At 39.4% G+C, this 142,782-nt stretch overlaps 10 protein-coding genes across 12 annotated transcripts in view; 6 read left to right on the top strand and 4 right to left on the bottom strand.

The window, feature by feature from the left end:
* Positions 1 to 2,092: 2,092 nt before the first annotated feature.
* Positions 2,093 to 3,213, top strand: LOC118826325 (C3a anaphylatoxin chemotactic receptor-like; the record flags this gene model as incomplete). The annotated part of the gene is given in 3 exon segments (XM_036597268.1): positions 2,093 to 2,397; positions 2,399 to 2,725; positions 2,727 to 3,213. Coding segments are annotated over 3 exon segments (1,119 nt in total), but the record flags the coding sequence as incomplete, so codon positions are not given.
* A 1,669-nt stretch (positions 3,214 to 4,882) lies between these two features.
* On the bottom strand, positions 4,883 to 14,201 carry lin37 (lin-37 DREAM MuvB core complex component). The gene is made up of 10 exons (XM_036564251.1): positions 14,136 to 14,201; positions 12,481 to 12,575; positions 11,198 to 11,273; positions 9,481 to 9,531; positions 9,199 to 9,228; positions 8,671 to 8,756; positions 7,541 to 7,698; positions 5,845 to 5,976; positions 5,481 to 5,554; positions 4,883 to 5,355 (listed from the first exon to the last, which is right to left on the bottom strand). Exons 2-10 carry the CDS (start codon positions 12,512 to 12,514, stop codon positions 5,277 to 5,279), a joined length of 720 nt encoding a protein of 239 aa, XP_036420144.1. The 5' UTR covers positions 12,515 to 12,575; positions 14,136 to 14,201; the 3' UTR covers positions 4,883 to 5,276.
* A 133-nt stretch (positions 14,202 to 14,334) lies between these two features.
* proser3 (proline and serine rich 3) lies at positions 14,335 to 27,329 on the top strand. Of its 2 annotated transcripts, none has more exons than XM_036564264.1 (13): positions 14,335 to 14,820; positions 14,917 to 15,025; positions 15,720 to 16,003; positions 16,231 to 16,379; positions 19,072 to 19,181; positions 20,195 to 20,280; positions 21,456 to 21,592; positions 22,010 to 22,215; positions 23,668 to 24,161; positions 25,113 to 25,323; positions 26,270 to 26,444; positions 26,894 to 26,975; positions 27,144 to 27,329. In XM_036564264.1, exons 1-13 carry the CDS (start codon positions 14,810 to 14,812, stop codon positions 27,181 to 27,183), a joined length of 2,094 nt encoding a protein of 697 aa, XP_036420157.1. In that variant the 5' UTR covers positions 14,335 to 14,809; the 3' UTR covers positions 27,184 to 27,329. The 2 variants fall into 2 exon arrangements, with proteins under 2 accessions (XP_036420157.1, XP_036420162.1); XM_036564269.1 differs by having other exon boundaries at positions 14,955 to 15,025.
* On the bottom strand, positions 27,218 to 30,049 carry hspb6 (heat shock protein, alpha-crystallin-related, b6). The gene is made up of 3 exons (XM_036564278.1): positions 29,752 to 30,049; positions 29,350 to 29,472; positions 27,218 to 29,133 (listed from the first exon to the last, which is right to left on the bottom strand). Exons 1-3 carry the CDS (start codon positions 29,908 to 29,910, stop codon positions 28,966 to 28,968), a joined length of 450 nt encoding a protein of 149 aa, XP_036420171.1. The 5' UTR covers positions 29,911 to 30,049; the 3' UTR covers positions 27,218 to 28,965.
* A 2,447-nt stretch (positions 30,050 to 32,496) lies between these two features.
* Positions 32,497 to 35,154, bottom strand: psenen (presenilin enhancer, gamma-secretase subunit). The gene is made up of 4 exons (XM_036564289.1): positions 35,037 to 35,154; positions 34,430 to 34,496; positions 33,861 to 33,965; positions 32,497 to 32,990 (listed from the first exon to the last, which is right to left on the bottom strand). The coding sequence occupies exons 2-4, from the start codon at positions 34,488 to 34,490 to the stop codon at positions 32,851 to 32,853; spliced, it is 306 nt and encodes a 101-aa protein (XP_036420182.1). The 5' UTR covers positions 34,491 to 34,496; positions 35,037 to 35,154; the 3' UTR covers positions 32,497 to 32,850.
* A 6,628-nt stretch (positions 35,155 to 41,782) lies between these two features.
* kmt2bb (lysine (K)-specific methyltransferase 2Bb) lies at positions 41,783 to 84,784 on the top strand. The gene is made up of 37 exons (XM_036564303.1): positions 41,783 to 42,097; positions 44,783 to 44,855; positions 45,178 to 48,450; positions 49,975 to 50,189; positions 53,313 to 53,426; positions 53,884 to 54,049; positions 54,955 to 55,168; positions 56,733 to 56,797; positions 56,938 to 57,198; positions 59,308 to 59,414; positions 59,498 to 59,608; positions 61,694 to 61,807; positions 62,019 to 62,165; positions 62,321 to 62,413; positions 62,633 to 62,750; positions 67,480 to 67,593; positions 69,252 to 69,463; positions 70,363 to 70,488; positions 70,679 to 70,789; positions 71,172 to 71,248; positions 71,764 to 71,987; positions 72,105 to 72,208; positions 72,517 to 72,654; positions 72,955 to 73,113; positions 73,208 to 73,325; positions 73,420 to 73,498; positions 73,898 to 74,058; positions 74,171 to 74,323; positions 74,631 to 77,784; positions 78,391 to 78,489; positions 78,671 to 78,780; positions 78,911 to 79,048; positions 79,421 to 79,673; positions 79,846 to 79,953; positions 80,636 to 80,719; positions 81,283 to 81,412; positions 81,664 to 84,784. The coding sequence occupies exons 1-37, from the start codon at positions 41,783 to 41,785 to the stop codon at positions 81,937 to 81,939; spliced, it is 11,514 nt and encodes a 3,837-aa protein (XP_036420196.1). The 3' UTR covers positions 81,940 to 84,784.
* Positions 84,785 to 85,115: 331 nt separating this feature from the next.
* igflr1 (IGF-like family receptor 1) lies at positions 85,116 to 91,668 on the bottom strand. The gene is made up of 7 exons (XM_036564314.1): positions 91,506 to 91,668; positions 90,464 to 90,653; positions 90,270 to 90,312; positions 89,466 to 89,697; positions 89,253 to 89,351; positions 88,747 to 88,854; positions 85,116 to 86,567 (listed from the first exon to the last, which is right to left on the bottom strand). The coding sequence occupies exons 1-7, from the start codon at positions 91,633 to 91,635 to the stop codon at positions 86,242 to 86,244; spliced, it is 1,128 nt and encodes a 375-aa protein (XP_036420207.1). The 5' UTR covers positions 91,636 to 91,668; the 3' UTR covers positions 85,116 to 86,241.
* Positions 91,669 to 104,615: 12,947 nt separating this feature from the next.
* LOC118826333 (G protein-activated inward rectifier potassium channel 3-like) lies at positions 104,616 to 111,207 on the top strand. Its single transcript, XM_036597280.1, has 4 exons — positions 104,616 to 104,675; positions 108,007 to 108,215; positions 109,011 to 110,271; positions 110,803 to 111,207. The coding sequence occupies exons 2-4, from the start codon at positions 108,042 to 108,044 to the stop codon at positions 111,135 to 111,137; spliced, it is 1,770 nt and encodes a 589-aa protein (XP_036453173.1). The 5' UTR covers positions 104,616 to 104,675; positions 108,007 to 108,041; the 3' UTR covers positions 111,138 to 111,207.
* A 19,206-nt stretch (positions 111,208 to 130,413) lies between these two features.
* On the top strand, positions 130,414 to 134,434 carry apom (apolipoprotein M). The gene is made up of 7 exons (XM_036564345.1): positions 130,414 to 130,631; positions 131,126 to 131,265; positions 132,585 to 132,658; positions 133,053 to 133,157; positions 133,848 to 133,946; positions 134,070 to 134,102; positions 134,256 to 134,434. The coding sequence occupies exons 1-6, from the start codon at positions 130,527 to 130,529 to the stop codon at positions 134,096 to 134,098; spliced, it is 552 nt and encodes a 183-aa protein (XP_036420238.1). The 5' UTR covers positions 130,414 to 130,526; the 3' UTR covers positions 134,099 to 134,102; positions 134,256 to 134,434.
* Positions 134,435 to 135,233: 799 nt separating this feature from the next.
* The window catches only part of lta (lymphotoxin alpha (TNF superfamily, member 1)), a 9,530-nt gene continuing 1,981 nt past the window's right edge, over positions 135,234 to 142,782 (top strand). For both annotated transcript variants that reach the window (XM_036564324.1, XM_036564332.1), the window contains exons 1-4: positions 135,234 to 138,980; positions 140,225 to 140,375; positions 140,619 to 140,648; positions 141,078 to 141,116. In XM_036564324.1, the coding sequence (XP_036420217.1) occupies positions 138,918 to 138,980; positions 140,225 to 140,375; positions 140,619 to 140,648; positions 141,078 to 141,116 (283 nt within the window). In that variant the 5' untranslated portion in view covers positions 135,234 to 138,917. The remainder of the gene's footprint in view (positions 138,981 to 140,224; positions 140,376 to 140,618; positions 140,649 to 141,077; positions 141,117 to 142,782) is intronic.

Here is a 142,782-nt window from a genome sequence, read left to right on the forward strand (position 1 = left end):
TTCCGCTAAAACTTGGAGAACATCATTCTAACCAGGTGTGAATGTGGTGTAAATATATAAAAATATAAGTGCTATAACCTTTGCACAGCCATTATATGTTGTATTTTTTCTCAATGTTAAATTTAGCTAAAAAACAGTAGTTGTGCAACAGTTGTTCAATAAACTCTGAAGAGGTGTTCTCTGGTTGTCTGTAGACTTTTTCACTTAGAAAACTTAGAAAATCAACAAAACATAATCTGACTGGGGTACACAAATGTCTGTATACAACTGTATATTTAATTGCTCAGAAAAACACTAATATTAGAATAAATTCAAATAATATATACAGTACTGTGCCAAGTCAGAGACCATGCCTCATTTATTTCATTTCCATTTAGCAGAAAATTACACAGAATCTCCAACAACTATATATCAGATTTTTTTTAATAAGTGTGTCCACTCTTTGCCTTTATGAAAGCTTCCATTCTTCTGCTTCTACTTCATGATGGTTTTTGACTGTATTCAAAATGAAGTTTTAACTATTGTAAACTGTTCTTTGTCAACATGTGCTTTTCCGGTAGCTTTTAAAACTGAAATACAGATCCTTGGTTATAAAACTCAAAAATGCTTTCTGAGAAGCTCGGTTCTTTAGCTCCCTGTGTTTAATCTAAGAGTCTGAGCTCTGTTTTATACTGCATGAAAACACAGTTACTAAAGTAGCTATTTATCGTTTGAGAAATATCACAAAGGTCAACTGTTTCTATCTCGGAGTGACGCTCAGAAACATGCATTTGTTACAGAGTTGATTACTGTGATGCTCTTCTTACTGGGCTTCCTAAGAAAATAAAACAGCCTCTACAACTCATACAAAATGCAGGAGCACAGATCCTAACAAAAACAAAACAGAGACATCATATCACTCCCATTTGAAAGAACTGCACTGCCTACCAGTCTCTTTCAGAATAGATTTTAAAGTTCTCGTTCATTATGTTTCTAAACTGTGGAACTCAGTTCCACAATTAGACAGTCAAGCTCAGTGCTCACTTTTAAGAAACATTTATCTTTTTAGATAATTTTAGATAATTAAACTTAGCATTTAATTGAAAAATATGGTATTTATCTTTTTAATTATTTATCTGCCATTGTGTTTTTAAATTTAGACTTACAATTTATTCTGCCTGTTAAGCTTTGTCACCTGTCTGTGAAGCACTTTGAGCTGCCACCAGTATAAAAAGTGCTGTATAAATAAACCCCAGTAATAAAAATAATAATAATGATTATTATTATTATTATTATTATTATTGTTATCAGGAGACTTGCTTTCAGTTTTTCAAAGAAATCTGCAGGGATATTAATACACATCTCAGATGTCCAGTTTCAGCATCCTAGTGCAAACATTCTTCTTCTTTTGTTTTTTTTTTCTATTTCCTTTTCTCAGTAACAGCTTCTTGACAGCTACACATCCTGTCAAAGTGCTGAGTTGTCTTCTTACAGTGGAAGGATGGATAGAAACATCTGGGGGCCTTTCAGATTAGAAGCAAGAGTGAAGCTTATTTTCTCCTCTCTCTCAAAGAGCTGTTTATCTGATGGTGACAGTTTTAGTGGTCTACTAGGTCTCGCACAGTTGTTAGGAGGTCCTATAGACTTATCATTTGATTTTCCCTTCCTTATGCAAAAGAATTATCTTATATCTAATCTCTGCTAAAAAATTAATATCTACACTCCCAGAAAAAAGCTACGAAACTGTCACTGGGTGGTATCCTCAAGGGTACATTTCAGTACCACCTCGGTAACATAATTGTACCATATTCCATTTAAATTATATTTTTTAAGTTGAACTGACTCCACACACAACATCTCGTCTCCAGGCTTTTTATTTTATTGTTGTTTTAAAACTTATGCTTATGCTACTAACTTAGGCTATGAAAACACACAAATATGTACTTTTCCCCTGGAAAAAAATATTTAAGGTAAAAAATAAACCTTAAATCAACTGTTGTACCTTTGAGGGAACATTTATATTGTTTGTACCTTGATGAACGAAAAATGTACCTGCACAGAACCTTTATTTCTACATGATTGCTGTTTTGACTGGATATTAAATTAATGAAGGGTGGTCTTTTGCAAAGTACTGTATAGGCTATATAAAGTCTACATCTACGCATATCTGAATCCAAAACTATTTAATTTTCTTTCCTTTACTAATAAAACGACAGTTCTCGCCAATGTAACTGCACCAGTCAGCAGTGGGAGTAAAGCCAATCACCTGCTGAACCTCACTATATTTTTCCGCTCTGTGATCTGTGTACTTGGTGTCATTGGGAACGGACTGGTCGTTTACGCAACAGGCTTCAAAATGAAGAAAACGGTCAACCCCGTCTGGTTTCTCAGCTTGGCACTGGCTGACATTCTCTTCACAGTTTCTCATCTTTGACATAGTCAACATGTCCCAAAATTCTGATTGGCCCTTTGGTGATTTCATGTGCAAGTTTTACAGCTTGGTCTCTGTGCTTAACATGTTTGCTAGCATCCTCCTACTCGCAGCCATCAGTCTGGACCGGTGCCTGTCCACATGGCTGGTTGTGTGGGTCCAAAACAAAAGAACACTTTTTAAAGCTAAGATCTCCTGCTTCTTCATATGGTTAGCATCAATATGCTGCAGCCTTCCTTAGTTTATTGAAGACAGGCAGACATCATATTGCGCACAAGACCTTGACTTAGCAGCTTACAAATGTTGTGTAATTTTCCGTTTTGGGATTCCTCATCCCGCTCCTTATCATCACAGGTTCCTACATGGCCATTGGTGTACGTGTAAGACACCTCAGACAGAAGACACTGAAACCCTTTAGAACAATAGTCGCTGTGATCCTGGCCTTCTTCTGCTGCTGGCTTCCCTTTCATATTTACCTTTTCATTGATTTGTGGGCTCATGAAACAAGATTGAGAAACAAAGAAGTCAACCTTGATGACTTTAAGGAAGTTATAGACACTGTGGGACCCTTCATTGTCAGCCTAGCCTTCTTCAATAGCTGCCTGAATCCCATTCTGAATGTGTTCATATGTGAGGAGTTCATGGCGAAGCTCAGGCGGTCCTTTGTGGCAGTGTTTGAAAGCGCCTTCGCTGAGGAGCATCTAGCCCTGCTGGTATCTCAGTATTCTATCAACCATCGCAAATCCAGCTCAGCACTTAATCTTCAGAAGGTGACTCCAACCATCAATAAGCAATCTGAATGATCTCTCTTAATCTTAAAAATATTTTTGTGCCTGAGCAAAATCAACATATGTAGGAGTAAACATGTTTTTGCTCTTTGCATCTTATATACCATGTAAACATTGTACTCTCTTCTGCTGTCTGCTGTGATTATTCAACATTTTTCTCAGTTTCTCTACTTTTAAACTCCTAAATAGGACCATTTCAAACCTATTGTGAGATAAAACAGTAGATTTGTTGGTTTCTTCATTCAATAACTGAACTCTTACTTTTAGATCTTTGCCTGTGAGTCTGAAACCTGCAAAAGCATCTATACAAGCTTCCAAATAAATCATTTATTTATACAAGCCTCAAAATCAATAAAACTGCAATCACTGTCCAGTCTGAACCTGATGGTGACTCTTTTTTACATTTTCTTTTCTTTAAAAACCACTAGGATTCTCTCATTACACACTGTAATGATCATTGCCGGAAACATCACCCAAAGGCCCAGCCAGGAATAACAAGAGGCAATAAAGAGTTTAGCTCTGCAACAACAGGCTCTCTAGTAACAGTGATGAACTCTCCGAAATGCATATTTACACTTATCATGCAGTCTTTTTAGAGCTACTCCTCAAATGGCACTGACAATTCCCGACTGGGGCTTGAGATTTCGCTTTTTCTCTTGCTATTTAGTGTAGCTCCTAAGCGTCCATGCATTTAAATTTCCTGTTTTAATAAAAACCTCCAACCAAATACATATTATTGCAAAATGAAACTTTTCACAAATATGTTCAAGGGAAATTCTGCCAATTTTTCAAAATGCACGTATAGTCCAGTTGTTGAGATGTTAAAGTCTAAAATTCACTGCAGAGGAACTTGCACAGACTTCTTTACAGTGGTGGTGATAGGAACCAGGGGACATGATGTCTACAATTTACATGTTTAAACACATTACCAAATGGTTCTTATCACCACCAATGTAATGATCTAGAACTGAGCATTTCACTTTAAACCACTGAATGACTGTTTATATCTTGGCTATTTAATTATGCAGAATATTTTAAAAATAAGTGGATGTCTAGGACTAGTTATGCCTGTTAGTTGCTGCATCACTTGTCACCCATCAAATATATTTACTTTTAAATTTAATCTACTTGAGTATATGTTGTTGTAGATACTGTTTCCTTTTTTTACTCACATATATTTTAGCTTCATACCTCCACTTTTAAATGAGTAAGATTTTGACAAAATTACTTGACAAAATTATTTGACAAATTAAGGATGCACCAATTTGGGCAATATCCAATATCTTTCATGTACATACCTGTCAACACCGGCAGGTATGTACATAAAAGATATGACATTTTTGGATGGTTAAAAATGCAATAAAATTAATAAATGTGATAGACATTTTATTTGATCAAATCATTTTAGACAGTCACTTCTAATCTGTACAGTGCTATTTTTAAAGCAAACAATATGAATTTGATATCATCGTGCATCCCTAGTGGTCATACTTTCACTTAAGTATCATTCCTATGTTGTGTCTACCAGGCTTATAATTCTTAGCAAGTATTCAATGTTGCACTGAAATCTACTGTTCCTAAGAAGCAAATATAGCAGCTTACTATGATACTTTTACACAAACGTCTTTATAACTTGTCATACCTTCAAGGACACCAAGCAAATCCATGAGTTCTAACAAAGATAAAAGATTTTTAAAACACATACCTTTTATTTTTTTGCCCATTAAAAGTTCTCACCAGGTTTTAGAACAAGTGTTCATCTGCCTGGCTCTGTACTGACATGTGTGACAGGAAACAAAAGAGTGAGACGTTGAGACTACAGTCTGAGGGAAAGCATGTCAGCACTTTTACTACTAAAGCACAAGCCATACAAACAAAAAGCTTCATTCAAATCGCCAGTGAGATTTTTTAAAATAACAACCTTGTCAATAACTGCACACTTTTCCAGGTAATCCTTATTTTGCTCTAACTGTTTAACGTCTTCACATTTACTGTAAATGTGTAGCCTCACTTCTGGATAGTTGAACTCGGAAGGCTTTAGTCCATTTCTGTCTCCTGTTCCAGAGGACGAGGGTCAGCTAGCGCTCGTACATCTCTTTCAGGATCTTAATGCTCTCACTGTAACGTAGCTGATTCTTATTAGAAGCCTCTTTCCACCTAAATTGAAACAAACATCAAAATAAATAAGAGAACCTATACTGATCAAAAGACTGAATTTAAGCCTGACCTTAGTAAAGTGAAGCTAATATCTGAAAACATTTTAAAATAAAAAGGAATCTTACTTTTGTCTAATTTTCTTCCAGCGTTTCATGTGGTTGAACATGAGAGGCGCAGCCCCTGATGTGCTGTCTATGGTCTAAAGAAAATTATTATTACAATTGATGAAACACTGACAGTAGCAAATTCTGTCATTACTCTTAAAACAATAATAATACAATAATGAATTCAGGTCATCTTCTATAATGTATCTCACAGATCTCCAACAACATGGAAGAACTAAAATTGATCAAAGTAAGCCATATGTAAACTATCTGCGAGTAAACCCGCTGGCTGTTTAAAGAATTTTCTTATTCACAGATAGTATTTAAGTGTATTAAAGAGAAACATTTCTCACGTGTCAAATACCAAACAGCATCTAGTAGTCACCTGGCTTACTGCGGGTTTCTCTACAGGTGGGATCCTCAAGTTGACAGGATCTCCAGATTCGTTAACAGGAGGAGAAACAGGAGGTGGAAGACGGTATACATTTTGACCTTTTCCATTTAGCATGTCTGCTACCTGAAAGAGAAACGAGACGGATGTCATTTACAAAGCACAGTTTTCTCTATGAAACTGTAATTTTCCCCTTCTTCCTCTTTCCCCTTCTTCCTCTTCTCAGTCTCTTAAATTCTACAGAACTGCCAGTGGCGCCAGGCTTGCATTACTCACTCTTATAACTTAAGAATAGCACAGCAAGTTGCATTGTTTCCTATGTAATTTCTGAATAATAATCCTAAGGCTGTGATGAAGTCACAGAGTAATAGAGGTTTAATATTAGGGGTGTAACGATACAAAAATTTCATGATATGATACATACTGTCAATTTTGCAACACAATACATTTTTGATATAGAATTAGAAAAGATAATAACTTTATCTTTTAGATGCATTCATTCATTCAATAGCCCATAAGGATATGCCTCAGAATTAAGTTGACTAATATTTACAAGTTTATTTACAATCAGACCTTGTGCTCCTAAATCAAAAGTGTGGCTCTTACCTTCTGGCTGAAGTAAGAGTGAAAGGGGATTTTCTAACATGGCTAAATCTCTCCCAGCTAAGCGTGGAATCCAGAACTCTCTACACCTGAGTAGTGGTCCTAAATCGGAAGCTATAAACATCCCTACATAGCCTTGCATAATTTGCTCTTACGGGCTGCCTGAATCCTGTGGAGGTGCCATGCTCGTTTTCTATGCTTGCCTTCCCACTCACCAGCTTCTTTTTTCCGTTCCACCTTAAAAAGAGCAGCTGTTACTTTCTGGAGCTTGCTCCTTTAAAGGTGGAACAGAAAATGTGAATAAGAAGTGGGCAAATAAGAAGCTAATGTCAGCTTAGTGTTTTCTCCTCACTCTTGTAACTGACACATTTGGGTGATGTATTGGGAAAAAAAAAAAAGAATTGAAACATGCATAGTGACACCCCTATTTAATAATATTAAAATAAAATAATAATAATAATAATAATAATAATAGGTAAAAAAGCGATTATTCTTCAGAAATTCTGCCTAATTCGCTTATGTAAAAACACACAATCACTGGAAAACAAACAGGATGACCTAAGCAGAAGCGACACACGCCAAGCCATGATTTGACAGTAATGCCAAGTGTACAAAACAGGCCTGCTTCTATAGCAATGCCATAACGCAAGCCAAGGCCAATAACTTTTGTTTTTTTTGTTTTTTGTTCTAGGATAGACACGGACAAAATGAAAAGCAGACTAAATGTCCATCATAAATTCACTGAATGCTGCACAGACTCTTTCTCTACAGTACTACTCTCAGAACAACAGGCACGAGAAGAGACTGCCTTCTCAAGCCGTCATCTATACAGTGTTTTTGCTTCCTCTTTTAATAGGATAAGTACTTATTCAAGTACTCTGAATCTTAAGAACCTGTCTTCACTCATCCACAGAACAAAATGAATGCAAATAAGCTTGAGGACTCCAGAATAACACTGCAGATAACACCTACTTGTTGCAGATCCAAATACACTCTTTTTTGAAATATGTTTAACAAGTTAACGGTTGTCACTAGTATGAAAAGTGGAAGGAAACAATGTGGAAGCAACTGGCATGCTGAACCTGACCTCTTCCTCTCCCATGCTGTGGGGTGGGCTAGCAGCAGTTCTTTCTCGGACAGAGGGATTGTTCTTCATCCAGGCTCTGCAGATGGGATAGAGTGAGGTGCTGGTACTGAACTGGGCTAAGTCCACACTGCGGTCAAACAGCTTGATGATGTATGCATCTGACAGAAAAAAAAAAAAAGATACAGGTGAGGAGTTAAAGAGTGAGAAAAGAGTGCTAAGATTAAAATGATGTTCAAATTAAACTTTTGTTTGGAACGTGAATTAACACAAGATCCTGTTCATAATATCAGCTACAGTGCTAAAATGTAGTCTTGTGATACTCTCTGAATACAATTTATGTCTTGTTTATTTATTCCTTTCCAAGATAAATGTATTACGGATTCATTCAAATCAATCGGAAAAACAAGCAATAACCACATTTACTGACTGAAACGCAAACTTATACCGTTAATTAACTGAAAACTGAAAAGATGAATAAAAGTACTGAAACATAAGTGGGACGAACATTAGTGTCTCTTCTCCTTTATGTAGGTCAGTATTTAGTATTTTATTTAGGTTTATATTTTGTTGCATTTCTCTCCTTTTGGATGGCAACTTGAGTCACGTATGTTAAACACTAAGTTAGAGCTCTGTTGTTTTAATGAGTGTGCACTTGGATTAGTGTCCCAACATAAATTTTTCCAGCTTGCTATTGCTCAGTTTTACTCAATATTAAATATTGTAGAGTACAGTTCCAACAATGCATTAACACATGAAATAATTAAGCACCATATACATCCAAAACATGCTGAATCCTAAAGGAAGTGTTTTTTTTCACACATTACTGAATCTAAAGGGAAACTGTTCATCATATTCTCTTTCCATCCCGTTCTGATTATTGGTCATTGTGAACAGAGCAAAACAACTTCATAGATGAAGTAATTTAGAAAGTTTCCTTGCTTACATATACAACATAAACCGCATCTATTGCATCTCAAATAAATTTCACAATTTAAAATTGTATTTCTCATTTTACTCCAAGTTTTTCTTCAATGCAAATTTTACATACTACTGAACAATAGAAAAAAATTGAAAAATTGGTGAAATTCCACTTTAAAAGATTGAAATACAGTTTGTAACCACATTCTTACTTTGTTTGTGCTGATTAGTCTCAGATAAGCCATCGTCCATCTCTTTGCGCTTCTTTCTCCGGTGTTGCGGAAAACGAGATGATGGCCTGTGGGGCAGAAAGTTATAGGATTCACCACAGTCCCTAACAGTGTTTATGTATTATTTATGCTTTCTTAATGCAAAGCTGCCTATAGCTGTGAAACAAATTAAGCCTAACTGTTCTGTTAAACAATTTGAGCCTAACAGTGCACAGCTACACATATATAGCACTAATTTTCTGCTTTCTCAAAACTTCCAAGACTTTCACTGTGTTTTATTTTTCTTTGGAAGCGCATTACTGTTTGGAGTTCCTTCTCACAATTAACTGCAGACATTTAACCTTAATGTTTGACTTTTTCCACTGTGCAAATACTGATAAAGTTGTCTTTTATCCATGACTCTGTAGAGAGGCATGTGAGGGCAAGAAGTGTCTAAAAATGGCTTGCATGTAGGCAGTTTCCTAAAATGAGCAACAAAAGTACTTATGAAAACAGTGAAGATATGCATACCTTTTCCCAACAGAGGAAGGGGATAAATCCCTATAAGGAGAAAGGAATTAGTAATAAAAAATTCAGATTCAGCTTCTCTAAAATATTTGTCAACTAATTCATTATTTTGAAGCTACACAGGAACTACAAAAGAAATGTTATTTTAGGCAGAATAAGCATCAGAAGAAGCTGATGTGATTATTATTTAACCTCCAATAAATCCATTTAAATAATACATAGGAATAAATGATTGAGGAAAAGATGCCAGGTAATCTTGCTTAAAAAAGCAAAAGGAGCACATACTTGCCCATTGAGTCTGCAACCATTTTTCCAGCATCTTCTTCATTCTGATCCCTTTCAAGAAAAAGGTTAAAGCCAAGGTTACTAATAACATGATAAAACACTTAACTCAGTCTGTTTTCTGAGTAAAGCACATTTGCTGATGAATATCTTTAGCTGCTGCAAGTCACAGTATTACAATTAAACATGAATCTCTAGCCCAACAATTCAGTCAAATTTTGTAGTTTACAGTCATATGCAAAAGTCTGAACAGCCTCAATTAAATTGTGAAAATACATCAATACATCCTCTACAGGGAACAAACTTAAATATAGCATTTTCAGCAGAAAGTCCCACTTAAACTTTACTACTAAACCTTCTCCTCAAATAAGCCCTTGTAGCAGAAGTGTTTGTGTCTTTTGAGAATCCCCAAAATAGTAAGTTTAAAGGAGAATACCAAAAAAATTTTTATCTTTTAATCATGTAAAGAGGTTTTATTCAAAGTAATTTTAGAGCATTTCTACATGTCCATTCATCATGAAATATTCACACAGTGTAAAGGACAGCTGCCGTGTTCAAATGATGCAGAAAAATAACAACTGTAAATACAAAAATGTAAATACTTGTTTTTGTGGACAGCAACGATTTTAAATTTTTATATGGATATTGATAAGACTGCACAAAATAATTGTATCGCTTTTCCTCAACATTGCTGATTTTCCCTGAGGTGTTTAGTAAAGAGTTTTGAAAGAACTTAATAGTCACTTGTTGACCCTGGCCAAATTACGTTTTGTTGATTTGCTAAATGAAAATAAATCAACACACTGAATTTAACATACTTGAAAAAAACTATAAAATTCAGCCTGTGCAAAAGTCATTTTTTATTATATTTTCTTTCCCATACGTTAAATTCAGCAACTAAATAAAAATTGCGCACTACAATTTGCATTAAAAATGCCATATTTAAGGCTGTTCCCTGTAGAGGATGTGTTAACTTATTTTCATTTAGAAAATCTGCACAACATGTAGTTTGACCAGGGGCCCCAAATCTTTTGCATACACCTCTATAAGGGCCCTGGCCCATGCTGAATCTGTTATATTTTTACATTTTTTTTTAATTATTTTTAATATTATTTACATACTTCTAAATCTAGGCAATATTATACGGAATTCAAGGCCACAGGAAACCAGACTATTGCATTAGATCCCCCTCAATAATTTACTTTTTGGCTAATTAAGTCAGGGGAAACAAGAACACGATCAATAGTAAATGCAGTGCATTTACAAGCTTCTCTAATGCTACGGACTATGCAGACAACTAACAGTAATGGCTTTAGAAGAGAAACACAACCTGCTTTAAGTCAAACAATGTTATTATGTTTGAGACAGATCGATTCCTACTACATGCAGTATTGATGCTCCCATACTGCAGTGACTTCACATTCCTCATATACCTCATATTACTTTGGTTTACCTTACTTGGGCATTTAAACAATTTCATCACAAGGAACAGTGGAAAGTTCTTGTTTACATCATTCCTTAGCATTTTACTTTTAGGTTATGAAACTGTGAGAATTTGTAAGGGAATAATTCCACTACCTACTGAACCTTTTTACTGCAACAGGTAAGTCACTTTTGAGCACAGTTTGTAGTGAAAACTTACTGTAAATGCATGGCTCTCAGTGGGCAAGGGAAGGGTATTATGCAGACACTATCTGTGAACTCATGTTGGGATACTGACCTCTCACTGTCACTTTTCTCCACCAGACCTTGTAACACTGCATCAAGTCGATTTCGGGCACCAGCACCTTCAGTATCTACAAAAGAAAATCACTTACATCAGACTTGTTAAACTTGAGGACATTCTTGTACAACTATTATGACAGTTGGGTAATAATACTGGCCAATATTTTTGTCCCACAAATTTACTGGGAATGGCCATTGCACCGCTAGTAAACCAACAATATATAGTAGCTTGCTTTATAATGTAAAGAATTTATGATGTGGAAAAAAATACTGAATTTTGAGGATTTATTGGTGTCAAATTCATATCTTTAAAAGAGACTGCCAAACAGCTAATCATTATGGTGCTAGTCTGAACATAAAACCATGATTAAAACAGCAAAACATGTCAAATTTGAAGTTAATCTTTAGCATTAGAATAGCATAACACAAAAAAGAGAACTGATAGGAAAAATCAGCAGAAAATGAAACCACAAAGAATACTGTTGTTTTCCGTCTCACCAGTACAGTATTTATACTTAAGATGTTCTACATTTCTGTTGTCTATCTGAGTTGTGTAATATAATAATATTAAGAATCATCAATCATTTATGACAACTGACTGTTGACAACTGACAACTGTACTTTAAGTTTTCCATTATTATAGTACATGGATAACATCACTGACCCACACACAAGAGAGCAGGGTTCAATTCCCCATTCAGGCAAGAACACCACCTATATACCTACCTAAGTCTACATTTGACTACCTGAAAGATTATCAATCTAGTCTAGATTATTAGACTGTAAAGGTGTTTTTCTACTGCACAAACCAGAGATTTAGGCACCAGAAAACTGGAACTGTGCTTTTTCCACTGGACATTGGTTCAGTACCAAAGGTTCCATTTTCATGTTTTTTGGTACTTACCAAGGCACTTCCCCCAAACAGGTGGAAAATAAACTAGTGTAAGTTCTGTGGTTCTCGTTCGGCTCAGCTCTGGTTTTTGACTGTGCATTGAAAAAACATACCAGGTCTCTTTGAATAAGATCTTGCAAATGCTGTATATTACATTAAGTTTCATTTGTATTAAGAGTATTTCTAAGTGTTTCTGAAATCCCGGTTTCTGCACAACACTTTTTTTTAAACTCAGATTTTTACACTGATTCAAACAACGCCCTAGCTAGCACTGTTTAACTAAAATGCTTGGAGTTATATTCACCGATGTTATCAGTTGATGTTACACTCAACTGATAACACAAACAGGAAACATGCACTACACAGAAATACAGACTATTCCTCACCTGGTTTCTCAGTTTTAATTTTCATGTGCAGCATTTTAATTGTAGATCTGTCCTCACCCAGTAAATAATTTCATCGGCAGATCCATCGGTCAGCACTAAAATAATAGAAATAAATAAGAATAAAAGCATACATAGAAACATTTACAAGTGTCTACTGTTTGGCTGTACAGTGCTTTACTGATTTTTACTGATTTTTTTTTTTATTATGTAGGTATACCACTGATAATGTTTATTTAACATGCAAATCTGTAGTAAATGAGGGATGCATTATCTGTTGAAAGTAAGCTAATAATACTCACACAAAAAACTAATGTCAAGTATGTCTAATCAGAGACAAGGGAAGGAACATGCCTATTGGATAAGACTCAATTTTGTCATTTTTACATAAACATTCTGCTTTATGAATTATTCTCACAAAACATTCTGAACTTAAAGTGGAACTTTAGTTCCACTTTAGTTTTTTTTTTTAACATCTGCTTAATTCAGTGGCTGACATGTAAACAAAGTCATTTAGAGTGGTTTGATGTGAAATGGTTCATTGTAGAGAAACTTACTGAGTCTAGTTTCCTTACAGTGGTGGTGATGGGAACCAGGGGACCTGAAGTATATAGCCATTTAAATTACCATCCAAAACCACCAGTGAACCTCAACATATCTTCTAAGTTAACATGTACTGTTAAAAAAAAAAAGAGAGTTTTCCTTGGGGGCTACTTAGCCTTAGAACACTCTTCAGGTATTCCTCCACCATGAATAGATTAAAATAAATGTATTAAAATACGTTTTAAGCCAAAATCCTTTCGCAAAACTACTGTAAACAATGTCTCAACCGTCAGACAGTGTATTCATAAGCATTTCATGTAATAACTTTCTGTAAGGTAGCTTTTAGAGGTGGACGTCTGGTTCTTATCACCACCACTATGAACAATTCTGACTCGATAGATGGTTTCTCTAGAACGAAGAAGCTCACACCAAACCACTCTGAACGATTCTGGTAACATCTTAACCGATTAAGTTAACATCTAACCCGAGAAATTGTGAAACATTGATGGAGTTATCCTTTAAAAACAAGACACACTTTAATTAGGATGACATCACATGTTATTTACCGGGCTAGCAAAACAGCCAGCTAACAAGCTAGCCTGACCTGTCTAAAACATTTCATATTTGGCTCTTTGGTGTAAATTTCCGAAAACACATACTGATACAGGTATAGAAAGAAACGATGGCAGAAATAAAACATGTCGAGCATACCCATAAACAACGAGTAAGTTCATGAGAAAGAGCTTAAGTGTAAGCTAGATAGCTTAGCTAACTACAACACAAGTGGCTACATTGTCCAGCTAACAGATAACGTTAGCTAGACGAAGCTGAAGTCAGCTTGTTACTCGAAGTCTCCCGTTTCACCTTAAATGTTGCAGCAGTTACCATTCTGGCGCCTCGTAACTGCTGCAGCATTTAAGGTGGAACGGGAAAATTCGAACAAGCAGCTGACTATGAAGCCGACTTCGGCTTCTCGTTCAAACAACTTTAAAACAACTCAGTCATCAAAACCACAACAGTGTCGCATTATAACCTAATAATAAGTAGAATTATGTCAATTAGCTACATAATTAGCTACACAGTCAACACTGTAACGAATATTACACCACGGTTACCGTTTAGCGAGGAAGCTCTTCAGTTCGCTTGACTTTCCTCTTCCGCGCCTAACAGCGTCTCTCTTTTCTCATTGGTCGACGCGAACAGGCGGTTCTTAATATCATTGGGCGAAGTGTGTGTCAGTCAGCAGTCGCAGAATCTGATTGGTTGATAGCGGTCCACTTAAACGTTGTAAACAAAATTCGAGTAGCTAGGAGATTGAAGTTTTTTTGCTCGGGGGTGATGACTCGGTTTATTTTTTGAAGATAGATGAATTTATAGTTAGGTCTGTAGTCACATTTCATGACTTGATTTCTTACACAGAGTGTGAACTTTGCCCAGAAAAAAACGTTAGTCCTGTCTCTGGTGGTACTTTTGAATGCCTAGTAACATTAGCTAAGTACAACGGTAGTTAGCTAGCTAGCTGTTTGTGTTCAGTGATGCCTGAGCAAAGCGACCAGTTTACGTTAAATTTTGCTTCTTAATTTATCCGCTGGCGTAAGGTTGGTGAACGGAGATAGGCTGAAATATTGATGTTAAGCTCATTAGCTTAAATGTAGAAAAAAACAACGATTGATGTCACATAACTGATCCTTAAACCGACAACTGGGCACAATATGAAAGCTCTTAGTTTCAGAAGGTAACGTTAATACCTGAAATTACGCCGTTTGTGTTTTGAGTCGGGAATGCCATCATGCAATCCAGGTAAGGTAAAAAGCAAAATATTATAATTTTGGGTAATAGTGATGTAAGATATATGATAATGCACATGATGTAGTAAACACAAATCTCTTCTTACAGTGATGCTGTTTTCATGAGACAGAATCCCTTTCCTCCAGAACCTCTCTTGGCTAGAAGCCACTACAGTCCATCTCGAGCAAAGAAGATTTCCATGCAGCAGAAAAAGCTGGTAAGAGAAATGTCTCCTGCCTGCCTGTCTAAGTATATATCTGTGTTGAATAGATCTTATTCCGGCAATATGACAAAAACATAATATCATGACACTTAAAGACATTTTTATGATGCGCTGTATTTATCACAATGTTTTATTTTTCTGGGGTTTAAGAAGTTAGAACAGACAAAATGCATAAGCAGTGTCACATCTCAAAAATACTATAAAAAACTGAGTACAATGATGTTTGTTCATTTCACAATCTGCACTTACTCCAGTTAAAGAGGACTAAGTATGCTCCCTTTAAAATGAAACATGCAGTTGATCCTTATGTACTGATTACATCTAGGAATTGCTTAGAAAAGCAAAATGTGGTGTACTGTGTTGTAATTTGTCACAGTATGATAAAATGTCATATTGCCCATCCCTATATGTGTTTCCATGTTGTATAGTTTTTACTGTTCAGAATAAACTAAATAACTAAAAATCAATATAGTTGTCAGACACCAATACTGATATACTAGTATTGGTAGTTTATCACCCAGCACTTTGATTCTGTCAGAAATCTTGAAATTATAGTATTAAGCTGGTGCCTTGACGCCCATGATAACAAATAATTTCAGATTTCTGACTAAATCATCAAAAATCTGTAACCATGGACGTCAATGTACCAGCTAAATGCTATAATTATACATGTTCATACTCTCTACAGGCCCTGAGCCCTGTCAGGTTTCGTCCGTTTGCCAGTTCTCCAGAGCCCCCTCCTCAAACTACATCTCTCAGCCTGGAGGACCAGCGCTTCCTTGAAGGGTCGCACCGTGTTGTTAACTGTCCTATACCATCTGTAAAAGAGCATCAGGGTTTTTCTGAGTCCTGGCCCTCCACTGGTCTGGCTTCTCGCGCCAGTGCTGGTGCCTCACCCTGCACAGAGCCTCAGCCTCCACAGCATCAATACAGAGCGACCAGTGAAATGCAAGAGCCTTCAGTCCTGGCAAAGTATGAGACATGGGGTGAAGCACTGCATTAAATCTTCAAGAGGTTCCCTAAGATGTGTTGTCAAATGATTTGGATTACAAGCAGCCTATGAAATGTTCTTTGTTAACACTACCTGTGACAGTGATTGAAAAATTAAGGTTCTGGAAAAAAGTGTTTAAGATTTTGTTATGTAGAGGTTCTGTTATTGCTTGTCTCACTATGTCAAGAGGTTTAGGTATCTCTCCCAGATACATTGAACGTTTCCGTTATGGAAGGCCACAAAGCCGTGAGGAAAGACAGAGGTTAGCGACTGGGCAGCCATTTTGGTGGACATCCTCATCCCCACCACAATCATTCAGCTCCACTCCCACCCAGACACCTAAGGAGCGCTTTAGAGGTGCATTATATGTTAACGGCGCTGCTTGGCACAACCAGCCCAAGCATTATACCAAGCTGTTCATGCAATTTTTTCCATTTTGGTTTTCTAATGTTTACCACAGGTGGTGCTTCTGAGCTTGAATTTCTCCCTGTTTCTAAACTTCTTACTGCCTTATACACTACATTGCCAAAAGTATTTGCTCGTCTGGCTTCACACGCATGTGAACTTGAGTGACATCCCATTCTTAATCCATAGGGTTTAATATGATATCGGCCCACCCTTTGCAGCTATAACAGCTTCAACTCTTCTGGGAAGGCTTTCCACAAGGTTTAGGAGTGTGTTTATGGGAATTTTTGACGATTCTTCCAGAAGCACATTTGTGAGGTCAGTCACTGATGTTGGACGAGAAGGCCTGGCTCGCAGTCTCCGCTCTAATTCATCCCAAAGGTGTTCTATGGGGTTGAGGTCAGGACTCTGTGCAGGCCAGTCAAGTTCTTCCACACCAAACTTGCTCATCCATGTCTTTGTGGTCCTTGCTTTGTGCACTGGTGCACAGTCATGTTGGAACACGAAGGGGCCATCCCCAAACTGTTCCCACAAAGTTGGGAGCATGAAATTGTCCAAAAACTCTTGGTCTGCTGAAGCATTAAGAGTTCCTTTCACTGGAACTAAGGGGCCGAGCCCAACTCCAGAAAAACAGCCCCACACCATAATCCCCCTCCACCAAACTTTACACTTGGCACAATGCAGTCAGACAAGTACCGTTCTCCTGACAACCGCCAAACCCAGACTCATCTATTGGATTGCCAGACAGAGAAGCGTGATTCGTCACACCAGAGAACACGTCTCCACTGCTCTAGAGTCCAGTGGCGGCGTGCTTTACACCACTGCATTCGACACTTTGCATTGCGCTTGGTGATGTAAGGCTTGGATGCAGCTGCTCGGCCATGGAAACCCATTCCATGAAGCTCTCTACGCACTGTTCTTGAGCTAATCTGAAGGCCACATGAAGTTTGGAGGTCTGTAGCGATTGACTCTGCCAAACGTTGGCGACCTCTGCGCACTATGCACCTCAGCATCTGCTGACCCTGCTCTGTCATTTTACGTGGCCTACCACTTTGTGGCTGAGTTGCTGTCGTTCCCAATCGCTTCCACTTTGTTATAATACCACTGACAGTTGACTGGAATATTTAGTAGTGAGGAAATTTCACGACTGGACTTGTTGCACAGGTGGCATCCTATCACGGTACCACGCTGGAATTCACTGAGCTCCTGAGAGCGACCCATTCTTTCACAAATGTTTGTAGAAGCAGTCTGCATGCCTAGGTGCTTGGTTTTATACACATGTGGCCATGGAAGTGATTGGAACACCTGAATTCAATGATTTGGGTGAGTGAATACTTTTGGCAATGTAGTGTATGTATGTAGAGGGCAAGGAGACAGAACAAGAGCACCATATCTCCTTTAATCTGCTGAGATTTAATGAAGTAGGAAGTAGACTTCAGCAAGCAGGAGAACAACACGCCTCAGCTCAAATGTCAAATGAAATTAGGAAGAAACTGCAGACCTCTTTACTCAATGTGAAACTCTCAGGATGCATCTTAAACTAGTTTCGCTATTAACTAAGATTGAAAACATCAACTGTTTCCAAGTAATGAGAAGTTTAGAAGCTGTAGTAAAACTCAAGTTTATAACAGTCATTCGCCATGTCATCCAAAAAAAAATGTAGATCTTTCTGCATAGTTCAGATGTTGAGATGCAAACAAATTCATTCAGTCATTGTAGACAAACCGATCAACTGATTTCTGGTGGTGATAGAAACCAGGTGTCTGCAACACAAATATAGGTGTTTTAGTTGCTAGCCAAAATGACCAGTGAATCTACATGTGTACTTTTTTTTATATCTATTTTAATCTAATGTGGTGTAAGAGTAACTCTGGGGGGAAAATGTGTTTTCTTTAGGTACTGTTTTTGCCTTATGCCATTCATGTCCCTCTGTGACCTGAATGTGTTTTTATAAAATGTATTTTAGACCAAAATCTTATCTTAGAACAATTATAGAATATATACTCATGACTATTTCCTGTAATAGCTTTCAAAGGCATTAAATGCTCCAGAGGTCTGGCTCCTCTCACCATGTGTTCTGAAATATTCTGACATAGGAAATTTCTCTAGAAAGATGCATTGCACATCAAACCACTCTGATGGACTTTGTTTACATCTTAAATGTTTAATTATGTAGAATTATTCGAAAATTCTTAAGGGGTAAGGCTCACCCTGGCTGGAGCAGTTCTTTGTGCATATTTAACATATTGTTTGTTTTCTTTTGTATTGATTTGTATTGATTTAACACTAGAAACATTTTTCTTATGATTAGCACTCACCATCCACCAGACCATCCACTGATTATGGTGTTAAAGTAAGTTATCTTTTCACTGATAAGTTCCAGTTGAAGAGAAGTGGGCAGAGAATCAATTATTTCTTAGTAATAAAATATTATACTCTAAAAATGACATAAAACAAACAAACAAAAAAAATCAGGAAACCCTGATTCTTCTGGAGACTATAAACGTTCCATCAAAATCTCACACTGTGACATCCTTCCTGTACAGTACAACTGAAGACAGAAGTGTGCAGGAAAGCTAAAAAAAATAAATAATTCTGTGTGAGTTCTGAGTTGGTTTGCTGTTTTTCTTTACTGTTTTGACAGGACTGTTTGACTGTGGAAATGACTTGGCGGACAGCATACACAGTCCAGCTGAATGGTCTCAGCGCAACACTCTGTCACCCACCAGAGGCCTGCTTGACCTAAGCGTACTTGTAAGGGCTTTACACGTTCTTCCTTTTTGTTACATGAGCTCTTCTCGGATGAGCTTTCATGTTGTGAAACTGCATAGAAGTAAGAAGGTTATCTGTTTCCCTGAAGTAGTATCTTCTGTTTATAGTAGATACCTAGGGCTTTTGATTAGTCACCGTGTAGCGCACATCCTGTGTAGGATGCTTGTAACCAACTTCCCTTTTAAATTCATTTGAGGAAAGCTGCGGTTATAACAAGATTACCATTTGCATCCTCTCCTCACATGCTTCACACTTCAGAATATGGTGGCTGAATGGTGCCTTCTAGTGGCAGTAGACCAAAATGCTTTTTCCTTAAATGTCCTTTGTTTGGAAGATGGCTTCAGTATTCTGTTGTGTTTAAAGAAAGAAGTTCTTCTTGCTTCACCTTGCTTCACTTGCCCCTTGTGGTGTCATTGTTCAGTGTCACACTGTTATGTTTATGAATTCTTCACAGACAGCGCCAAGTTTAGGCTTGCTGTTTAGCATGCCTGTGGGCGTCTTAAGAGAGAATTTGAGGTTTGTGAACTAAGTGTTTGGTGGTTGTCGAATTGGGTGTTTGCTAATCTGGTGTTGATGCAACTTCTTAATCCATTAAATTCTTAGACTTATTATTTAATAATTACATTGGAAACTTGGCGCTGAAATGCAGATTGGCTGAGTTCTGGTTAAAGAACTTTCGAATGTGAGCAAGACTTGCCTATAGTTATGAAACATGTTGTTACCCGTCTTTCCACTGTTGGACATCATGCAAAAGGACCATTCAGCGATGCGTGGTTTATTTGCCATATGTAGCCTAAGCAGTTAAAATTTTTAATCTCCAAAAGTCATAAGTACAGATATGTCAATAGGCAAGCAGTGCACACTAAAATATAAAATATTCATGACAAAATTCAGGCAGCATGCAGTATTCCACACAGACGAATTGCTAAACATTTCCTTGTAGTTGATGTTGTAGGTCTATAAACTTGATTGTTGCTGTTTTTCCTGCTTTCCAGGCCTTGTCTGAGTCCTCCCACTGTGAGCCAGGAGAGCCAGAGATACTGCAGCTCCAGGAGAGAGCCAGCAGGCTTCTGCAGAAGAGGTAAGATACACAGAGCTCTTAACTAAGTAAACACAGCACCTCTTGGAATGAATGGAGGCACTGAAAGAGCAAATTGATAAATCATCAAATAGTTTGTGTCTAATTTCTAAAGCAGAGACATTTTTATTTGTGTAACTGATGTAAAGAATAATATGAAGCAAGGCTACATCAATCAGCAGTTGTTACAGCTGACAAAGTTCTTTACAGGCTCATTTTTGTTTTTGGTTTTTTTGGCGAATATTATCATTTTTACCCTGGATCTTACATTGTGTGAGCTAAATGAACACATGAAACACACTAGCACATTTCGAGTACTTTCTGTTAGCCCAAGTTGCAATATAAAAATAGCACTATGTGCTCTTTAATGGGCCAAACTGGCATTTTAAATTCTGGCTCATATCATTGGGAAAGAAATGAACAGCTAAAACTGCTTGTTTTTAATTTTTAATTTTTTAGTTTTTTTTTGTGACGTCACTAAAACCATGCATTTACATTAAAGGCTTACAGCAGCTTAGCCCTGCCTATTCACACTAAAGTTATAAGCAGTGTTTCAGCCTGCACTGCTTTTTCAATGATGCTCAATGAGAACCGAGCTTGTTTTCTTATTTTCAGTTTTTAAGGCACAATAACAAAAAGCAGCTTGCTTAATTCTTGTAGATTCTATCCTGAAAGATGGCTATTTTTGGTGCTTCACAGACATTGGATTTGTAACATCTCAAATCATACACTGTATGTAGAAGATTTGTCAAGATTTGTCAAGCTCTCAGTACTGGAAGGCATGTGACTAAAAAAAAGCATGATCAGCCCTGCACCCAGAATAGGATCAAAACAATGTGAACATGTCAATGTGGCCTGTGTTAGGAATATTTATATGCAGGAGGTAGGCCCACTAAAAGCACAATGTATTTCACGCTATAACTATGTTGTGATTGGATGAGCTTTTTGTGGTCACAAAAGATAAAGCACACTTGATGGTATAATTGATATTGCCAATAGATCTGGTATGACTGCTAGTACAGTCATAGTCCCTCTATTAAACCTAAAAATTCAGATCTGAACATCTATTTATGTTGCTGGTTGCTGATCATTAGATCTTTGTCAGCATTTTTTAGCGCTTGACCACAGGTACGTTAATATTGTAGTAATTTTCTCATGGAATCTATGGTCTTTTTCAGTGAGAACTCTCTCAGCAGTGGCTCCAGTGGTGTACCTATCAGCTCTGAGGGCCTGGGCTGCTCTGATTTCTCCTCTCCTGTAACTGCTGATGAGCCAGTCCGAACGCCCATAGTGCCCAGCTTAATGGACTCCAACTGTAAGTGGAGGTGCAAGCCTTATTGAATGCATTATTTCTCCCTTTTCTCCTTTGTCAGTGTCCTTCATAGTCTTACAAAATCATAATGGCTGCATAGTGTGACTTGTTCTTTCACAGAGCATATAAACATGCCTGTGTTGCACCACAATTCTGACCCAACTGAATTAAGCAATCCTAAAGAAACACGTAAACGCATAACTTTAAACTCTCGACCTTTTGACATATGCATCTGGGAGCCTCCACCAATTCACTTTTTTGTCTGATCTACTTCCTTCCTGAGCAAGGTAATCAGCATTCAAAGCTAGAATACAATAAAAGTGTTGATTGGCATAAGAGTCCCTGAGGATGGGACGGAAAGCCTCTGTTCTAAATGATAAAGTTTGCTGCAGCTAAAATGTTTACATATTTCTCCACTAGTGCTATCAACACCCAGCGTGTCTGGAGGAGACCTCTTTGCTGCTCCCTCTGCTCACGGCACCAGGGGTTCACGCATTCGCCCTGAGGATGACATCCTGTTTCAGTGGCGCCTGAGGAGGAAGATGGAGCAGGCCAGGCAGTTGCCTGAGACATCCTCCCATAGTACAGCTTTTCATCAGCCCTTATTGAGCAGGCTAGCACTGCAGGTACATCAACACTACAAATTCAGCATAAAATATTTCCCCTCTTATTTTTATATCACTTGTACCAACACATACAGTACCAGTCAGAAGACCAGAGGTGGGTAGAGAAGGCCCAACATTTTGCTAATTCCTAAAGGGAACTTTGGTGAAATACTGACTCAAGTAAAAGTACTTTTACAAGAAGCAATTTACAAGAAGTGCAGAACATCAAGCACCTATCAGCAGAGGAACTGAACTTTGTTGGGCTCTTTTCTTCACTTTTTGATACACTTTTGGTCTAAAATAAACTGATAAACCTCAAAACTATATGCGACTAATCACAAAAGCAATACATTTGCTGTCATCAACATAACAGAATGAAATTAAACACAAAAAGGAAATAATTGCTAAGAGTTAAAATGTACATTAGTGTAACTGAGTAAAAAGCAGATTACTTTCCTCACTTCATACTTAAGTAGAAGTAAAATCATTATCATTAGAACACAGAAAAGAACAAATCCATTAAAATTTGCATATAACTGTGGAAATCTTGCAGAGGTAGGCAGTAACTAGTTAAGACTCATACAATAAAGGTTTTCCTTATTTTTACCTTCTTCTACATTTTAGTATAATAAAGAGAGAATTGAACCAAAAAAGTGACCAAAAAGTATTAAATAAATCTTCTCATGGAAGCAACTCAATGAAGATCCATCTGGGATTTTTTTTTTCAGCATTTAAACGGGCATTCAGGTCTAAATGTCAAATTTAATGTTATTTGTCATGTCATGTAATATTCTGTGGTGTAGCATTGCAGGCCCTATCAGTTTGAAGAATTCATTACTTGTATTGCTTACTTGTTTTCCTCCATTAGTGTTCTCTCACTTCAACATGCAGTATGCAAAGTACTTTCGCAAATACATCACCATTTGGAATCCGTGTGGCACTAAACAAATCCCAGGTTAATAAATACATCTATTTTATAGCATTAGTGTTACAGCACTAACCTCATTTGTTTGTCAGATGTGTTCCTTGTTAAAGAATTAATTTGGTTGGAAAATAGCCATCTAGCGGAAAATAAAATTCTTATCCCTAAGTATTCACTCTGAAGCACTTTTAAAGTCTTTTAAAATTTACTTTCACCTTCGAAATGCATCATCTAAAGGGAGTTTTCCTAGTCTTTAAACTCTGACTTTAGAAACTACTGCAGCACCACTGTAAGAGTGAGAGTAGGCATGTCTACAGCAGATGTGGCGATAGATAAACTTTTCATTTTGGCCAGATTATTACTTTAAGCATAAGCCTTTAGATCAATGTCTTTAAAGCTAGAGCCAGATGTGTCTAAACTTGTCAACTGGTGCTGTAGGTGAGATCCGTTTGGCATTACTGTAATGTTCTAATGTATGCTGTGATGTGTTCTCACTCTAGAAATGCTACAATGTTGTTATCAGTCTTTGCATCTTTTCTGCATCTTCACAGCCCCACCCTGCCTCTACTGATCCTCCTCAAAAAGCAGGCTTTTCTTTCACACCTGTACCTGTAGAGACTGGCCCTGTAAGCACCCCTGCTGCATGTCCAGCTCTTCAGCCAGCACTTCCTGTCTCCAGCGCAACCATCTGTAAACTCCAGCCTGAGACCAGCATCCCAACTCATCATAATTCCATTACCTGCAGCGGCTCAGTTCTGTTTCCCCAGCCTGCCAGAGAAAGAGCCATTCTGGAGCCACAGGCCCCCCATAGCCTTCAGCAAGCTTGTCTGTGTGTACAGGGCAACTACTCAGAGAGCTCAGTGGAGCCCTGCAGTAAACCTCAGACTGCCTCCTCACAGTCACCACAGCCCTCTGAAAACACAGATGGAGAATGGCATGGCCGCCCATATGGAGAGAACATTCTGGCAAAGGCCAAGACCAGGCAAGGGTTGGAAAATGGCATGAAAACAGGAGCAACGTCCAGCCGAAAGAAGAAATCTGACAGGTACGCCTGCTGTTTGAGCTACATTTTCTTTTTTGCACTAATTTGCCAGGGTAGGTACACTGAGAACACTCCTGTTTACAGTCAAGTCCTTAAGATTAAAGCAATTACTCCATGCAATGACTCTAAAAATGTACCTCTCCCTCTAAATATAGTGTGTTTTTGATGTCCAAAGTTTTATTATATCATCATTCATCATTATATTCATCCTCCCTCTGACCACTGCCAATTTACTGTCAAACAAGTTTGTTGCATTAGTTTTGTGCTGGGATTGAGAGGCTAATGTAGCTAATAGTAATAGAAGCTCATAGGTGCAAGTTGCCTAAATCATCACAAACATCAGTTAATTTCAAATAGACGTGTGGTGTCTAACAGTGTTATCTATGAAAATGGACAAAATTACATATAAGTTATAGATAAAAAATTACAGCATGAAGCATGAATTGAAGCATTAAAGCATGCCTTCAGTGTTGCTCCTTCTAATGGTTTTGAATTCGTGGCTTGAGTCATGCATGTGGTGATTTTAGGTCTGCAGTCATCACAACGCAAACTAATGGCAATAAGCTTCCAGTACTTGTTACCTACATTTGCCTTGCAACCCCAGTGCAAAACTAAAGAAGCAATCTTTCTGTGTAGTTTTAATGTCCTTTTACACACATATACTGGGTAACAAGTGGCTTTTCTACTAACTTAGGTGCAAAGCCACCAACGGGTGTCAGAGATCCTCTTAAACACGCAGTACAACGAACTACATAGTTGATAAGATAAGACAAAGGACACTAGCGTACAACAATACACATAAAATAAATATTGTCAGGTCCAACAGGAGTAGTAGTTACTGAGGAGTAGGATTGTACCAAATCAACTTTTAATAGGTATAATTTAGTAATGTAACATGTTTGCCTTTTTACTGGTTATACTGCACAAACTGAGCAGCACAGTTTGTTTCTATAGGTATGTAGGAGGTGAAAAAGGTGTTGAGAGGAAGCAACGCATTGCCAAACCCAGCAGTAGACATGGCAGAGGTCAAGAACGGGTCAGCTGCAAGGCCAAAGAATCCAGCCCAGAGAATAAGTGGCACAGTGGGGGTCAAAGCTCAACAGGAGGCGTTCGGTCAGGAGATCGCGCTCCTCCCCCTTCACCGATACACAACACTCTGGGACAGGTCAGTGTGTTATCTTGTTTCTGAACAGAACATTTGCTGAAAAAATACACAAATTGAACAAGTTCGATTTGTTCAAGTTCAACGTTTCTAGTATGACAACATCGTACTGTAGCCCAGGGTCCTCTAAACAATAAACACATCATCAAATATCAGTTTGAAGCTCCCGAGTGGCGCAACCGTCTAAGCGTTGGCCCTATCATCAGGAGATCGCGAGTTCGATCCCTGGTGAGGCTACAGCCATCCGTAGCCGGGAGTCCGAGAGAGCACAATTGGCCTCGCTCTCTCTGGGTGGGTAGGATGGCCCCTCCCTCTCCCCCCATCACTCAACGCGATGCTAGTCAGCGCAGGCGTCTGTTAGCTGACGTAACAGATCTGGCGGTTGGCGCTTTCCTCCGAGCCCGTTCAGCTGTCCAGTGACGTTGCGTGAGCGGCAGTTCGAAAAGAAGCGGTGGTTGGTTTCACAGGTCTCGGAGGAAGCCTGTGTTAGCCTTCACCCTCCTAGCGTTGATAGCATCGTGTGATTGGGGGAGTCCTAACAAGCGGGTGGAATTGGAAACGACAAAATTGGGGAGATAATTGGGTAAAAATCAAAAAAAAATAAAAAATATCAGTTTGAAACATCAGTCAGATCTAAACATATGTTTTTTCACAATATTTTTAAGCAATTATCGGCTGATACAGATATGATTCTGATATCATTGTGCATGCCTATACGTTTTATTTAACAATACGATTTAGAACACATTTTGTTTTTTTTTCAGTAACATTCAGAAAGGGCTTGGCTGTGTTTTAGGTTGCTTTCAGGCAATAATTACCACAATCTGGGTCTTGCATACTTTTACAGTGTGAAGCTCACTTCAGCATTATGAAGTGAAAGATCTTAACATTTATAAGTGCATTTCTTAATTAGATTTTTTGCTGTCTTTCTTGGCCATTGCTATTACAGGTTGTGTCTGAGGTGCTGTTTCCTGCGACTGATTCACCAACCCAATCTAGAACCCCATGTTCCTCAGATTCTCCAAGATACACCCCCCCTGCCCCTTCACAGTCCCCTGTGCCTGCTCAGCAAAGCATGCCACAGCCATCTGAGGTAATAGGTCAGCTGATGCAAGAAGCACAAGGTAAGAAACTTTTGACAGTGAACTCTTGTCTCTCATTAGTGATGTAATGTGGTCAGTATGTAAGGTCATCAGTGAGCAGAGTTTAGCTCATCTAGCTTCCACCTGTTAAACAGCCTTCTGTGTTCTTTAAACAACAGTTGTTTCGATGTCTTTGTGCTTGCATAGTTGTAATGCCAGTGTATAACAGTTCCAATGCAAGCACAATGTGTAACATAAGCATAAATATTGGATGAGTGAATACAAATACTTCTTAAACTACATTATATATAATAGTCTAATGTAATGGGTTACCTGCTATTACTACAGCTAAATGAATAATAAACAAAAGCATGCATAAAATGTAGCTATAGTACATATATTAAAAGTGCATGAATTTTCAAGTGTTTTATTTAGAATTAAGTATTTATTTGTTAATTAATTTATTTTTTTGGAACATTGCTCCGCAATAGACTCGGATGGGCTGGAATTTGAAGATGACCCCTTACTCTTAGTTCTTCGGCAGCAGAGAACATGGGTGAAGGAGCAACTCTGGTAAGAAAAAAATCTATAATATTCTCTAATCATATGGGCTTAAAGCGCACCAGACATATCTGATTTCCTTATACATTTACAAAACATTCTGACAAGGAACATTTAACTACTCGATTTAGACCTCCTGTGTAAAATGTATTTGTGGTATCTCTCTCTCTCTCTTTTCAGTGAGGTTGACCGGATGTTGGAAGAACTCTGTGAGGACTGACGTTTACTGTGAACTTGAGAAAGGAAAGATGCACTTAAACACACAATCATGTTTATTCATGGAAGTCAATACACAGTGCATTTATTTTGTGAAATACTTATGTGAAGATAATTACAATGTAAATAAACTGCTTTGGAAAAAAAATATATTTAAAGACTTTTTCACAGTGTATCGAACAGATTCGTGCACAGAATGCTAATTCACACCTAACACTTATAAAACAAACAATTATTTAGCAAAATATACAGTCTTGAACTCATCACACGTCAGTTAATAATGTAACTGATGAGTCTGAGAAGTCCATCATCTTTGATATGTGCAAACATTGTCAGTAAACAGAAATGATTTAGTATACTTGGATCATGTTGAAAATTGAGATGGATTAGGATCAGAAGGCTTCATCAGTCCTGAAAGCCTGGCTGCATGAAAATGCTAGAACAAAAAGGATTAATATTGTGTAGTTTGGCTTGCTATCAAGTATGTTTGGAATTGGCACGGGGGGAGTTGGTCTGTTTTACTTCATCCATTTGAGTGTAGGTGAAAGCTTGGGGGGGAAAAATGACAGAAATAGTGGCAGGTTGATTTGTTGGCATGTCTCCCCATTAGTGCCTATTATACCGTGAAGGGAAACATGTATTCAGTATTTAACATGTATTTGTTATTGTTATTTAATATACTTCCAGCGCATGATATCCACAAATAGACACACTTAGTGTCTTTTGACTTCGTAATTATAAATATTAACCATAAAACGTATGCATTCATAAGCAGAAACACATGTTTAAACATATGTTTAAAAAAAATCAGTGCTGAAAAAAAATTGTTGTACAAGACTTTGCTGTTGCTTGTGAAGGTTTCATGCAACAAGTAGCAATCATGGTGAAGATAAGGGAGCTTCCTAAAGTTCTCAAAGACAACATTGTCAAACAACACTTGAATTGGAAAGCAACAGAGCCATAGCAAAGACCGTAAACACCCCCAGATGGGTGCACCACACAAGATTTCACAGTGCTGTCTCTGACTAATGTTAAAGAAGGTCAAATAGAAGAGCAGTCATTAGAAAAGAGTTAACTTGAATTCTGCAGGAACAACAGTTACAAAAAGAACAATAAGTAGTAAACTCCCACACCCCACACAAACTCCTCCTCTCAAAAAGAAGCACAAAGATATGTGAGCATTTACAAATCAGAAATCTTTTGCAACAACATACTCTGGTCAGACAAAAATAGGAATACTTTCTATGCTTGGAGAAAGAAGGTTGCGCATATAATCCCAAGAACAATGTACCTATAGTGAAGTACACAGTGGAGACCATCATGATATTCAACAAGACAATCACCCCAACCATACAGCCAAGACTAGTCAAAAGGTGAAGGTGCCTAGATAATCTCCTTGAATTCTATTGAAAATTTATGGAGGATTATGAAATTGCTTGTCCATCAGAGGGTCCTTTGTGACCTTGAGGAACTGGGGACAGTTTTCAAAGAGGAATGAACTATAACTGAACCGCAATGCTGCCAACAGCAAATCACTTCTTACCACAGGTGTCTCAAAGCTGACTTTGCAACACAGCACTATTGTCATTAATTCAAACTTTTTTTTTTACTATCAATTTCCTTCTTAAATCATGTCTTTGTTTATGCTTACCAATACCTATGTTATCAAAGTCAAAAAACTGTGTGTATAAATTTAAAGTGGGTATATGAACTGGAAGCGTATTACATAACAAAACCCAAAATGTCTGAATAGTTGTTCCCATCAGTGTATGTGTCTGTCTACTCATTATGGTCTAGAGTGTGTGAGTGGTCCAGAGGTTTCGCCTTGTAGCAGGGGTGCAGAAATCATAAGCATTCCTTCCGGTGACATTGCCGACTGCAGGGCCATGATGTCCACTCCATCTGGGATGCGGTAGCGTCGGTTAAACTGCCGGGTCACCAGCCCTGATCCATTCTAGGGCCAAATTATACCACAGAACATTTATACCACGTTTTTCATCTAGGTTTTTAGTCTGAGTATGATGCTTGGCTCTAGGTTTCTATAAATATGATCACAATATGATGACTGGCTTTCTAAAGCATGCTCAGCTGATCATGCATCAACTATACAGAAAATATGAATAGCTGAATCAGACAGCTGTACAAAGACAACACTCAGGGAATCACTGACCTTTTTCTGTTCATGTTTTCCCTCCACCACAACATAATTCCCTGTGACTTTGACCATGAGCTCCTCAGGGCTGAAGTGCTTTACGTCAAGTTGCACTGTAAATCCATTGTGGTCACAAACAACCTGAATACAAAACGTAATGAATTGCTTGGCCGGGTTTACTCTCACACATTATAACATGATAAACTGCTAATGACTTATGTTTTTTTTTTTGAATATATAATAAAAGTTCCAAAAAAGGTTTGGCAAAGAGGAAAGATTGATCAGTGATCAATTGAAAGTTTCTTTAGGGAACTTTAAGTAGTTTTTCTATGACATTGCTCTAGGAAACCTTTTGGCATCTTTATTTTTAAGAGTTTAGGCTCAGTATTAACATTTGGAGGTACCTGGTAACATGCTCACCTGTGCTGCACCGGCATGCTCAGTAACTGGAAGCAGCAGTTCAGCCGGAGTCCATGAGGCAGTTTTTTGGGTCCCGTTTAGGTGAGGCAGCAAGGGGGGCAGTACACGGTCCCAAGGGATCCCGCCAAAGGGCAATGTAGGAGGTAAATCAAAATCCATTCCTCCTCTGCAATCAAATAGCAGGAATGAATAGAGAAGGCAGAGGGTTGTTGCTGCACTGAAAATAACAGGCCAGTAAATCCTACACTGCCTTCTGCAGCCCTTGAGCACAGTGAAGAACTGTGATCGGTCTCTCGGTTGTGTGGTAGTTTATATAGCTTCCTAGCACCACTCCCCCTACCCCCTTGGCAAAAGAATCTGCATGGAGCTAAATGCTGTTTTGGAAATGCCTGGCCTAGGTCCATGACACCTAAGGGCACCAAAGGGCTGTGAGATCAGGCTCAGGTACAGCTTAAACATCTCACTTGTCCACTTTGTCCTTTTATATAAGATCAGCCCATTATATTCCCCAGAACATAACTGTGAACCTGACAACGAAGACCTGGATTTCATCATGGATCAATTACACTCATATATGAGAAATAAGATGCTTGTTTCCTCACAATTCTGAAGGTTTTGCTGGGATGAGCAACCTAATTTATCACTTAAAACTGGCCCATTTGCTAGGAAAATGTATTTACGTCAGTGGTGATAGGCTATGCGCTTTCCAATGTCACAGAGTTGGGGGGGGTTCACGTGGAAAGCCACTAGTACTTTTGCCTTCCTGACTTATGTGTGGTGGGCTATAAATAAGTTCAAAGCACTGGGAACAGAGCGAACAGAGAACACGCTGCATCCCACATGGTGAGGCACGTGTGACAAAAACATGTTCCCACCCTTTTAACCTCTACCATGACATATAATACCTTAGTGCACATTTCCAGGCCTTCGACTTTCCTCTGCTGGTTTCCAGTTATATCATTATGGGAGAGCTGCCATTGCCCACAGTTAAGGGTACCTTCAGCGGCCAATGATTCCACACAGACGCAAAAAACAGATGATCATGTTTCAAATAATATTTTAACTGCTCATAGAAAGGAGTATAAAGAGAGCAATAAAATTACAAAATCTGTCCTTGCAAAGCTTAACCATTTACTTTTGCCACCAACCACTGGTATTTTCTGGTTGATTAGAAAACTTGTATCACAACACTGAATGTGTGTTAGGGATTACTTAGACTGTGAGAAACAGAAAATGCAACCAACGTCTAAGACTGAACTTGGGAGGTGTGGAAAAAAAACCCTGCAGATTTCTTTGAAAAACTGAAAGCAAATCTCCCAGAAAGTGGAAGTTATATTAAAGACATTAAACAGGATGCGCTCTAGATATTAAAACATTTGGTAGTATATTTAGTTGCTGAGGCTTCTATGTATCTTTCTGCTTTTTCCTGAAACTGAAAAATTAAGAACTTGTACTTAACGTTCTGACTGGGAATTAAATAAATGGACTGATTTTTCCCAGTACTGTATCACATCTGTATCTTCACAAACGTGGTCAGTGGTGTTTGGGATTAGAGACACTAGCAGACATTACAGTCAAGGACATTTTGGTTGTAATTCAACAACGGTTTAACTGCCATGCGGCAGAAAAAGGCCTGTCCTCAAGACAAAAGAGGGAACAAGAACAACATAAAGACGGTTGAACAAATCTGTAATATGTTTCAAATCACAAATCATGTTGCGTTCTGATGAAGGAATGAAAACGATTATGCTGACATTATCATATCACAACCTTAGAGCATAGCATACCAAGTTAGAACTGCAGCACAGTGAGGTAAATGTTTTCAAATGAACCCCTTAAACTTTAAGCTGATCCAGTTACTCATCATGACTTTTTTTTCAGTAACTATTAAGAATTATTCATGTTGCTACTATATACGTGTATATACATATATATCGCTGCTGTCGGAACAAAAATGGTATCTCCATTTTTGTCATTTTTCTGTTTTTGATATAATTTGAAAATCCCTGTTGTCCTTTACATAGTGTCAAAATTTCATGATAAATGGACCAAAATAAATGGACTAAAATTAATTGGAAAAAAAATCTGGTTCCATTGACTTACATTAAAACTAAAATTATGTTTTTTCCAAGTTACCATTTTGGAGATACTGGGTTATCTGACAACACCTCATATATATATATATATAGTTATGGGTGAGGAATTGAAGTGTGGGTCCACAGACTTTTAGAATTCAAGGGTGGCAACAAGGTGGCACTGGCTATATTCACAACACCATGAATCATCTTCTCATAATCACTTGCTAGTCATAACTTGGAAAACAGCAATGTCCAAATGCCAGAGTGTAAACCTCATTAGTCACTTTCATTTACTTACAGAAGTACTGATGATGGGAAACATGTTCTGTCTGCCATCACTGTGACTGCAGGCTACTAAAAACAGTACCCACTAAGATCACCGGGGGAGGGGGGGGGCACAGAATTTGCTCGAAAGTGAGATTGAGTTTCAAAACAGGCGCCTGTGAAGGGTTACACATAAGAGAGGGGCTTCATTTCTAGATATTAGGGGGCCTGGTATGCTAGGCAGGTTGTGAGGATTATGAGATTATGGTTGTCTATGTAAATTAGTTGTGTGAGTACAATTGGTGCTTGTCACTCATGTCCTATCGTGTTGCTAAGAGTCAATCGCATTCTTTCATATTTCTGCGTTTTACACAATGATTAAAAAAAAAAAATAGGATACATGTGCATGAATTGTTCTGGTTTTATTTTGTTAAGACATTGTTTACAAGATAAAAACAGAAGATCTACAGATCAGATGAATTTATTCCATTATCATCAATACAAAAAGAAAAAAAAGTGTTTTTAATACAGTATCTAACATTATCTATTCCAGGACAATTTCTCAGCTATTGAACTTTAGTGTGTACAGTGTTTCCCCAGTCTGTGGGGCAAGTTGTTTCATCAGTTTACCATGGTTGAAATTTTCATTTTAATGCAAACCTACTTGGTTACCACCTGTGGGGTTATTAGTTAGTAACAACCCGTATGTATAAGTCAATGGGATAAAAAAGAAAAAAAGAAAAGAGATTTTATCTCCTCATGGCGTCCCGAGTGGAATGGTGAATGAAATATAGTCAGCCACTTCTCCCCACTGTGCTCTGAAATGCTGGAAAATGCTGATCCACGTCGTCAGAACAGCCACCCACAGCAACAGCCCCAGCGCTGACCGCTTCACATCTGTAAGGAGCACAAAGCTTCAAAGGTTGGTTTCTCAGACAGGGATTAAGCCAAGTGCTGGACTAAATTTTTAGATATGAAGCACCTCATGGAAGTGGCTTGTAACTCAGCCACTCACATTTAGAAGGTTTAATTCTCCACAAGGGGAGCCATTAGCAGTAAAACAGCTTTTGATGCTTCACATGAGCAGTGCTTTGCCTCAGAGACACTGTGTGGTTCTTTTCATGGAGAATCTCCAATCGGAATGTTGTGTAATCCAAGATTAGGCTTCACCCCCATCTGGAAACCCACCCCCAAATGTTCCACAAATATGTAGACACTTGACAAACTAATATCTTAACATTATAATGTATGATATGTTAATAATAGCTTAAAAGTTATAAGGTGTTTTCAGTCATGAGGTGTGTTGGTACACAAGCTTAGAATCACTTGTCATACTATTAATCTATGTAATTTTATATAAAAAAAGAACAAATGTAGATTTAAATATCATAAATTGGACAACAAAATGTATTTTAGATGCTTTGTATGGTAGTTCAAGTAGCTAAATAATATAAGTATTTATTTACATTTTTTTTTTAACAAAGTTAAACATTGAAATGTGGAACTAAGATCACAAACTGCACAACACTATAAAAATATTCCTTTTTTATTTATTTCAGACTAAACATATCCAGCAACAACAGTTTTCTACAATGTAAATGTTTTTTTTTTCTTTTTGCAACAACACACTGTTGAATATACAATATGGAACATAAGTATACCAGACAGACACATTATGGCTTAGCTATAACAGCTAGCTCTAATCATTTAAATGTCAATCTCAATGAAACCTAAAGAATGCTGTGATGAATCGTGTGTCATACTTACACGTCTTGATCTGTGGTTGTTCTGTGTAGGCAGGTTTTACAAAGGCTTCTTTGAAGAACCACACAACATTAACCAGCCACAGGAAAGGGAGAAATGCAAAACCACCTGTGGGGGACAAGCAAGAAGAAATCACAAGATATGGCAAACATGTATTCTGTTCTAAACATAACAGCTATTAAAGTTTAATTATATACTGTGTATGTTTTATGGAAGTTTCTTACTGTTGCAAGAATGCTAATGAGTTGTCAATGACACATTGTACGGCATTACAAAAGTTTTCATACCGCACCTGAACACCGCACTGAAATTTTGTTTAAGTATACAAGTGGAGATGAACTCCAGATGTCACTTGAGTTTTAGACCCCAAGTTTTAGTTTCAGCAGTTTCAGAGTACAGATTCAGTATGCACAGATCAGCTTTGTACTTTCAACAGAAAGAAATAGGCTAATTAAATGACCAGTCTGAGTGTATTATAGTTATGACAAAATGAAAAATGGGAACATTTATGTTTTTTTTTTTTTAAAACTTTGAATTTAGCCATAAAAATAAAATAGTTTAAAAAGAAATACCCAGATAATATTTCCTGCACAGACTTAGCTTCTCCTCATTGGGAATACGCTCCAAATTCATGATTTCCTGGAAAATATTAAAAAGCAGTATTATTTAGCAGCATACGACAGGCTACATTTTTGCAGTAGCAACATGAATACAACTCTGCTGCCACCTGTCTGCGAATGGCAATACTACCAAAATACACCAGCAACTGTTAGTGACCAACAGATTAGACATAATATGGCTTATTTCAGTAGTTTCTAGTTAGTCACCATGTTCGTTCACTCCCTTCATTCTGAAAATCAAAACTACAGAGACAGTTCAAAAGAACGTGCTGTAGAAACTGAACCAAAACTGCAACTGACAAAGATTCAACATGTTTACTTCATTTTTGTACAGGACGAGGTGAAACGTATTCTTATTGAAATGACCAGGTTTTTCATCAAAACACTTCAACAAACTGTTGAAACTGGCTGCTGGACCTGGCGAGCTGCTCTTTGTATTCCAGCGAGCTAACCTAACGGTGGCTAGCGTGCCTTGATAACAACAGCCAGTCGTTTTCTAAATATTTTCTTTGTCTCCTGAAATATTAAACTACAGAGTTCGGTAAACAAAAATAAATACCTTTTATGTCGATCTCGAATCGAGGAGCAACTAGTTAGAAAAAGGGCATTTGAGCATGAAAATGGCTTTTGCGACGGAGGAATACCTAACATCCGCTTCCTCGTGAACGATGCGTCATGACGTCAATCTTTTGGCTTTCCTGTGCCTCATGGGAGATGTAGTTTCTTACCAAGGGAACTGGGCCTGATTTTATTGCGGTAACCTGCAGTAAATGTGTGTGTGTGTGTGTGTGTATATATATATATATATATATATATATATATATATATATATATATAAATGTATAAATGTATATATTTATGTGTGTATACATATATATATATATATATATATATATATATATATATATATATAGACATTTTCTTATTATAATTATTTGTATTTGTAGCATCAGAGCATGTCTGGTTTCTGTTTAGTTCAAAGTGGAAAAAAGCTGTTCAAGAAATGTTTTTGCATGTTAGTTTTGGGTTACGGTTCTCTAGCATTTTTTTCTCTAGATTCGTTTTTCTAGAACTCTTATTGTGAAGGGCAGGACTAGGAACTGCCCTCGGGCTGTGTATATGTGTGTGTGATCTGAGAAAGAGTGTACGAGAGAGGCAAAGAGATGTGAGCTGAGGTAGAGAGCGACTATACTCCTTGTATTCTGTTTGCCGAGTCTAAATCTAGCATAAACTTCAAGTTGTCTATGCTTCTTCTGTGTACTCCCCACTACAATGGTGTCAGAAGTGGCAGAAGAACCGGTGATGAGAGAATGTTCCTAGAGGCGGCACGAGGATAGCAAAAGAAAGCCGCAAAGCATGGGTGACTGGGGGGTGGCCCATCCCCCCTGGCCTGGGGAAGGGTACACTCTCCTAAAGACTCGGGGCGAGCTGGGCAGAGGGGAGCACTGGTCCTGGCAGGGGCCCTGAGCCAAGTGCACAAACTCTGGCTCGCACCTTTACAGGATGTATGCATAATTGGATTTCTCTGCGGCGGCTAAGACCGGCTCGACTTTAGGAATAAAATGCTGGGCTTGGAGATGGGACAATTGAAGTTGGTTGTGGTGGCTAGCAAAGCAGCAAAGCTGAGGCAAAGAGTTGGGGCTCCTTGGCGGTGGTCTTCGTTCCATGTAGGGGAAGCTGCCGGCACCGTGGCTTTTCGCGGGTGGAAAGACTGACAGACATGGCGTATTGGGTGTGCATCAGAACCTGGCACTGCATGGTTTTGCATCGGGACCACCTGATACTGTATTTGGAGGATTAAGAGGGGCACCCTAGTTAGTCATCTGGGTCCTCCACAACGATGCCTCTCAGGACCCAGTGGATACTCCCCATCTGCACAGAGAACCCCTCCAGGCTCTCCGGCATCACCAGAGCCCTTCTGACACCCCTCAGCAGCTTCAGAATCCCCTCAACACCCCATGGTCACCCAGGAGGACCGCAACAGCCAAAGGTCGCAGTGGACAGCCCAGAGATCAAGCCCGGGAAAACGCCATATACCCCCTCAGGCTGAAAGCCCTCTAAGAGGACATGGGTAAATGTGGCATCTGAGTATGCCTAGGTTCTATTTAGTTCAAAGAAAAAAATAGGTTGTCCAAAAATTGTTTTTCATGTTAGAGTTGGGTTATGTTCTCTAGCATTTATTTCTCTTGGTTAATTTCGCCAGGACTCTTATTGTGGAGGATGGGGCTAGGAACCACCCCGGGTGTGTGTGAGCTGAGAGAGAGTGGGAGAGGAAGAGTGAGCTGAGGCATAAAGTGATTTCCCTCCTTGTGCTCTGTTTACCGAGTTTAAATACTTTGAGTTGTCTGCGCTTGTTGTGTGTAACTCTCATGTGACTATCAATCAATTAAGTGACCCTTATTAGTCCCATAACAGGGAAATTTCACCTCTGCAATCTAACCCATCCATGCAGTGAAACACCCACATACACATTAGTGAACACACACACTAGGGGGCAGTGAGCATACTTGCCTGGAACGGTGGGCAGTCCTATCCGCAGCACCTGGGGAGCAGTTGGGGGTTAGGTGCCTTGCTCAAGGGCACCACAGTCACGTACTGTCGGCTCGGTCCCCTAACCTCCAGCCTATCTCCCCCACCCCCCCGCCTCTATCTATCTATCTATCTATCTATATATATATATATATATATACATACATACATATATATATCTACAGTGCTCTGAACAAGTGTTTGCCCCTCACCCAATTTCTTCTGTTATTGCTAATTTGTCACATTTAAATGTTTCAGATCATCCAACTAAGTTTAATATAAGACAAAGACAACACGAGTAAACACAAAATGCATCTTTAAAATAATCATTCCATTCACAGAAGATAAACACCATACACCAATGTTAAAAAAAATAATTGCCCCTTTTGTGCCACCTTTGTCAGCAACAACTGCAATCAAACATTTGCGATAACTTGCAATGAGTCTTTTACATTGCTGTGGAGGAATTTGGGCCCACTCTTTTTTGCAGAATTGTTCTAATTGAATTACATTTGAGGGTTTTAGAGCATGAACTGTCTTGCCACAGCATCTCAATGAGGTTCTTATGATGGAATGCAGTGTTAGCTTTATGCAAGATGTAACGGGACCCATGTCTTCCAAAAAGTTTCACCTTTGACTCATCAGTCCAGAGAATATTATTATAATAGTCTTGGGGCTCATCTAGATGTTTTTTTGGCAAATGCAAGCTCAGCCTTTGTGTTCTTTTTGGTCAGCAGTGGTTTGCATTGACCTTAACTAGTGGGGCCTGTGGATAATGGCTCTCACTGTGGTTCGCTGGAGTCCTAGAACCTTAGCAATGGCTTTGTAACCCTCTCCAGACTGGTACATTTCAATGACTTTGTTTCTGTAATCCATATGTGAATCTCTTTAGAAGGTGGCATCATGTGTTGCTTTTTGAGATCTTCTAGTCTGCTTCACATTTCAGAACACAGGTTCTATTTAAGTGATGTTTAGATTCAACAAGTCTGGCAGTAATCATGCTGTGGCTAGTGACATTCAACCCAATAGTCGATTAAATTTAGTTAACCTTTTAAACTCCTTGAGACCACTAGTGGTTCCAAAACGCACTTTGTCATATTCTTCATAACTTTCATATTTCATAAGCTACATTCAAAAGGTAGGTGTCATATGAGAGCTGTAACTGTCTTCTTTCCAGTCAAATAGATGGGTGATGTCATTTTAAAATCTTATAATAAAAGAAGCTGAACTCACAATTTTTTTTTTTTTTGTCTACTGAAAGTCCACCCATTTTTTGACAAATCTGGGATATAAACTATAAACAGATGGTGTCTCTTCAGTGATCTGCTCTGTGAAAATTATTTTTATAAATAAATACAAAGAGCGTCTAAGATTTTTGGCTTTCAGCAGTAAATTGTAAGTATATAGCAATATGTGTATGATCATAAAACACATTTTCTGTTAATTTGAGGGGAGCTTTTACAAAAAATAAATAAATAAAATAAAAACGTACATTTATTTCATGCAGTTACTGAATAATTTGCCTTACGATTTGGTCATGTTAATTCAGATGGACAAACCAAAATATACCCTGGAGAATAAGAGGTCAACTGGTTGATTTAGTAGCTACGGGAGCAGTTACTTTTTCAGACACGGACAGGTGGGGCTGAATAGCATTTTTTTCTTCAGTAAATGAAATTTATTTTTGTGTTTATGTGGGATGTCTTTATCTAATTTTAAAAGTAGTTTTCATTACATGTTGGTTTGGAAAAAGTATTTTACCAGGTTGACACCTTACCTCACATTAAATACCAACACTTTCTGTCTCTGTGTGTTTTTCTTTGTAAGTAAGTAGTAAGTAAAGTTTATTTATATAGCGCTTTTTACAACAGGTGTTGTCACAAAGCAGCTTTACAAGGAAATGAGCATTACAAAAAGAAGTCCGGGTCCGAGCCCCCATGAGCAAGCCAGTGGCGACAGTGGCAAGGAAAAACTCCCTAAGAGAAACAGGAAGAAACCTTGAGAGGAACCAGGACTCAGAAGGGGAACCCATCCTCCTCTGGTCGACACCGGATAGTAAACATTGTTAGTATAAAGTATTATAGTACAAAAAACAGGGTAAAACGTGAAGGAAACAATTAATTTGAATAGTTCAGTTCATGCAGCAGAAGCAGCAGCATCAGTGGGGTCAGGTTGTGAGGGTGAGGTTTGCACGGTGAGCAGTGGCACCCGATCAAGGCAGCAGAGGCAGCAGCATCAGCAGCAGGATGGGCAGCTGTTCAACTCGGCAAAAGAAAGAGAGGAAAAACACAGTCAATGGGTGATTGATTAATTTGAATTAGTTTGAATGATTGATTGGTTCAAGTGAATAATTTTGAATAGTTCATGCAGCAACAGCAGTAGTATCAGTGGGGTCAGGTTGTGAGGGTGAGGTTTGCACGGCGTTGAACAGCAGGAGGCTCAATGTTGGTAACCCGGTCCAGAGGGCTGGCGAGCAGTGGCACCCGATCGAGGCAGAAAAGGCAGCAGCATCAGAACGCACAGGATGGGCAGCTGTTCAACTCGGCGAAGAAAAGAAAGGAAAACACACAGAGAGGAAAACACACAGAGTTAGTTCTGTAATGGGTGACCGATCACAAATTACAGTGTTAGCAGAGACTCTGGCAGGTATAGAACTAACAGGGAAAACTAATTACCAAAGGCTTGAATATACAAGTAGGTTTTTAGCCTAGACTTAAAGACTGAGGCTGTGTCTGAGTCCCGAACATTAACAGGAAGACTATTCCAAAGCTGGGGGGCTTTGTATGAGAAAGCTCTCCCCCCTGACGTAACTTTATTAATTCTGGGTACTAATAGTAAGCCAGCACCTTGTGATCTAAGTAGGCGGGATGGTTCATAGTGAGATAGAAGTTCACTCAGGTACAGCGGGGCGAGTCCGTTTAGTGCTTTATAAGTCAGCAAGAGAATTTTATAATCAATCCGAAATTTTACTGGCAACCAGTGTAAGGCTGATAAAACTGGGCTGATATGGTCAAACTTTCTGGTTCTAGTAAGAACTCTGGCTGCAGCGTTCTGGACTAGCTGAAGCTTGTTAATGCTTTTGCTGGGACATCCAGCCAGCAGGGCATTACAGTAATCTAGCCTTGAAGTAATAAATGCATGAACTAACTTTTCTGCATCCTGTAGAGATAATGCATTTCTCAATTTAGCAATATTGCGAAGATGCAGGAAGGCTGTTCTAGTAATATTAGTTATATGTGTGTCGAAGGACAGATCAGGGTCTATAATGACACCAAGGTTTTTTACATATGAGCTTGATGCAACTGAGAAATTGTTAAGTTTAAGTGTTAAATTAGACAGTTTGTTTCTAGCTGCTTTTGGACCAAGAAGCAGAACCTCTGTTTTATCTGAGTTTAGAAGGAGAAAGTTACTCGACATCCAGTCCTTTATGTCTTGTATACAGTCTTCAATCTTGCTAAGTTTAATTCTATCATCTGGGTCGCTTGCTAAATATAACTGAGTGTCATCGGCATAGCAGTGGAAGTTTATGCCGTGTCTACTGATAATGGTGCCCAGTGGTAGCATATATAAAGTGAATAATACAGGTCCTAAAACAGAGCCTTGTGGAACACCATATTTTACTTTTGTGAGAACAGATGATTCACCGTTTATATTAACAAACTGATACCGATCAGTGAGGTAGGACCGGAACCAGGAAAGAGCTGTTCCTGTTACCCCTACAAGGTTTTCTAGTCTGTCTAGTAAGATAGTGTGGTCTATTGTGTCAAATGCCGCACTAAGATCGAAGAGGACTAACAAGGACACATGATCTTGGTCAGAAAATAATAATAGATCATTTACAATTTTTACTAGTGCTGTTTCTGTACTATGATGTGGCCTAAAACCAGATTGGAATTTTTCATGTATTTGATTCCTATGTAAAAAGGAGCTTAACTGTTTTGCTACAACTTTTTCCAAGATCTTAGATATAAAGGAGAGATTCGAGATGGGTCTATAATTTGAAAGTTCGCATGGATCGAGGTTAGCTTTCTTAATCAGCGGTCTAATTACTGCTAGTTTAAGAGATTTTGGAATGTACCCAAGGCTAAGAGAAGAGTTTATTATTGACAGAATAGGCTTGGTTATTTCTGGCAGAATTTCCTTGAGTAAACCTGTAGGAATCGGATCTAGCATACAGGTAGATGATTTCGCGGAAGAGACTATTTTAAATAGTTCATTTTCTTGGAGTAAGGTAAACGATTCCAGCCTCTCTGCAGGAATTATAATATTTTCAAGATTGAGGCTGGCATTATGGGGAAGCAGGTTTCTAGAGTTTAATTGTGTGGAAACTACTGTAGCTCATTTTCAGTATTGTATAAGAGCTCTATAACGCTCTATAACGTGTTTTCTACACACACACACACACACACACACACACACACACATATATATATATATATATATATATATATATATATATATATATATGTATATATATACACACACATACATACACATATATATAAAACATGAAATCTAAAATCTTGCGAACGCATCCAACCTGAAAATCATCGTTACCCCCTATAACAGCCTTTTTGTGGGTGATTTTAAACAGGAAACTGTTTTAAGCGGTCTCTGTGTGTTCATTTCGTTTCACACTGCACCGAAAATTAGGCCTCCATTTCCCAGAGAGCCTCAGCGCCTAACACCCCCCGCCCTCCTCCTCCCTCCGACCTGGCGCTTCCCCCTCTTCAGTCAAGCCCGAGTTGCTAATCTATCGCTGTTGTTGTTGAAGCTATGATGGCGGCAGCGGGCTGCGGATCAGCGACCGCGGCTGCCGCTGGAGGCGCGGGCGCTGTGGGAGTGGGCGCGGCGCGTGGCCGCTTTCCGGGCCGCCCGTGGTCGTCGCGGAGCCGCCTGCGTTCCGAGAAGCGGTGGCTGCTCGGCCGCTGCGGGGCCGACGAGTTTAGCGGCGCAGGAGGAGGAGGCCCGAGGCCCGCCTGCCCGCCGCTTGCGTGCGCCGAGGACCAGTCTCACTTGCGCCTGCTGGGGATCGAGGCGAGCTACAAGAGCCTCGGCGAGGCGGGCTACAGCTCGAGTGGGAGCGAAGAGGTGAGCGAGCGAGTGGAGCAGCGTTGCGCCGCGCTGCTTGAGCTCTCAGGCCCAGCGGCGTAGGCTGAGTGTCCGCTGAGTGCAACTTTAGTTTCGGTGAAGCTTATTATGAAGCACGCAAGGGGAGCTACAGCCATTGGAACAAAATGGACATTAGGAGGCGGGGAGTGTTGCCCAGCTAAAGAACTAGCTGGCGCACCGGATCTGTTAGCTAGCAGTTCCCTCATGTGCACAAAAAATATGGGGCAACAGTTAGTTAAATGATAGAGATCGTGCACGGCTACCTGTTTGCAACGCTGGTGTTAAAAACAATGCGAGTGCTTGCTCACAACAGCGAGTGGCTGCTTACAAGTTAGCTTCCTATTCTTGTTCGAATTCACCCGTTCCACCTTAAACGGTGCAGCAGTTGCAGCAGCAGCCTCAGGCACCAGAATGTAACTGCGGCACCATTTAAGGAGGAACGGATGAATTAGAATAGGAAGCCAACTTAAGCCTCGTCTGCTGCCCTGTATGTATATGTGTGTATGTGTGTGTTATCATGGAGGGGGGAGGGGCGAGCTACTGTAGCATTGTAGCTAACGGAGCAGAAGGTGTGCGATCTGCCCTGATCCGAGTTATCGTGAAGATGAGGATAATGCGCTTGAAGTTCGTTTTGTGTGACTGTGCTTGTGCGCTGATGTCTGCTTTTGGTGTGGAAGTTCTCGTTTTGTGTGTGTGTATGTGTGTGTTTTAATGGAAGCTGCTCACATGTGCGTGGCCCGAGGGGGCAGGAAAGGGGGCACGGCTCCAGTTTAGGCGAAGCCTCGGCCACAGATAGTTGATAAGATCTGGATAACCTGCAGTGTAGAATGAGAGTGCGATTTCCACCGCGAGGCCACAGTTTGGCCATTGAGTTTAGCCCCGAGTGCTGTGAGCAGGGGGTCTGCTGCTGGGGTCTGCACTGTGCTGTGGCATCCCTGCTGTGCTTCAGGTGCAAGCATGCTAGACTTCTTAATGGCCAGTGTTCCCACCAAGCAGTTTTGTACATTTTTAGGGTTTTTATGGCCTCTGTAAAGTAGTCATTCTAAGATTGATGCAGTATGGGAATTCTGGACTACCTCTGAAATCCATTATTTTTCCTGTACATATGTATTAATGTTGATGCTGATTTTATGTAAATGTATATGTGTATATATAAAAAAGTGTAGGGACTAAACTGGGAAATCCACCTGCATTAGCATTATGGAGAAATGTAACATTAATTTGTTGCAAACATAAATTTTTTATAAAAAGGGCTGGGTATTGTTCCAAACTTTTTGACACAGATGCCTGTAATTCAGTACTGCATCCTGAAAAATACTGTTTTTTGAAACCGTATTTTAAATACAGAATAATATAAGTAAAGTCACGTATTGTAAAATGACATCAGAGTAATTAAAGGTGTGCCGTGCAGAATTTAGTGCTGGTGATAATGCTGGCGGTAATAACACATAATGTGGACAGGTTGTCACCAGTCTAGGTTTTGGAACAAGCATGGTTATTGGCTCACAGATGCTCATAAAAATTGATATAATAAATGGCACATTTTTTTTACTCTGTAGAATTGAAGTAACACAGTCTATACATTATTGTTTTTTGTGAATGCAGTACATCACATCTTCAAATACTGGTTTGAACTATAGGTCAAGTTTAACCGTCACCCTTTTGGTGATACATTTTTGTTTTTAAAAATAATCTGCCGATATTGACACAATTCCAGTATCATCACGTGACTTTACAATCCAATATATTAGTCTTGTCAGGAGTGACGCCACAGCACGCAAACTAATTTGCAGACTAGATGCGTTATGATATCAGAATCATAACAGTAGTGGCAGATAATTACTTAAAAATGTTAAACATTGGCTCTGTGATTAGATTTGACTGCTAATTCAAACCAGTGTTTCATGATGTATTTATTATACACAAGAAGAGCAGAATGTTTAGCCAATGCTGTATTACTGTGCTAAAATATTAGCATTTTGTTCATTTGATTGCATTCGTAACCCTCTACAAGTAAATGTTACCATTCTCTGCAATGGCAGTCCAGATATATTGAGCTCTAAATTCTACATTTTCTAATTTTGTGTGTATTTGCGTCAGCATTGGCATCAACAGACACGTACATGAAAAATCTATATTCCTAAACTGGTGCATTCCTACACTGGATGGTTAATATTAGATATGGCAGTTGTTGGCTGTCGATAGTAATCAATATTTCTGCGCCTTGTGTCTGCCAACATCAGTATTGTGTCTTTATTACATTCTAACCATAAGTAATTGTGTTATTACATCAAACTAAAGTTTGCTGCCCTGATGCAAAAAGAAATTCTCTTTAGGCTGCTTCAAGTTCAACTAGTGGTTAAGAAGACACGCGCATGTTTGGTAATAAGGACATGAGGCACTGCATTAAATGAATCTCTGTATTAATGACGAGTAAAGTTATTGTTTTAGAGATGGATGTTTGTCTTTGCACAGTGATGAAATATCCATAGCCCTTTAGGCTGTTCAGTGTTAAACTCAATTTTAAAGAATTTCATCCACACTAGTTATGATGTACATGCACTTAGTGTCCTGAAAGCCACATACTTTTAACGGAAGAATGTCATTTAGAATATTTTAAAAGATTTGTTGAACAAAAGCCTTTTCCCTCTGTGTGAATTGCAGGGAGCTGATTTCAGAGGCTTTGAACATGAAAACAGTGGTGTTCCTGAACAGTCGAGACGGAATCCTCCCAAACGTAAGTGTGGACATAAATGTCTAGTGCTTGCTGTATTGTTTTAATAAGGAAATGAGTTCACATTGTTTGTTCTTTCGCTGATCTGTAACTGGTGACGTTGATCCCTGTCAGCAGAAATGTGAATTTTGTTGACCTTTATTGTGCTTAGCATTTTATGAGATATTTTTGCTGATATGGCCAATAGTAAATGAATTCAAGGGAAAAAATGTTGCATGTGACTGCAAACTGTTATGTTGTTTATTTATGTTCAGTGGCACCTTTGACATTTTGTTGAGTTCATATAAAAATGCAGATTAAAATATCTTGGTTTTAAATGTTGCAGGTAATCGTGCATCAGCAAAATCCACAAAGAGGCTATGTCAGAGACCAGCTCCTGCAGCAGCCACAGAGGTGGAAAACGTTCAGACTCTTGAAAATGATTCAGGATTTACACGGAAGCTACACAGTAAAGGGTCTACTAATGCTGTATCAGTTGAAGATGGTGATCCTGGTGCAGATAAGCTCTCGAAACCGAGACGAAAAAGAGACTCTGTGAAAGACGTACCGTCAGCTCCAAAGATCACCATTAAGTTGGTGACTAAAAAGAGAGTGAAAGTGGATCCGTCGTCACACCAGAAGCTTGAAAGAAAGCAAAAAGGAAACAAAGTCCCGTCTGAAGCTAAAGAAACCCAATGTGCTGTAGTCTCATCTGCGCATGTTAAATTAAAAACAGCTAAACAAGCTACTGATAGTGCTTCTGCTGAAGTAAAAGAACAGGTTAATACAAGAAGGCGAGGGAGGTCTGCTGACAAAAAGGTAGAATCCACCCCTCAGAGAGTGCCTGAAACAGAGGCTGGTGACCAAAAGGTGGAGGCAAAATTGAGGAAATCTGCCAGCAAGTCTCAACCTGCACCATGTAGTGACAATGTAGAGCCAAAAACCGATGAGAAGAACGCAGAACCAGAGGACAGTGTCTCAAAAGAAAACACTGAAGTAAAAAAACTTGTGATCCGGAGACGGCACAGAACGGACTCAAGTCACGCCCAAGAATCAGCAGATCATAACAGTGAGGGCTCTTTGGCAGAGTCATTATTAGAAGTGTCAACGATTGAGGAATCTATACCGATTTCCAAGAAGAAAAAAGGGAAAAAAAAGAAGAGACATCGTAAAGACAAAGTCTCGGAAAAAGTTAAAGAGAACAGGGATCTCTTGTCTGAGCAGCTAGCAGGTGACTCTGCAGAAATGAGGTCCATTGAGAAAGAGTTTGTGGGAATTCCAGGGTTAAAACTCACCAGAATACGGAACCCGAAAGCCAGGTCTCGTAAGAAACGCAGCAAATTTATCTGGACCCTAACACTGGTAAAGTGCAAAAACAAGAGTGTAAGTCCACAAGAAAATCTAAGCAAAGCACCAGATAGCCTTAGGAAAGGGACAGAGCCTCCCTCAAAATGTGCAGAAAAGGTTGATGTTTCCACAGAGCCTAAATCTGCATCTATACCTACAGACACTTCTGAAGTTCAGAACACTCCACAGACATCTGAAAATCAAGAACCAACTGATAATTTAGTACCTGAAAACCTAGAAAAGCCGGAGAAAGAGGAGGAGACCTCAAGCAAAAATGATGAGGAGCTTGCTATTAGGTCAGAAGTTGCAAAAGAATTTCATCCAGAGGAGGCTGCACAAACCCATTCAGATGATCTAATCAGCAAAGATTTCATTTCTCCCCTTCAGATCAAAGTTGGAACCTCACCAAAAAAACGCAGCAGTTTGAAGCAACCATTTCTAAACCAGAAGGTTCTAGCTACACCTGAACATAAAGAACTTTCTGCTGAGGCTGATGATCATCAGTCTTCAGCAGAAGTACCAGAAAACCATCTTGAAACTATTGCCCCTCCGACACCCAGGCTAAAGCCCAGGTTGAGTCAAAACACTGCCAGAAAGAAGCGTGCAAGGCATAAACCTTGGTCAATACAAAAGCGAAAACCTAAAGCAGCTCCTTCTGATGTGAACCCTGATTCTGAAATTATTACTGAAACCCCAGCAATTCCAACAACTGAAGCTGAACCCAAGTCTGAGGAGATATCAACATTGTGTGAGCAAAAGAAACCAAGGAAGTGCTCTGTTCGAGCTGGTCTCTCAACAAGACGATCAGTTCCAAAAAGACCACCACAGGCTTTACCTGCTCCTGAGAGTCATCAGTCTTGTGAAGCACCACTGCCTGAGGCAACTGAACCCACAAGCATTGATAGTGCTGCTCTTCAGCCTCATCCTGTAACAGAAACGCAACCAGACATTAAGCCTGAAAAGACACCATCAGCCGCAGATGCCGAAGTTCTGGTTTTAGAGCCTCCCGTCACAGATGAGGCGCAGCCTCCTCGTCCTGCTCAGAAACCATTCAAGCAAGTTAAAAAAAGGCGCAGAGCTTTGATAGGACAGAGGTTTAGATCTCGCAGACACAAGTTGCCACTAAGACCTGTAGTTGAAAAAGTGGGTGATGCTTGCTCACCAGTGGGTGCCTCTGAGCCAGCACGACCAAAACTAGCTGGCATACTTAAGACGAAGTACAAGAAGCAACAGGTTTCCCAGAATCTTCCTCAGACTCTTGAAGGTGAAAAAAACAAGGCAACATTTGTAGCCCAGCAAGAGGAAAAGGAACCTGAGGTGCAGACTTTCGATCTGGAAGAAAAGGAGTCTGTGAATGAAAAAATAGATCTTGAATCGTCCGACGTTCAGCCCGGTAAAACAAAATTTGTTAAAAACATAAAGCATTTCATAATGCCTGTTGTAAGCGCCCGGTCTTCTCGAGTGATCAAAACACCAAAGAGGTTTATGGATGATGCAGACATGTCGGATCTGCCGCGGAGGAACTCTCAGAAGAAAGGCCACCAGCCGGGAGGGCAGCCGAAGCTGAAGAAACGAGAGAGTGGTGAGGCAGGCGAGTCTGATTCTCTTCAGCCACAGGATGAGGAAGATGTTCTTCCTGAAGCCCAGTTAGATCTTGATTTGTCTTCTGCCGAAGAATCCAAGACTGAGCCAGTGGAGGACATTGAAAGTGGAGACAAATTCTCTGGCAAGAGGCGGTCGCTACTCCGAGACCCCAGTTTTAATTGGAAAGTACTAGAGCCTGTAGGTGCGGATGTGTACAACTTTGATCAGGACATCGAAAAGGAGTATGAGGCCTTGTTGTCTGCCAAAGATTTGTCATTAGATTCAATAATTGATTCTTCTCCAAAGAAGAAAAAGAGTGTGAAAAAGCAACCATCAAACCTGAAGGCAGATAAGAAACTGACAGATAAGCTAAATTATGGGCTTAATAGTAAAAGTGAAAAAAAGGTCCCAACAGGTGAAACAGAGATAGATCCACAGCCGGCTGAAGCACAAAAGGGGGAGCTGGAGGAAGAGGACAGTTTAATTCAGTCTCTTTCTGATGCTGAGAGAGAGAAAGCTAAACTGAAGATTGAGGATCTCGACACCCCAGGGGTGGTTCGTAAGGTATCCATCTGCATGCATGCCCTCAGCTCCAAGTTACTGGCACAGCAACAAGAGGAGCAGGCTGAAGAAGTGCCAGATGAATTCTCCATCCACACAGACATTTCACTTCCCAACAAATGCATGGGTAAGCTCCTCAGGTCTCTTTTTTTCCCTCATATCAGTATTAATGTCTTTTAAACTGTAAAGCTCTGTCTACAGTACACAATTTTTTTTTGTCTGTGCCTGATTTTAACCCCAAATCAGACACATTTTCACAATCTGAAGCAATTTTCCTGGTCATGAGTTTGGCGACTGACGTCATTGATGATCTGGTAGTGTTAGAGGGGTAATGAATCTTTTAGCCTCCTGATCAGACATTAGATTTTTTTCAGACATGTTTGCTTTTTATGCTTTGAAGCATTCATGTGCTCTGTATCGTGAGATGGTCACCGGTGTAACTGCACACAGGGTGTGTAGTGAACCTCTGAGATAGAAGAGCTGCCAAGTGAACATGCAAATTAGAGCCTATATAATGTTCATAATGTATGGATCCAGACATCAAGGTTTTGAGTGCTTCTTCATTCATTCTTCATGTGTGTGATACCCTCTTTCTGGATTTTAGAAGTTGTATAATAGTGGTTTAATGCTGGTTTGGTTTAATTCAGAGACACAGAAAGATGTTTTGAGTTGGGTTTTGTGTTGTTCCATTTGAATTTTTTTGATAATTTACAGAATGTATCATAATATGCCATAAGGTCGTGGGAGACGACAACGTACACATGTAACTGAAACATCAAACCACTGATGCACAGACTGATTTCTCTGTTCTCCTGTACAAACTTTATGCACGTGAGTTGAGTGATGTCCAGTCAGATTGTTGATGTTTGGCAGGGTAGCTGATTGTCATCCCCACAGTCACGTGCTGAGACTCGAATGTACATATAGTGGGAGGTATAACGTTGGATTATATTCAGTGTTCAGGGGATCATTCGTTTTTTTACTTTTATAAACGATATTAAGCTGCTCTGAAGCTCAGAAATGGCCTACAGCTCTGCACTTAACCTGCATGTGTTTTAGTGATCCACCGCCAAAACAGATAGAAGTTGTTGAGGGAAGTGATTTGGCCCACTATAGTGAAAATGTATTTGTAACCTAAATACTGCAGGTTTTGAAAAAAGAAAGCCCCCTCAGCACCCCCACTTCCAGCACCCCTGGTTTAATTTTTTTTAAAAAAATCATACATTTACTATTATTCAAAATAGAGATGGAACATTACCACTTTTTCTTGTTTGATACCTAAACCTTGAGCATCTCCTGATCTACCTTTTTCCTCCCAAAACTATTGTCTCAAAATTTGAATATTTTATATATTTTTATATAACTATTATCACATGACATTATTGTCTAGTTACTGATGTTATAACATGACTGCTTTACGTTTTGTGATGCTACAAGCAGTTATTCAGTAGGCTTGTTACAGAATCAGATTCATACTTTATTTTTTTTTCACTTCTTATCCGATCCAACATTTTCTGCTGATATCTGTTGGATAACGATAGTCATTCTCGGATCAGTGTCATCTCTAATTCGATATCTCCATACCTGACAACAGTTTATTATTGTTAAGTAACATTGCTTCTGTCTTATTTTTCTTTTGCCCAAATATTAGATATAGAGAAAATGCTTCAGGCTGAAGCAAATGATCAGAAATTAGAAGGAAGCCTTGATCAGAAGACTGGTGGAGATGCCGTTAACTCAGAGGACAGAGGTGCCACACAGCGTCCCCGTCTCACAGGCGCCAACAAGCAAATGCTCAACCTCCTCAAGAAAGCCAAGGTTCAGCTCATCAAGATAGATCAGCAGAAACAGCTCAAGTCATCAGGGGTAAGGCTGAAATAAAACAATTGGCTTGTTCTTATGCATAGATATAGTTGTACAGTGTTTCAGAATTGCAGATATACAGTCATGCAAAAAGTTTGAACACCCCCCTGTCAAATTACATGTTTTGTTAATTAAGTGAAAATAAGTTAAAGCATACTCTACAGGGAAGAAACTTGAATATACAAATGTGTGTGGTGTCTGATGTTTGCTTCTTTAGTTTAGCACTAGATCTGCAAAGCTGAAGTAGGTTAAACATAGGCTAATGGATTGTTATTCCCCAACAATTAGCAGTGAGAAAACAACATGCCTTAATTGTCATATGCTTGGCCTGAGCACATTAAGTTTTTAAGTAAACTCCAGTAGACTTGCTTACATGGTTTCTGACATTGTATGACATACTGTTATGTCTAATAATAGACAAAAGTATGTCCCATGGCTATAACAGTAGCTGCCAGTGTGAAGCCTCGTCTGTTGGCTTTTATTGTTGCTTATGTTCTAGAAGTGTAGTAATAATGATGATGATGGTGATTTTATGAGCACTTTTCATACATGTAGCAGCTCAGAGTTCTTTGCAATGAAATAGTTAGTTTAAATAAATAAAAGCTGAAAAGCTTTATGTGAACTATTATCATATACTATCACAGCAAATGCTCGAAAATGAAGTTATTCTATTTAGGTCAGCATATTTTATAAAATGTCTTTTATATAGTTTAGTCAAAGTGCTAACATTGCTACCATTGAATGAAAGGAAATGCCCTATACCAGTTTTGGTGCAACAGGAGATGAAAAGAGGCATTAAGATCTTTAAATCAGTTGGTGTGCCACATGCAGGCCTTCTTCATCCTGTCACACACTATTTAAACTGACTGAGCAGTTTAAGAAATGTCATGGTAAAGTAACAGTAGTCTGCAAACTATAAATTGAATTAAGAGTGGGGAACACTGTTCTGGAGGTCTGGATTGCTGCACAATTTGGTGCTTTCAAATACATGACCAGACTGACTCAACAGACAACAGTCAGGGTTAGTGGGTGAGTTAGAGCAGTGAAATCGCCAAACTCTGCTGGGCTCTGCTGCTCAGTTCCCCACTGCTGCTGTATATTTTTGTGTGCAAGTTTACCCAATACTTGTCCTTCACTATCCTTTTCACCCAAGCTCCTCACTTTATTAGAAACACCTCCCTTGTACTTCCATTCACTGGCCATAGTTGGGGGTCCATCTACCTTGTTGGTTGACTTTAGCTGTAAACTTACAGACTAGCTTATCTTTTGTGAAGTATAATTTGTCAGCCCCATTCATTATTGTTCGGTTTCAGACTGGAGCAAATGATTGAAACACCAATCATATGGGGGATCATTCTGAGCACAGCAGTGATGACTACATTTCCATCCACTTTCTGTGCAGATTGCAAGCAATAAAATGAAAATGTTTAAAAAATATGGTTTATGGTAGCTTGTTTCCATTACACTGATGGTCAGTTTACATAATGAGGTAATTTCCTTAAAAAAAAAAAAAAGTTTCCATCTCTTAATTTCAGATATATTACAACTTTTGTACTTTTGGCATCCCCATAACCTACTACTGATTTACTATTTCACCAATTATTAATCAATTTCTCTTTTCCATTGGAACCCATATGCAAGAGATCACGATTCTGTGCCTTATAGAGCTGTTTTAGCACTTTCCATTTAGAAAAGCTGTAACCTTTCTGGACCTGTCTGTAATAGCTGAGAAGTGGCATTTAAAATTATATATATTAAAACTCCTGCTCGGTCCAGCTCTACCTCTCCACCATGCTGTTTGTGTTTGTAGTAAGAGGCATGTGAAGGAAATCATGTCACATGACAGATGACATGAAATGTGTAAATGTGTATTTTCCAGGGAAACAAGGTTTCCGATGTAAATTTTCACAACAGTCTAGTTTCCATGGCCTATATCACCAAACTTTTTTTTTTAAGCTTTGTTTTTTTTTCTTTATTTTCTGTTTTTATAGTGTTAAATGTGAGAGTAATGTGATAGTAAAAGAGTACTTCTATCACCTCACAATTTCTGGCCAATAAATGAGCACCACATGTGTAATTTGGCCCTGAAACAAATGGAAAAAGATACAGTATCACAGCAACCTTGGTGCGGACTTTAGAAAATGAACTAGGTATGAAAACAGTGAGATGGTCTTCAGAGATGTTAGCTAGCATAGTTTGTTATCTGAACCCAGTGAACTGCGGGATTAGAACAAACATTGAGTATTTCATAAATAGGTTATAGAGTCATTGTTTATAGTGTTTTTTTTTTTTTCTTGGAAACGATAAATTGTCCCCTGCTTCCTATGCTAAAACAGGACGAATACCTAATTACTGATTTCACTGTTGGAGTACAGTTAACGGAGTCCTCAAGAACCCATGTAGATCCCTAGTATATTTGGTGCTAATAGGAGTGTAATATTGTGGGTTCTAAATACACCCGAGTGTTACTGCTGTGTTGGGAACAGTCCTCTACCCAGAAATCCACCTGACAGTGGTTCTGCACTGACCACTGATGAGCGATTAGAGCAGGGTTAATCAGCTCCGGTCTTAGAGAGTCTGAATCCTGAGCAGTTTGGTTATTTCTCTACCTAAACACACCTACATGGCTGATACAAACAGATGGGCTACAATCTTTGATTGTTGATGGACCTACATGGTAGAGTTCTCTCATAAAGTGGTATATACATTATGTATCGTAGAAACTGTAACCGTTTAAAACCAGTTTTACAATTTGAAGGCACGGTAAATCACTTTGGGGGGTCCCCTTTTTCCATGTGATGCATAAGATATCTGCCTGTTTGTGTATCAGAGTATGTTGTGTTCACCTGTGAGCACATTGGGCCTCTGTGCCGTGCAGCACGGTCAGTAGTTTAGATGTGCAAGCAAGCTTCATACACATGCCATGTCCATACAAACTGGTAATAATTTCAGTGTGGAGATGTCAGCTGTACTGGAGAACATTTTTTTTCCATTTGTAGGTTCCTCCTAAAGCTCAGTCTACAGTTTTAAGACTAGATAAACGGTGTAAACTTCAGACCTCAAGGCTTTAAAAACTGTGCTGTGTTTTTGTTTATTTTACACTTAAAACATGTTTTGGTATTACAGCTCCTGAAAGAAGGCGGATTCACAGCTACGAAGAGGGAGAGGAGGAAACCGAAAGAGTGCCTTCAGAATGCCAGTCCCAGCAAGCCTGAAAAGACTGATGCCTCTTCAGAGCAGGTAATGCTGGTAGTGGTTTCCTTCTATTGCTTAACACGTCATATGACACAGCATACAGAAATTTTGATGAATGCTCAGCTCTAGATATTTGAATACTAAGAGGTTAGTCAAATTGAATGTTATACCAGTGTTACACCTTTTGGTTTTGGAATAGCAGTGCCTTCTGCTGCGCACTTTGAGCAGGAACTTCTGAGAACATTTACAAGCATGCCCTCCGGGAAGGGGAATAGGGTGGAGCAATTTCGGATTAAGTGCTTTGATCAAAGGGCACAATGTCTGTGCTCGATGTGCAGAAACCGTAGAACTTACAGCCCTGCAGTTCTCTGGCATTATGTCCCTTTCTCTTGGTTCGCAGCTAGGACTGAATCAGCAGCCTTCTGGTTGGAAGCCAGTAGCACAAACTTCTGCCATTAACCTTTTATCCTCACCATATCTGTGAATTATTTCACTTTGGTAGACTCCTGAAGGTGAAAACAGAGGAGGACCACGCATCAAGCATGTTTGTAGAGCTGCAGCTGTAGTTCTGGGGCAGCCCCGTGCCATGATCCCTGACGACATCCCCAGACTCAGTGCCCTCCCCTTGCATGAAAGATCAGGCATTTCTCCATCACCTGCTGATAAGGGTAACCGCACACAGTCAAAATGATAAATCGTTGCATACATTGGCAGTTAATGTGAAGCAGCATTTCATACTGCTGGTTATGATGAGCTTACATGATTAACGGTCTTTTGTGGAGTAATTGATATTTAAATTTTTTAGGTATTTGATAAGTCTTAGGGGTAAACAAAACTGACTTTCATTCTGTTTCATGTACTCCATGTTTTTTGCTATGCCTTTATTTAATAATTCCCTTTGTACAATCGTTGTAATATATGGTTAGTTTAAAATGTATACAGTAGAAAAGATTGCGTGTAAAATCCCAGGCCTATTGAATGCTAAGACTTACTGTTCAGTAACTACAGGGTCGTCACTGCAAACTGAGCTATTCTTAGGTTATAGAAGTGTATAATAAAACTTTGGGATCTACTCTGCGCAGGAATGGCAGTGTCTTGGATTTCATCCAAACAAATGCAGAGGACCACTCGATGTTAAGAGTTACATGCTGTCTGTGCAGAATGTAGTATCATTATGAATTATTAAGTGATGTTAGAAGTTAGTTCAGTTGGTAATTATATAATAGTTATACTACCATTAGGGAAAAATTGCAGCCTATAGCATAAGGCTCTATAAGCCTTATGCTATAGGCTGCTTATATGCAGTACGTCATAGTTATGTTGTTTGTCCTACTAATAATTCTGCAGATGATGTTTTGTCTAAATTTCTATTGTTTTAATGTATATTTGTATCAGAGCTGAGTAAATATGTTTTTGCTCTTTGTCATAAAAGATAACTGTCAGACAGTTCTTTGGTACACCTAAAGATGTTTATTTCCAGTGGTTATAAATGCATATTTGCTTAATTTATCAGAATTGATTACTTTTATTGGACTATATATATATATACGGCTACGTTCTTGTATATTTTCAGATATTGAGTCGCACTCTGACCCAGACAGCCCTGTTCTCCCTGATCAGAGGACACCTAAGTTTCGCAGAGTGAGTAGAGCTGGTATGTTTGGGCTCCGGTCCCGGAGATGTGGGGAATGTAAGGGCTGCCTGCATGAAGAGGACTGCGGCAGGTGCATGAACTGCCTGGACAAGCCCAAGTTTGGTGGACCCAACACCAAAAGACAGTGCTGTGTGTAAGTAAATGTAGAATACTTGTTTGAGTTCGCTTGTTTATTAGTTTTGATTGACTTGACTTTGGTGGCGTTTTCACACTTGAGAATGGATCTGTACTCAGGACAGATTCTGAGCTTGTTTTGGGGGTGGGGCTTATTGTTGTAGGTTTGTTTTCACGCAGGAGAACGTCTTCCATGAAACTGGAACTGTAGATCAGTTGTGCACAGTTTAGATAAAATGGTAGACAGTAAGGTCATCCCTTTACTGTTTTGTGACACTAAGGGGACACTTAGGGTAATGGCTTAATTTTTATTATTGTTATGTTGGTCTGACTGGCTACCAGCAAACCTGCACAAATCATGTGTTTTAATGGCTAATTTTGATTTCTTTATAGCCAAATTGGCTGCTGGCAGGTTTTTTTGGCTAATTTTTATTAACCTTTTTTATATAACCTGTAGCTCATGCTTCATGGGATAATGAGCAAATTTTTCTCATCTAGAATCTCTCTATATAAACACTGCTATTTTGTCAAACAGGAATTTTAAATTAATTTAGAAATCGTTCTTTGTTTAAATATAAAGAAAACAATCACAAAGCTACATCAAAAGTAAGAGGCAACTGACTATTTTGCACAAAAAGTCATGCAAAATTATTTTACAACATTTTGGTACAGGTGTAGCAGTAGCATTCAAATACAGCGTCAGGGCAAGGCCTATTCCCATTTCTTCTTTTTACCCTTACCCCTTGTTTTCCCCTTGAGTGTCACCCTAACTCGTTGGAACTGAGTTACAGGGGGTAGTGGTTAAAATCTTGCCCTACGACATGGGACAACCCTCAGATAAAAAAAAAACAAACAAAAAAAACATTGCTTCATTAACTAGCGGTGCTCTGTAGGCGACCCAGCCTGTCTTTAGTGATAGCAGTTCAGCAACCTCACTGCTGGGCTTTAGTTACGTTTAGGGCATCATATGCTTTCAAAGAGGGGTATAAGACAATTATTTATTATTGCTCACCACTAATTCGTTGGTGATACGAAGCTGAAGTCAGATGTTCACCAGCTTCTTGTTTGAATTTTCCTGTTCCACCTTAAATGGTGCAGCAGTTACATTCTGACACTTAAGGCGTCAGAACTGCTGGACTATTTAAGGTGGAATGGGAAAGTTAGCTAGCTAGCTACCGAAACATTAGCATGCTATTAGTGATTATTTTAGGCTTGCTATGAAGAAACGACCATAATACATTGAAACAACACTAAGATAATACAATGGTTATAGTGATTTTTTTTTTACGGAGAAAATGCTTACATTTGTGGGTTTGTCTGGTCGCTCGTGCAGCCATCTTGCGTTTTTTCTTTTTTTTTTCATAATACTCTGTTTGGATTGTGCCTCAGCCATACATACTGAAATCTCCCGGCAAACAATCAGGTGTGAAAACGTCCCTACTGTTATCGTGTGCAAGTTACATTTCAGGTGAATTTGACAAGGTGCATCTAGTTATATATCATGAGCCATATCATGCGTCTCTAAGCATAAGATCAGAGTATCCCCTCCAGCCATGCATATTACATCCATTTCTCTTTTACAGGTTTAAAAGGTGCGATCAGATCGAGGAACGCAAGGCCATGAGACTAAGTGGGAAACTATATAAAGGTAAGCGTTTAACTTTTTTGTTTTGAATGTTGTGTTTGTGATTTATTACGAAGTGCAGCTACTTTGGGGTGGCTCTGGGGTGTTTGGGCTTTTTTCTATGTAGTCTTTCCTCCTAGCTTTGTGTATCTGTCTTATTTCAGGGCACATGAAGAGACGGCGTTTATCGATTAGTGCGGGCCATTCGAGTAATGAGGAGGGTGAGGGGACGGAGGGGGCAGGGCGCTCCTCTCCCACGTCTGTGGGTGACAGTCAAAGCCCATCTTTACGGAAGCAGCCCCGGCGGCATGTTAAACCACGCTCCTACTGTGACCTGCTGGATTATGACTCTGACCTTGACCTCATCGGAATGCCCCACTCAACGTCTCCAGCCCGCAGGAGAGCGCCTGGTCCACGCAACACAGGTAAAAACAACAGAAGATGTAGGAACCGGTGTTGCTTTATCAAAGTGGCTTTCATGAGGTCAAGTGACGTCAAGTGAGCTTTCAAAGAGTCCTGTCACCTGGGCTTAGACGTGAAATTGGAATTTTACCCTTGTTTGTTTTTTGAATGTTTAAATATATTTGAATGTTAAATGTATTATTTTTCTAAGAAAATATGTAGGTTACATAAAAATGCTAAAGCTAAATGGCAACTCATGTTACACAGCTTATATGGCTGTGATGCCTTCAGCTTGTGCCTGCGAGCAAATCGCAGCTGTGATGTTTTTTTGCGATAACACACGACCTGGAGTGCTCTATTACTTCTATACAACAGTTAAATAAATAAAGTAAGAAATAAATAAATTGGGCCATGAACGCAGCATTTAATATGTTTTAATGTTAGTTCGTTCTCCAGCTCCTTACACTAAATTCCCAAACTGTCATCACCACTGAGCTTTTCAATTGGCTGCTGTGACAGAAGAACACCTAAACAACCTGGAATCAGCCAGAAATGAACCGAATACCATTCGCCAAACGTGTAGTCTCATCTTCAGAGTCTGACCAAATCGGCTATCGTTCAAATGTGATCTTAAAAGTATTCATTTTCTGTTTGTGCGCAAAGTAAGAAGTAAAAACAGCTACCTACAGCTGTCAAAGTTGTGGCTTAGCAACGACGCCTCAGTGGAGTGATACAGTGTTTGTGGAAAAAAAACGTGATATCACGGTGAAATAACAGCACGGTTAGAAAGCTTCTCAACCAGTCAGCTTGCGTGGCCGGAACTAACTGTTGTATTATGCCCGGCCTAAAACATACTAGGAATTACAGCAGAGGAAGATTAAAGTATTTGAATGGACATTGAACATATCAGAATGCTGTTGAACATGCAAACGTTTGAACCAAAGTTTATATTGACAGCCCTACCATCCATTCAGACTAGTTGCAGTTAAGTTTTACTTTGCATTAGTGAGCTAAGCGTGCTTCACTATATATATCTGAGGTTCTGTTACAGAAACTGTTTATCTTTTAGTCCTAATCTAAAATCTGATAGTCAAGATACGATTTTTTGCAAATGCGTATTACAGAAGCAAATCTTATCTGAATTGAGGAATTATGTTTTACCTTGCAGCATCTTATCTCAAGTTAGAAAATCCTAAACTACACAATCGAGGCCAGTAATCAGTTGTTTTGTCTGTTATCAAGCAACAAACAAAATGACATCCAGCTGAAACAAACATTAATCAGAATATAGTATACAAAAATGTAAGTTGGTTAGCTAGATAGCTCATGTCAAAACAGTTTCATTTTCAGTTTCTGTTTTTTTTGCTGACTTTAGCCAGCATGCACACTAATTTGTTACACTTAAACAGCTGCTTGTTCAACTCTGTCTCCTCATTATTTACCACCATCACCTCAGTATTTTATTTGGCAAGTTTTTAATGAACTTAAACACACAAAGGTAAAGAGAGGAAATGTTGGAGAATGCATGTGCAGTGTTGGGGATTTTTTTTTAAACCACAGGGTTAGAAATAAACATTGCTCTCAGAAGTGAAACCGCTATTTTGCAGTCTGAATAAATGTAAGACCTTTAGGCAAGTTATAGTGAAGTTCTGCTTCATGTCACGGTTGCCTAAAAGCAGTTACATTCTATATTCAGTACAACAGCTAAGTGTAGAAATGGAAGGTTAAAACAGAACCGCTGGGATTGTACTTTGGAAATGTTGTCTAGTTAGGATGCCTTCTGCAATACTGTTTTCTTATCTACAGGTAAGATTATAAACTGAGAAATGATTGTGCTGTAATAGCTGTTGTCCTACATTCGATTCCGAACTGAAGTTGTCATTGTGACTAAACAAACATGTCAGTGTAAGGATTTTCCTGTAACACCCCTGTAGATGTCAATACTTCGCACTCGTAGACCAATTATTCAGTAATGGACCTGAAACAGCCTATTCCTCAGCCTGTTACTTTGCTTTAAAACTGTGCCATATAGTAATATAAATATCTGTTGGCAAGTGTGCATATGGCAATAAACAGTTCTCTTTTGTTTTTCAAATGTTTGTTTATTTATCATTTTTGCTTATTCATTACAGACTTTGTGTCACTGGATGACTTTGTTGGCGATGGTCTTGATGAAGACATACGACATCGCAGGTCTGGATTAAACAAAGTTGCTCCTATCAGACGGAAAACAGAGAAGGTAACAGAAACTTAAGAGTGTTTTTTAGAAATCTGTAGCAGGTAAACCAAAGTAACTTGAACTGCAACCATCTGCTTTCTCAGAGCCCTCAGGAGCAAACCCCACCCAGCGTCTTGGCAGCCTTGGCAAACGGCTTTGCCCAGAGAGAGAACGAGCCTTCCCAGCCCTCGTACAAGATCCACGTCGACTTTAAGGTAAGCTGGGGGAAAATTCGCAGTTGGATGGCCTCTCTCTTACTTCCTACACTAAGATGTATTGAGTACACATATGTATAATTTAAGCAAACTATGGTGTAATTTATTTTTTATCATTAAACTTTGTGTTCAGTTGGTTAAAAAAAGTGTAGATATGATGGAGATTCAGCTCAGTGGATGCATTTTTTGATTTGTATCTAAATACTGTGGTAAACCACATGATGGCAGCACTAACATTACATATGGTCCACTGTTAGTGGATCTAAACCTCTGAATCAGAGAACTGATGATCTTGTTACTCGTTGTTGTGGTGGTTGTGGTGGTGGTTGTTGTTGTATTTTAAAAAGCCTATTTTTTAAAAAAATGCTTTGAACATCCACATATAGTAAAATAAACTACCTTAAACACAATTATGGACAATTATGTACCAGAACACACTAATATGGGAATTCAGGACTGATGCCAATATCCAGTATTGGTGCAGATGCATAAACATTTACAAAATGTAGAAGCTGGGACGTCTACATGAATTGCAATTACAAAGAGATATAGCATTTATTTGTTGCGAGGTTACAAAAACATTAAAATGTATAAAATGCAGACATTTTAGCTCAGCAGTTCAGTTTCATCTAAACATTTTGCTGCAGAACCATAAAAATGCCTAGCAATTGTCTGCCAACAACAGTTTTATTGTGATAATTATGTGTTAATTATCTTCGAACGTACAATAGGTCTTTTGAGAGAAGTTGTTAAGGGATGTCTACTTGTTTAATGCCTACTTGTTTAATGTGGGGGAAATAGGGAGATTATTATTTCTAATATTTCTCCCCATTTGCGTCATTTTGTGACAGGAATTCCAATGAGGCATTTCAGACAGCTGAGATAAGTTGTTTCTGTGGGAGAGGCTTTGTAACTTTGCAGACCGTTTATGTGCACAAAAATATACAACACACTGAAGGAAGGGGAAAAACCAGAAAAGCATAATAGGTCCCCTTTAAACCCAATGCTCACACCGTGTGGGTTAAATGAACACAAACAGAAATTTTCTATTTGGCAGAGTCGCAATTTAAATAAGGCTCAATAGATTGATCAGCCAATCGTTTGACCAGCTCCTTAGGGATGGTGAGCTGCCAGACTGAAATGAGTACGAGTTGGCCAGCTCCTGGTTCAGACAGCTGGGCAGATGGGCTTAGTAAGACTCTCATGCGAGTTAACATGGCAGATCGTGGATTTGCTTTGCAGAATTGCCTAAATATGAATAAAAACAGGTTGTATTTTTGATCCTACTGGGTTTTATCAAAGTTTTGTCCATATAAGCTCATTTTGGGACTAATAACTGCTTTGGGTCGTGTTAACCATGGTTCTGTGAGGAAAATCCACCGTGATCTAAATGAAGGGTCCCCTACTTTCCCTGCCCTCGAGCTCTCAAATGTAGAGACACATGTGGGTTCTTTTTCCACAAAAAACATGCCTTACGAAACAAAATTGACAAACATTCATGCTGTAATAGTTGGATCATAAAATGGTGTCTAGAGGTTGAAACTGAGTTGTAACACTTTCGAATGGTATATTCTGTGAGCATATAAAGTAAACAGTTCATTGTCGAATCAAAGCAAAGATAGGTACAGGTACAGATTCTGATTGGGTTCTTGTGTACCGTGTATGTTTCAGTGTGCATTAAGAGGTTAAATACATGCCTAGCTGGCATTTTAAATTTGTGCATTAAAAATCAGATGTCTGTATATACCATGAATCGAATACAGTGCAGCCAGTTTATGCATAGGTGTATCATCATGATTTAAATGCAGCAGCAGTCCGCTTACCTGGCTCACATTATTTACATCATAAACTTGCAGCGCAGGTTGAGCAAATTCAAAATAATGAAGTGACATACATACATACATCATCTAAACCGCTTATCCTTCTGGGTCGCGGTGGGGTGCTGGAGCCTATCCCAGCTGTCACTGGGCGGAAGGCAGGATACACCCTGGACAGGTATAATGAAGTGACTGACTGTGCAATTTGTGGATTGCCAGCTTTATTGATTGCTTTTATATGATTCTCATTTCTGTTTTCTCTCTATAGGAGGATTGTAGTGTACAGAGCGTTTGGTCAACCGGAGGGATGAGCATCCTCACCTCTGTGCCTACCATGCCACAGTATGTGTGCCTGCTGTGTGCCAGCAAAGGACAGCATGAGGTACATACTGAAATGTTTGCCACAGTAACTCCTCACTTCTCTCTCTGTGTATTGGTGCCAGAGGTTACCCGCAAAGGAAGTCTTTCAGGAAAGCTTTTTTTTGCAGTGTAACCTATAACCTCTTAAACATGTGAAATGTGTCATAGGCTAGATATAGATGAAATGTGTTGGTCTTAAAGTGCTGAGTTCTGCTGTTGGTTGTCTGTTCCAGATGCTGTACTGTCAAGTGTGTTGTGAACCTTTCCATCACTTCTGCTTGGAGGCATCAGAGCGACCTCAGGATGAGAACAAGGAGAACTGGTGCTGCCGCCGCTGCAAGTTTTGCCGTGTTTGTGGCCGCAAGAACAAACCTTCAAAAGTTGGTTGACTGTATTCAAAGTTGTTGCATGACAGTTTTTTTTTGAAGTCAGTTTTAGAGAATATTTTAAATTTTGACTTTGTAGCAGTGTTTAAATGTGAGTCATAAAAAATGAAAATTTCAGTGCCTTATTTATGCTTCTTTTCACCCCGCAGCCTCTGCTGGAGTGTGAACGATGCCAAAACTCTTATCATCCTGCTTGTCTAGGCCCCAACTACCCCAAACCCAACAAGCGCAAGAAGGCCTGGGTGAGTAACAACGCTTAAATCAACATGAAGCAGACACTGGAGTGCTTACCTGTTTCAGAATGGCAAAATACATTAATATATACTAATAGTAGCTAGGCAAAAGGGTGGTGTTAACGTGGGTTTTTTGATTATATGGCATCTTTTTTTATCCATGTAAGAGCACTTTAACCTTATAAAAAGTGGTAAAGTTCTGATGAATAAATTTGTGTGTGATCACAGGTGTGTATGACCTGCATCCGGTGTAAGAGCTGTGGCGTGACCCCAGGAAAGAGCTGGGATACAGAGTGGGACCACGATAAAGGCTTTTGTCCTGACTGCACAAGGCTCTTTGACCAGGGTGAGACACCAAGGCTAATTGCAAATGAATTACCTTATTTATAGTCAAAATGATTACCTAGGTATAACTTTCTGAAGACAGTTTTTGCTAAATGATTTACTTTCATTCTCAAAACTTAAACCAAAACCAGTCAAAACCAGGAATGCAAATTAAGCATATTATATTCAATAAAATGTCAATTATATTGTATATTATATTTTTAATTTGCATATACATACAATTGCAAAAATAAGGACATTTTAAATTAGCTCTTGCAAAATACCTACAATGTTAATTTAATGATGAATTAGAGAATAGAGAATGTCTAAGGAATATTGTGGCACAGAGTATTCCCTAACTTGGGTACATTAAACAAGAGTTTCTTCACACCCCCCCCAAACTTTTTGCCCCTCTTTAAAAGGCCTAATTATGTCTCGCCTGCCTGACAGATGCAACCAGTTTGCATACTCACACACACTTTTCCATTGCATCAGATATGGTTGCTGTACTTAGTTGAATGAGGCCATTAGGCTGTTTATGTAAACATCTGGATGAGGTCATTCTCATGTCAACAAGAGTACCTAGGAACTCACTGAGTAAATTCAGAGGTTCCTTCTGATAAAAAGTTACACTTCCTTGCAAAAGTAGAGCCGTTTGTTTATGTTTTGAAGTATAGTAATGTGCAAAACTCTTTGACACCTTATGCACCTGTTTAAAATCATATTTCTGGGCAATAAAACGCCATGTAACATTAGAATAAATGCAAACATGGATTAGCAAAATTCCATCGCCAGCTCACCTGATCTAACTTTAAAGGTTGTTCTGCCAAAGCAATATTGGATGAGAATTATAATGTACTTTAAGCTTCCTCTAGGAGAGGTTTGGAAACAGTTAAACAAAAACACTGACATACAAAATCACTACTTATTGTAAGAGTTTGTTTGTATTTATTCTCGCTGTAATATTAGATAAACTATAGATTTTGAAATGTAACTTTTGCACAGTACTGTATGTCTGTAAGTCTATAGTATACTTCCTTTAGGTGTTCTTGTGGCTGGCTCTCAGTCTTCTACTTGAAGATATTTTCCCCACTCCTCCTTACAAAACAGTTTGTTGGCGTTGTTGTGTGTACTGCCTGTTTCACGTCCTCCCACATGTCTACAGGCATCAGGTCAAAGTTCTCGCATTGAGCAATGTAATATTAGCAGTGTATTTCATCTTGTGAGAGAGTATCAGGCCAAGTGTGATGGCCTGCTTTTAGATGCCCATCTTAAGTGCTTCAATTAAAAATGGCTCATTTTAAAGCTTAGTAGTTTGTAAAGAAATCATATTGATATTGACCATTACTTCAGGTTTTAGTATTGGTTTCAGAAAAGAGAAAGTAATATTATGCAATCTCATAGGTGTCAACAGGCCATGATTCTGGCATTATGTAGCCACACATCTCATTTTGTTTAGACCAGACCACGCCACAGTTTGCAGTGCTGAAGTCTGAGTAATGGCTAAAGTATCAAGTTTCTTGCCACAGGTTCTCAAGGTTCTTTTAAATCCAAGGAATGTACAATTTGTTGTTTAGTCATTAGGTAATTTGGATGTTTCCTCTGTGCCAAACAGCTTCAGTTCATTTACTTGAACTGCTTTAAAAAAAAAATGTGTTGTTCATGAGTGAAAAATGGTGTCGGCTGGCAGAAAGAGGAAACTGTAGAACATGATTTGGAATGATTCTGTATGTTTATAACAGTGCGTCCAAATTTGTGAAAACTTTTCTAAGGGAAATAAAAGATTAAGGTGAAACTCAAATAAAGTGAGGAATGATTAGCCCAAACCTTTTTATCAACAGGACACTTGAGAAGACTGGTTAAAGCCTTGCTTCATCACATCCAATGGACATTTTGGCAATTTTCTTTATACATTTCAGTTCATGTGTAATTATTGGATGCCTTTCTTGAACAGCCTTCTTCAGGTCACCAGTTCAGTAAGACTGAGATCACCTTTAGACCATTCTAAAATACAATCTTGAGGGTTTCTGTTGTTGAGTCGTTGTTTCCGTTGTTATGTCTTTGTTTTTGCGTCATTGTGATGTTGAGTGAACCAGCTCTTGGATTTAGAGCGCAGACAGAGTCCCAGACGGTGTTGGAGAATCTTCTGAGAAACTTGCTTCCAAGCTGTCAAGGCCCTAAGAAATAAAGGCAGCCCTGTGTCATAACTCCTCATAACAGCACGTCCATGTGCTAGAACAGTCAGCTTTCTTCCAACATTACAACATTCACAGGTGTGAACTAAGCAGCAGTGGGTTTTGGTTGCTTGTTACCGTGCGTCATCCTGTGGTTGTTTGACACTTGTTTGAGGATTTGACCCGTGTGAAATTTGTAGTACGCCCACCATTTCCTAAAGTAGATGACAACAGAACTTAATTTCTTCCGTTTATTATATGCTGTTCTGCAGATTGTGTCTTGTGAAATCTTTTTCTAGTTGTCATGAACTCCTACAGCTGTTACTCTGAAGTACACAACAGGCCATATTTAGCTGTGGTCCATTGGGCTGTACTGCACTTAAACAGAATTCGTGTTTGAGCACTTTTGTCGTGGCAGCGATGTTTCCAAGCCAGTGCTATGCCTTTGCATTAACCAGCTGTCTTGTTAACGGTTCAGTCAGCTGTTCTCACTGTGGAGGAAACTGACTATGTAAAGGAAATGACAAAGTGAGCATGCATTACAGCCAGGTGTTGCAGCAAGCTGATTCTAGTTAATATGTGGAAAAATTATGAATGTAATATGTGCACTCTGTCCTCTCATACTTGCGCAAGTCTGGAATCTGGAGGTATCAGCATAGGCAGATGCGTACATGAAAAATATCAGATAACGAAATAGGGCCACAATTCCTGATGCATCCCTGTTGTACTCGTCTTTACTTCACTGTGGTATCACCTATAGTCTTCTGTTTGCTCAAGAGGAGGTAATTTTTGGAGTTTGATTTTGATGACACATTAATTTATATATATCCCTCCCTACAGTAGTCTTTCTCTGTTAGCTTGTTGCTTGTCATTATATTGTATTCCCAGCTCTCAGAGAAGGGAGAACATGGCGGAATGTAGTGACAGAGATTCGGAGATATTTCAGCCTTCTAAGAAGACCAAGTCTGACGTTTGGTCATGTTTTGGGTTTTATAAGGATGCAGAAGGAAAGTTAATTGTAGATGACCACACTGTCTGCAGAACAGGCCGAAAGAAAATAGCGGCGAAAGGGGGCAACAAATCAAACCTCATTCATCTTCGCGACCACCACCCGCTACTTTTTAGAGAATGCAAGGTTAACTTTAACGTAGAAGTCTGTGGGGACTTCGAAATAGAACAAATGTCACGGTTTGTGTGGTTTAACTTATGCTTATGGTTCGTTAATAATATAAAATGAAGCTTTTAGCGTCAAAAAAAAAAAGAAAAAAAAATCTGTGAATCAGCTGTGAACCGAAACTAAAGCTTTTAACACATTTCTGTGGAGCAGAGTCTCCAAAATGAGCTCTGAGTTAAGTCACACAAGCTCCAGAACGAGACGCTGCAGAAGTTCAATCTGCACAGCTCCCCTTTCTCGTCTCGTTTACATTGTTTACTTTCTGAGTAGAGAATAACACCGTCTCAAATCACTCAATGTCCCCTACATAGTGCACTACTTTTCAAACAAACACGATCATCATTAACAAGCAGTTGAGTTTTAAATAGGGAGTTTGTAACCTGTTGTTAATGTTGATTATAGATGACTTAGTCGAACATTTCTTGCACTCTTTGGATGAAGGATTTGCTATTTCATGATCCACAAAGTGCACTACATAGGGAAGATAGTGTGCTTTGAGACAGGACCTTGCGAGAGTAAACACTCTGCTGCTTTTAGGAAAAGCAGAGTTTCAGAGGTTAAACTTTAGGAGTGTTTCTGCCGCAATGCTTTTAGAGAAGCAGCTCCACAGGTGAAGACACACTGTGTGAGTTCTACACTGTCTGCAGCTCACAGCGCGGTCACGCAATTCCTCTGTGATTTTGGCTGTTTTTCCTGGTGCACTGTATTGATTAGGGGTTCAGCGCCACAACGTCACAATAATGCTGCAGTTGCAGTTCGGACAGAAATCCCCCGAGTGCAGCACTTCTTAGAAGTAGTAATTTTCCATTAAGACCCACCTCAGAGTTGGTCGAGATTTAATTCTCTATGCAGGGAGACCCCTAGTTATTGTAATTGAATAATAATAATAATAATAATAATAATAATAACAGTAATAGTAATAATAATTAGTAATAATAATAACAGTAATAACAATAATACATTTGCTATTCTTTTGCTTATTCTTTTTTATGCAAACAAAAAGGGAATATTGCTGCCAATTCTATTTGTGTTAATATAAAAGTTGGTAAAACAGGTTTCAGTTTGGGGATCAGTATTTATTTATTTATTTATTTATTTTACTTTTCAACACATTTGAACAATATCGCGATAATACCGATAATCGTGATAATTTTGGTCATGATAATCGTGATATGAAATTTTAATATTGTTTCATCTCTAGAATGCACCCAACTGATGGTGTAGGTGTGGACTCTACATCTCTATACTTGTTTAGAATTGATACTACATGATTCAGTTGAAAGGCTAGACAAATGCAGATTGCTAATTCTGTCCTTTGGATTTACTGAATACAGACTTGTTCGAATAAAGCAATGTCATACTTTTTATTAATCTGTGTCAATTGTGGCTGTTCGCTTTCTTAGGTAATTACTGCACCATGTGCTTCAAATGCTATGAGGATAATGACTATGAAAGCCAAATGATGCAGTGTTCCACATGTAACCACTGGGTCCATGCCAAGTGTGAGGGACTGACAGGTGAGTGTGCTTAATTAAAGCCATTACTCATAATTGAGGTGACGTGTTAAAAGTGTAAATTGAGTTACTGTGGCCTTACCTCTTACTTATTTACATGTAATTGTGATAATTGAAAATTGATTTGTGTTGTAGTAGTTTTGCGAGCCCCTAATCTTAACCTGTTATCTAAACCACAAAAAAATTTCAGTAACACTTCACTGAAGGGCAGCATTCATAATATTCACAGCGTTCAATCTAAGGTTTTAATAACTGGTATAAACTTATATAAACATGGCTACTTTGTCAATTTTCATGTAATTTTACTTCATAATTTTTTTTTTTATGACTGATGCCCACCTACATTTGTTAGTTGTCATGAATGGTTCATCTAGGTTTCATGCAGTGTTATAAATATCGACCTTCAGTTTCGCGCTAGTAAAATGTCTCGTGCTATCTGATTGGTGTGCATACCTGAGGATGTGATATCATGCTTTTAACTATGAGCCTTTAAAATTGTGTTTTTTTTCTCTTTTTTGAATGATTGATTATTTGAAAATGTTAACCATCTGTCTCAGAGTTTGTTTATGCTACGGTCTGGACTCCATTTTATACACACGTTCATGCACGCACGCACACATGCACGCAAACAAATCATTAGCACCAATTAGTAATTAAAACTAAGGCTTCACAGACGTTTTACTGACCTCAACCTCAGTTTCCTGTTTCACCCACTCTGGTGTGTACATATTAATGATGAGTGGTTTCCGAGCATGAGCTGCTTGTTTAAGGTCTTGCCTCAGCATCTTGCTTGTGTGCTTCAGATCATTGCTCTGCTGCATAACCCAACTGCTCTTCACTTAAGGTCACAAACTGACGGGCAGACATTCTTCTTCAGGATTTTATGATAGAGAGCAGAATTCATGGATCCATCAGTTATGACAAGTCGTGCAGGTCCTGCAGAATCAAAGCAGCCCCAGACCATCACACTACCACCACCATGTTTGACTGTTGCATGATGTTCTTATGGTGGAATGTGGCGCTAGCTTTGTGCCAGATGTAACTGGACCATGGTCTTCCAGAAAGTTCCACCTTTGACTCATCATTCCACAAAATATTACCCCAAAAGTCTTGGTATCTAGATGTTGGTCGGGGTATCTAGATGTTCTCTAGAAAATGTAAGACGAGCCTTTGTGTTCTTTGTGGTCAGCAGTGTTTTGCGCCTTGCAACTCTCCCATGGATGGCATTTTTGCCCAGTGTCTTTTTTTCTTGTGTAATTGTGTACATTGACCCTAACTGAGACAAGTGAGGCTTGCGGTTCTTTATATGTTTGTCTGGGTTCTTTTGTGAAATCCTGGATGAGTGGTTGATGCACTCTTGGTGAAATTTTGGTAGGCTGGCCACTCCTGGAAAAGTTCACCACTGTTGCCGTTTTCTCTATCTGTGGATAATGGCTCTTCCTGTGGTTCGTTTTTTTCTCCAATGAAAATAACTGAAAACATCATTTAAAAACAGCATTTTGAGTTTACTTGGGTTATCTTTGTCTAATATAAAAAGTAGTTTGATCGTCTGACACATTCAGGTGTGACAAAGAAATTGGGAAGGGGGCAAATACTTTTTCACAGCCCCGTACCTTTCTACCTGGATATGTTCATCTTTGCTTTCTATCGTCTCTCTGCAGATGATTTATATGAGATCCTGTCCAGTTTGCCAGAGAGCGTGGTGTACTCGTGCCAGCCCTGCACTCAAGCACAGCCTGGTGGGGTGCAGGAGAGTGAGTCTGCAGGAGGCTGGAGGGAGCTGCTGATGCTGGAGCTCAGGGCTGGGGTGGAGAAGGTGCTCGCCTGCCTTCTCAGCTCCACTCTCACTCAGCATCTCGTGACCTGCAAGGAGGTGGGCTCAGATCCCTCATAGACTTACTACTTTTCATGGAGGGAATCAGTAGGGGCCAAACTGTATGATGCTGTTGCATAAGATTTGTAATTTGCTCAATATGTAGGACAATTTATTACTTTAAATTACTTGCAGTTTGTTTTATTTAACATAAAGTACACTTCATCTTACATTGCATTGATGACGCAAAGCATAATTCTGAGACAAAGCATCAGAAACACCCTCTACATTAACATGTTTAGCAGCCTTTTGTCCAGCGCAGTTTACCGTGGTGACGGAATGTAGCCTCTTGGGAGTCTTGTCGAAGGACTCCTGTTGTAGCACTGGTGTTCCTGTGTGGATGGGGAATCAAACCCTGGTCTATCATGTGGCTCCATGGTATTAATGCCTCTTGGTGTATAGATTTTTGACTTATTTCTGAACCCAATTACATTTTGTAAGACTCTGCATTCAGTAGCCTTAAGGATCAGTGCATTGTCAGGGTTCTTGCTGATCCTTAGCAAGTCTTCTAAAGCCTTAAAATGCATTAACAATAGGCCATAAAATGTAAGTAATGTTTGACATTTTAAGGTCATAAAATGTCTTAAAATGTCTGTTTTTTTACTACAGGTATCAAATATCAAGTTCTAAGAGCATGCCTAAAGACTGGGTTGAAGAATGAATAAATGAAGTAGACATTGATACATATGAGTTTGTGTGTGTAGTTATTCAGTAAAAATGGCATTGTTTTTAGTTTGGTTGAGGTCTTAAAAAGGTGTTAAAATGCAGTGAATTAAGTTTTTTAAAATTGGGCAGCAACCTTGATTATGCCAGGCAACGATTCTTTGCAGACACCCAGGCTGCTGTGTATTTTTTATCATTTACACTCATTCAATCATCTCTCCTTTGTCTTTTCTTAGTGTACAACTCTGGATGACCCTGAAGATGGAGATGATGATGATGATGATGATAATGATGATGTTTTGCCTGTATGTGATTTTCGTGCTGTGGGCAAAAAGTTTGATAAAGGACTTTACACAACACTGGTGTGTGTTTAAAGTTTTTTTTTTTTTTACTTCAGAATTCTTGTTTCAATGTCAGTATGATTTATTTATTTATTTATTTATTTATATCTTTGATGAAAGACCTTGTATTGATAAGAAATAAGCATGGTTTTCAGATGTGTCCTGTTCTTGATAAGAAAAAAAAAATGTTTGGTTATAATTTGCTGTGCAGAAATCTTTCCATGAAGATGTGGTAGGAGTCATTCGCAGAAAGCTCGAAGAGGAGGAGGCATTACCAGAAGACCAAAGGCCCACTGCTCTTGCTCGATCTTACTATTTGAAGGTCAGATTTTAATGTCACACTAGTCACCCAAAACCCTACACTTAACCACATAGTTAGAGTGTGGATCCAGCTCCCTAAAGTTAACTGTTTTAATGGGCCCGGAAAGCTGTAAACAAATAAAGATATGGTCTTTACAATAATTAAACCATAATTTTGCTGCTTGGTCTAGTACACTTGGAGACAGTTTGGACAGTTTTTTCCAGCCCTGATGAAAAGTAGGAATTTCTTGGTCAGCGTTTAGTGAAAATTAAATAAAGTGATGATATCTGGTGAGATTCCTTGGGATTCCCAGGGATTTTCTGGTGGTCTGGGTATTTTTCCAGATGCTCCATTCAACAGCTAACATACTTCCTGTTGTTATCCTTTTAATTTTACTATTTAGCTGATGGAGGAGGTTTTCAGTTGGTTCAACAGTCAGGACCCTAAAGTGTGGGATCCACGCTCCAAACACCTTCCTACGTAAGTTTCTTTACTAAAACATTTTTAAGCCTGTTCTTTCCTCACCAGGTTGATAGAAATATGCCTAGAGCTTTAGGTAATCCAATCTCTTGAGAAGAATGGTCACCAATGCGGCTCCTGGAGATCTGCCTCTTTGCAGGTTTCACCTCCTACTTAATCAATGAGGACCTCAGAAGGCTATAACTTTATGGTTCATAATTTTATGGCTCAGACAATTTTATGGCGCCAGTCAGTTGCTAGGCGGTAGGTCTCTAGGACCCGGTTAGTGACCACAGATTTAAAGTGATGACTGTGTGTGCAGCATTTTGTTCAATGCTACAAACAAATTTTTCGATGCCCACATTTCACAGAGTTTTGGTGATATTAGAAGAAAACATGTAAACACATAAATATCAAGTTACTTTATATATATATATATATATATATATATATATATATATATATATATATATATATATATATATATATATATATAATTTTATTTTTTTTCCTCTCCCCTCCACATTTAATTCTAGTGGAATGCTTTTACATGCTGTTCTACCGCCGACAAATGAGCATGTATATGCACAGTGGAGGGAGCGAGATGAAAAGAGCCACACTGTAAACAGAACCAGGCAAGCAGTAGCAGGGCACTTGGAGGTCAAAGGGGAGGATGGGTCTGATCACTCTACCCCTTTTTACCACAAGTCTGTCAACAGCCCATACAGGCACTTGATGAGCTTAAGGCATGGGATGAAAGGTATTTGCACATTATTATTAAATAACAATATAAATATGTTTGTTTATTCATTGAAGTTTAACATATTTGCGAAAAAACATCATCTACTAAATATTTATTTTTGGTGGTGTGCCACAGGAAAGAAAGGACACCCATCTAGATCGGACCTGGACACTGGGTGGTCAAAAGAGGATAAGCGGCAGTGTGCCTTGTGCCAGAAGTATGGTGATGCAAAATCCAGTGTAAGCGCAAGTATCACAATAACAATCATAATCAAAGACCAGTCCTTTCCAACTAAGTATGCTTGTAAAGGATTATATCCTATCCATAAGCATCACTCATGAATAATCTAGCAGTTCTGTGAGTGAACATGAACAAGCATTCCTTCAGTGATCAAATCAAGACTGAATTAATGTACAATATCTTGTTACCCTGAAATGCTCTTGCATCTTTGTGCTTTTTACTGTCACTTTAGAGTCTCTTGTACAATTTGTGTGAAAAATTAGATACCAGGATAACTTTTCATTCTTGCGCTTCTTTACCTCTCCAGGATGCTGGTCGTCTACTTTATCTTGGCCAAAATGAATGGGCTCATGTCAACTGTTCAATGTGGTCAGCAGAGGTGTTTGAGGAGGATAATGGCTGCCTGATGCATGTGCATAGTGCAGTTGCCAGAGGTCGCCTTATGGTAAGCCTGTACAACCGATATTATTGGTTGTAATGCCAAAAACTAATATGAAAGAAAGGAAAATATCAAAAAAGTGATATGTATGAAATTGAGTAGATTGGTCCAGGATAGACTGTAGAACTTCCATACCAATAGGCAACTGTACAAACAAGTATACAGGACTTTTATGTAAACCGATACAGTGACAGTACTATCATTGCAAGATAGAGTGACATTGTGACTATGTATGTGGCACTCTTTGTCTCAGATCCTGTTTTAGATAATTTTGCCCATTTCTCTCAAACTTGTACTGTTCTACAGCGTTGTGAACGATGTAACCAAACTGGGGCAACGGTGGGTTGCTGCCTTACTTCATGCCAGAGCAACTACCACTTCATGTGCGCCCGTTCCCGCAACTGTGTCTTCCAGGATGACAAAAGAGTTTTCTGCTATAAGCATCGTGACCTCATCAGTGGACAAGTAATGTTGCAGAGTCAAATTGAGTTTGTTTCGATTATCCATGTACAAACCATATGGACAGTTGTGAATATGCCCTGCTTTCTTGAATTTTCAGATTATCACTGGACAAGGATTTGAAGTTCTTCGGAGGGTCTATGTGGACTTTGAGGGGATCAGCCTTCGCAGGAAGTTTTTGACAGGATTAGAACCGGAAAGCATTAATATGTTGATTGGTAAGCACCTCAAGGCCAGTAAGTGATAATCTGACAAATTCTGATTAATTTTGTTCTTGGATGTCCTTTCATTTTATTTTTTTCCACAATTTAGGTTCTCTTCAGGTCAGCAAACTTGGCAAGCTAAACGAACTGTCTGCTAGCCAAGGGAAACTCTTCCCAGTGGGTTATGAGTAAGTAATATTTAAATTTAGTTGATTTAATATTTTTTGGCCCAAACCTGTAGTTTCAGTTGGCCAGCAGAAATTTGTCAGACTTAAGTTAAACCAGTAAAAATAATATATTCTGCCTTTCGTTGACATTAAAGTTTTTCTTGTATACAAATTTTTCTGTGGCTTTGTAGATTGAAGTATGCTCTGCTAAGTTTTTTGTAATCGTTTGTCAGAGAATGGTGCACCCCTATGTATTTTCCACTTTGTAGCCTTTAAAATATGGATACAACATAGAAAATCACTTTTAGGACTGCTGTTTGGAATAGTGGGTGCATGTACAGTTGATTGCAACAGTGTCCCAGAGACAACAATGGAGATTTTCACCTGGTTTATGTAACCTAATTATTATTATGTTATTAGATGCTCCCGCTGGTACTGGAGCACAGTAAACCCAAGTCAGCGCTGCAAGTATACATGTAGGGTCATGGAGGTACGAGCACCTGTTCAGGAGAAGCCAGTGGAAGAACTGCCTGACCAGGGAGACAATCGCACAATTGCCCACAGCCCATGTGTCCAATCAGGTTGGTGCTGTTTAATCTATTAAACTGCGTTTTTTTATGCTGTGATTTTTATATTTCAATCTCTTATTTTTATGCTTATATTTTAAACTTGTATTTTTATGCTTGTCATTAGAATCTGCAACTACAGTGGGGGATGTGATACCAGCAAATCCCAGTTCAGAATCCTCCTTTGCTAAGCCAGACCTCGGCACTCGACCCAAAATATCTGTCTACCCTCAGAATAGGAGACCAGCGGGAGGCCTGTCTAGACCTCTACCATCTCCAGGTACCATAGGCAGCTTATGTTTAATTTAGACTGATCACTGTAACTTATTATTTTGGCTCTGCATTCCAGTTGTTACTAACTAAAGATGGTATTTCAAATTTGCTTATTTTTTCAAATTACATATGAGAAAAAGGCCTGTGATTCCTATACAGTTTACCCCAAAAAGGCACAGAGCCGATGCACAGAGCCAAAACAACAAAAATGATCATCCAATCTATACAGGCTGTAAACTGCGCTCACCTTCTTTTGTTGTATTTGTTTGTCTGAAATTGTCTGAAGTTTCATGAGTTTCCTCTTATGTTTTTAGGAACAGTTCCATCCAAGTCCCATCATATTTTGACTATTCGTGATTTAGATGACACTTGCAGACCACGACGGCACAGCCCACACTCTCAAAATACTGGGATCCGTGGACATATAACATGTCCTACCTTGGGATCTTCCACTGGCTCAGTTAGCCTTCGAGCTGGGGGTTCCCACCACTCTAAAGCCACCCAGCCTACCTCCCCAGGTTTCCCCCTTGGTGCTACTGAAAACCTGTTAACCTCTTCATCAGCCCGCCCTGTGGGTCGAAGTGCTTCCTCTGCCAGGGGTTCTGGAATATTGGCACCCCATTCTACCTCAGGACTGTTTTCACAGCCCACATGGCAAGGTGGCATTGGCAGCACCCCTTCCTCTAATCGCTCTCTTTCCTCCCCCACCCACTTATCTACAAGACCAAGGCTGCCTTTTGATCTTAATCAGTTAGACTCTGCAGAACTGCCACATAATTTCTTGGCATCACCACAAGAACTGCCTGCAGAAAATGGAACTTCACCTTTAAGAGACACTGTGGATCCACCAAAGGGTAGTCAACTAGTCACTGATAAGGAATTCTCTTATACACCCTTCCACTTAGACTCGGACCTGAGTGTTGTATCAGAGCTTAAAAATGAACTTGAGATTGAGGAAACAGTACTAAATGAGGGAGTGGCCATGAACTGCAGTGAACAGATTGTTGTTGAAGGTGAAGAGAACCAAGAGGAGTTTTGGGACCGAGAGGCAGACGAGATCAAGGCAAAGGTATCTTCCCGAAGATTACCTCATGCTATAGAAACCCATACAGAGGACTGGGACAATAGTTCTTCTGATGAGGATATGGGAAACTATTTCAATTTTTCCCGTACTACAGTTACTTGCAAGACTTCAAGAGATACATCAAAGACACCTGCTTCTTCTGCTGCAAGATCAATTTCACAACTAGACGGTGTAGATGATGGGACAGAGAGTGATGCCAGTGTCACCAGCAGTAATACCCAGAACCTAAAGAACCCAAGTCAGGTTCAGAAACCATCCCAGTCTATTGATGTTCAGCATAATAAACAGTGGAACAGTAATGGGCTATGTGTGGACCTACCAAGTCCTGTCTTTGATTCATCATCCATTAGCAGTCAGCTGCAACCTGCAGCCAAACCTTTTGGTTCGTTGTCTTTGGTTGGTACTGGTCATCAGAAGTCCCCTAGTGAAACCCAACCCAAGGGGGCTGCTGAAGTAAAAGTATCCAAATCTTCCCCAAATTGCACAAAATCTGGGCTCCAGGACACATGCCCAAATACTGGCTTCCTTGGTCAGACATTTCAGTCGGTTTCCTTGTCACCCTCTCAAGAGACTTTGTCAAATTTTGTTGTGCCAAAAGAGACAGACACCACATTTTCTGCTTTTGTTGATGACTTCCAAGCTCCTGGTTTAATTACAGATACGGGAATACCCGTAGTTTTGGAAAAATGTGACCCTCCCTCACCCAGTGCCTGCTTTACTGAACTGGTCCCAGTTCAGGAAGATACTCCGATTGACACACAAGGATCCGTAGAGTTGAAGGAAATGTACTTGGATCATAACAGTGGGCACTTTGTTTCCTCTACAGATGGCTCCATGATTTTCTCAAATAATGTTTCAGAGGCCACACCGCAACCCTCTGTCAAACAGCCTGTAAAGGGAAGACAAGATAAAGTGCCGAAAGCAGTGCAGCCAAATTCTTCATCTACAGAAACAGCCAGTTCTGCATCCTTAGTTCAGTCTCTACAGTCCAGTTCCTCTTTACAGCCTCCTTTTGTGTCATTTTCAAATTCTGCACATTCTTCAAATGTCCCTTTATACCCTGTCCAAACCCCTGAGGGAAAGACAGTTCTCCCACCAATGGAGAGTTTTAGAACAAAACTACTGTCACCTTCAGACACAAGTCAACATGCTCTGTCAGTACCTAGTGGAGCAATGCCTTATGTGTCTACAGATTTGCCTCCCAAGCCAGAGTCAGTGCTTGCTGCACCGTCAGGCACTGGTGTGCCTCTTGCATCTCTTGGGCCAGTTTTAGGACCAGTATCCACTCCTGTGTACACCACTTACACTCAACCTGTGGGTTCAGCAACAGTCAGTATAGTCCCTGCTGCAATCTCCCAGCCGTCTGGTCAGTGCCAGCCAATGCCCTCCATTATTCAACCAGCCCCTGGCCCTGTTGTTGTTAATGGCTATAGCTCCATGCCTATGCAAAGGGAAGCTGCCTCAGGACGTACAATTTCCATAAACTTTTCAACTCCAAGGCAAACATTGGAGCCTCAACAACCAGTGACCCAAGCATTACCTGGCCATGCAATTCTCACTGTGAAGGAGGTTGGTGGACCTAACGTGGATCCTACCCCTCATGTTTTACTTGTTAATCGCCTTGGCCAAATTTTTGTCAAGAATCCTGAAAGCAACACCTTCCAGCTGCCCAGTCCTAACTCACCCTCCTACAACTGCGTTACACAAATTGCCAGCCTATTGCAAAGCAATGCTCTGTCTGCTACTTTGGCAGCAGCAGGCAACTTGTCTGCAGTTGCCGGAGCAGCTATACCAGCCCAAGTCCCAAGAATGGTGACGCCTGTGATTCCAAACTCTGATACCATTACCCAGCTCCTCACTGCTAATAGCAATGGAACAGCAGCACCACAGGAAGTAAAGATGTCGAAGCAAAATGCATCTGGTGGAAATGTTCCAGAAAAAAAGAAGCCACAGAAAAAGAGAGAACCCCCAACATCTCGGAAGATCAAGTCAGCTGCAACGCCTGGTTCAACTAGCAAGGCAGCAGACAATAATGCAGACAGTGCTCAAGCCATTATCAACCAAGCTATGGCCAGCTATTATGACCCCAATCGAAATGGTGCCCGAATCCTGAGTCCATCCTCACCCCGCAATCCCAGTGTCGGAGGCAGAGCTCAATCACTGAGTTCAGTAGTCCTTCCCCCAGGCCTCCTTGTCGAACCAGAGTCCACGTCCTCTTCACCAGCTACCCCACACTCTGCATCTTCTCGGCCAAAGCAGGTTCGAATGAAGAGAGTATCCTCACTCTCTGACCGCATTGCCACGAAGAAATCGAAGTCTGACTTTTTAGAGCCTGAGATGCCTAGTGGGTCGGAAGACCAACGCAAATTAAGTTCAACTGCTAGGTAAGAATAAGATTTTGTGGAAGAAAAAAATAAATATGGTATTGTTTTACAGTGTTTGGCTATGAGCAAAATGGGTCCATAGTCTTAACTATAGAATTAATTGCAGCCTGGTGGAGTTTTGGTCAACTTTTGTAGTTTACGAAACCATTATATATTTTGGAAGTAAAAACACAGTATGTATGATACACAGTATGTATCATCTGGAGCTTATAGCCCAAAACTCCACTGCTTTTCAGTTTCAGGATAGACTGAGATCTCTCTTAAACTATAGGTCCTTTGTTGAGTTGTTGCCAACCAAAGTGCATTTAATTTACTTATCAAATTTGATCCAGTTTTAAGTAACTAGAGCATGTATTGCACCTTCACAGTGCTGCGTGGAATTTCACAGACCATGCATCTTGATGGGAAAAACCAACTGTTCCAAACATGTTATTATTTTTCAGAATTCCAAAATATTCAGCTACAAATGGTTCAAAATAACACATTTGTTGCAGTGCACTGTAAAAGCTGCTGTGGAAGCATCCTTCAAAGTTTTTAAGGTTGTGTGATTTTGCATTTTTTAAGCAGCAGTGTGTTCAGTGGTTTGTTTTTTTCCGCTTTCTGTAGCAGGTGTGGGGGAGTTCGCATCAAAACGCCAACTGTCAAAGGGGTCCTTGACCTGGACAAGATCAATGATGAGCGTAGTAGTGATTCTGAGAGTGCCAAGTACGCCAATGTTTTTGTAGTTTTTGTTGTTTTGTACCTGTCCATTTTGTAGCAGTACCTAAACAAAAATAATAATAGCAGTACTGACTCTCATTTTTATCCATTGTGGCTAATATTTCATGTATATGTGTGTTTGTTTTTCTGATATTTTTGAGATAATTTTGCTCTTTGTTTGCTGAAGGCCAGGTCTCTGGGATCGTTTCTCAGTGTCCCGAGGTGGCGACAGTAGTAAACCACAGGCCTGGGACACCACAGGACGTAGCGCACTGTCTGACTGGAACAAATACTCAGGTATATATATCTACTCACATCCTCCTGAACTCTTCCCACTAGCATGTTTATGCTTTTGAAACTGTGTTTTGCCATTTTGCAGTGAAGTCATATATAAGTAAAATCAATGACTGTCTCCTTTGTGTATCAGGGATGATGTCGTGCTCAGATGAAGAGATGCCTCCCTCAGACAGTGAAGACCAGTTCCCTCCTAGAGGAGACCACCCACATCTACGCTTTGAGATCACCAGTGATGATGGTTTTAGTGTGGAGGCAGATAGCATTGAGGGTAATTTGCTGTTTTTGTGACCTTTAATTTCATGTTTTTGTTTCCTTTGTTTTTCATGTGAAAATGAGCAAAATACTTTTAGAACATCTATTATTTTCATAAAACAACTGCAACAAATTACAAAACAGGGCAATATTTCACATACACAATACAAATTAATAAGTTGATGACTCATTTCACATTTGTCGTTTTCCTTTAGATGGAGTCATTTTCATGGGCTGTTTTTCAGTCTGAGTCAAAAATTTCTTCTTAGTACAGCCTTCAGTTTTCCCATGAACTGAAGCTGATTTCTAATTAATGCTCTTGCTCTCATGTTTTCACTCTCCCACCCCTTGCTGTCTCCCTTCTTCACTTCTTTTCAAACATGCACAGTTGCCTGGAAAGCTGTCATTGATGGGGTACAAGAGGCTCGTGCTGCTGCCAAGCTGAGACAGCTGTCCTTCACTGGGATGAATGGTGCTCGTGTGATGGGCTTGTTGCATGATGCTGTGGTTTACCTGGTGGAACAGCTCCAAGGGGCCAAGTCTTGCTATCGTCACACTTTCCGCTTCCATAAACAAGCTAGCCAGGAAGAAGACCTACCCATCAACCCCAGCGGTTGTGCTCGCTCTGAGGTCTATCTGAGGTAAGAGCAGCTGTGGGATTGAAGCAAGCATTAAAAAAGCAGCAAAGTTAAGAGCTAAGTGGGAGCAACATAATACTACCTAGTGACATCTCAACATACCACTGCCCTTATAGCTCACACCTGATCATATCTCACATCCTTCTATTGTTTGTCTGCTTTTCTAATGTCACAGGAAGTCTACTTTCGACATGTTCAACTTCTTGGCATCACAGCACAGACAGCTTCCTGATGCTGACCTGTATGATGAAGAGGAGGATGAAGTTCTTCTCAAATCAAGCAGGTTAGTATGAAGTCTTTTTTGTAATTCCACCCATAATTTCCTATAAGGAGTACTCCATTTAAGTGAGCAAATTAGACTAAGTATCTGGTGATCATTTTAAGGCTGAATATTTTTTACATTAAGGATGCCACAACCATAAAAAATGTAGCATGTGAGCATTAATCAAAACATTTATCCACTACAAATGGTATCTGGAAATTAAGCTGCAAAACAGCCCGTTTTGAATTCAGTGTTTTCGAAATGTCACTTTTGAATACATTTAAATATATTTGCCTATTCAGCCTAGACCACTTGAGGTCAGAGGTTGTTTACCTACCAATCCCAAAGGCACAGTAACAAAAACTGCATGTTTAATTCTTGGGTAAAATGTTCATGTAAATATGATTGTGTGGGTTTATGTACCATCAAATCACTGTAGGTGGACATTTGCCATTTCTGCTTTGGGCTTTAAACTAAGTTGTAAGAACCAAGGCTTTTCCTTGTTCAACACAGTATGTGTTGTTGGACCTAAAGACTAATACAGATTCATATATTGTTACTAAAATGTTTTTTTTTCCTTTCCTCTTCTCTTTGTGATACTCGCACGGCTGTGGAATAATAATTTATGGTCTTAGAATTATTCAGGCCCAGACTGATTTTAATAGTGAAAACAAATAGACATAGTTCTGTCATGTGCCAACAGACGAGCAACAAGTTTGGAACTTCCCATGGCCATGCGCTTCAGACATCTAGAAAGGACATCTAAAGAAGCTGTTGGTGTTTACAGGTGGGTTAGAAGCTATTCATTGGAATTTTAGCAGAAACCTGGTCACAGTTTCAGTTCTTCAAACCACATTAAAGAGGAAGTGCTTGTCACCATCAGCAAATTTATAAAAATAGGAAGGTAGCTGATATTTAGAATAGAAATAGTATGCTATTTTAGTGGTGTTAGAAAATAAAAATTCAAAGAAGGAACTTACCAGTTGTAGTGTAGTATATTATAATTTATATATACATATTAGTGGTATCACAAAATAATTCAAACTAAACTTGGAGTGTCTAGTCATGCTGTCATCGTCAGGTGATTGTGGGTTTCTGTCTGACGTATTCAAGGGAACATTGTTATGGTGATTCTGTTAAACAAAGAATAGCAATACTTCAGTAGATTTTCTCATGTATGTAGACAAAATTACTACTAGTAACAATAATTAAGATATTAAGGTATCTTTTACAGGTATGTCCATGTAAATGCTAAGTGTACTTACTGCAAACATGGAATGTTGTCAGTGCTTTAGCTTGATAGCATTGCCATTAGTATTCAGGGGACATGATGTCTTTCCACTGTTTCAGGTCCGCCATTCATGGACGAGGGCTGTTCTGCAAGAGAAACATTGAGGCAGGGGAAATGGTTATTGAGTACTCCGGCATCGTCATTCGCTCCGTTCTCACAGACAAACGCGAGAAGTACTACGATGGGAAGGTGAGAGAAACAATGCTGTTGTCAGTTCAGACAGAAGCTCCAAAAACCAAGCAGGTGTAGCAAAGCAGCACATAAGTGTCTTCAATCTGTAAATCATTTTTGTCAGTATTAGCTCTCTGTCACGTGGATGCTTCTCTACGTGTATTTAAACTTGATCCAGATTGGATCTGTTTTGTTTTTTTTTTTTTGTTATTTTATTTTTTTTATTTCCAGTATGACTGGTCCTCATTCTTCCACTCATTGTTCAACAGGGCATTGGCTGCTACATGTTTCGCATTGATGACTTTGATGTAGTGGATGCGACCATGCACGGCAATGCGGCGCGATTCATCAACCACTCCTGTGAACCCAACTGTTACTCGCGGGTCATCAATGTGGAGGGCCAGAAGCACATTGTCATATTTGCTTTGAGGAAGATTTACCGTGGAGAAGAGCTCACCTATGACTACAAATTTCCCATTGAGGATGCCAGCAACAAGCTCAGCTGCAACTGTGGAGCCAGGCGCTGCCGCCGCTTCTTAAACTGAGAGGAAAGTAGAGAAGATCCTAAAGACGAGCTGGAATGAGCTCCGAAATTAGCGGACGCAGCAAACGGGCAATAAAAGACAGTCGCATGGGGAAAGCACTGAGAAGGGCAGTAGGAGGTCAAAAGGACTGACTTTTAAGCTAGGGTCTTATTGAGTTGGGCTTAAGCCATAGGAATTTCCCTCAAAGAGATCCAGAGATGGTCATGAGGATGTGCAAGCACTCCAGCAGAAAAGGAAGGCTCATAGCAACCAGCTGTTCACCCACAGTACTGCATGCACAATATTCCGGTACACATATGTGTGATCTCTTGAGAGCGTATTGGAGAATAGATGGAGTTAAGCCAGTAGGGAAACACTTAAAAATGTGTTCAGTTTCTGAGAGAACAGGAAGTCCTGTGCATTTATGGCGTTAAGTTCTTCAAAAGGCAAAGTCATCGTGGCTTCTGTTTCCTACCCGCTAACATGTATTTCAGGTCAAATCAACAGTGATGAAAATGCTTATTCCTCCTTCTGCTAATTCTACATAAAAACTACTCACTTTGGGGTTCTGCAACAGAACTAGAACTAGACAGCGACGAGTTATCACTAAAAGCTGAGATCACACTTAGTAAATAGTCTGTTCAAGTGCTGTTTTCAAAAGCTGTTTAAAGCACTCCTTCTGCCACCCATAGTCTCTTTAAACCTTTAAAACTCCTGCTCCTGCACTGAAGATGGTGTGCAGATAGATGTACATGAGTTTTGTGGCCGTGAGAATATTCTATAACTGAATGAAATATGTGACTAATCGAGAGACAAATATATATAAATATATATTAAAAAAAAATATATATATATATATATATGTATATGTATATGTGTATGTGTATATATATATATATATATATATATATATATATGTATATGTGTGTACTTTTAACTGAAATGTTTATGATGCTCATGCTCAAAACTAGTATAGGTCTTAGTCAGAATTAATGTTGAGGACAGGAAAAGGCTTTATATGCTCAGGAAGATGCTGTGAACCCCTGCAATATATACCATGGTGATTCATTCCATTCGTTAAGCATTCAGTAAAACATTTTCCATAGAACTTCTCAAACAGACCAGTCTGATTCAGTCTTTTAAGCTTTTAAGGTCTATTTGAGAAACCACTGATGTAATTTCTCGTTTTCTAAAAAAAGGCTTCCTTCCTGTGTGTTTTATTTATTCCGTTACCTTGGTTTCGGACTACAGCTGAGCTTTTTATCTTGCATCTGTCTCCCTCCCTGGGGTCCTGCTGTTCCGTTGTGTTAGGAAACTGTTTTTGTCCATTACCCTTTTTTGTCCATCTTCATGGTGCTAGATTTAATGAAAGTCTTGAAACTAAGAGGGAAATCGTACATTACATTAATCATTTTCATTCCTCACAGTGTAAGACTCTTAGACTATTTGTGAATTACTTGACAGTTAATGAGTAACGGTATAATTTCTGCAGAAGCAAAATCAGGTATGGTGAAAAAATATATAAACCTTTATTTTCTGCTATAGCTTCACACTACTTGAGCTAACTGAGGAAATACACTTTGCATCTGTGCTTTCCCAGGTATTTTTGACAGGCTGTTTTGTCAGTTCCTCATAGTTTCCGTGCCACGGTTGTATGCACTGTTTCTCATCTCTTACAATTGCATCAAGAAAATCTCTTCTGACTGTGGGTCTCCTGAGGCAGTGTTTGTTGCTAGGCCAGATTCTGTTAACTGCATTATTCTGTGCAGTGCTCAACAATGTTTAAATCTAGAAGAACCTGTGTCTTTTAGCTAACAGCCACCTAGCACTCAGCACCTTGATGTCCCTTTATTTACGGACTTCTGAATCTCTTCATCATGAAAACAGATAAACTGATGCCATCGTTTGTCTTAGAACTGATGAGATTTGATCAAGCTTCGTGGTCGTCCTATTTATTCCTGTTCACGTCCGTTAGATCATGGGAGTATGCATGCTCTCTGTGTGGCCAGGGTCTAGCCAGATCTCTCTTTTGTTTATGTATTTTCTTTTCCCCTTTGTCTTTTTGACTTGAACATTCTTTGAGGATGAGTTCTTGCAGTGCAGCCTTTTTAAGGTGACGTTTTGAGCCGGATGTCCTTCTTTTTATTAACAGTATGATTTTTAATTCTTCTTTTAACTTGTAAACTGTGGCCACATGCTTTGGTTAACTGAGAACTTGTACTCATTTTTCCTGACTTTTGACAAAGCTTCCAGTCTTTTGGAAAGGAATGGCAACAAAGAGAAAGTTCTGCACCTCGCCCTTTCAGCCAATACAGTGCGGTCAGTCCCCTGCCTCGTCTGCCCCCTTCTCCTTTTTGGGCGTCTTCATCATCAAAGTTGGTCCACAAAGGATTTGACCTAGATTTTTCTTCTTTGTTTCGTTTCGTTTCGTTTCACCCCCCCCTCATCCCCCCTCCCCAACTGAACTTGCAAGGATTCTACCTCAGGCTGTTCAGAATGACTTTCAAAGAATACTAATGCAAAATGTAGAAGAGAATACAATATTGCTTGGTCTTAAATGTCCTGCAGAGTTGACCTGTGTGCAATGAAGGATGCAAAGCACTAGTCAAGACTTTCTGTGACGATCTGTCTCCCAGAGTTGTGTGGAAAAACTGTATGTTCTTATGTAGAGTTATTTTAAAAAGAATTGTGCTGAAAAAAAAAGACTCAAAACTTGGAATTGTGTGTCTTTACTACCTTGTACAAAAGTACCCTAAGTTTGTAAATAATTGTATACATATTTCTAAACCTGTTTAATTTTTCTATGCACTTTTTTATTTATAATGTTATTTGCTTAATAAAGATGTTAAAATGTTTGAACAAAAAACGGATGCTGTTTCACATGGATTTTAGTTTTTTTTTATTATACTTCATGCTGTAAATTGTGAAACCTAGAACGAAACTTAATCTGCAACCAGAAACCAGTGCGGCATCTGTTTTGCAGTTAATCCAGTAGAGTGGGCCAGTAAGGAATAAATATGCAGTACATTATTAGTGGAATTATTGCAAATAAAAGCATAGATCTATTGATTTATCTATACAAAGTGAAGTAAACTCAGACATGTTTAACAAAGCATTTCAGAATAAAATGTCAAATTTTAGGATTAGGATTTCAGTTAATGTGTAAAAATGATGTTCAGCTTTACAAATATTCATCAGGTTTTTTTTTTTTTTAAATCATGGAATAATAAGATGCCAGAATTATATTTTGTTGATGTTTGTACCCATGCCAGAAGGAACAGGATTGATGTAAGGATATAACAATGTGGGAATTGAGGGCTGATACAGATGATTTTTTTTTTGTTTGGTCATATTTGCTGATGCTGATACATAAACATAGAGAAAATGTAGAAACTGGAACTCTATCTACCTTAACATAACAGAGAATGCTATAGAAACAAATACAGTACAATGAATGAAATGTACATACTTAAGCATTGTAACCCAGCATCACCTAAACATTCTACCCTTTTGGAAAATCATGAAATATCAGTCAAATCTGAACATTTGTCCAAATTACCAGTAGCGATTTGATTACAATATCACTGTGTATCCCTAGATAGATGCATAGTTATTGTGTTCTTTTTCCCCTATGGAAGACGCCAAGACTAACAACATTGCAGTACACCTGTTCCTTTTGAAAGACGGGTCAAATTTCCAACTACACATTGTCCCAAATGTATGAAAGAATTAAGACTACAGCAGCTCTGAGGACAGCCCAACTCTGTCTGGGTAATACTTTTATATACACATTTATATACACTAAATGCCTTGTTCAAAATTACTGAAAAACAAAGTCATTCAGTGGTTTGATCTGAAGTTGCATCATTCAGTCACAGCAGTGGTGATGGGAACCAAACACCTGCAGTGTTTAAAGCCTGTATCACTTGTGATAGGACGTTTTGACCTAAACCATATTCAGTTGAGTATATTTATAGTGGAGAGGTACATACAGAGAGTTGTGATACATAGTCTCCAAAGAAAATGTCTGTTTTTGAATTTACCTCTATTTTACCATTATCATCATTACAAAAACCCATATGAAAACTCAGAAGACACATCTAGTTACACTCATTGTTTTACATGTCCTCAGTGGGCTAAATAAAATGGCTATATTTGCATTGTTGACCTTGTAGTCCCTCGTTTCTCTCGGCTGCATTGTAAAGAAATCCAAGTTGGTTGGTTTCCCATACACTGTTTGCACAATTTGAACCCACTTTGTGCACATCTTAATGAATATGCGGAAATTACGAAAAATCTGTGGAATCCCCCTAAAAATGTGAACTACGCTTCCATTGCAGTTACAGTGAGTTTCCCAAGAACAGCCACTGCATCATTCCGCCCAATATTGCTCAGCAATCCAGCCAAATGGCCTACATTCCAGTATGGGTATTTGGCAATGACCCTTTCCAGCACAGCAATAAGGGGACTCCTACTGTCCTTCATTGAATAGGCGTAGTTGATCCAGGTAAAAGGGATCGAACAGCTTGCAGCAAGGTGACGAGTGTTCTTTGCCCCAGGGATGTCCGGATCCAGCAAAAGGACAAGTTCTTCCACCACGTCCATATTATTCAGCACTGACTGAAGTGGAGCAGCCTGGATTTCAGGGGCTGGTGGAGTGCAAAAGACAGAAAATGAGATGCATATCTGGAATGTGTTTTTCCCTTTCTGAAAATTTACAGAACTAGCAGAGAGTTCCAAACTGGCTGAAAAACTAAAGGCTGGACTTTGAAATCTGCTAAATAAGTGGCCGTATTACAGAAACCTCTACTCTTTTTGTCTTAACTTCTTATCTGACAGGTCAAGATACGGTTTTTCACGAATTCATATTACAGAAGCAAATCTTATTTTAATTTAGAAATCGTATCGGATTTAAAGTTAGCCGGAAAAAAGGTCAAATAAAATGAAAAGGTGCGATAAAATGGAAGTTAAGAATAATGTGACAGCGCTTATAGTGCTGAGTATCAGAGCGTCGCCGCTCCACAGTTTCCGTTTCAATGTATAATTCTAAAGCGGAATTTCATAAAATTACTGAAAAACAAAGTCATTCAGTGGTTTGATCTGAAGTTGCATCATTCAGTCACAGCAGTGGTGATGGGAACCAAACACCTGCAGTGTTTAAAGCCTGTATCACTTGTGATAGGACGTTTTGACCTAAACCATATTCAGTTGAGTATATTTATAGTGGAGAGGTACATACAGAGAGTTGTGATGCATAGTCTCCAAAGAAAATGTCTGTTTTTGAATTTGCCTCTATTTTACCATTATCATCATTACAAAAACTCATATGAAAACTCAGAAGACACATCTAGTTACACTCATTGTAACTAGATGGCTATATTTGCATTGTAGGCCTTGTAGTCCCTTGTTTCTGTCAGAAAAAAAGGTCAGGTAAAATGAAAAGGTGCGATAAAATGGAAGTTAAGAATAATGTGACAGCGCTTAGTGCTGAGTATCAGAGCGTCGCCGCTCCACAGTTTCAGTTTCAGGGTATAATTTTAAAGCGGAATTTCACAGTTTCAGTTTCATTTTCCCAAACGGTTGAGCCGACCGCGTTAACGTTATTCCTCCTAATAAACAGACACACGTTTAGCTCTGTCTCCTCATTATTCACCGCCATCACTGAAGTATTTTAGCTGACCAGTTTTCATCAACACTTGAAGGTAATACGATGCGACAGTGGAGATCGTGTCTGCAGTTAACTGCAGTTAAAACACTGTAAGATAAAACCCTCACAAGTCAAAGCTGCATTTTGGATGTAGATAAATGTAACGACATTATGCCAGTTTTAGTGAATTATATGCTGTTTGTCACTGCATAAAGCAATAGAAACAGACGGTTAAAGCAGAAGTTAAGACACCTCTGGGGTTTATCTTAAAGTTAGTACAGAATTTAGGACATTTTGTCCAGTCAGGATTATTCTGTAATAATGTTTTCTTAACTGGAGTTAAGATAAGATTATGAACTTAAGAACTGTTGTTCTGTAATAGCTTCTGTCCTAAATTCAGTGCTAACTGAAGTTGTTATGGCGACTAAGCAGATAAGCTTTCAGACTTAAAAAGTTTCTGTAATACAGCTCCTGGAGTCTATAAACTTGATTATCTCATTTCCCACACCTTACTAAGTCATGACCATGATATCTCATTCCCACACCTTTCTAAGTTGGAGTTACAACTTAATTATCTCATTCCCACACCTTCCTGAGTCAAGACCATGACTTATCTCATTCACACACCTTACTAAGTCATGGTCATGACATAATTATATTGTTCCCACGTCTTACTATCTTGCGGCCATGACTTAACTATCACAATATAATCATCTCGTTCCTATGCCTTATTAAATCATGACCATGACTCAATTATCACATTCCCACTTCTTACTAACTTGTGGCCACGGCTTAACTATTACAACATAACTATCTCTTTCGAACACATTATTGAGTTCAAATGATCTATTTGAATACTTTACTAAGTTATGGCCACACTTTAGGATCCTGTTCCCACGCTTTAAATAATTAAGTGGTGGCCACAGCTTAGTTAGGCATGATAACCAGATGATTGAGTAAGTTATGGCCACTCTTTATTTTTATTAGGAAGGGATGTGACCAGTGAGGCTCTATATAAGACCCTTGACATGAGCTACTTAACATGAGAAGTGTACCGCATTACTGCATTATGAACCTGTTCAGTCTTTTTAAAATAATACAAGAGAAAAGATCACAAAGACTTTGGCTCTTGTTTTGAATTTATTACTGTGGCAGTCCTCAAATTAGTTATGGCTACTTACACAAAAGGTCATTTATGTCCTTGATGTCCTCAGTGGTGCCCAACTTGAAATGTTCCCTGCTGTCTGCCAGATTACTCAGGCTTCTTTTACTAAAGCATTTTTTCATCTCTTTGAATAGAAGAGAAAAATGTAAGTCATTGGTAACTCAGCACTGCTTTCAGCTAAACAGTAAAATTCTGTTGAAACATACTTTGTGGAGGGACTTTTTATGGAAGAAGACGTTTAATAACCACAACTATTTTAGCTATTTCAAAACAGACATATGACCTAAGACACAGAGCAAGGGGAATTACCTGTAGCGAGACCTGACCTTAAGTTCTTGAAACTGTCACATCTCTCAATAAAATCCCATAATATTACTTGTGTCAGCAGTACTACGCCCTCTCCTTTGTGCTTGTGGTAATTTGACCCTTCAGAAGTGTGGTCAACTTTATTTCCTTTTTCCTGTTCTGCAGCTGCAGGAGTTCCTCTCGCCCTTCCCCTGCCCGATACAAACACATACTAACCTCTGCAGCCTCTGTGTTTCTTTTTCTTAATGATGTACAGCAGACACAGTAAGCAAGCACAAAGCAGGATGGTGATGGTGAGAGCAGTCGAGACAGTCACTGTAAAGCATTCAAAAAAAGGAAAGAAAAAATAGTCTCAATTACCCACATAGTGCCAAAATACAAGCAAGAGGTAAATGAAAGCACATAAGGCACAAAAAAAATCAAACTTGCAAAGGCTATGATGGTTTGGGTCTCTAATGAAGGCATTTGGATCTGTTTGGGTGGTCTTTGCTGAATACGTTGATTGTATTGTTTCACTGGAAATAGTAGTTTCAGTGTATGACTTGGAACTGGCTGTTGTCATCAGATGATTAGTCGAGGACTTGGAACTGGCTGTTGTCATCAGATGATTAGTTGAGGACTTGGAACTGGCTGTTGTCATTAGATGATCAGTTGTAATCACCTAAACAAAGAAGGATGAGTATAAATGTAAAAGTCCTGGAGCTGAATTATTTTATAAATACATAGGCACATTACATGTCCAAACATTTGTAGGTTCCAATGTTTCTTCAGAAATCAATGGTATTACTAAGGAGTCCCCTGTTTGCTTCAGTGACAGCCACTATTCTTTTGAAAAGTAGATGGTGGAACATTGCTGTGAGGATTTGATTGCATTTGGCCTCAAAAGCATTAGTGAGCTCAGGTACTGAGGTTGGATGAGTTATTCTGGATCACCAATGACATACCAAGTCATCCGAAAGGTTTTGGATGGAGCTCCGTTACACCAGTGAATGCAGTTCTGCTGCTCCAAAGCCTAATGCGGAGGGGCTTTACGCTCCTCTAGCAGACACTTGGCATTGGGCATGGCGACCTTTGTCTCATGTGCAATTGCTTTTCTCTGGAGACTATTCAAGCTGTGGGTGCACGACTGATCTTCCTCACATTTTGAATTTTTTCCACAGGGAAACTCCTCTTCAGTTACAAATCTTGAAGTCTGCCCACAAAAAGCAGTGTTGGGCTTTACTGTTCACTTACTGTGCTTCGTGTTGTTGTAGGCTGGGTTTCATTTCTGCAGTCTCTGTCCAACATACAGAACACATTTGAGGAATGGTTAGAAATCAGCCAAGCCAAGACAAACAAGTGATTTCAAATCTTGTGTGTATAAAATATGTGTGAACTGTACAAACTGCCAGCAGATTTAACATGTAGAATAAATCTAGGGAACTCACTCTTCTCCACAGCAGCGGCTGTCAGATATGCTTGTGCAGCGCGACAGTAATTGTGATGATGGGCAAATGGAGCACAAACTGCACCAAATAAATTCTCCATTGTTAAAGGTGCCATCGCTGCACTTCCTGTAGGGGAGTTCATGCATTCCTTCATCATCTGACTGGCCACAGTTTGGGGAAAACTCATGACCTATCGTGAAATTGGAGCAATGTTTGATGATTTACTCACACTATTCCAAATACACTCCAAAAAATGTTTTATGAACTTAATTTTATTATGCTATGCATTTCCAATTCCAAAAAAGTCAGCATTTACAGACATGAAGCTATTTTCAGTTTATAAGACTAATATCCCTCTTGGTTTTCATAACTGCATATATAATTTCCCACATGGGCTATTTAAAAATGGCTTGAAATAAATTCAAATGCACATAATTTTTTCTCTGCAAAATGTTCAATCAGCTGAGATATGTTTGTTGTGTGAATCCATCGACTACGCTTGGGGCTTAATTGTTCCTTACAAGGGTTGGTTAGATAAATCTATGCCATATTCAAGTTACTTCAATCAAGCAGTGATTCAAGAAGTAAAAGTAGCCACAAATAAATAAATAAATAAATAAATAAATAAATAAATAAATAAACATACTTCTGAAAATACACCATTACAAAAATTAGGATTAAAACCTGATGGTCTTGCTTCTTAACTGGAATTGTTTTAATGGTTACCAAACGTTTCATATAAAACACATCTGAAAACCATTAAATGCGTCAGTCACAGACCAATAGGACCCTTTACACTGTGATATCAACCCCTCAAGAAAAGCAGCGAAACGCCCGTAATCTAGTACCAAAGGAACAGAACTTTTCTTCCTATGGTCTGTTCTTCTCTTCTAGGACTAAAATCAAAGGATAAAACTCGAAAGTGAGATGTGAGAGCAAAAGCAAGTTTTTGAGCTAAACCCCTAGAAGAGGGAAGAGATTGAAACCGATAAGACAAAAAGGCTGAATAAATGTATCTTTTCCTAGCCCCGCTGTTACTCACCGGGTTTGATCTTATGTTTTACGCTGCATGACACACATCTGTTGTGGGTCCTATCCCAGTACTCCTCCGCGGAGCTACACCGGCTAGAATAGACTGATCTCCGGAACGCAGACGGAGGGTTGCTGCTCATGGTCGTTGCAGGAAATCTACTCTCGATCTGCTGAGCTCTTTCGAAGAGCAGGGCTCAGCAAGAGAGGTGGAGTGATGACGCAAACAGGAGGCAGGGCAGAGTGACCATCAGAAACATCCTAAAGCAAAGGTTTGTTCCCAGAGTTTCACCAGAGGTTTATGGATTTGGGGGTAAACCTGGCTGAACATGTGAAGATCTGGGGCTTAGACCAGTTCACTGTAGGAATGTTCGGAGTCTCCTTCCCAAGATTTTAAAGCCTTTTTTATTCAATGTGAGGATCTAGACATCAACAACTCTTACAAGAACTCAGCATTAATCACTGACGTGTCCTATCAACGAAATCATAAAACAAATGAGAAAAGACGAGTGAAAACACCGCTTACAAGAGAAAACAGATGTTTCACAACATTTACATTTCCGCTCTCCACATCAACCGTTTCTTTGTTACAACCCTTTATAATGTTAATAATGTTAGAGAAGCAATTGATCTCTCTCTCTCTCTCTCTCTCTCTCTCTCTCTCTCTCTCTCTATATATATATATATATATATATATATATATATATATATATATATATATATACGGATATTAGGGACGGGGGGGGGTGGGGGGGTTGGGGGGGGGTGATGGTAGGGAGGTCCCACAGCCCAACACAAGAAAGCACAAATAACACATAACACATCTTAAACTTACAACCAAACAACGCTATCAACAACAAATACAACAATGAAGGACAACATTTAACGCCACTTTGGCGGAGGAGAGTGAAAACATTAACTGTGGTCCAGTGGCGCACACATAAAATCTGGGGGGGGGGATTATTCCTTCATAAACACAGATATACTTTCGAACCATTTGAATGTCTATGTTCGTGTTATGACCATGAGGGCAAACTTCTACAAAACGTTTCAGATTTAGTTCCCCCTCAAACTCACGTTCCCCTTCATGAACCACATCCGCAGGAGCCGCATTGGCTGACAACAACGCTGCAGCTGCGGAAAGTAAAAAAGGTTCAAGAAAGGTGTAAATCTTCGCTTTTTTAGCTGAATCCGAAGCTTTTGGGTACATGTTTTTGAGATGAGCCCTCGGGTTGCTAGTGCTGGAATGGTGGGCTAACTGTAGCTTACATAAAGCTTGCATTCAACTTTATCTGAAGGTTCAACAGTTTTGTGGTCTGCTGACCGGTAATGCTGCCTTCAAGTCCGGTGTTGTGCCGAATTCGGCACCCCTGCCGCGAGATGCACCCCCTCACGGGAGCGCGCGCTCAAAGTCTTTTGCTCGAAAGCGGAGGTCATCCGCTTTTACTTTACATATATCGATTTGAAGAACTTGCAAAACATCACCTTCGTCTTGATCAACAACACCATAAATCGCTGTTTTACAGAATGGAAATACCCCAGATGTTCTTCTAAAGTACAGTGACTCGTAAATAGTAACACAAAAGTATAATGTAGCCTACATACACCGCTGCTTACTTATTCTACGACATAGCAGTCTGCATTGACTTTGTATGCAGCAAAATTTGTTGCTTGTTGCTATTTGTCAACAAAATATACATATGAATTTCACCTACTTATCGTGTCATGTTCCTCACCAGTCTGGATCAGGTTCTTTAGGTTTTACACTCTAAAGGCAGTGACTTGTGAAAAAACTCTCAGGAGATGCAACCCATTATAAATCGGGACACACTCTCATTGCTGCCATGTAACTTGCATGGATACATACTGTTTGCAAATACATACTGCTAAAATCATTTCATGGTAGACTCAAAAGAAAGAAAATGACAGGGAAATGCTTTGTATAGCAGAACACTGGCCAGAAAATGCCAGTTTTTTGCTAAATTGATGTTGCATCCCAGAAAATTTATTGCAGAAAACACATGTTGGCCCTAAGTGTATATTACTAATATATTTCATAGTGCTATTCATAAAAAACGTTACAAGAGGATGCTTTTCAAGTGAGTCCACCTGTCAGGAAAAGAACCCTCTGTTAGATCTGGCTGGGGGGTTGTTGTATCTATGATACTTGTATAGGTTTCACATGTTTCATAGTAGTATCAACAAACCTGCTGGGAAATGCACTGCTTCTCAAATCTGACTATATTATTATTACATCCAGGATGCTTATACAGGTATTGCATATTGGTTCCAAATATGTTGAAGGAATGCAGATTATCTCCTGTAATCAAATTTGAATACAATAACAAAGTGAACACATATAACCAAAATAACAGTCTAGAATATTAACAAACATTCAAAAGTCAAAAGAACAAATTAACAAAATGGTAAAAAAAAAAAGTAACAAAGTAACAAAATATCCTTCATCAATAGAATCATTGTGGTCTGTACTTACAGGAGAATTCCACCAACTTTTCAAACTTTGTTATTCAGAGTTATTATCAAAATTATTATCAAAGTTATTCAGAGTGGTTTGGTACAAAGCGCCTCATTGTGGAGAAACTTGCCAGCTCTGGTTTCTTTACAACTCATACATAGCCATTTTATTTACTACCTAAAACAATTAGTGCACCTACATGTCTTTTCAGTTTTTATATTCATTCATTCATCATCTAAACCACAGATATACACAGTCACACTAACACTCACATTTAGGGACAATTAAATATCTCCAGTGGGCCTGACTGCATGTCAGGGAGGAAACCGGAGCACCCAGAGGAAACCCACACAGACACAGGGTCACCTGGTCACCTGACCGGGCAATCAAACCCAGGCCCTTCTTGCTGTGGGGCAACAGTACTACCCACTGCATCACGTGCTGCCCTGAATTTTAATATGTAATGTTAAAAATGTTAGAATAGCATGAAATCTAATAAATAAATAAACCACAGTTTTCTTTGGGGGCTGCATTTACCTCTCTGCCATGAATGTGTTTTAGGTGAAATTGTATCTTAAAATCACCATAAAACAATGTATCACACATCGATCAATAAATTCATAACCATTTCATGTACTTACTTTCTGTGATGTAGATTTTAGAGACATTAAACTCTTCAGACGTCTGGTGTCTGTCTCCACCACAGTGAACAGTTCAGACTCAGTAACTTTCTCTATAACAAAGCATTTCACACCAAACCACTCTGAATAACTTTGTTTACAACGTAACCATTTAATTTCGCTGAACTGTAGAAAAATAGTTGGAATTCCCCTTTAATTTGAAGCAGCACTGTTTGCATAACTTTTGCTTACGTAAGATATTTTTGGTGTGCTGATTTACAGCTGATTATGCTGCACATATGAAATAGTATTAACTGCAGTGTTCAGTCTGCGTGGGAATGTAAGGGGATGCCAAAAAAGAGACAAAAATCATCTACCTTGTAAAACTGCCATCCATGTTAATAGCATCCATATTTCAGATTTACACACAGAGTTGCACTGGCTGCATTGTGCTGTCAGTCACACCTGGTTCTATTTAGTTTGGAATAACTTAAGTTAATTTAGCTCATTATTTTTAGGTACGCTCATGTTCTGTTTTTGCGGCAGCTTTTCTGAAGGGTACTTTTATTCTGAAAGCTAGGTACAGCCAGTGTTGCTGTTGTTATGGTAAACTTCAGTAGGCTGGGTGGCTATCAGACCAGGGTAGGCTTTGTGCTATATAAGAGCAAAGCTGTGCTGTATAAAGCTGCTGCCTTTCTTGTGTAAACTGGTCCTTTACATTTAGCTTTCCAATAAAGTTGAGTTATGGACCACCTCTGCAACTTGCACCCCCTTCATGTAATCATCTCCCGACCTCTGTTTGGGACTCAGACACACTCTCTACATTTAGAACTAGACCAAAAACTTTCCTGTTTGCACAAGCATTTTGCTAATATCAGTTATTGCACTATTACTCACTAATATCTCTCCATAAACAGACCTGTCCTGTTAATCTCTCTCTCTCTCTCTCTCTCTCTCTCTCTCTCTCTCTCTTTCTCTCTCTCTCCCTTTATTTGAGCCCCTGAGTGACATTTTTCTGAGTCACCACATTGGAGCCACCAGGGCTGCTAGAGTCACCAGGGTTGCATCTCTGTTGGCTGATCTGCTCCGTTTTGATCACCATGGAGTTTCATGCTGTACAAAGCTGTGCAAACCTCACTTGCAAGAACTGATCCTCCTGATGCTGCTGCTGCTGCATAAACTCAAACTATTTAATTAACCATTGCCCACCTGTTTTTCCATGTTTTTGTATTATAATATTTTATACTAATGCTGTTTGCTATCCGGTATCGACCAGAGGAGGATGGGTTCCCCGTTTGAGGGTACACCTTTTGTAAAAAGCGCTATATAAATAAACTTTGACTTGACTTGACTTGACTTGACTTGCTAACACACAGGCCTCGATTACACATTCTGTAAAAATGATGAAGTAAGAAGACGTGTTCATGTTGAGAAGGTCTGTGACAGGGGTATCCAAGCTTATCCGCAAACAGCCAGTGGGCCTCATTCACCAATATCTTCTTAAGTTTTTTGTTAATCTGTTCTTGAGAAAAGTCCTAAGAAAAAGTCTACATCAGATTCAAGATGTGTTCTTAAACTGCATAATTGTTCACACTTTGTGCTCTTGAGTGTGTGTAGTTTCTGTTCTTACCTAAGAACAAATCCCAAGTAAGAAAACATCGGTGAATGCCAAAACTGAGTAAGTGGGTTTTAGAAAGAAATTCCCATTTAAGAATGGTTGGCGAATGAGGCCCAATGTGGCTGCAGAAAAAACCACGTGCATTAATGTGGAGCTACAAGAGCATTATTGAGATCTGACACAGATGTTGGGCTATAAAGCCTGGTTCATTGGCATTCCAGTTGATCCTGAGGATGTTGGTTAGGATCTTTAGACTTTTATCCAATCCACCAGTTGACTTGCTGACAAGCAGCCTTCGATTACAGGTTCTGTAAAAATGATGAAGTAAGCAGAGAGGGTCTGTGGAAGGAGTGTTGGAGCTTATCTCCAAAGGGTCAGTGTGCCTGCAGGTTTTCATTCCATCCAGACAACAGCACACTTGATTAACAGATGGAGACCAAATGAATAAACAAATACAATCAACTGTGCTTCTGCTTGCTTGAAATGAAAACATGGAACCATAGTGACCTTTTGTAGATGACTGGATGCTCCTGGTCAAGGAGAATTTTATGGCTCTCGTCAGATAAATATTTGCTTTGCCACAGACACTTCTGATTCACCAGAGATTTTCCAGAATTTGCTCATCCTTTAGAGAATTCTTGCTGTAATTGTCTGGACTTGATGTTTTCCTATGAAATTGATCACAAATGGATGTGGTGGGAAGTCTGGCATAATTATGTTTATCAGTGGTGAGTCCTAGTAAGGCACATACAGTACAGGAAATTCCATGAGCCCAAAACAGAGACAAGCAACAGTCAAAAACGGAAGAATCCAGCAGTCAGAAATGTGCAGTGCCTCTCCACAAGAAGATGGAAACAAGGACTACCCCACTTATATAAAAAAACACAGCTAGAAGACACAAAAGGACAGGGTTACAAACAAAACATATGTGAAAGTAATTACTATTAAAAGAGCAGAAAAATGGCCTGGAGTGCGAGGGGTCAGGGTGGACCTAGGAGAGGGAGACCATGACAGAAATGAACACGTCAGATAATTTCTAAAAGGTGTACTACATGACCATAATGTATGTGGGAACCCTGACAACACATCCATATGTCACCAACCATGGGCCATGGGCATTAGTATGGAGCTGGTTTCCCCTTTGCTGTTGATAGAGTCTCTGCTGTTCTGGGAAGGCTTTCCACTAAAATGTGAAACATAACTGTGGCTATGGCATGGATGGATAGATAAATTGGATGGATAATCGATGGATGGATAAATTGATGCATGGATGGATGGATGGATGAAAGGATGGATAGACAGGTTCATAGAAAGGTGTTCCCAATCCTGGTCTTCAGAGTAAGGCTAGCTGTGGCTTCCATCCAGCTCCAAGAGCATTACTGAGGTTTGGCACTGATGTTTCACTGGCATACCAGTTCATCCTGAGTGTATTGGTTAGGGTTGAGGACACAGCTCTTCCACACTGTTCCACAATCAACACATCAAAACATTTCAAGGAATCTGAAACAGGAAAGGACCTTGTTATGGTCTTTTTAAGGTTTGATTTAAATTTGGTTAATGTTGTGGTCATTTAGTCCCCCTTTTGGTTGTTTTGTGAATTGCAATTTTTTTTTTTGTTTTATAACCTCTCATATTATTGGATAAAAAGAGTCAGGTGATTCTGTTAGGTCAGCCATCTTATTTTCCTTAAGTTACCGGTGTTATGCTGTGGTCTCAGCTGTTAGCTTCTTACTTGTTTGTGTCTTGGACATCATTGCCTGTAAGTTCTATTTTATTATCTTGTTATACAGATTGTTGAGCACACTATAAGGGGAAATGCTATATTTATGTTTACATACCGCAAACAGTGTTTTGATAAGCACTCCTTTTGTATATTTCAGTTTTACAAAGTAACGACTTGAAGAAAACAGACAACAGTAAAGACTGACAACCTTACTCCAGCTTCTGCTTCTTCATGTCTTGTTCGCTACCTGTTAATTTGTGTATCGACACACACTGAAAGCAGGATAGTAAAAAGGCAATTACGGCAGGCACTACAGCTTTACAAAAAGCAAGGGACTCGTCAACACATTTCAGACTTTACTCCTTTTCTCTTCCTAAGCCCCTTAGCAGCTGGCTACAGCTACATAATGTCACTCAGGGAAACTGAAAGAGAAAAATCAACAGCTTCTGATGATGTTGACACAGCAAAAGACCATATTCAAGAAACGCTGTCAGAACATTCTCTTACATCGCGTAGGTCTACATCCTCTTCGACCAGCGTTGCTGCCACCGCTGCACGTGCCAAGGTAGGGGCTGCCCGTGCCCGTGCTGCCTTTGCTCAACGAGAATCTAAATTAAAGTTGGAGAAAGCACATATAGCAGCTAATCTGAAGGTTGAAGAGGCTCGCATAGCAGCTAGGTTATCAGAACTCCAACACGAAAAGGAATTAGCAGCAGCCCTAGCAGAAGCTCAAGTGTTTGAAGAAACTGTACAAACACATTCTAGAGAAGGCAGCAAAAGAGATCTTACTGATGTGGCAAAAGTTGCTACTCAGCGAACACAGGATTATGTGGAACAGCACTCCCAGTATCACTCCCAGTTGCATCTCTCTGATAAGAAGCCACCAGTCCTTGAACCTTATACGCCATCTTTGTTGCCTCCTATTAACCACAATGTACCGTCAAACAAAAGGCACAATAAGAACCATTCCAGCATGCAGGGGCACATTACAGACTTCTCAGCCACTTACTGTGGGGAAAAATGAAGTTCACGCAGATCAGCAACCTAAGTGGTCCATGCCAGTACCCGGTCAACAACCCGCTAGGGCCAGCAATGATTCTTTGGCACAGGAGCATGAAAGACCTGCACTAGGAGTTGGTGTTAATCGCCACTGCACCACTCTGTCACCTGATTTCTTGACCAACAGAAAAACATTTCAGATGCCTACTGATGACAGAATAGGCACGGGTGACATCACAAGGTATTTGATGCGGCGTGAGCTTGTGCACTCTGGTCTCACTAAGTTCAGTGACGACCCTGAAAGTTACTGGGCATGGACGAGATTTTAAGAATGCAACTGAAGGGCTTTACTTAACCGCCAGTGAGGAGCTCGATCTCTTAATAAAGTGGTTAGGGAGCCAGTCCTCAGATCATGTCATGAGGATCCGTGCAGTGTATTCCACCAACCCGACAGCAGGTCTACACAAAGCTTGGGAACGCTTAGAGGAGTGTTACAGCTCCCCTGAGGTGGTAGAAAGAGCTCTCCTTGAGAGAGTGGACAATTTTCCTAACGTCAGTCAGAAGGATCCAGTGAAACTTAGAGAATTGGGAGATCTGCTGAAAGAGCTAGAGGCTGCCAAAACTCAGGGATACCTGCCTGGACTCTCTTATCTAGACACTGCCAGGGGTGTCAACCCAATTGTCAAAAAGTTGCCATTCGGGCTACAAGAAAAATGGCTAGCTCAAGGCTCCCTGTACAAGGAGCAGTATCATGTCTCCTTCCCTCCTTTTGCCTTTTTCACAGACTTTGTCTGTAATGAAGCACGCAGACGAAATGACCCTAGCTTTGTTCTTTCGACAGCCCCTAGAGGTCAGCCAAACCATCTCTATAGGTCCTCAACAGGTCCTTCTAAGTCCATGTATTCAGACAAGAGGCCAGGGAACATTAAAGGGCATGTTTTTGCTCACAAAACAGAAGTGTCGTCACATCATTCAGCATGTCAGTCAGACAGGTCAAGAGACATGCTGGACGACATTGCCAAACAATGCCCTATCCACAAGAAACCCCATCCTTTGAGAAAATGTCAGGGCTTTCGAAGTAAACCGCTTGAGGAGCGCAAGTCTTTTCTGAAAGAAAACAATATTTGCTTCAGATGTTGCTCCTCTACAACCCACTTTGCCAAGACCTGTAAAGTGGCCTTGAAATGCAGTGAATGTGGGAGTGATGGTCATGTTACTGCTCTGCACCCTGGACAACCTCCATGGAACAGGCAAGACCCTTCCTTAGAGCATGGCGGGGGGGGCGAAAGGAGAAATCTCCCAAGTGGCAGTTACCTCTAAATGCACGGAAGTCTGTGGTGAAGGGAGAAGCTCTTGGTCTTGTTCGAAGATCTGCTTGGTGAAGGTCTACCCAAAAGAGAATCCAGAAATGGCTATAAATGTATGTTGTTTTAGATGACCAAAGTAATAGGTCGCTGGCCAAGTCAGATTTCTTTGACCTCTTCCAGATTACTGGGTCAGAATCGCCATACACACTCCGTACCTGTGCAGGGCTCTCTGAGACATGTGGGAGAAGAGTTTCTGGGTTTTTGGCTGAGTCACTGGATGGAACAGCGAGAGTGATGCTTCCTACACTAATTGAGTGCAATCACATCCCAGATAATCGTTCAGAGATCCCTACTTCAGACGCTGCACAGCACCACACTCATCTGAAGTCAATCGCTCACAAAATACCACAACTGGATCCAGAGGCCCAAATCCTCCTCCTTTTGGGATGTGACATCTTGCAGGTACACAAAGTCAGAGAGCAACGAAATGGACCACATAATGCTCCATATGCTCAGCGACTGGACCTTGGATGGGTCATTATAGGAGATGTCTGCCTGGGTTCAGCTCACAGGCCAGTAGATGTGACCAGCTTTCACACCAGTGTGCTTGAGAATGGACGCCCAACTTTTCTCACTCCATGCCCTAACCACATGTACATCAAAGAACAGTTTGGAACTCAAAACCAGTCCAACTCTTCCATCTTCGGTCCCCTGCCTGTCACACCAATCTTCAATGAACGTAACCTTGGAAAGACAATCTTCGAGAAGACAGAAGACGATGACAAGATGGGTCCTTCCATTGAAAATAAGATGTTCCTGGAATTAATGGACAAGGAAATGTACATGGATGATGCCAAAAATTGGGTGGCACCGCTCCCATTTCGCATTCCTCGACCTCGACTCCCAAATAATAGGGAATATGCCCATCATCGACTTGTCTCTCTTCTGCGCACCTTTGAACGCAAGCCACAGATGAAAGCGCACTTTGTGACCTACATGCAAAAGATCTTCGACCGTGACCAAGCTGAGATGGCTCCTCCACTGGCTGAGGGAGAAGAATGCTGGTATTTACCCTTTTTTGGTGTGTACCACCCCCGGAAACCGGAACAAATAAGAGTTGTCTTTGACTCAAGTGCTCAGCATCATGGCATCTCCTTAAACAATGTACTACTCACTAGCCCGGACCTCAATAACAGCCTGCTTGGAGTCTTGCTGCGTTTCCGCCGAGAAGCTGTGGCTATTATTGCTGACATTGAGCAAATGTTCCATAGTTTCGTTGTCAAGGAGGGACACCGTAACTTTTTAAGGTTCCTGTGGTTTGACAGAAATGACCCCAGCAAGGAGATCGTTGAGTACAGGATGAAAGTACATGTATTCGGCAATAGTCCATCTCCGGCAGTAGCTATACATGGCCTTCAGCGTGCAGCGCAACATGGAGAGGCCGAATATGGCAAAGACACTAAGCACTTTGTAGAACGCAACTTCTATATGGATGATGGTCTTTTGTCACTGCCTTCAGCGACTGAGGCCATAGACCTGCTGAAAAGGACACAAGAGATGCTAGCTGTTTCAAACTTGAGACTCCATAAGATAGCATCAAACTGTCCCAGCGTCCTGGAAGCCTTTCCTTTAGAAGACCACGCCAAAGGTCTTCAGGACATGAACTTTGATGATGGTGCCACCTTCATACAACACAGTTTAGGGCTTTGTTGGGACCTCAAGTATGACATCTTCACATTCAACGTAGCTGACACAGAAAGACCCTTCACACAAAGAGGTGTCCTAGCTACTGTGAACAGCCTATTCGATCCTCTCGGGCTGATTGCACCTGTCACTATACAAGGGAAGTGTCTCCTGAGGGATCTCATGAGCTGTAAGGCCCTTGACTGGGACAGCCCCCTTCCAGAAGAGCGGGAGGCTGAATGGAGAATGTGGAAAGACTCCTTACAACATCTGAAAGAGTTCAAAACCCCTAGACCATATGCTCCTACTTCTTTCGCTACTGCACAACGGAAAGAACTCCACATCTTCTCAGATGCATCTGTGAAAGCTATTGCAGCAGTGGCATACATTAAGGTCATCGACAGTGTAGGGAAGTGCTACATTGGATTTGTGTTTGGGAAGGCTAAGTTGGCACCCCCTGCAGCGCATACTATTCCAAGACTGGAGCTAGGAGCGGCTGTGTTGGCTGTGGAAGTGGCTTGGCTGATACAGAATGAGTTGGACATTATCTTAGATGCTTTGCAGTTTTGTACAGACAGCAAGGTTGTCCTTGGGTATATACACAACCAGACCAGACGGTTTCACATGTATGTCTGCCACAGGGTACAATACATCAGAAGGTTCAGTAAACCAGAGCAGTGGCATTACATCTGTACCACTCAGAACCCAGCAGATCATGCTACCCGATCGGTACCTGCAGCCCAACTTACCAGCACGACTTGGCTTACAGGACCCCACTTCCTGTCCATAGCTGCAGGACAACCCATCACAGAGGAGGAAACATACGACCTCATTGAACCCAATTTGGATCCGGAGGTATGTTCTCATGCCACTACCCTTACTGTACCTTCATCTACTTTAGGGTCCTATCGTTTTGAGTGTTTTTCCTCTTGGAAGTCTTTGGTGCAAGCCATTGCATTTTTGAAGCATATCGTCAGGTCCAAGATAACTGTGAAAAAGGACAAGACATGTTGTGGCTGGCATGTATGCACACAACCTTACACAGCAGAAGAACTCTTAGAAGCAGAGACTCTTATTATCAGGTGTGTACAGCAAGATACCTACAGAGAAGAGTTCAGTAGCATTGCTGCCAGAAAGGACATTCCAAAGGGAAGTTCACTGAGAAAACTGAACCCCTGTGTTGACAAAGATGGTCTCCTGAGAATAGGAGGTAGACTCAAGCATGGACGTCTTGAGGCAAGAGAGAAGTACCCTCTGGTTATTCCAGGACAGAGTCACATTGCTACTTTACTGGTGAGGCACTTCCATGACAAGGTCAGACATCAGGGGCGTGCCTTTACAGAAGGTGCCGTTCGCACGGCAGGATTCTGGATTGTGGGAGCAAAGAACTGCATTAAGAGGATCCTCCATTCATGTGTAACTTGTCTTAAACTGCGTGGGCGAGCCGTTGAACAGAAAATGGCAGATCTACCAGCCGATCGTTTGTCTATGGAACCACCGTTTACCTATGTGGGTCTAGACGTGTTCGGCCCATGGACTGTCATCACAAGACGCACCCGAGGCGGACAAGCCAACAACAAAAGGTGGGCTGTGCTCTTTACCTGTATGAGCACATGCGCTGTCCATATAGAACTTATTGAAAAGATGGACACCTCAAGTTTTATCAATGCTTTGCGCCGCTTTTTTGCTCTAAGGGGACCTGCAAAACAGATCCGTTCGGACTGTGGAAGCAACATCACAGGTGTCTGCAAAGAGTTGGGCATGCTTCTCACTGACCCTGAAGAACCTAGTGTTAGGAAATACTTAGGTGAAGAGGGATGCACGTGGATTTTCAATCCTCCCCACTCATCCCACATGGGAGGAGTCTGGGAACGGATGATTGGGGTTTCTAGGCGCATCCTTGACGCCATGCTATTGCAAACCATTCCCACACATCTCACCCATGAAGTCTTGTCCACCCTAATGGCAGAAGTAGTGGCAATCATCAATGCCAGGCCACTTGGCCCTATCACATCAGACCCAGAGTCTCCATTCCTCTTGATGCCAGCATCACTCCTGACACAGAAGATATGTACTCCTTTGCCTCCCTCAGGGACATTTGACTACAGAGACCTCCACCGCCAGCAATGGAGGCAGGTGCAACATCTAGCCAATGTCTTTTGGAACAGGTGGAGGCACGAATATCTTCCTACCCTTCAAAGCCGCAGCAAGTGGCAGGACGACTGTCCTAATATCCAGGAAGGCGACTTAGTTCTGTTGAAGGACAAGCAGGTGAAGTGGAATGAGTGGCCCATGGCTCTGGTCACTAAGACTTTCCCCGGCCAGGATGGGAGAGTCAGAAAAATTGAACTTAAAGTTTCAAGTTCTGGATCAACGAAAACCTTCCTGACGCCTGTTTCAGAGACAGTCCTTCTCATGCGCAATAAGAACGTGGACTGAATAAAGTTTTCGATAGCATTCCCTTCCTTATTTAATGGTAATTTATATGGTGGTATTTTCTTTTAAATACCAGACGGGGAGTGTTATGGTCTTTTTAAGGTTTGATTTAAATTTGGTTAATGTTGTGGTCATTTAGTCCCCCTTTTGTTTTGTGAATTGCAATATTTTTTTTTTGTTTTATAACCTCTCATATTATTGGATAAAAAGAGTCAGGTGATTCTGTTAGGTCAGCCATCTTATTTTCCTTAAGTTACCAGTGTTATGCTGTGGTCTCAGCTGTTAGCTTCTTACTTGTTTGTGTCTTGGACATCATTGCCTGTAAGTTCTATTTTATTATCTTGTTATACAGATTGTTGAGCACACTATAAGGGGAAATGCTATATTTATGTTTACATACCGCAAACAGTGTTTTGATAAGCACTCCTTTTGTATATTTCAGTTTTACAAAGTAACGACTTGAAGAAAACAGACAACAGTAAAGACTGACAACCTTACTCCAGCTTCTGCTTCTTCATGTCTTGTTCGCTACCTGTTAATTTGTGTATCGACACGCACTGTGTATGACCTAATATCAGTTCTATTGCCAGTGATTCTCTATGGAGACTGGATGACTATGTACTTGTTTTTGAGCGCCTGATGGGACTGGGTGTGGCTGAAACAGCCAAACCAACAAATTAGAAGGGTGTTCACATACTTTGTCATGTAGCGCAGCTGTACAATAATGCATTCAGTTCCAGTCAGCTTAATCCAAATAAACACTAAACTGCGTTAAACTCTTTATACTGTTGTGTTTTAGAGACAATTATCACCTATCTTCCTATGCAAGGCCACTTCCATGGCTCTTCATTTCCATTGCAGTCTGTTTAGAGTCTGAGATTATAGTAAGCTGATCATAGTTCACCATAATCGCAATGATAACATAATGACCAGCTCTGCTGTGGATGTTCAGAGGCTGATGTTGGCTTGGTATGTCCAATGTGTATGTTACTTCAGTCATGTTAATGAGGTAGGTGTATATCTATATTTTAATTGTACTACTGGTTATGGAATTAACTATAATGTGGAGCTAATTACAGATTTGTTATACAATGATTAGATTTACTTGCAAGTTATGATGTTGAGGACTACAGGGCAAGAATTAAGAACGCTTTTATTGGGGAAGTTTAAGGTTATGCATTTAGAATCTTTCACTTTTTTTTTACATGCATGGCTACTGTTTTCTGTAGTGTCATGTTAACTGATTAAGCAAACAAAAAAGGCTTCATGAAAGACTGGCTATAGGATGACACTACTTAGATAAAAGTTTATGACTCATGGTGAATTTAGACTTCTAGCTGTTAGGGAACCATTTCCCATTTGGTTAGCGTTATGACCAGAATAGCGCAAGTAATAGAGAAAAAAAAAGAACAGTGTCTTATTCTGTCAATCACATTAGAGTTATTATGTTCAGATTTGCTTAAACTAAAATAGGGCTTGTTTAGGTGTTCTGCACAAAAACACAGAAAACCTGTTATATTTCAGTCACATAAGGTTACAACTACTATAACTTTATGTGGCTGAAATATAATGTAACCTTAACTATTCCTTACACCTCCATTGTTGTGTACAGGTATCGTCCTTGTGTTTAGTAGAACCAAATATATTATCGCTGTCCAAAAAGAATCATGTATCTCCATTTTTGTCCATTTGTCATGATGAATGGACTAAGAGAAATGCTCCAAAATCACTTGGAATAAAACCTCTTTACATTAACTTACACTGGATGTTAATGTTTCTGCCCTCTCCTGTAAAGTTACTACAGTGGAGCTACATGTTTTTCTTTGCACAGTGACGATATTTAATGATTCTGTGTTGGTTCAGATGGACGGAGAGTCATGTAGAGGGTGGGCAGGGGAGGAGACAGCTGAATCCTTCTGGAGGAGATACTGCTGAGCCAGCGGATGAAGAGGCTTAGTGAAGGCTCTTTCTGACTATGCAGGTTTAGCCTTCCTTACTTTAGCCCTCCCTTTTATTTCTGTGGACCAACACACACACACACACACACACACACACACACACACACAGACTGAGTCTCCCTACTCCCTGCTAACTGCTAACAAAAAGCCATTTGGGATTCAGCTATGTGTACTAGATATATAACGCATTATTTGATTATTTGAAGAAGTTAAAATTTCAAAACATAATTCCCTATATTGAGAGAAGGGAGCCAATGACATTCAACCAAAGAAAGGCTCCCAGGCAAGCAGTGCAGGAAAACAATTGCAGTGGCCTATGGTGACCAGGCCCTCTAATGTCTTTATTGGACCCCTTACATTTCTTCTTATGCAATTATACACACATGATAGCTGCAATCACTTAATGCAGTTATGCATGCAGGTATGGCACCCCTGGCCAAATTACATTTTTTGAATTTTTGAAGTGAAAATAAGTAAACAAACCTCTGCAGCAAACCATTTTTAAAAATAACATTTACTTGCATATGTTAAGTTGCTTTATATTTTATTAATGTAAAAGAAGAGGGAAAAATTAAACAGCACTTGTGGCATGTGCAAAAGGATGGGCACCCTACTAAGTCAGGTGTGACAGCTGGCAAATGCTGTTTGTAGCCAGCTAGAACTCTTCCTGTTTTTGTTTTTTCTAACTTTGACCCACTTTTCTATTCTTGGGGTGTTTTGCATGTTCGGCATGTTTACAGTTCATCCACAGATAGTCAATGATGTACAAAACAGGGTACTGCGAGGACCCTTCCTAAAGCTTCAGCTTGGGTTTACTGCAGTAGTTCATGGAGGATTTTAAGGAATGTTTTGGACCATCATCCTCTTGTAGAAACCAATCTCTTTTCAGCTTCAGATTCTTGACTGTTTGTGTCAAATTTGCTTCCAGGATTTGCTGATAATTGGTGAAATCCATTTTTCCATCTTCCCATACAAAATATAACAGATCCACCACCAGCTGGCAAAGAGTTCTTTTAATCAAATCCTGCTCCCTTTTTCTTCAAAAATGCCTTTGGAGATGTGCTATCAATGAGCTTCATTTTCAGATCCTTGGCCAGCTGCTTAGAGGAGTCCATGGTTGTTGAGTGTTAGCACAAAGTTGAAGAGTCAGAGATATTATTAGGCTTTGGAAATATTATCCCAGTTATTGTCAACCATTCTTAACCAGCCTAACTAGCTGTAGCAAGGCTGATTAAGTTTTGAGACTTTGCAACTGTAAATGTCAAAACTTCCTTGTGTGCCACAATTACTTTTTTTATTTCTTAAAGTACTTGTGCATTAACATCTGCAAAAAAAAATGTTTTTTTTAGAAAACTGTTTACTGCATATGTTATATTTATGTTATATTTTCATCTGCTCACATCCAAAAATCAAAATAAGTAATTTGGCCAGGGGTGCCCAAACTATGGTGAAGACATGGTCAGTAAGCAAGCAATTTCCACAGTCTTTTTAAGGTAATTATGCCACTGGATACACTCAAACAGAGCAACTTGCAATTGCAAAGCACCTCATAGACTTGGCTTGGAAGTCACTCACTCACATATGACACTGTATATCCTTGTTAATGTACTGGATTAAAACAATTAAACAAAAACTTTAAAATTAAAGAGAATGGCAAAATAAAACTGAAATTAAATGTTCGTGTGATCTTTTAGTAGCCTTCTGCTCAGTGGCACATGTAACCTGAACCATGTACAGCGGTGGGAGAAGGACCTCGAATGTAGAAAGCAGGAGAACTTCAGCGACTATCCAGGATGGTCTGAAAGCCAAGCTGGCCTCAGTTAGCAGCCCAAGCCTCAAGCCAAAATCCAGCATAATGGTCATTGCTAAACCTACTGGAGACTGCCAGACGCAGATTGCAAATGTGAGTCCAAATTCCTTCATGGGTACACACTTTATTAAGGGTTCTCCAGTGAAGAAAATGGTCCTATATAGAACCATAACACTCAGAGAACACTTTATATGATTAGAGTTCTTTACATCATGAAAGCGCTCTTCAGATTCATGGAAAATGTGCATAAATGTGCTATAGACAGTTCTATATAGAACCTTTTTGAAAAGAGTTCTTCTTTTGTTACAAGCTTGACATTGTAACAATAGAAGAACCCTTTTGGGTGCTATATGGAACCAATTTTCAAAAAGGTTTTATATAGAACCATCTACAGCACATTCTCTATCAGTCTGAAGAACCCTTTCATGATGCAAAGCATTCTTTGAGTGTTCATGGTTCTATATAGAACCCTTTTCTTTAATAAAGAACCCTTGAAGCACCATCTTTTTTGAGAGGGCAGCAGCAATCCAGCAGCCACAGCAGACTGTCTGGGTGTATTTGACTGGGCTCTTGGGCAAGGCAGTTGACCTACTGTGGCCCCAGCTGCCACTGCTATACTGGTGATGCCATGATGCTCCCAGACTGGGCGAAGTTAAGCAGGAAAATGATTAATTTCCATAGCAGAATCAAAAGTATAGCATGGCATGACATTCAACAGAGGTTTGGAATGTGTAGCACTGGAAAAGTTAACGGTTTAATCATTAGTCTGTTTTATAGCTTTTATTGACATAATTCAAGGAATGCTTCTTTGTGGTTTGATCTTAAATCTTGCCCAAATGTAGCTTTCATGCAGATTTACACACGTTATTTTTCTTTCTTTTTTTCCAGGTGGACATCATTCTCCCCGAGGGTGATATCGTACCTGATGCGAGCAGCGTCAGCAGCCCCCTCCCTATGCCGGACATCACAGTGGGCCAGACCTCTAGGCTGCGCGCATCCATGCGCCGCCACAAGAGCACCACTGACCTGCCCTACAGCCTGCAACGTGGCTACATGCGCGGCCAGAGGCCCAGCATCTGCACTCCCACTGCGGCTGAGCTGGCCCTGCTGAGGCGCTGCTCACTGTTTGAAGCGGCTGGTCGGCCGTGCTGTCGCCATGCCCTCAGCGTGCCAAACATGGCCAGCCCCAACACTAGCCCTTTACGCAGCACCTCGGCTACCCCCTCCCGCAGCGCACTTTGCACCCCAGTGCAGGAGCTAGAGGGCAATGCCAAGGCGCGCAGCAAGCTGGTGGAGACGGAGAGCGCACAGACACCCACATGCACACCTGAGGAGCGCGAGCAGCGGCGCTACGTCTCCAAAGATGGAAAGTGTCGTGTGGATTTGGCGCACATGGCGGAAAAAGAGCGCTTTCTGGCCGACATGTTCACCTCCTTCGTGGACCTCCAGTACCGCTGGTTTCTCTTCGTTTTCATGATGTGCTACACAGTTACCTGGTTCATATTCGCAGGGCTTTACACACTCAACGCCTTCCTGCGCGGCGACCTCGAGCTCCCTCCCAACAGCGCCAGCGACATCCCTGTGGGGCGCGAGGTGTGCTACCCCAACATAGACGGCTTCGTTTCAGCTTTGCTCTTCTCCGTGGAGACGCAGCGCACCATCGGCTATGGCGCACGCACTGTCTCCCCGAGCTGCCGCGAGGGCGTCCTTCTGGTCATGGCGCAGTGCATCGTAGGCTCCATGATTGATGCCCTCATGGTGGGCTGCATGTTTGCCAAGATCTCACGGCCTAAGAAACGAGCCGAAACGCTCCTCTTCAGCCGGACCTGTGTGGTGGCCAACCGTGATGACCAGCTTTGCCTTATGTTCCGCCTGGGAGACCTGCGCGAGAGCCACATGGTGGACGCCAAAGTGCGCGCCAAGCTCATAAAGTCGAGGCAGACGTCAGAAGGTGAGTTCCTCCCACTCCAGCAGTCCGAGATTGACCTTGGCTACGAGTCTGGTTCTGACCGCCTGTTCCTTGTGGAGCCACAGGTCATCCAGCACACCATAGACTCCAACAGCCCCTTCTGGGAGTTAGGCCCGGAGCAGCTGCGCAAGCAACAGTTTGAGATTATCGTCATCCTGGAGGGGATTGTAGAGGCCACAGGTAAGTGCAATTACATCACGTTAGAGGGGAATTCCACCAATCCCCCCCCCATCTGTGATAGAGCGTTTTACATAGTCAGTGTTGAATGTTGAGGAACCAGACGTCTGAACAGTTTAATGCTCCCTCATAGAAAGTTAGTATGTGAAATGTTTACACTGTCTGCTGCTTGCGCTCTGCTGTCTTACGATTGTTTTGATATAAAGTTTTAGCCCAAAACTTTTTTTTTTAATCCATTGATGGCAGATATCTCTACCTGAAATACCGCATAGCATATTATGAATGAAGTTCAGGAAACAAAGAATTATTGTTGCGAAAAGAGAAGAGTGTACTGGCCAGGTTTGATAATAATAATGCTGCCAACAATTAATTAAAAATGAACAGCCACCAGTTAGCATCAGGTATTCATTGTACTAGCATACATTCACTGTTAGCACATTGGCACGTTTGGTAATGCTGTTTCTTTAATGTGTTTTGACTCTCTTGATATAATGTAAAATCATATGACATCTTTTTTTGTTCTCTATGTTTCAGGAATGATGTGCCAGGCAAAGACGTCTTACATTGAGACGGAGATCGAGTGGGGAGCACGTTTTGAGCCGTGTATGACTATGGAGAAAGGTGCATTCCGAGTGGACTTGCGGCGGTTTCACAGCACTTACCCAGTGCCTCTCCTCCCGTGCAGTGCACGAGAAGCTCAACAGCTTCAGATGATACAGGCTGGACTCGAGTTACCTGGGTCTTTGAAAGAGAGTGGAGACTGTGTGGTTGACGAGGAAGACCAAGATGAAGATGTCCTCCGGCCACAAGGGACTTGTGTTTTCACTATCGAGAATATTCAAGAGTTAAATGAGTCTGATTCCCATTAGCTGATTGCCCAAGGTAGTAAAGTTAAGCCTGTCCACTTGTCAGTATCAGTGCATTTGATGTCGTCTAAAGTCAGGCAAATGGTTTTAATACTACATTCTTAAAAAAGATGGTTCTTCAAGGGTTCTTTAGTAAAGTCAGTGGTTGTATATAGAGCCATGAAGACTAAGAGCATCATTTGCATCATTAATGAGTTCTTTGCATTGTGAAATTGCTCTTCAGAGTGATGGAGAATGTGTTGTGTATGGTTCTATACAGACCTTTTTTGAAAAGGGTTCTTCTTTTGTTACAAGCTTGAGATTGTTAACAATAGAAGAACCCTTGTATCTTCTGAAGCTGTTGAGCTTCTCATGCACTTCAAGAACACTTGAAGAACCACCTTTTTAATAGTGTAGTTATTTTGAAAAGTTGAGGAGAAGTATAAAGGTTTTGGGGTGGATATTTCTAAGACACATGAATCAGTCGGAGATCCTGCACTGTACACAGTGTCTACTTTATTAGGTACAGAATTCTGTCCAGCATGCTAATATAACCAGTAGACTGCCATATCTCCTATAGTTATCTACATATTTAGCACAGTTGTACTCAGCCATTGAAAAACGTCAGTCATTTGTCTTGTGCAGTTGTGCCATTTTCCACTGGTCGATTACATGTCTGTATATTTTATGAATGTATAGATTTATTTATAAAGTCATATGTACAGTACTGTGCAAAAGTTAGAGACCATCCTTCTTTTATTTAATTTCCAGTCAAAACAAGTCAAAAGCCTTTATGTACAAATAATTCATTTCTCAGGAGACATTTTTGAGTAGATTAGATGTAAGATAATCCACTTGCACAAGAAAGAGGAAAGTTAAAAAAATACCCATGCAAGACCTGGTAGACCACCAAAACTGTCCCCATCAGATAAACAGTACTTAAAGCTTTCATCTTTGAGAGAGAGGAGAGAATCAAGCTCCACTCTTGCTTCAGATCTAACACAGGTTTTTCTGTCAGTCTTTCCACTGTGAGAAGACAACTCAGCGATATGAGTCTGAAAGGAGAGTCGGAGTGTAAGAAGCCCTAAAAGAAAATACATAAAAAGGAAGAACATTTGCAAATTCTCAGAACAACAGACTGTCCACTCCAGAGTACAGACCTCAGCATGACTGGATGTGTTTAAGATTACATGAACTGTGAGAAGCAAAAAGTGCGTCTAACTTCTAAGTCTGGAGGTATAAAATAATATCTCTGTAGATTTCTTTGGTAGAATGAAAACAAGTCTCCCAAAAAGAACTGAAGCTGTAACAAAAGCATGCTAAATATTGAAAAAAATGATTCTATGTTTAGTGGCTGGGGCTTCTCTGTAATTTTCTGTAAATTATATATTTTCTACTTTTCTCCTGATGCTGAATGTGATGAAGAAGCTATACTCAATGACCATTTTAGCTGGAAGTTAAGTAAATGAATGTTTTTTCACCTTTGCATATTACTGTAGATATATACAAACATTTACAAATGTATGTGTAAAGGTCAAGTATGTGATTCAGTACATGTTCATTTCATAATGAGATACAAGATAAGAAATCTCTGTTCCTATCGAATAAATACATCATACATAATCTAAACCGCTTATCCTTCTGGGTCACGGTGGGGTGCTGGAGCCTATCCCAGCTGTCATTGGGCGGAAGGCAGGATACACCCTGGACAGGTCCTATCGAATAAATAAACCTCTATTCTTCCTTTGATTGCAGTATAATAAACTCTACCCACTTAAAAAGACTTCTCTTCCAAAAAAACTTTTGCTGACTCAAAAGCCTATAATTGTGGGGAACGGGGGAGGTACCAAACAAATGGCCCACTCAGTTTATACTTTTCCTACATTCATAAACGTTTGTATATACAGTAGAAAACTGAATGAATAAGAAATAAATGCTTTGTTTAAAAAAAAATCAAAACAGTCAAAAGTAGGTCACTAATGGAGGAGGCCAATATAAGCTGACAAGATACATGAGAGTTATAGCCAGTTAGCTGACGTTGGAATGTAGCAGTGGAGCCAAATAGGCTGAAAAATGTGTTTCAGTTTTATAGTTTGCTGAAACATTTAGGCACAGTTAAAGAGCAAGTGTACACTCTTAAAATGAAGGTTTAAGAAGGGGGTCTTCGGGACAATGTCATAGAAGAAGCACTTTTAGTTCCCTAAGCAATCGTTCAAATGATTGTTCTTTAAAAAAATCTATTGAAACTACACAACTGGAAGGTTCCATAGTGGTTGTTCACTATGTCAACACAGAAAATAGAAATCTGCACATTTTAAGACATGATTATTGTTTATTTGCTGAATTTTGCCTATTAGGAAAATAAAAATAACAAAATGTGGCCTGTGCAAAAATGACACGTCGTATGTCTTTCTGTTTATTTTTTTTCCATTATGTTTAAATTAACAAATAATAGTAATTGTGCACTAGAATTAGCAGAAAATTGACACATTTACATGTGTTCTCTGTAGAAGATGTGTTCACTTATCTTAGAAAATCATCAGAACATGTAATCTGACCCAGGGTCCCCAAACTTATGGTGACTGTATATCGTGTATATATAACATTTATTATGTGTATAATGTTATCACATAGTGTTACAACCAAAATGTGTTACAACCACTGCAGCGTTTATCAGGATTGTTATAGTGTCTGAATGCTTTTGAAGTCCTGACTCCTTTCCAGAAGTGAAGTCCTGCATACGCATTTTTATTAAAGAAGTAGTCAATTGCGCAAAATCAAAAAAACATTTCTTGGGGCATAGATGGAAACAACAAAATTACATTTAGAAACTCTAATATTTCCTTATACAACATACTGCAACAGTCATTTCTGTCTCATTGGAAACCCTGATTAAGAAAAAAATACAGAATAGCGGCAAGAGGAACTCCTGAAGGACAAGAAGAAGAGGAACCTTGAGAGGAACCAAGACCTAAAAGGGGAAACCATCCACCTCTGCAGCCTTGACACAGGAATAATGAGCCCAGTCAGCACTCTGAAGCATTCAGATTCACCAGTGATGAATGGTATACGTCCATCAGAGGTTATCTAAAAGAATGAGTATTAGAATTAAATCCATGATTGCACTGAGGATATCAATATTAATAGGTGAAGAACTCTGGTTTAGTGTAATCTAGTGTAGTGTGACTGCATGGGTCTAGTTGGAGTCTGTGCAGGGATCAGCCATCAGCCCAAACACTCACACTCAATCAAATAATCATTTCATGCTATTATTTTTCAGTCACTATGTTGAAACATTAATTAATTCCCACACTGAACTGAGGATGCGATGCTGTTAAACTCTTTCTTTATGCTTGTTGCTATAAATGGCAATTTTGAACCCAAAACAGTTCTGGATGCAGTTCTAAGCCCTATTGAAGCCCTGTGGAGGTAATTTTTGTGCCATTTAGAGGCACAGGTGTTAAACATGTCAACTGAAGAAAGAAAATGCTTCTTGAAAAATGTTCCTTCAACTCTGCTGACATAAGATGATATCTGCTGCTCCCTGCTGCAAAAGCTGCATTTTTACAGCATCTACTGTTGAATTTGTCTCTTAACTCTCTCCTGGCTGTAATTAATAAACATGGTCAGTAACAACATCACTGATGGAAAATAATATACAGTAATATACACTGATCAGCCATAACATTAAAATCCTTGTTTCTTGTACATTTATATCAGCTTTATTTACCATATTGGTGCACTTTGTAGTTCTACAGTTACAGACTATAGTCCGTCTGTTGCTCTGCATACTTTTTTAGCACTCTTCACCCTGTTCTTCAATGGTCAGGACCCCCACAGGGCCACCACAGAGCAGGTACTATTTGGGTGGTGGATCATTCTCAGCACTGCAGTGACACTGATGTGGTGGTAGTGTGTTAGTGTGTGTTGTGCTGGTCTGAGTGGATCAGACACAGCAGTGCTGCTGGAGTTTTTAAACACCTCAGTGTCACTGCTGGACTGAGAATAGTCCACCAACCAAAAATATCCAGCCAACAGTGTCCTGTGGGCAGCGTCCTGTGACCACTGATGAAGCATGACCAACACAAACTGTGCAGCAGCAGATGAGCTACTGTCTCTGACTTTACATCTACAAGGTGGCTTAACAAGGTAGGAGCGTCTAATAAAGTGGACAGTGAGTGGACACAGTGTTTAAAAACTCCAGCAGCACTGCTGTGTCTGATCTTCTCAGACCAGCACAACACACACTAACACTCCACCACCATGTCAGTGTTACTGCAGTGCTGAGAATAATCCACCACCCAAATTATACCTGCTCTGTGGTGGTCCTGTGGGGGTCCTGACCATTGAGGCAGAGCAACAGATGGACTACAGTCTGTAATTGTGGTACTACAAAGTGCGCCTATATGGTCAGTGGAGCTGATAAAAAAGGACAACAAGTGTAGAAACAAGGTGGTTTTAATGTTACAGCTGACAAAAATATACAATTGGGTTCATAAATATTTGGACATCAACAAAGTTATTTTTATTTTAGCTGTCTACTATGGAATATTGGAGTTGAAATTAATCAAATTATTAATGAATATGAGCTCAAAGTGCAGACTTTAATTTGAAGGCATTTACATCCAAATCAGGAAAACAATGTAGAAATGAAAACTATTTTCATACAAACATACAGGATTTGCAGCCAGGCGTTAAAAATGACAACTTTCAAACCCCTAAAAATGGGCCAGCTATGTATGACACTGGTTGTAATTCCTATAGTATTCACCTGAACTGGATGGAAATACCCTCATATTAACCCCTTACCTGGCCAGGGCCCACCGGTCAGCCCAGAAATTGTATTGCACACTACTATAACCTAAGAATACCCCAGCAAGTTTGCATTGAAGTCCCTGTAGTTACTGAATAATAAGCTCTTGTATGTAATAAGCCTGGGATTTTTAAGATTTAAAGCTGAAAGTCAACTCTAATACTCTGCAGTAGACAGCTAAAATAACAATAACTTTGCTAATGTCCAAATATTTATGGACCTGATTGTATTTTGATTAAGTGGAAGACCATTTTTTAATTATACAAACACCAGTGTGACATTAAATGTAGTAACAGCTGTTATTCACTTGTATACTACAAGAAAATGTTTTACCACAAGTAAAAAGAGGGACACAGATACTGAAACTGACCTGTTTCATTTGAATGAAGCTGTGACGGTGCAGAAACAGACACAAATAGGTCTTTAGCAAACCATATGTTCCACTGCATAGCTTACTGCAGAGAAATTAATATTTGCATAATTGCAAAATTAATATTTAACCAAAGACCCCAAAGTAAAAAGAAGAAGATGAGGAATAAGTAGAAGAAGAAGAATTACTAGCTAAATGATAGACTGAATAGGCCTTTGCCCCAGTGGTGGTCTCCTGAAACATACTATAATGCCTACTAATACAATTATTCCCTGCCTAGTACACAATGCACAATTTCTTCAGAATTATGAAATCATAACCTTCTCTGTGAATAACTCTATAACACTAGAAGACTTTGAAAAGACGTTTAAAAGATTTTTGAAAGACTGAAGTCTGATACCCTCTCACATCTAAAGACAATATCAGACATTTTAGTCATAGACTATGATTTTGCAAAGACTGGGGATCTTGCAGGGTCACTATTTGCAAGACTGCAACTAGAGTTTTGAATTTATTTCCCATCATGCACCTGGTGGAAATTTACAAGCAGATAAACACTTTTCCTTCCACTATATAGTGATATAGATGGGAAGATACGCTGGCTGGGTGTGTAAAGATCTGGGCTCAGCCCAGTTCACCGTAGAACTGTATACTCTGGCAGATCATCACTCAGAATCTTTTAATTAACCTGTAAAATGTGCAGTCACTTTTTATTTAACATAAATATTTACACACCAACAAAACATGCAGCGATTCAGCATTGCGGATTGGGTGTAATAAACTAAACCGTAAAAAAACAAACAAACAAAATAGGAAACCACTAACAGAAACCAAATAAGCGAAAAAAAAAAAAACATTGATGGTTCTTCAGTAAAGCCATTCTTAAAGTCCTCTGCGCATTTCCTCACATCACTGTGACCCTCAGGAAACCTGAAATATTAAACAGCCAGTTTACATTTTTAACTTAATATGATTGTTGTATTAAAGTGGAGCAGATTTGCCTTTTTACAGAGATTTCGGGCTCTCACGCATGAATTTTCTCCCTTGCTCTCTCTTTCTCTTTAACTCTATCGCGCCGCGCGCATGCGCTCGCCCGCTCGCTCTCAGGCGCACCCCCGGCACGTCACTATTTGCATGAGCCAAGACTTAAAACTTACGATCATATTAAACACGGTTGAGAAAAAGACTGCCCTAAAACAGCCATCCTGACCACCTCACACTGAACGCGAGCGCGACGCCACTCTAGCAATGAAGTACCAGATTTGCCAAAATTAAAAATAAATAAATATACATAATAATTAATATATTAATAATTGAAATCTTATATAAATTAATATGTCTGCATTTATTTATGTCTATTTAGTAATTTCCCCTTCTCACTATTTTTTGTATTTATTTTTTTATTTATGTTTCTTTATTAACATTTTTTCTGTTTTTCTATTCATTTATTTCATTAATTTATTTCCATAACTATTCATTTTTATATTTATTTATTTCTCTATTTATTTCTTTATTTCCTTGTCCTTATGCTAATAAAGGGGCTGTCAGTCAATGATGTCACAGCGTCTTAATATTCCTATTGGTTGATCGATGTCAGACTCTGTAGATCGATTGTACATGTCTTGCTCTGTCAGCCGTAACTAAGGACAAGACAGTACAATAACGGCTTCTTACAGCAGCAGACAGTCAGAGATCTGAGACTCTCGGTTGATCTGAATGAAAATGCAGGTCCGGATTATTTACTCGTTCGTGTGGAGGCTGTGGGGACAGTTTGATCCATTTTGCTGCCTCTGCTGATACAGAGGTCGACCAGTAGTGTTCAGAGCTGTGGAGGAGGTGGTTTATCGTCTTTTTCTGCAAATTTCAGATCACTCAGACATTTGGACACCCTTCTCACACACTGCCTGTGGAGCTATCGAGAGTTATTTATCGGCAGGTTTGTCTGTCCGTGCAGTTCTTTATGGAGTGAAAGGACAGTTTAAACAGCTCTTTTCCTCTTGGTCTTGATTACTAAGCCTGAACGTGAAAAACACGCCCCCTCATTATCATATGAACGAAGAAATACAGAAGTAAATAAATGAATTAATGAAAAAATAAATAAATGAATACATGAATCAAAGAATAAAGCGAACAATTGTTAAAAATATAGATATGGAAAAAATATAAAATGGCATTAATAAAACAAAATAAATAATGCATAAATAAATACATTGAGAAATATATAACTGCAGAAAAAGGAAATACGTGTATAATTACAATCACAATAAGCAATGTATACTTTTTTTTTTATTATTGATTAATTTACTGAGCCATTTATTTTTTAATTTTATTTATTTTTCAATTTGGCAAATCTGGTCCTCCATATCTAGCAGAACTCTTATGATTTTGTTCCGATACTGGAAATTTGTCTGCGACAGTGAAATGACCTGAAAAGTCGTTTGGTGTTTGGTGCCGGCATTAGGTAGATCGCTTAATACTGGTCTTAATGTCATTTACTATCGAGTAGTGAGAAACGCAGACTGTCTTTAAATCATGGCGGAAAGATTTCCTTATTGTAGCTGAATTTCAGAACAGCACTGAACACTGAACAGAACAGCTTTCTGAAACTCTGAAAAGGTAATATAAAATACATATAAAAGCTCTAAAATACGTAAAAGCACATTCATAACTTGCATAGAATCAAGATATCCACTATATTGCCTCCCAGGGGTGAAGACACGTGCATTTGAAAATTTAGCTTGACATTTGCATTAAAATTCAAACGCAGTGATCCTGTTGTGCGCTCCAATGAGTTACTGAAGCTTTACCACTAGAGGGAGCCAAAGCCCATTCTATGACCACCTGCAGTGCACTTCTCCCTAACCTCAGTGGATCAGTCAAGACAGTGCAGTTCTGTGCTGGAGTCATGAGGTTCGCTAACAAATAATGGAGGCTTATAGCGACAAGCCAGCACTGTGCAAGCTGTACATCGAAATCATCACACACATCTTGCTGAGTTGTTAAGTATGGAGTGAACTGAGTGTTTGTTTTTTTGCTGTTATGTATTATTTCTGACACTATATGACATGGAAAAGTGGGGTCAGCTGTCACAGGGGTAAGTTGTCATGATGTTCATACCTCCAACACCTGAGGCCCTAAATTAGAAAAAATTAATAGCTGTTTTTGTCATTATCCATTCACATGTGGTTAAAGTCATTTTCACCTTTGAAAAGTAAAAAAAAAAAACAAACAAAAACCAAACAACTTTACATTTCATGTAATAATATGTATAAATGTTCAACACTATATTTTTGTACTGAGTAGGGGAGAAAATGTTAAGCTAGCCTTCAGATATAGCTATTAGCACACATCAGTTTGGGGGAAGGTGTCACATGTGACAACTTGCCCTAGTATAGACTGGTTTGCAGAACATGCTTTGAAAAACTTTGTTACGTTGATTATTCAGTTACTGGCTTTATCATAACAGTATTACATTTTATGGTAAATTGCTTTTTTATTATTATATACAATGGGATCCAAAAGTCTAAGAATGAAAATACTTTTATTTTGCATTATTTTCTACGTTTTTCATTACAAGTTGTATTATCTGCTTAACAAGTTGAGTGGAAATTGGAGTCTTTGTTATATTTACATGAATTTCATTTCATGTTTATATAGCACCTTCCATATATTGAAAAGCAGCTCAACTGAGAAGTTTTACAAAATAAAAACATTGAATAAAAGGGTGAAAGGTGTAGGAATAAAAAAAATCTAAAAGTGAAAATTCAAAAAATACAAATCAGAATCACAGAATAATTTGACTTAATTAATGATTAAATAAATACAATACAATAAAATAAAACTAAAAACCACAATAGGACAAATAATACAACATGAAACTAGAGAAAAGCTAAGGTAAAAAGACTTAAGCTGCTTTTTAAAACTGCTAACTAAGGATGCTTGTCATATGTCTCATGGGAGGGAGTTTCACAGTTTGAGAGCATATACACTAAATGCCACCTCACCACTTCTTTTGTGTTGTGTTCTACAAACAGAGTAATCTTGTGTTTGATGATCACTGTGAAGCACATTCAGCTAAATAGACTGACATGTAGGCAAGTGCTAACCCATCAATCCCCTTAAAAACAAGTAAAAGTGCTTTAAAATGAAGTCTGTATTGAACAGGCAGCCAATGAAATGCATGGGGTAACATGTTTACTCTTTCATGTTCTGCTTTCTGTACAAGCTGTAATTTGTCAGTACTCTTCTTAGGTACGCTAGTGAACTATGTATCACAGTAATTTAGTCAAAGATAACAATCTCCACTTGAAGTAGATCCAGTTAGAAGAATTTCAGTTTAATCTTCGTTAATTAAAAAACAAAAAAACTTGTTCATCCAGGGCAGCATTGTGGCGCAGTGGGTAACGTTGTCGCCTCACAGCACTGGGTCAGATTCTTTGGCCGGACGACCAGGGTCCTTTCTGTGTGGGGTTTGCATGTTCTCCCTGTGTCTGCATATGTTTCTTCCCACAGTCTAAATACATACAGTCAGGCAAATTGGCGATGCTAAATTGCCCCTAGTTGTGAGTGATTGTACAAATACAGTCTGCGTATCTGCCCTGTGATGGACTGATGGCCTGTCCAGGGTGTTTCCTGCCTTCTGCCCAAAGGCTGCTGGGATAGGCACCAGTACCCCCCCACGACCCAGGAGGATAAGAGGCTTAGAAGATGAATGAATGAATGCTGTTCATCCAATTTATGATGTTTCATTAACTAGCCAATCATCATGTGCTACAGAGATGTAAAGCTGTATCGTCAGTGTAGTGTTATGACTCTGTATAAAAAATATATGCCCTCCTGGTTCCCCAACTCACACCCTCAACTAGTATTGCAATAATAACATTTGTTTTATTGTTTTAGTTTATGTTTTATTATTTCAGGTTCAAGTAGTCTGAACAGACTAAAGTCTTTAGAAGAGGGGACTATATGGAACAGCAGGGAAGGAAAAGGGAAAATAACAAGCAGAACAAAACTAAATTTAGATTTAGTGGAAACTGTCATGTCTAATAAACAAAAGAAAAGCAAAAACAATTGTTAACATAACTTCTAAGTAAAGCAAACCAGAAGAAAACCCTCTTTCCCCAATAAGGGAGATTGTATACAAGAGTTACGTCTTTGAGCAGCGACACTAGCTCAGTGTTCACAGTCTACTTCAATGAGAATTCTTCATCAACACACTGTACACTATCTTTATGAAAATCGCAACAAACAAACAACAAAGCAACACTAAGCTGTTCAATAATGTTTGAGCTCTTACACAGACAGAGCTCTCTAGCCAAAGATGTTTCAACAACTGGTCAGGGAACGGGGAACACAACGGAAACTATGTCAGAAGCAAGGCCTCACCACTTCCTCCTGGACGCGTCCCTTTTAAAGGCGGCTTCCCCTGGTGATAATCTAGTGTATCTCCCCTCTGACAGTTCTGCAAATCACCTTGGAAGAAAACAGACAAACTACAAAGAAAAAAATGCACATTATGACCCATAGTGTTGACTCCATGTTCACTGATGATATGGCCAAGTGGCAGCATATATAAGGAAAATAAGAGGATAGACCCCTGTAGTATGCCACAGCAAATGTCTTGCTGTCTTCATACAAATTCAGCAAGGATAACAAAGTACTGTCTATCAGTCAAATATATATAAAACCATTTGAGTGCATTTCCATGAAGTCCAACCCAATTTTCAAGTCTGTCAGTGTACATTGATCAACAGTATCAAATGCAGTAAGATCTAACTAATGAGAAGGGTCTAACTGCAAAGCCGCAGTACCACGCTCTCAGACCCAGCCTGTCACACCCTCACTCTCAGCTCTGGATATGATGTTATCGAGATTCTAAGTACTTTACCTTTTATTAAATGGAGGGCACAGAAGGTAGTATGTAATGCTTTGAAGAACACAAATACCACGGCTAACTCTGAAATGACTCCCTACTCCATACATAGTGTACCATATAGGCCAGGAAACTTTGGCTTCTGTGCACAAATAGCGCTCTAGATTTTAGATAAGGAGTTGTGCAGCTAATGGGTAAATATCTTTCTATTTGACATATAGGGAGTATGGAGCAATTTGAGATTCAGCCGATGTGATCATGAAATAAAACGCAAGTCTGGGGTGTGGTCTTGGCTGGAAGATGGAGTTGTGCAGAGTAAATGAGTAATGAATCAGTAATGAGTTAAACTTGTAACTAATGAACAGCAGCCTGTAGTTCCAAAATATATTTTGGAACTGGAAAAACCAAAATCCTACCATAAATGCAGTTTCTCTGTTAAAAATTGTTTCTCTCATCTAATAAGAGTAATATAGTCCTTGCTGAAAAAAACAGCTGGTCTACATATGCTGGTTTTGCTGGTGACTAGCAATGCTGGTCTATGCTTGTTTTTCTAGATTGCCAAATATTCAGTATGTGCAAAGTGTATAGCTGATAGCTGCTGGATCCAAGATGGAGCTCTCACTCTCAGTGTTTTTTTTTGTGTGCATCGTCCACTCTCTTCATGAAAACAGAAGCACCACAGGGCTGTGTCCTCAGTCCAGCCCTTTTACTCTTTTCACACACAACTGCACACCCATCCATTCCTCTTACACTACACTGAAGTTCAGCAGACAACACCATAGTGGGAGTGATTTCAGGAAATTACGAGACGCACTACTTAGAGGAGGTTCAACATCAGGTTGAGTGGTGTTCAGACAGTAACCTGGTCCTAAACACCACTAAAACAAATGAGATTGTTGTGGACTTCAGGAGAACCTGGCAACACTTGTTCCCCTCCACAAAAATGGTGAGGAAGTAGAGAGGGTCGATAACATCAAATTCATGGCACTCCACACCACAGTCCACCCTTAACACCTCTCACCTGGTGAAGAAAGCTCAGCAGAGGCACTTCTTGAGAAATCTTAAAAAAGCCAAACTCCCCTCTCAGCTCTGAGTGCATTTCTACAGAAGCACAATAGAGAGCATTCTCTGCTACTGTGTCACAGTGTGGTACACCAGAGCTGTACTGCAGAGAACTTGGCCCAGATAGTTAAGACTGCACAAAGGATTGTGGGAATCAAGCTCCCAAATCTGGACACAGTTTATGCTAGCCACCTGCATAAGAGAGCTAACATCATTAGGACACACGAAGACCACAGACAAAGGTCACAGACTGCTTGCCCCGCTTCCATTAGTCAAAAAATTCAGGACCATCAGGACACACACTAACAGACTGAGGAAAATTTTTTTTCCTAGAGCTGTAGGCTCCATTACACCCCCCCCCCAACACCACCACACCACACACACACATAAACACTCTATGCACACATCCATAGTTTTGAACACTGAAGGCAGCAAACAGACTGCATATCTTAGCTGCCTGTTCCCCAAGCTGCTGTTAATGCATTGAACATATTACATCCAGGAGGGTAAATATTACAATTTGTGCAATAACAGACAGTGAGCATATATTGGTCCGCTGGCTTCATAAGGTCATCACCCCACCCCAAGTTGCCATTTCTGATCCACTCTTAGACCACCTAGACTATTGTACTGCATACAAGCTCTAAGGCACATAGCCTTATATTTCAGAAAATAAACTAAGGTAAATATTAGAAACACCTGAGAGAGGAAAAAAATAAATAATATAAAATGACTTTATAGAAAATGTTGCTGACACTGTGCTAGATTAAAATGATTAACTAAACTAATATACAAAGTATAATTAAAAAAGGAAGGAAGAAAAAATAATTAAAATTGACTGTGAGTGGAAAATGAGCGACAAAAAGTGTAATTTTAACAATAAGGTCTAATATACTGCTTAAAAACCGGCAGGCCATCAGAAAACACTGAGCAAAATGCCAGTGGACCGACAGCTTTGCCATCAGTGGGTCAACAGTGGCCCACTATTCTCTTGCTATCAGGGGAAATACCTGTTTATACCTGTATACACTGCACTGTTTGCACTATTGAGATTCATTGCATACATATAGCCCTGTAGATTTTTCAGTTCTCTTTTTTTCCCCCTGCTGGTTTCTCTGAAGGCTACCAAACAAAGTTTTGTTGTATAACCACAATGACAAAGTCTCACCTGTATGCTAGTTTACGGTGTACTAGTATTCAGTATGCTAGTGTGCGGTATGCTAGTTTACAGTGTGCTAGTACTCTGTTTGTTATTGTGCTGTATGCGATTATTCAATATGCTAATGTGCTCTGTGCTAGTTTACAATGCGCTGGTATTCAGTATGTTATTGTGCTGTGTGCTTGTTTACAGGTGCTTGTACTCTGTTATTGTGCTGTGTGCTAGTTTACAGGTGCTAGAATTCATGCTATATTGCTGTATGCTTGTGCACGGTGTGCTAGTTTGCAGTGTTGTAGTACTCTTTATTCTAGTGTGTGCTAGTGTGCAGTATGCTTGTGTGTTTTGCTAGTGCATAGTGCTAGTGTGCAGTATGCTAGTATGCTAGTTAGCAGGAATGGAAGTTGATATGGTGATCACCACCAAAACCAGCATGTCGCTGCTGTCGGAACAAAACCTTGTATGTCCATTTTTGTCGTTTTTAAGCTGTTGACATGGTTTAAAAATGCCTTTTGCACTTTACATTGTATGTAAATTTCATGATTTCATGATGAATGGACTGTCAGAATTGTCCCAAAATACTTGGGGAAAAGTCAGGTTACATTGGCTTACAATAAAAGTATGTTTTTTCTTTCTCTTGTAAAGTTATCATTTTGGACATGTGAGGTTTTGTTCAGACAACAGTGATACGTTTTAATGCTGGTATGATGGTCAGCTAGCATGACCAGGCTGAGCTGACCAGCTAAATCAGCATCAGCCTAGACCAGCATGAAATGCCCATTGATCCTTGCTGTTTTTTTTTCAGCAAAGGTAGGCATTCAGTCCACCAATTACTCCCGTACTCATGAGAGACACACGTTTGGCTGCAGTTTCTAAACAGAAAGGCTCAGGGAGCTAAAACTGTGGGGACTTAAGTTGCGGTGCTGTGGCTCTGATGTTGGATACTACTGAACAGGACAAGGACTGGTGTTTTATTCTTGTCAGTATTCCAACTAAGGTCGTTAACTACTTTTACCAAAGCTGTTTCTGTGCTGTGGTCTGACCCGAAGCCTGAAGTTTTCATATGTATTGTTATGTAGGAGGAAAACATTTAGCTGATTGTGCACCTTTCTCTAGGAATTTGCCCAGAAATGGGAAGATTGGAAATTGGTCTGTAGTTCAGAAGCGTAGCCAAGGGGTGGCCAGAGGTGGTCAATGCCACCCTGGAATGAAGTATGGCCACCCTTCTGACTACACCAGTTATGGAAAGTGAGACAGTCGGCCAACATCAGTAAAGCATCAATCAGAGTAGTCACCAATCAATAATGAGAATATGATGATGCTGCATTTAATAATCAATGTATCTTGCTGTGATAGACTAATAAACTCAACGAACAGGCGAGTGAATGTGTGCTGGTTTCCTTTAGAAGGGCTGCTCTTTGAGCTACATTATGAAGCAAGGTGTGCTATGATAAGATGAGATAACTATCAAAAAATACTATACCGTCTGGCTTGCTTTATAATCATTAGACTCATATATAACCTGCAGTGAATGCAACCTAAATTAATAATTTCTATGGCCTGTCTGTATGAAATGTTTCTCTTAAAGTTATCGTTGTGCACTGAAAAAAAGTAATGCATTTAATTTACTTGATTCAAATGCATCATTTCCTCACAAATTACTAAAAAATGCTACATCAACACTGTCTTTCAGTTTACCTTTGGCAATAGTTGTACTGATGTAATATTTTATTCATGTGCAAATGATGGACAGATTTAGTTGTGTACAGAGAAAACACAATGCATCAGTTCATATGTCATTTTAATACAGTAATGCTATTTATTTAGTTAGGTTTTTTCCAAGCAGTCTGCAACCTCAATAATAACTTTGATCTTACCTGGCCAACACATTCTTAAAGATCCAGCTATGCCCCTGCTGTTGTTGCCCATGATGGCTCTGTTTCTTGAGAAGTGGTTTTACAGCAGCAGCTTTAATTGAGTCTGGAAAGCACCCTGATTCTAAGGAACTGTTTACAATATTTAATATAGTGCTGCAAAAAGATTAAAAAACCTGTTTAAAAAAGAAGGTTTGAACTGGATCCAAGGTGTACATAGAGGACTTTAACTGAGAAACAACAGAATGAAGCTCGACTTCATTAATTTGACTAAAACCATTTTGAGTGCTCTCTGGTTGGCAGGCTATTAGATCCAATACACTGCTACTTGTGAAGTAAATACTAGATCTAATATTGATTACCTTTTTTTAAAAAAAAAACATTGCAAATTCCACACATTCGGATCAAGAGAACTCATCCATTATTGGTGGAGGATTTAAAAGTCTGTCCATTGTTGAGAATAAAAACCTGGGGTTGTTTCCGTTATCACTGATAGTCTTTGAGAAGTACTGCTGTCTCTCAGAGTGCACTGCCAAGTTATACAGATCTACAGAGTTTTTCAGGATTTCATAGTGTATTGTTAATTCCTCCAAATGTGTTTCTACAGCAGTCCCTGTTTGTGAGATCATAATTGCTCATACTTCCAGGGTATGATTTTTCGTTTAAGTTTGAAATGACTGCTTCAAGAAGTCAGCTGAAGTTGATTCTTTGAAGCAGCTTTTCTTCACCAATTTAGGTTTCTTGACATTTTGTGTAGGCGCCACAGCTAAGCAAATAAAAAACCCAATAAGCAATGTCACATGCTCCACTTTCCCCTATTGACATCTATGATGCGGAATATTGAAAATGTAGCTCCAGAATAAAACAAAAGAAATTAACCTTTGAAAGGAAACATATCTTGGATGATTGACTGGATTTGGGGTAAGGGTGAAAAGGGTTCTTGGCAGATTGACAGATTGATTTAATGTGGATTCTGCTTTTTTGGCCCTTTTTAGCACAACTGCAGTATGGTGAACAAGCTCCTATAGTATTAATGTAATAGCTGTAAATAACTTTTCTGTTATTGTTCTGCCATTAATATATAGTGTCAGTATCATTATCATTGTTGAGTGAAAAAAAAAGAAATTCAGGTTTCAGATGATGGAGTTCTCTCCATCATTGCATGTTCTCTCTGTGTCTGTGTGGGTTTCCTCCCACAGTCCAAAGGCATGCAGTCAGGCAAGTTGGAGAGACTAATCTGCCCCTAGGTGTATGACTGTGTGTCTGCCTTGTGATGGTCTGGTGGCCTGTCCAGAGCGTTTCCTGCTATCTGCCCAATGAGGGCTGGGATAGGCTCAAGCACGCCCTACAACCCAGGAGGATACACAGCTTAGATGATAAGTGAGTGAGATATGTAGAGGCCCTAGAGTTACATCATAGACAAACAGAACTTTGAATCTGTTGACCTTCTCAAATAAATGATACTCTCTTATGTCGGCTGCTTTTTTAAGCCATTAAAATCACAACCAATACTTCACTAACTAACTAAATAATTAAATAAACAAAAATAATATGCACTTGTTCATTAAACAGTAGTATTTTGTAGTGATTTTTTCCCTCAGGAAACTCTGAGCAGAAGACATAGCAGCAGTACATACATGCCCAAATTCTCTGTGTACTGACTTTTGGTCATCAGGCAGAAACAACAATACTAGTTGCAAGTAAACAATGAATGACACATAATGTTATAAGCATGACATCTGAATCTTTTTAAATGTTATTAAACATAATTAAATACTATACATGACATTTTCATACAGTTTGCTCAAATTCGCTATAGCATTAATGCTGTTCAAGGTATTGTCCTGATCTGCACCACCCTCCACAAGTATTGAGATAGTGAGGTCAAAGCTGGTGTTTTTGTTGACTTATAAAGCTCTTCAGTTTAAAAAGACATTTTAAAACCATTTGAAAAGGAATTCTCCTTTTTTGTGATTACTTTGCTTGCTGATCTGTCATAGACTTTTCTCCAGTCTCATTGTTTACTTATGCTAAGTTGATCCAAAGGCAAGAGCAAAGTTTAAAAAGTAAAATACACAATACAGTTCTGGTGTGTGCACTCAGTTTATGCAACTGGGTGCATCTAATCATTTACAACTAATGCACAGCCAACTGGCACAACACTGGCCAGCTAAAATGAAATCTGAAAATCCCCCAACAATGAAATACATTTGATTTGAAAATATGTAAATAAATAAAAGGTGACATTTCATGCTATTACTGTAGGTATATCTTCAAAAAAAAAGGAGACATGGAAAAATGATCTGAGCTTCACGCTGATGGTCCTGACTTGTGGTGAATGAACTCATGACATCTATGCTTGTATTATAAAATAAGATTCTCAACTCACAACTAGGAAATTGCAGAAATTAGTTAGATCTTGGGGTCAGGACGTTACCCAAATCATAATCATACTCCACCTATATAACCGCAAGTTGTTTGGGGGTTTGCCAGAAGAAAGCCTCTGCTGTCAAGAACCAACGTTCTCAAGCACTTCCAGTTTGTCAGACATTACTAGAACTTTCAGTGGGACTGTGTTCTATGATCAGATGAGACCAAAATAGAGGGTTTCGGCAACAAACACCAGAGGTGGGTTTGATGTACGTACAAAGAGCCATGCAGAAAAGTATCTCATTCCCACTGTGAAGTATTGTGGTGGATCTGTGAAACTGTGGGCTGTTTTTCTTCAAAAAGCCTTGGATAATTTATTCAGATACTCAGTATCCTGAACTGCCTCAAGTACCAGCATATGTTAAACTGGGCTGCGGTTTGGATCTTCTAGCAGGACAATGATCCAAAGCACAGCTCAAAATCAACAAAATTGTTCACTGACCAGAGAATCATGTCCTTCCCAGTCCCCTGACCTGAACCCCATAGAAAAACTGTGGGATGAGCTGGAGGAGAGAGTCCATAGTGTGGACCTCAGAATTTGCAGGTTCTGGAGAGGTTCTGTGGGGAAGAAAGGTCTCAGATCCTTTGCCATGTGTTCTCCAGTCTCATTAAGCATTATATGGGAAGACTCAGAGATGTATCTTTGCAAAGGGAGGCTGCACAAAGTATTAAATGTAGGGGTGCCAACAATTGTGAGACACACGGATTTCAGAAAAATGTTTATTACCTGATAACATTTAGGTTTTTTGAATATTTGCACTTCAAATAAAGGTTAGATTTTTGGTAATATTTTGAATGAAAATCAAAAAGATTAGCAATAAAGAATGTTTTTACAGCCTGTTTTGCTCATGTTTACCAGGGAGGTACATATTGGTCCCATTTTCATTGCAATGAATATTACAATAAATGTGTTTGTAGTAAATGTATTTATTTATTTTTTAATTTTTTTTAAAGTCTACATAATATAATAAGCTTATCAACACAACATAATTGGTTCATTTATACCACCACTTTGTACCTAGTCTTTTGCAATTAAGTTTGAATTGCCCTAACATTGTCCTTATTACCAGACATGCAGTCGTATGCAAAAGTTTGGGCACCCCTGGTCAAACGACATGTAGTGAAAAGTTAACAGATCCTCCATAGAGAACACGCTTTTTACATAATACATATTACAAACATAATTACTGTTTATTTGCTAAATTAATCATTGGGGAAAAATTTAACATAAAATTAGCCTGTGCAAAACGTATGGCACGTTTTGTATTTTTTTTTTTCCAATATGTTGAACTTAGCAAAAGGCAGAAAAAATGTACCAAAATTTGTAGAGAAATGTCGTATTTAAATTTGTTCCCTGTAGAGAATGTGTTAACTTATTTTAACTCAGAAAATTAAGAAAACATGTAATTTGACCAGGGGTGTTAGAAGTTTTGCTTACAACCGTACCGCTTACAACTGTGAAAGTGTCTAATGTATCGCAGTTTTAGTTAAAAGAGATTAATTTTATAGGTAAACCTTCTGCATTGCTTCATTCCAGGGTAAAAGTCCAGCTCTGAATAAATAGCAAAGGTCAATATGACACTAGACCAATGACATGATCAATTGATCAATGACATGATCAAAAACAAATAAACAGCAGTCATTAAGGAAAAACAAATCAGTCTGGCTTATTATCAAAACTAAATAAATAAACATGTCAGTAATTATTAACTGGCCTGAATGTCTCTTGGCAACATCCAGCAGGGTGAATGAACCCTAAAGCAATTTGAAGTCGAGCTGCTCTTAGAAACCATCAGTCAGCGACAGGAGATCAGTCTGTCTATCTGAGCTGCAGTCATGCTTGGCCAAATACTGGGACTTCTTTATGCAGGGATACATGTTCTTCTGCCCTGCCTTCCTCCGATTCCTCTGTCCAGCCAAAGCCTCATAACACATGACAAGGTAAGACAAGATGAAAGGGTTTTGCAAAAGCACAACTGAACGAATATCATTACACAGTGACAGTGATGTTAACTGCACTAAAATAACATTAAACAGTACAGTGCTGTAGTCATTTTGGAGCTATGCAATATATAATGCAATATAATTACAGTATGCTGTAAAGGGGAGTAGCCTTATACTGATAAAATGGTCAATTGTTTATGACTGATCTTACATCAACTGTATTTCTTTTCAAAACAGATTTTGTATGTAAATCAGTTTCGTTTATAAAATTCTAAAGTACAAGTATAATGGAAATCTCAGGATCTCTCAATATATCTTGACTTGAGCTGCGAGCCTCATCACTTATTTGTTATTCATGAAAGCTCTGTAATTTTTCAGCGTCTCAATGATTTTCCTTTGAGCAGGGCTGCATTTTCAGAGAAGAGGAAGAAATGACTGCTGCATTATTATTGTTCTGTACTAATGACAGTGCTTTGCTCTTTCTGATGCAGTACTTAGGAGACTGGTATTTCATTGGAGTAGCTGCATTCGATAAGGAGTCCATTGCAACGTATCAGGGAATAGACAACTCTGTTGCTAAACTCCACAAGGCCTCAGATACCTCTATGTTGATGACTGCAGCTTTGCACCAGTGAGTGTTGGAATATACCAGTATGTAATAACAGTCATTTCATTTTTAAACATAGTGCAATTTGTTTTGAGTTATGTTAGGGAGTTTTCTCCAAATTCATCAATAAAATCATCAAAGTCACTATCATAACTTTGCCTGTGATTGATTCATGCTCAATTGCAAAGTTGGCCTATTTTTGTAATCTACACTGAGTTGCAAGGTACATCTACGTTATAGCTAAACTTATTGGCCATTTTATCAGGCACACCTACCTTATACTGTTGTGTGCAAAAGTCTGAACACGGTCAAAATATGTTTTACTGATTTAGTGAGTTTAGTTAACACGTCCTCTACAGTGTCTTTCTGCAAATTACAGTCCATAGTCTCTATTTATTTGCTAATAAAACAACTTTCGCAATATGTTACATTCAGCAAATAAGCAGTAAGCACTTCTGCAAATTTTAATGCACTTTACTTGCTGAATTTAACATATTAGGGGGGAAAAGTAGAAATTGAATTTACTTTTTTAAATGAAAGTACTTTATTTGCTATTACAAAACTGAAAATCAACAAAACACGTAATTTGACCAGGGACGCCCTAACTTTTGCATGTGAGTTAAATGTGGGTGCATTTTGCAGGTGTACTGACTGTTGCCTGTCTCTTGTTCAGTTGCCACCAGCTTCCCACTCCACTTTCACACAATGTTTAATATATCTGTAAAATATTTTAAGTTTATTACTTTTGTGTAATTTTTATGCATATTTCACCGATGTGACTGACTTTTCTGTGTGTTTTATGGCTATAGTGAACAGGATCTAGACATAACTCTGTACTACTGCTGTCACTCTTAATATTCCCATAGACTGTCAGAAAAAAGGTACTGTGCAGGTACATTTTTTGTTCGGTGTAAATGTAACCTCAAAGGTACAACTATGGTGCAACTGTGGTTTCCTAGATATGCATTAGAACTTTTCATAACTTAATGTTTTAACAGAATAAAATAAACAGACAGGGTATGTGGAGTCAATACAGCATATAATTGCAAAAAAATATGGTATAATTATTTTCCCTAACTAAAGACTTTTGAGGGTACCACACTCTCCACCCACCAATGCAAGAGAGGTACTGCCCCAGTGACAGTTTAGTACCTTTTTTCTGAGTCTAATTTAGCTGCAAAGCCCTCAACAAGCTATTGTCGGTTTTAAATTACATTGCTTGGTGTGATGCTTTCAGTTCATTCAACATTTAAAATATTCAAGATTAGTGAAGACTTTACATGTTGTGTAGAGAAACTCTAACACAGACCACCTCTGAACAAATCTGTTCAATATAATTGCAGAGAAGATGAGTGTAAGGTCTTGTCCTGGACTTACGAAATTAATCCACACTCGGATCCCATCATGAAAGAGGGGGGTAAGTTTCTAGATACATCTGATTTAAGTCCAAAGAAGATGGTCGCACACATCAAGATTGTAAAGGATCTCTGCTGGACTGGATGAACTCATTCCCACTATTTGGAGTTGTATTGTAATTTTTTTTCTTGACTGTTTGAAATAAAAGAGCATGATATGGTATGTAAACATTGTCATACCACTCACTCTCCAGTAGTCTGTTTTGAATCTTTGTTTTTGTGATGGCACAAAAGTCTACCTACCTACCTACCTTTGGCCTATAGTAGTTTAGCCTTGCCCATGTTGAAATTATAAGGAGTACTATTTTTGAACAAGGCACGGCCAGTTTTTTGGTGAAAAAAACATGCAAACATCATACGTTGACCTTAATTTTTCTATTTTTACTCTTTCCACAGAGCAACTTGGACTAGCATTTGATGGCAAATGGGTAAATTGTGACTCATGTCTGCTGCTGATGAAGTCTGATCTGGAGAAAGGCATTTTCAGAATCATGTTGTTTGGTCAGTCGCCTCAGGTCTTACCATTCAACTTTGAAATACTCATACAGTCGTATGCACAGGTTTGTGTGCAACTACTCAAATGACATGTTTGGATGACTTTCTAAGTGTAAATAAATGTCTATGTAGTATAAATGTAGTCCTCCTCTACAGAGAACACACTTAAATATGGCATTTGTTGCTCATTTTAGTGCACATTTTTCTATTTATTTACTGAGCTTAACATATTGGAAAAAGATAAAACATAAAATATAAAATGTTTCATAATTTTTGCACAGGACACATTTAATTGTTTTTTCCCCCCAGTACATATAAATAGTAATTGTGCATTAAACTGTGCAGAGGTGTGTTGCTTTATAGAGGATGTGTTATTTTCACTTAGAAAATCAACCAAACATGTAATTTGACAGAAGCTGTTCAAACTTTTGTGTATGTCTGTACGCTCTTTGGCATAAAAAACATGGACAACCGTTATCCTACTACAGATGCTGCACTAATTGTAGTTTTGTCTTTTTGATATGTATGAAAGTCATGACTGTAGTCATTTTAAAATCGATAGTATCCTTTCACAGTGTTTAATGAGATGTAAATACATAATAATTTGTGTAAATTATACACACACTGTTAGAGTAGCTACATTGGCAAGTGTATGACCATGCAGATCATATTTATACTGTCCATTTGTCTTTACAGCACGTTCTCAGGAATCACGAGAAAAGCTGTTGGAATCGTTTAAGTCAAAAATGGAATGTTTAGAGATTGATGAGTTTGTGATTCCACCTCAGGAAAAGGGTGCGTTAAAACATTCTTTTAATGACTTCTCTTTCTTAAATCACACTGAATCTGATCTTCCAGCTTTAAAGCAGTAAAGAGAGACATAGCCATTCATATCAAAATATTTACCTGTTGTTTCAGAGTTCTGCAAGCTGGACGTAGCTGCCTGAGCAGGTAAAAAGACCATTTGTCTAAGCTATTGTGTCTAATACTCTCAGCCTTTTTTCCAATGAAACAATAATATTATTAGCACTTTTCATATTTTGTCCACACAAATGTCTATTTTATTGAGTGCTGGCAACTCATAGAGTATCAATGTTTCACCAGCAATGAAAAGAGACCAGGATAGTTTGTGGACATGAACATCAGTGTGGATTAACAGATGAAGATCCAGAGCTGAAGCTCCTGAGCTGTTGTCTACACCCTGCTGTCCTAACTGTTCAGTCTTTGTAGATGTACATTCAGTATGTCAACCAAATAAAGTGATTAATGGTGCAGCCCAGTGATCATATGGTCAGTGAAGTGTTCAGTGGTTCAGCTTTGGTGTACGTAATAGTGAATGAAGTGTAAAAAACAGAAGTGACATTGGTCATTCTCACTTCAATCTGCTGTACTTGTTATTTTTATGACATTTAAAACTGTTCCCCAAAACTGCTGAGATGTGTATTTTCATTACATGGTAAAATGATACTGAAGCTAGGCTGAACCGGGTTTACTTTATGCCTTGAACCCCAGCTTTATTATTCAATTATTAAGATTCATTATTAAGTAACTGTAGTGTATAACTAAATGTTTATGTTTTAATCACTTTCTATAACACTTTTTAAATGTAACATTGTTTAGTTCAGTTTAGTTCTCCTATTTGACAACAAACTAGGAAGAGAAAACTTAAAAGACCACGTGGTATTTAGGCTTTAAACACAGGTGCTTATTTGAGGTTACAGTCAAGCTTTCCCCAGTTTGTCCTCATATAAGGAAAACGCTCAGCTAAACTGTGACACATTTGAAAAAATGTTACAGAAAAGTGCAAAAAGAGTCCCCATCATGGGAATCAAAACATCCTTTTCCATCGCTTTTCTGAAATAGATGGAAACAAAGCTACAAAAACAGCCTAGCCTGAATTCTTTGGTTTTGATGTCACAAAAACATATACATTAACATATATCTGCCTACTAAGTCTACAGCAGTTTACCCCCACCCATTCATACTGAAGTTAGAAGGAATGTTTGAGCCTGAACTGCTTTTTGAATGAGGTTGAATGCAGGGAAACCATTTAGAAGAGAGCTCATTTACAAACATCAGTCTTAGAGACACCTAAAAACAACAGCCTGTTTAATTCTAAGGGAGAAAGAGAGGTTGGACAAAGGCCATGTAAGAATGAATTAGTGCACAATTTTGTGCAAACGTTTGGGTGCCCTGTTCAAATGTACATGTTTTTGAAGTAACAATATGTTAACACATCCTCTACAGAGAACACACATTGTTTATTGGCTGAATTTATCATCATGGGAAAAATCCATTATAAAATGTGGCCTGTGCAAAAGTTATGGCACATTATATATTTTATGTTTTATTTATTTCCTATTATGTTAAGCCCAGCAAATAAACAGAAATTGTGCACTGAAATAAAAAAAAAGCCATATTTAAGTGTGCTCCCTGTAGAGGATGTGTCCACTCAGATCAACAAAACATGTCATTTGACCAGGGTATTCAAACGTTTGCTGAGTAAAATATAAGAAAAATGTATGATATGGGTCCTTCAAAGCCTTAACATTTGGATTTACAGTGAACAATGAAATATAAAATATTTCCTAACTACTATGAATGAAGTGATGACCCCCATAGTGGCTTTTAGTGTTTCAAGGGTTAAACGTCTTAAACTCTAAGCTCGCGTGTTTGTCAAGTTAAGTCTAGTTAAATCGGCGAGTGGCAAAAATTGGGCCACACTCACGCAGATGTAGCGGGGAAATACAGAGAGCAGTTCATAACCATGCAGTTAACCACAAGAGGAATGTCACCATACCTGCTTTGTCCACGTAGATGGAATCACAGTATGGTTTTCACATATCAACACTTCTGTGGTGCTCCCTCTCCCTCTCTTTCTCTTTCCCCCTCCCCTACAAATGAAAACAGAAAGAAGTTAGCCTGCACTAAGAGGCCTAGATCTGAAAAGCACAAAGCCTTGTAAAAGAATTTTCCCACACAAACACTTTCTACCCACGTGCTCTTTCATGCTCTCAGCTTTCGGTTTTTCATCACTGCCATCTTTCTTGATAACTGGTGGTATTTTGGTCTTTTAATGCTTCCTCATCATATTGTGCCTGTCTTTGATCAATGGGAGTAAATATTTGAGACTGGGGCATGTAAATTCAGGCGAAAAATCCAAAATATACCCTGGAGCACAAGAGGTTAAGGGGTCCATTTGGTGGAAAACTAAAGGTTTCTCCTTTTCTTGAAATAGGAAGGTCTGATACAATGAAAATGTAAAAGATTTTAAAGCAATTTCAAAGCATACCCAGTCTACACAGTCTATGAATGGTAGCTAAGCTGCAAAAAACAGTATTCAGTGTTTTTGTGATGTCATAAAACCCAGTGCATTTGCATGTATCCACTTGTTCAACCTACAGCACATTAGCTCTGTGTCGTGTTGAAGTTATAAGGACTGTATTTCAGCACAAAATGCTCATATTTACATAGATCACTCTTAAAGGCACAGTAACAAAAACATTTTAATTCTAACAGACCAAGAGATGTTTGAAAAAGGTCATGCAAAATGAATTAAGACTGTTTTTGATGAGGCAACAGAAATCAATAAGCTATCAAAAATTTCATTGGAAAGATGTTATAATGGTAAAAGAAGCAGCAATAAAAGAGAGTTGGACCAGACATTGAAAGGGCAACTATATAGGACCGTTTATCATAAAACCTATTATCTTGTCTGGATCATTTATTGTTGTTTATGGCTATCATGATGACTTTTGTGAAGAGCATGGTTCAGGGACAGCACCACTGTGTGTGTTTGTGTAGGAGAGGTTGTTGGTGTGTGGGTGCCTGTGTGTCTTTGCAGGAAAGTACAAGTTGGTTTACTGGGGATGTCCCATAAAATCAGGTACAAGCTGTACAGCATCCCAAACAAGACTGATAAACATCAGCTCCATGTTTCAATTGGGATTGGGGCAGAATTCCTTTCCATTTTATGCTCTGTGATTCTTTCTTTTGGCGTATTAGAGTCAAGCAAACATACTGATATAGAGTCACTGGTCTTGATTGGACGACTGTGGTGGGAGGGCAAATTAGTTTGGCAGCTTAGCATAGATAAAGCAGTACGAAGATTGACCGTATGAAGCCCAATCTTACATCCCCATCCTTTTTTCACTTCCTGAGCACCCTCGGGCAGAGTTAGCAAGTTAGCATGTTTTCATTTTTATGCAAGCCATTACAGTTACCGGAAAGCTATCAATATACAGTTGTGTGCTAGATTTGTTACCTTTATTTACATATATATTTCACAAAAAGGCAGGCACATACATATCTACCTATGTCTTTTAGGGCATTTTCACAGAATTGTTGATTAATGGGTCTGATGTGTATGATTGTAAAAATTGTGACCGGACACCAGGGGAAATAAGATCAGGATGGGGATGCATGATCAGACTCCACACTGGCTTGAATGTTATATACAAGATCACTTAAATGGGAATTTGATTTTCAAAAGTCATTCAGAGAGGTCTGAGGTGAAATGCTCCATTCTAGAGAAACTTGGCAAGTCAGAATTGTTCACAGTGGTAGTGATAGGAATCAGATAGCTGAAGCGTTAATGATTCTAAAGAGCTCCCTCGCATTAAGTTATTACATGAAATGGTTATGAATATGTTGCGTGATAACGGAGACATTGTGATTTATGATAATTTTGAGATAGGGTTTTGGTTTAAAACACATTTTTGAAACACATTCATGGCAGAGAAGTACATGCAGGGCATCACAGCGCAAAATAGTCCCCAAAGAAAACTTACTTTTTCAGCTATACCATTGTTATACCTTTCTTAACCTTAAAACTCAGAAGATACATGTAGGTTCACTGGTGGTTCTGGATAGTAAATAAAATGGCTGTATTTGTGTTGTAGACATAGTGACCCCTTCAGCACCACTGTACAGAAATCAGAATTGGCAGTTTTCTCTACAATGAACCATTTTACATCAAGCCACTCTAAATGGCTTTGTTTACATTTCAACAACTAAATTACGCAGACATTTTTAACAGTTAGGGAGACTGACCTGTTAAGTAACAGCTTAGGCAATTAAATATAACCAGAAGTAAAGGACTAAATAGAAAAGTAAACGACTGTGTTGGTATTCCATTAAATGTAACTGGAGAAACTAGAGGTCCTTGTTCACATTGCTCTGAAATAATATATCATATAAATAAATGTGCTGAAAAACATCACAAATGATGTCATTTAAAACCACTCAGCATTACTAAGAGATTAGCCACATAAGATCCAAGCAAAATTTACCACTGTGATAGAAACCAAGCACAGGCAGTTAATCTAAACTAGCGATAAAGAGAAAGGAAGCACAGCATTGGTGAGAGTGAATGACCACAAAGCTGAAAAGGGTATGTCCAGAGGAAGATTACTTTTGTACTTTTAGACAAAGTACCTTTTCTACAAGTGACAAAGAATTAGACTCATTTGAGGATGACAACTCTAAAAGTATAGACCACTCTGAGAAACGGTAGCTTACATTTCATGCCGCATAGCTTGGTTTCCAACCACAGTAACTTTGCAGAGAAATAAAGAGAGAGGCAGAGAGAGAGAGAGAGACAAAGAGAGAGAGAGAGAGAGAGAGAGAGAGAGAGAGAGCGATTGAGAGAGAGAGAGAGAGATTGACAGAGAGAGGGAGATAGAGAGAGAGATAGAGTAAGAGTGTGTTCATTTCTATATAAAGACGGAATGAAGAAGGGGAAGTCCTGAGAACTGAACAGAATTGATGTGTGACACTGAAACAAGCACACATTGGTTCACTAGTCCTTACACTACAGTACACACTGAGGTGAGTGCAGTCTCTCTACTATCTGATCTTATCACATTCAAGTAATTAATCAAATTGTATTACATATGTATTACAGTTAGAGACCTTGTCTAGAACATATTTTAGTGCCTCAGTCCTGCTTACTAATAAATGGATTTAGACAGTAATTAGGGTGCTTGGGATGCACAGGACTGAACCTCTCTGGTTCTGCACCCGAATGTAAGGCAGTATGACATGACATGACATGATATGATATGATATGATATGATATGATATGATATGATTGTCATATGCAGGATTACTTAAAAGTGGTCATTTACGCAGGTTGGGTATTCAATTAACTATGCAACTTGATGGAGGTTTAAAGAAAAGTGATGGAATTCAAATATGCAAGACAAAAACAAGGAAATATTGACTGTTAAAAATATGAAGCCTTGGTCCAAGTTACAAAGAAATTCTGGGGGAAAATAGTCAAATTGAATGACCACTTGTGAATTCCAGTGACAGACTTAGTGACAAGTATATCTTAATGACAACCCAGCACATTTCTAGATAGTTCTGGTTGATCAGTGGAAGAAGAAATTCTTGGAACGTCTGTGTCTGCTAAATGCTATGTCTGAAGAGGGAACTTTAACCATTCTTGGAAGTGCATCCTTTTCCACAAAATCTTCACATCATATGCCTGTCTGATGTGATGCACTGACATGCTTTTGTTAAGAGTGTATGCCTGGGAATCCGTTGCATGAACTGTTCAGCAGCACAGCCTTTGTCCTCATTTACTCATGCAAAAAGTTGTGTATCTAGAAACTGGATATTACTCCCACAGTGGAGAGAAATCAAGAACTTTGAGAAGAATTCCCTAAGACCTACAAACACATGGCAGGTGCTGCTGCTGCTGTGTAATCAACTGTAGGATGTTTCAGTCACCTGTGGGTGAATTCTGTGTGGCTTAAGAGGGAAATCACCTTGAGAAGGTGAAAACCAGATATAGCAAGATCTCAGCTTTTTTTTATGTGTGTGTGTCATGCAACATCACAGCACTGATTCAGCTCTACCTGAAACCTTAAATTTCATGGTCTCTTTACTTGTGTGGTCAGTTTCACAGTGTCTGGTAGCCTCTCATGCACCAGGACTGTGACATCTTCTTAGGATCCTCTTAGAGAGGGAGAAGCACCAAACAACAACACGGTCTCACGATTAACTGTCTGTTACTGTGGATGCTGTGGATCTTCTCTTCTAATCATTGTTTCTCTATTGGCTTTTAGTCAGCAATGTACAGCCAAAGCCACATCAGGTTCAATCTCTTGCTGGGCTGGTGTTGCCTGCTCTCGGTCGCTGTCATGATTATGGCTGTGGTACTTGCTACAGGAATCAGCAACAAAAGCCCATCGAATGGAAAGCAGAATGAGTCAACAGGTAATGAATCGATCATAAATCTATAAGAAATCTATTAACATGACATCACGTCTTTATTATAATTTGTTTAGTATAGTTTTGTCAGGGACTGAGGACATCTTACAATAAGATTTATCATAAGGTTGACTTTTATTTACCCATCAAGTCAAGAGGCTTTTATGATGTATGTATGCAGTTATGATGTATAGAATTTACATCACTATCGTTACGATGTGATATAACTGTGATGTGTCTTCCTTCCAGATGCTCCTGCCTCATTTGATTATTCTCGAGGTAAGAGGTTTTCTCACAGGCACAAGTAAGCTTTCCACACAGCGCCTGTTCTGTGGTCAGGTCATTTGTGAAAGAGGCCACTGGAAAACTGTACTATGCAAGTTACCATCAGCAAACTTATGTTGCCAGAAGAAACAGATCTGTACCAGATAAGCAAAGTAAAAGCTTTACACTCAACATGTATGTGATGTAACCGAAACAAGGAAATGCCTCTATGTAGTATTCATCACTTTACACCACCACAATCACTATGTGACCACTTGATGTGCAAAATTGCACACCTCAGTGTGTACAAGTGTAAGAGTAAGAGTAATATAATGTAGTGTAGTATGCTGGCTACTGAGAGCACAGACATCTACTGCTTATTTACTTATAAAAGACACTGCTTATGAAAAGAGAGTGTAATGACTGTTTTGTTTTCCTTTTCAGGACCTCATTTTGCTACAAATCATATCCATCTTGTTAGTGGTAAGCAATCTTTCTCTCTCGCTCTCCTTTTTTTTTTCACTTTTCCCTCACTCTCAGTGAAAGAAAATTCCGGCAGGGACTTTCAGTTGCTAGATGATCTTGTTATTTTTGTTCCTTTTCTCTGTGTGGTTGAGGAACTGTCACTTAGCTGCTGATCCACTACAGCCACACTCAAAAGTCAAGCAAGCATAACTGGATGCAGACAACAAACTCTTTCCTAAATCCCCTACTACAGAAATTAATTCCACTGAAAAAGTCAGTGGTGTGAAACAAGTCAGCCATGTATAAAAATATGCACCTTTACAGTATGATAGGTCTAAAACTGAAACCACTTACGGTACCTCCTACTCCTTAGCTCTGACCACAAAATTCTGACCAAGACATGGAGCAAGCAGCTTTAATCTCTGTGAGGTACAGTGGTAACACTGATAAACTTTGTGACAGATATCTAATTCAAGCAGAGTAAGTGTAGATTCATGAAATCCTTCACGGTTTTCTACAACCTGATCCTAACGGCGTTTCAGAACATAACCGTCCAGTAGTCCGTAATCTTCTCTCTGAAACTGACGAACAGTTGCTGGTGACCGCAAGAAAATTTAATGTCAAATTTGTAGAGGCGTTATGAATCACTATGGAAAAGGACACAAATATGTTTATATGTGTGTTGTGTAACTGGAGGGGGGACTGTTCCTTTCATGGTCTTTCCTCCCATACTATCTGCTCCACTACCTCTCTGAAGTGGGTGTTCAATGTGGTTAGGCCGATTGCTGGGGCCTACACAAATGGAACAAAATCGTCCAGCTGAGACATAACGTTCCTATGTAAGTTAGCTCGTAGCAGATTAGGGTGTGCATGCAACGACCCCCTTATCTGATGTAGGGTAATACCAAGGTTTTTTTTTTTTTTAATAGAATCAATGTTGCTTTATACACAAGCATCTTAAGTAAGCTTGCTGATCTACAATCAGCTCTCTCCATTCATGTAATTTGACCATTAACCCTCATGAATACTAGGTTTATTATAGTATGAAACTAATACGTAAGTTATGTGGAGTGAAAGGTATGAGAGTGAAAAACTGAAGCGTGGGCCTATATACAGTTTTAGGGGTTAAACATAAGGAAGTGAAAGGCTAAAATTGATACAGCTTCAGTGCTCACAGAAGTTTTGTTATACTTGCCATCTTATCAGATACACCTACCATACTGTTCAGGGGTGCCCAAAGTGTGGCTCGTAGGACAAAGTTGGCTCGTGAAGACTCGTGATTTGGCCTGCCAGAAAGTTACCTTTACCACACCCCCTCACCCAATAGCTTTACCAAAAAAAAGTACTCTTTTATCTTTATTTTTATTTTATTTGGGCAGTGATGATATGCTTATGCAAGATCTTATCTGGTTCTTATTTTCCTTTTCAAATTGTATTTTTGAAGTATTTTAGAAACAAAATAAAGTGTAGTGTAAAAAAATACAATTTTAAAAACATGATTTGAAATAAATATGGATACAAAGTTTTTTCTTTGCTGTTTTGTGCACTTTATGCTTATGGCAGGTATGGTATAGTGGGTAACACTGCTGCCCTCCATGTGGCAAGCTGGGGTTTGATTCTCTGCCTGGGCATGCACATTATGCTATTCAAACAAAAGTTCTTGGGCAAGACTCCTAACTACATT

The sequence above is a fragment of the Colossoma macropomum genome, unplaced genomic scaffold (assembly GCF_904425465.1).
Source record: "Colossoma macropomum unplaced genomic scaffold, Colossoma_macropomum, whole genome shotgun sequence".
Classification (NCBI taxonomy): domain Eukaryota; kingdom Metazoa; phylum Chordata; class Actinopteri; order Characiformes; family Serrasalmidae; genus Colossoma; species Colossoma macropomum.

What these genes read in the sequence shown, in the direction of transcription:
- lin37 (XM_036564251.1), bottom strand. Translation starts at nt 12,514, where the DNA reads ATGCTGCACATGAAAATTAAAACTGAGAAACCAG. An exon ending in ACAGCATGGGAGAGGAAGAG is followed by an intron (nt 5,977 to 7,540) that starts GTCAGGTTCAGC and finishes TTTCTCTTTCAG; the next exon opens with GTAGCAGACATGCTAAATGG. An exon ending in AGAAACCCGCAGTAAGCCAG is followed by an intron (nt 5,555 to 5,844) that starts GTGACTACTAGA and finishes AATTTTCTTTAG; the next exon opens with ACCATAGACAGCACATCAGG.
- proser3 (XM_036564264.1), top strand. An exon ending in GAGCCTTCAGTCCTGGCAAA is followed by an intron (nt 16,004 to 16,230) that starts GTATGAGACATG and finishes TATCTCTCCCAG; the next exon opens with ATACATTGAACGTTTCCGTT. An exon ending in TACACAACACTCTGGGACAG is followed by an intron (nt 25,324 to 26,269) that starts GTCAGTGTGTTA and finishes TTGCTATTACAG; the next exon opens with GTTGTGTCTGAGGTGCTGTT.
- hspb6 (XM_036564278.1), bottom strand. Translation starts at nt 29,910, where the DNA reads ATGGATTTTGATTTACCTCCTACATTGCCCTTTGGCGGGATCCCTTGG. An exon ending in AGCATGCCGGTGCAGCACAG is followed by an intron (nt 29,473 to 29,751) that starts GTGAGCATGTTA and finishes TTTTGTATTCAG; the next exon opens with GTTGTTTGTGACCACAATGG. An exon ending in GAAAACATGAACAGAAAAAG is followed by an intron (nt 29,134 to 29,349) that starts GTCAGTGATTCC and finishes ATTTGGCCCTAG; the next exon opens with AATGGATCAGGGCTGGTGAC.
- psenen (XM_036564289.1), bottom strand. Translation starts at nt 34,490, where the DNA reads ATGAATTTGGAGCGTATTCCCAATGAGGAGAAGCTAAGTCTGTGCAGG. An exon ending in GTGCAGGAAATATTATCTGG is followed by an intron (nt 33,966 to 34,429) that starts GTATTTCTTTTT and finishes TGTCCCCCACAG; the next exon opens with GTGGTTTTGCATTTCTCCCT. An exon ending in ACAACCACAGATCAAGACGT is followed by an intron (nt 32,991 to 33,860) that starts GTAAGTATGACA and finishes TGCTCCTTACAG; the next exon opens with ATGTGAAGCGGTCAGCGCTG.
- kmt2bb (XM_036564303.1), top strand. Translation starts at nt 41,783, where the DNA reads ATGATGGCGGCAGCGGGCTGCGGATCAGCGACCGCGGCTGCCGCTGGA. An exon ending in GCCTGGTCCACGCAACACAG is followed by an intron (nt 57,199 to 59,307) that starts GTAAAAACAACA and finishes TATTCATTACAG; the next exon opens with ACTTTGTGTCACTGGATGAC. An exon ending in TGACTGGAACAAATACTCAG is followed by an intron (nt 78,781 to 78,910) that starts GTATATATATCT and finishes TTTGTGTATCAG; the next exon opens with GGATGATGTCGTGCTCAGAT.
- igflr1 (XM_036564314.1), bottom strand. Translation starts at nt 91,635, where the DNA reads ATGAGCAGCAACCCTCCGTCTGCGTTCCGGAGATCAGTCTATTCTAGC. An exon ending in AAAACATAAGATCAAACCCG is followed by an intron (nt 90,654 to 91,505) that starts GTGAGTAACAGC and finishes ATTTCACGATAG; the next exon opens with GTCATGAGTTTTCCCCAAAC. An exon ending in GAAACACAGAGGCTGCAGAG is followed by an intron (nt 88,855 to 89,252) that starts GTTAGTATGTGT and finishes TTCTATTCAAAG; the next exon opens with AGATGAAAAAATGCTTTAGT.
- LOC118826333 (XM_036597280.1), top strand. Translation starts at nt 108,042, where the DNA reads ATGTACAGCGGTGGGAGAAGGACCTCGAATGTAGAAAGCAGGAGAACT. An exon ending in GCCAGACGCAGATTGCAAAT is followed by an intron (nt 108,216 to 109,010) that starts GTGAGTCCAAAT and finishes CTTTTTTTCCAG; the next exon opens with GTGGACATCATTCTCCCCGA. An exon ending in GGGGATTGTAGAGGCCACAG is followed by an intron (nt 110,272 to 110,802) that starts GTAAGTGCAATT and finishes TCTATGTTTCAG; the next exon opens with GAATGATGTGCCAGGCAAAG.
- apom (XM_036564345.1), top strand. Translation starts at nt 130,527, where the DNA reads ATGCTTGGCCAAATACTGGGACTTCTTTATGCAGGGATACATGTTCTT. An exon ending in ATGACTGCAGCTTTGCACCA is followed by an intron (nt 131,266 to 132,584) that starts GTGAGTGTTGGA and finishes ATATAATTGCAG; the next exon opens with AGAAGATGAGTGTAAGGTCT. An exon ending in TCCCATCATGAAAGAGGGGG is followed by an intron (nt 132,659 to 133,052) that starts GTAAGTTTCTAG and finishes CTCTTTCCACAG; the next exon opens with AGCAACTTGGACTAGCATTT.